We start from the raw sequence: 144,179 nt of genomic DNA, 5'->3' as shown, positions 1-144,179 counted from the left end.
GTGAAAATCAAATACAAAGTAACTGGCATTAGCAAGCTTGGTGTCCCTCAACACGAAGCACTAAAACATGTGAGACAGGGATGAAAAGGATTCAATGAACATTAATGGCGGAGAAAAAGGTGTCTACAAAAATCCAAACAACAATGCAAACAGGGTTCCAAAAGGAACTTCAGAAAGGATCCCACATGCAGCAAGTGTTTTTTCTGGTATGCATTCCACAGAGGCATGGTCTAAATGAAGCCTGATGTGTAAATAAAGACTAACAGTACAAACAGAAAGTTCAAGAAGATATGTAGCTATGTTCTTTCCTGGAGCTACAAGCTCAGAAAAGGAGCATTTCATGGAACATGTCCGTCACAGGAATGATTTGAAAAATCATTCTGTGCAGAGAAATGCCACATAGTATAAGCTGTCCAAGAAAAGAAACACAGATCAGTCCCACTGTCAACAATGAAAGAATAATTATTCAATATCCCAATGACAACCATCACTGACTTAGGAAAATGAAGGACAAACATCAACTATGCAGAAGAAGGCATCACTGATCCCACCAGAAAAAGCTCTGTCAACCACAGAGCACGTGGCAGGAAATTGTGGAAGGAGGAGAAAGAACCAAGAAATACAAAAATCTAAATGACCAGGTTTTTTGCACCAGCCTCAGGAGGTTGGCAGGGCGCAGGGGTAACCAAATATAGATAGAAGTACCAATGTTCTACTGTCAAAATTTTGCAACACAGTATACAATCTGCATGGAGTGAAACAGATGAAACAGAAGCAGCAGTAGAAGCAGAACTAACAAATTTCACTATTATAGTACATGAATATTATTTAGGAACAAACAGAACTATAAAAAGGTGGCTGATTTCTGTAGACGTGAATAGAAGTGTGGAGGAGCACATGGAAGGAGGGATTGCATTCCATGGTCAGTGGACAAGCGAAAAGAAATGTAATTTGAATTAGCAGCAATACTGACAATGCTGAAAAGAGGAAAGTGATTGACATCACAACTATACACATCACCAAACAGTAAGGTAAATGGGTTTCTGAAGGAGCTAGAACTGCTTTCACACAGGACTGTCAGTGAATTGTCTTGCATAATGGCAGCAGGAGATCTAAACATGAACTCACTGAAAGACAACCATTATACTGAAACAGCCCTACAAGGTGCAGTGAAATTACAGACACACAGATCATGTAATTATCAATTTACCACTTTACAGCTGAGTTACAGGTCTTAAATAGAGCCACTGCAGACCAGTATGGGCTATTTACTGAAGTACCAGACAAGAAACACAACAGCTTCAATGAACTGTGACAAAGCCAGCAAGCCTAGGCAAACTACAAAGGTTATTTAATAATAAACAGAGGATGGTAATCAGTTTGCAGAACATTGGCCTACAACATAAATCTTGCATGTCCAGTAGTAAGCAGAAATAAAAATGGTAAGTAAAGCACACAATAGAACACAAAACACATAATAAGGGAGAAGGAAGAACCAAAAACTACAGTTAACCCCTGTTGGATGAAACACACAAGTAAACTGTGATACCTATAGGGACAAGAAGAGATCATCCAATAAAGTGTTCAAAGAAACCAAATTGAATTAGAACAAAATTGGTTCCACTAATATCACAGAGACTGTATAGTACCACAAAGAAAGAGTAGACACAAGGAACAATGAGAACATAGCCATCAAGAATAATGGGAAGAAAATCGTGGACTCTCAGTAAATTGGTGACATCTTTGTTGTGTACATAGTTCCGCGTAGTCAGCGCATACACAACTTTCCCACTAGAGCAGCCCCGCTAAGCACAACAGCACAGGCGCAGCGCTTGTCTGTCTCCGCACTACAAGATGGCACTGTCTTAGAGACGGACCAAATTCTGCTTCCACCGATCCGCGTATTAGTATGTAACGCAGCCAATGAGATTGCTGCTAACATAGCACCTTTTCTCCTCGCGAATAACACTCGCGCAGTGATACCTGAACGCTCGAGGTATTATAACGAGTGTACAGACCTCTGATTAGTCAGTCTGCATTTGTCTGTACTAGTCTATAATCAAGTTTCAGTCTGCACCTAATAAGATTATCATATTCCTGTACATAGAAAAGAAATGTATAGACACTTTGTCAAGTATCAGAGATATCTGAGAATAAGATTAATGTACCAAGACCAAAGGAATTTCAGATTTTCAGTTGTAAATAGCATCCAGAATCAAGTTAAGTAAGGTTTATGATTGTTATTATTTTAATAAATGTGTGTGAAAATTAATCAAGTTCTTTTTAAAGTTGGTCACCGTCAATCTGCTACTCTAAGCGTGCAAGTGGCATTTCTATCATCTGACATAATGGCAGAAGATAAACATGCCATGATAAGACCACGAGACATATTGCTGACACACGCCTATTTCGCTAGAGCGACAAGTCAAATAATTTGATGGTGTGTGTACCGAAGGTCTTACAGTATGCACACCACAATCTTAAACTAACATTATAACCAATTAATTATGTAAAAGTCTACTGTCACAAAATGCACACAAAGTAATCCTCACAATTATTCATTATCTGACTCAGTAAAAGTAAAACACAGTTTAAACACAATCTACTGAGGGACTAAACAATATGTCTCATCAACTATTTAAATGCTGTCTGCAGTGGCTAGCAAAGCCAACAGCTCTTCTTATCATACTGTTGAAGAAGGAATATTCACATTATGTTTAAGAGGACAATGTTAAGTGATATTTGTAGACAAAGGTGGTAGTCGGGAAGATACAGCACATTACAGACCAATAACTATTACACCGACATTATCTAAAATAACAAAATGTAACTAAAGCCAATAGTTAATTTTATAGGAGGAAAATACCCAGCATGGGTTTAGGAATTTTAGACCTACCAGAACAAGAACAGCTGTCTGTTTAGTTTTTGTATGAAGTTTGTGTCATATTTCTTGGCTATCCAGTGGCCATTGTGTGTGCCACAACATATACTGCTAGATATTCTCCTTGACTGTGTACTGGGAAATGGGACTGGCATAAAATTATCCATATAAAATGAAGATGTGTGGAAAGAAAAGTGAACAGCACTATTACAAGTATCAATTCAAATTTTAAATTTATTTAAACAGTGGAAATTCTAGGTCAGAATATAAATATTATTATGGAAAGGCTATATTGGTACTCACTGTGAAGACAAACCATTGGGATCCAGGTAGACATGATGGAAAGACTGATATATCAGCTTTCGGCCACAACCTTCTACAGGAAAGACACACACTCAAGTCCCTATTCCACAAAGTGCCTAAACGATAGACCTGTGCACCAGCATCCCAAGAGTCCATATCTGTAACTACAGGCAGCTTCATGTAGGCCTATTACACCATCCATGTGGGATATACCTGGCGTGTAAATAGTGGTAACGCGTAAAATGTGAACAGAACTGTCTTATCTCTTGAAGTTGTTCGTTCTACTGCACGAAACAAAGGTGGACTGTGTGAAGTGTTGGAATGTCATCTATTTGAATTATTCATAAGAAAATGAATATTATTATTTATTAAGTAACTTATTTTCTTATGTAGGTTACTACTGTTCTGAATTAAATACTCAACAGTTAGTTTTATATTATGACACTCGGTTGCACAGGTATATGTATTTATACAACATTTTGCACATGGATTACCCATCTGCATTTGGAGCTATTGCCCTGGCAGTGACAGTAAATCTTCCGACTAGGGCAGAACGACAACAAAAATAAAAAGCGAGACGTCATTGAGTGTGATCCTGGCTGAAAAGAAGGGACAAAGGCAGGGGATTATATTCACAATTATTGAAGAACTGAGGGTCTAAGATTCGCATGAATTTTTGGACCGTGAGGATGGACATGGCCTGTTCCAAGAAGCTGCTGTCTATAATAGAAGATGGAATTAGCAAATGTGAAAGTCATGAGGAAGGCTGTCTCGCATTCTCAAAAATAATAATTAAATCATATGTTTATACATTTTGTGATTATACCAGACTAAATCACGAATAAAATACTGGTAAATGCATGTTGCTTGTTGCTTGTCATGTCACCACAGAATATCCTTACCCTTCTATCCCCTTTCCTGTTCCTACTACAGCACAAAACAGCACTCTTCCACAAGTGCGCACAGTCTTTTTTCTTCTCCTTTCCTGCTACCTCTGCCCCTGTCCCACCCTGCCCTGCTCACCAGCTAACCTCCTGTCTGCACCTAGTTGCCCTGCTTTTTCCCAACCTCATTCTGGTTGTTCAGTCCCAATGAAGACCTTACTTATTTCTTTTTCTTGTGCCTATCTGTGCCTCATCTCTGCTATAAGGTTAGTAGCAACATCCTTTTCATAAAACTGTCAATATACCATTGTGGTATACAGATGAGTAGCTCATTACCTCAAAAATACTTTTTGGCTCATCTTGATAAATGGTAGGGGTTGGCAAGAGGCATGTCAGTCTTTACAAAAGAAACATTATCTGCTCTAAACTTGTCTATATGTTCCAGTCTTGAGATTACAAATATTGTATATGTGAAATCCACTTAGCCTGGAAAACTTCTCACTGAACTTCCAGAAGACCAATTTGGATAGCAAACAAATTAGCTGGATCACATTGGCATGTATCAATCAGGCAAATACTTCAAATGGAGAAAAAAACTGACTTTCTATATTTTTGAAGATGTTAAAGAGATCTGTTACAGGCAGACCAATCAAAGTATATTATTTCTGTGTTTCATAACCATAGAAGGGATACACACTATTTTCTCGCTGTTCTGCCTCTCCCTGTGTATCAGATTTTCACACTAATGGTTTTAACAGCTACTTACCATTGATAATGTACCTCAGTGGCTGCAAGCAAACTGAAATGCAATGTGTCCTAGAATAGTCCAGTTTTTCACAAAGTCATGAATTGTGAGGAGTTTGTTACGCATGTAAGGTACTCAGATAGAAGTAGCCTACTTGACATAAGGCCATTTGTCATAGGCTACAGCTATATCACTTTTTCAAACTTGTTCATTTTTAATCTGAAAAGCTCATACTGCAGGAGTATAACCAGACATGCTGAGGGATTGATATTGTGTAATTTGTCATCAAATTTTGAGCAGCCTAATTTGTGTGACAATCAAATGATTAAAAACATTCTGAAAATTATTCTATGTTGCAACAAATTTCTTACTAGTGTAATAAAAAACACACACCAAGCATTTAGTCAAAAGGTAGCAAGAAGGGAAAGCTTGAAACTTTAAAAAAGTGACAATCCTTTTTAATATGCCTATTCCAGTAGCATTGCTACAGAACTGAAACACTTTCAGTATCAGTGCAGCAAACTGCAATGCGAAGAGAGCAGATTGTGGAAAGGATCAGTTTGCATGATTGGTTGTCTTATAGTACTGTGTTGTGAATAATTTTCTAGTTTTGACTTTATTCATTCATACATAAATACAACAGCTATAAAGTCAAATACATCTTTGGTTATCTTCCGTTTGTTCCTATACCATTTGAATGATTGCATTGAAGCTCATAAGCTTTCTCATGCCTTCAAAAGTATGTCAGGATAACAATGTGACGGTACATTGTGAAACACCACCAGGATGTGGTAAAGTTAGAATTTATTAAAGAACAAAAAAATGAAACAGCGATTATAACAGAAGCAACGACTGACTATGTACGTCAGCAAAGGCATTAATTATGAGTGGTCAGTAAGGAGCAGACAAATGATAAAAAAAATCATCATTCACTTTTCTTTGACAATTTTTTGTTTCACTCTCTCATATGCAGGATTGCTTCAATGTGTTGCTTGAAGTAAGATTTGCAATGAGTGCTTTGTATTATATGTGATTCTGAATAAGAGAAGACTTAATAACAGCATGAACTATTTTTATTGAAGTGAAGTGGAGTGAATCTGTGAGGATTTCCTTCATCTTGAGAGGCACTGGTGTCCTTGGAGTCAGCTGCCTGCACCTACAATTGAAATGAAATGTGAGAGGAAGTCCACGGTCCTATTTCGTAATATAAAGAGCAGTATAAGTGCTTTTAGATGATGAAAAAAAAGGGTGGGAGGGAGGGGGGGCACAAGGTAAAGTGAAGGAAGTCTAGCAAAATTTCGTACACACAGATCATTTACTAATAATGCAATTGTGCTATACATTAATTTTTTTCAATTTCAATTTCTGTTATAATAAAACTGGTGAGATAAGTGCTGCTACTACAGGCTACCAGTTGTAAGTAGGGTTCGTTAACTATTGTTATAGAAAGAGATTTCTATGACATTGTTATTAGTCATAAAAACTAATCATCTGTATTTTCTGTTTACATGAATCACAATGGGGAGCAAGTAAAGCAAATTGGAAGAAAATTTTGGAGAGAAATAAGAATTGGACCCAGGTTACATGAAATTTTCCAGAGTAAACTGATTTGTTCTGTGTAGTAAAGATAGGATGGCTTTGCAAGTTAAATCCATGCCGAGCCCAGCCCAGCCCAGCCCACCCCATCCCAGCCGAGTTGATCCCAGCCCAGCCGAACCGAGCCAAGCCAAGCTGAGCCCAGCCCAGCCAAGCTATGCTGAGCCCAGCCAAGACCAGCACAGCTGAGCCAAGCCAAGCTGAACCCATCGCAGCTCAGCGAAGCTAAGCCATGCCGAGCCCAGCCCACCCCAGCCCAGCACACCTGAGCTGAGCCAAGTCAAGCAGAGCCCAGTCCAGCCAAGCCATGCAAACACATGCTGAGCCCAGCACAGCCCAGCCCAGCCCATCCCAGCAGAGCCCAGCCCAGCCCAGCCCAGTCCAGCCAAGCTGTGCCGAGCTCAGCCCAGCCCAGCCCAGCGACGCCGTGCTGAGCCCAGCCCAGCCCAGCCCAGCCCAGCCCAGCTGAGATGAGGCAAGCCAAGCTGAGCCCACCCCAGCCAAGCCATGCTGAGCAGAGCTGAGCCGAGCCAAGCTGAGCCGAGCCAAGCTGAGCCCAGTCCAGCCCAGCCGAGCCAAGCCGAGCCAAGCTGAGCCCAGCTGAGCCGAGGCAAGCCAAGCTGAGCCCAGTTGAGCCAAGCAATGCTGAGCCATGCTGAGCCCAGCCCAAACCAGCCCAGCCCAACTGAGCCCAGCCCAAGCCAATCAAGCCGTGCCGAGCTCAGCCCAGGCCAGCCCAGGCAAGCCGTGCCAAACCCAGCCCAGTCGAGTTGAGCTCAGTCGAGCGGATTCGAGCCAAGCTGAGCCCAGCCCAGCCAAGCCATGCTGAGCCCAGCCCATCTGAACCGAGCTGAGCCGAACCAAGATGAGCCCAGTGCAGCCCAGCTGAGCCTAGCCAAGCCAAGCTGAGCCCAGCCAAGCCCAGCCATGCTGAGCACAGAGCAGACGAGCCTATTTCAGCTGGGCCCACCCCAGCGCAGCCCAGCTCAGCCAAGCCATGCTGAGCCCAGCCCAGCTGAGCTGAGCCCAGCCCAAGCCAATCAAGCTGTACCGAGCTCATCCCAGGCCAGCCCAGTCAAGCCGTGCCGAACCCAGCCCAGGCCAGCCCAGCCCAGTCGAGTTGAGCCTGGCCGAGCCGAGCCGAGCGAAGCCTAGCTGAGCCCAGCCCAGACAAGCCTAGCTGAGCCCAGCCCAGCCAAGCCATGCTGAGCCCAGCCCAGCCGAGCCAAGCCCAGCCAAGCTGAGCCCACCACAGCCCAGCTGAGCCGAGCCAAGGCAATCTGAGTCCAGCCCAACCAAGCCATGCTGACCTCAGCCAAACCTAGCCCAGCCAAGCTATGCTGAGCCCAGCAGAGCCCAGCCCAGCCCAGCCAAGCCATGCTGAGCCCAGCCCAGCCGAGCCAAACCGAGTCGAGCCGAGCCGAGGTAAGATGAGCCCAGTACAGCCCAGCTGAGGCTAGCCAAGCCAAGCTGAGCCCAACCAAGCCATGCTGAGCAATGTTGAGCCCATGCCAGCCCAGCCCATCCCAGCTGGTCCCAGCCCAGCCCAGCCAAGCCATGCTGAGCCCAGCCCAGCTGAGCTGAGCCCAGCCCAGCCCAGCCTAGTTGAGCTGTGCCCAGCCCAGCCCAGCCAAGCTGTGCCGAGCTCATCCCAGCCCAGTCCAGTGAATCCATGCCGAGGCCAGCCCAGCCCAGCCCAGCCGAGTTGATCCCCGCCCAGCCGAACCGAGCCACACCAAGCTAAGCCCAGCCCAGCCAAGCTATGCAGAGCCCAGCCAAACCCAGCACATCCGAGCCGAGCCAAGCTGAACCTATCGCAGCTCAGCAAAGCCAAAGCCATGCTGAGCACAGCCCAGCAGAGACCAGCCCAAGCTGTGTCGAGCTCAGCTCAGTCAAGCCGTGCCGAACCCAGCCGAAGCCAGCCCAGCCCAGTGACGCTGTGCTGAGCCCAGCCCACCCCAACCCAGCCCAGACGAGTTGATCCCAGCCGAGCCGAGCCAAGCCAAGCTGAGCCCAGCCCAGCCAAGCCATGCTGAACCCGGCCGAGCCGAGCCGAGCTGAGCCAAGCTGAACCCAGCCGAGCCAAGCTGAGCCTAGACCAGCCCAGCTGAGATGAGGCAAGCCAAGCTGAGCCCAGCCCAGCCAAGCCATGCTGAGCAGAGCCGAGCTGAGCCAAGCCGAGCCGAGCCAAGCTGAGCCCGGCCCAGCCCAGCCGAGCCAAGCTGAGACCAGCCCAGCCCAGCTGTGCCGAGGCAAGCCAAGTTGAGCCCAGCCGAGCCACGCCATGCTGAACCATGCTGAGCCCAGTCCAACCCAGCCCAGCCCAACTGAGCTGAGCCCAGCCCAAGCCAATCAAGCTGTGCCGAGCACAGCCCAGGCCAGCCGAGGCAAGCCGTGCCAAACCCAGCCCAGCCCAGCCCAGCCCAGTCGAGTTGTGCTCAGTCGAGCGGATTCGAGCCAAGCCGAGCCCAGCCCAGCCGAACCGAGTTGAGCCGAGCCAAGATGAGCCCAGTGCAGCCCAGCTGAGCCTAGCCAAGCCAAGCTGAGCCCAGCCAAGCCCAGCCATGCTCAGCCCAGAGCAGAACAGCCTATCTCAGCTGGGCCCACCCCAGCTCAGCCCAGCTCAGCCAAGCCATGCTGAGCCCAGCCCAAGCCAATCAAGCTGTGCCGAGCTCATCCCAGGCCAGCCAAGCCGTGCCGAACCCAGCCCAGCCCAGCCCAGCCCAGCCCAGCCAAACTGGTGAGCTCATCACAGCCCAGTCCAGTGAATCCATGCCGAGCCCAGCCCAGCCCAGCCCAGCCCAGCCCAGACGAGTTGATCCCCGCCCAGCTGAACTGAGCCACGCCAAGCTGAGCCCAGCCCAGCCAAGCTATGCAGAGCCCAGCCAAGCCCAGCACATCCAAGCTGAGCCAATCTGAACCTATCGCAGCTCAGCGAAGCCAAAGCCATGCTGAGCCCAGCCCAGCAGAGACCAGCCCAAGCTGTGTCGAGCTCAGCCCAGTCAAGCCATGCTGAACCCAGCCCAAGCCAGACCAGCCCAGCCAAGCCGTGCCGTGCCCAGCCCAGCCCAGACCAGCAAAACTGTGCTGTGCCAAGCCAACCTGAGCCCAGCCCAGCCAAGCCATGCTGTGCCATGCTGAGCCCAGCCCAGCCCAGCCCAGCCGAGCCCATCCCAGCTGAGCCCAGCCAAGTCTTTCCTAGCCCGGCCCAGCCCAGCCCAGCTGAGCTGAGCCCAGCCCAGCCCAGCCCAGCCAAGCTGTACCATGCTGAGCCCAGCTCAACCCAGCCCTGCCCAACTAAGCTGAGCCCAGCCCAACCCAGCCAAGCTGTGCCGATCTCAGCCCAGGCCAGCCAAGTCAAGCTGTGCCGAACCAAGCCCAGCCCAGCCCAGCCCAGTCGAATTGAGCTCAGTCCAGCTGAGCAGAGCCAAACCAAGTTGAGCCCAGCCCAGCCACGCCAAGCTGAGCCCAGCCCAGCTCAGCCAACTGTGCCGACCTCAGCCCAGCCCAACACAGCCCAGTAAATCCATGCCGAACCCAGCCCAGTCCAGCCCAGCCCAGTCAAGCCAAACCATGCAGAGCCCAGCCGAGTTGAGCTCCACCAGCTGAGCTGAGACAAGCCAAGCTGAGCCCAGACCAGCTGAGCAGAGCCAAGCCAAGCTGAGCTCAGCCCATCCCATCCATGCTGAGTCATGCTGAGCCCAGCCCAGCCCAGCCCAGCCAAGCCAAGGTGTGCCGTGCTCAGCCCAGCCCAGCCCAGAAGCCGTACCGAACCCAGCTGAGGCCAGCCCAGCCCAGCCCAGCCAAACCATGCCGAGCCCAGCTCAGCCCAGCCCAGCACAACTGAGCCAAGCCAAGCTGAGCCAAGCCCAGCCAAGCCAAGCAGAGCCATGCTGAGCCTGGCCCAGCCCAGCCTAGTCGAGCTGAATCCAGCCCAGCCCAGCCCAGCCACACTGTGCCGAGCTCATCCCAGCCCAGCCCAACCAAACTGAGCCAAGCCAAGCTGAGCCCAGCCCAGCCAAGCTATGCTGAACTCAGCCGAGCCAAGTCAAGCCAAGCTGAACCCATCCCAGCTCAGCCCAGCCAAGCCATGTTGAGCCATGCTGAGCCCAGCCCAGTCTGGCCCCTCGCAGCTGAGACCAGCCCAGCCCAACCAAGCCATGCTGAGCCCAGCCCAGCTGAGCTGAGCCCAGCCCAGCCCAGCCAAGCTGTGCCAAGCCCAGAGCAGCCCAGCCCAGTCAAGCCATGCCAAACCCAGCCCAGCCCAGCCTAGCCGAGTTGAGCTCAGTCAAGCCGAGCCAAGCCAAGCTGAGCTGAGCCCAGCCAAGCCATGCTGAGCCAAGCCCAACCGAGCCAAGCCAAGCCAAGATGAGGGCAGTCCAACCCAGCTGAGCCTAGCCAAGCCAAGCTGATCCCAGCACAGCCAAGCTATGCTGAGCCATGCTGAGCCCAAACGAAGCCCAACCCATTCTAGCTGAGCCCAGCCCAGTCCAGCTGCGATGAGCCCAGCCCAGCCCAGTCCAGCCCAGTAAAGCCGTGCCGAACCCAGCCAGCCCAGCCCAGCCCATCCCAGCCGAGTTGAGCCCAGCCCAGCCAGGCCGAGCCAAGCCTAGCTGAGCACAGCCCAGCGAAGCCATGCTGAGCCCAGCCCAGCCGAGCCGAGCTAAGCTGAGCCCAGCCCAGGTAAGCCATGCTGAGCCATTCTGAGCCCAGTCCAGTCCAGCCCAACCCAGCTCAGCCCAGCCAAGCTGTGTCGAGCTCAGCCCAGTCAAGCTGTGCCGAACCCAGCCCAGGCTAGCTCAGCCCAGTCAAGCCGTGCCGAGCCCAGCCCAGCACAACTGCGCCAAGCCAAGCTGAGCCCATCCCAGGCAAGCAATGCTGAGCCATGCTGAGCCCAGCCCAGCCAAGCCATGCTGAGCCCAGCCCAGCCCAGCCCCTCGCAGCTGAGCCAACCCCAGCCCAGCCCAGCCAATTGCTTTGTCAAATTTAACATTCATAATTTGATGCAGTCCATTAAACCTTACAGAGTCTTTCTAAGCTTACAAGCTTTACCATCAATTTTATTGCAACATACAGTAGGTAATCTTAGGCAAGTCTCCAACTATATCCCCATATCAAAGAGCAATACAAACATCCATCAGATACCTAGTAGAGTTATTCTCATCTGTAGTGTGTCTACAAAAAGGGTTCACAGAAGTCCCACAAAACTACTAGAAAAAAATTGGATGTCAATTGATTTACAGAACGTACAAAAAAATCCATCAACTAGTCTTACCTTTAAATAATGTTAATCATATATCTAAAAACAAAAATGAATTAACTTACCAGACGAAAGTGTTGACATGTTGATAGACACACAAACAAACACAAACCCAAACAATCACAAACACACACAGAAAATTCAAGCTCTCGCAACCAATGGTTGCTTCGTCAGGAAACAGGGAAGGAGAGGGAAAGACGAAAGGATGTGGGTTTTAAGGGAGAGAGTAAGAAATGATTGCAATCTCAGGAACAGAAAGACTTACCTTAGGGGGGAAAAGGACATGTATACATTCACACATACACACACATATCCATCTGCACATACACAGACACAAGCAGACATTTGTAAAGGCAAAGAGTTTGGGCAGAGATGTCAGTCGAGGTGGAAGTACAGAGGCAAAGTTGTTGTTGAATGACAAGTGAGGTATGAGTGGCGGCAACTTGAAATTAGCGGAGGTTGAGGCCTGGTGGGTAACAGGAAGAGAGGATATACTGAAGGGCAAGTTCCCATCTCCGGAGTTCTGATAGGTTGGTGTTAGTGGGAAGTATCCAGATAACTCGGGTGGTGTAACACTGTGCTAAGATGTGCTGGCCATGCACCAAGCCATGTTTAGCCACAGGGTGATCCTCATTACCATCAAACTCTGTCTCCCTGTGTCCATTCATGCGAATGGACAGTTTATTGCCGGTCATTCCCACATAGAAAGCTTCACAGTGTAGGCAGGTCAGTTGGTAAATCACATGGGTGCTTTCAAATTTGGCTCTGCCTTTGATTATGTACAATGGGTTACAGGACTGGAGTAGGTGGTGGTGGGAGGGTGCATGGGACAGGTTTTACACCGGGGGTGGTCACAAGGGTAGGAGCCGGAGGGTAGGGAAGGTGGTTTGGGGATTTCATAGGGATGAACCAAGAGGTTACGAAGGAGGACGGCAGAAAGACACTCTTGGTGCAGTGGGGTGGATTTCATGAAGTATGGATCTCATTTCAGGGCAGGAGTTGAGGAAGTCGTATCCCTACTGGAGAGCCACATTCAGAGTCTGATCCAGTCCCGGAAAGTATCCTGTCACAAGTGGGGCACTTTTGGGGTTGTTCTGTGGGAGGTTCTGGGTTTGAGGGGATGAGGAAGTGGCCCTGGTAATTTGCTTCTGTACCTGGTCGGGAGGATAGTTGCAGGATGCGAAAGCTGTTTTCAGGTTGTTGGTGTAATGGTTCAGGGATTCTGGAATGGAGCAGATTCGTTTGCCACAAAGACCTAGGCTTTAGGGAATGGATCCTTTGATGGGAATGGGTGACAGCTGTCATAATTTAGGTACTGTTGCTTGTTGGTGGGCTTGATGTGGACAGATGTGTGAAGCTGGCCATTGGACAGATGAGGTCAATGTCAAGGAAAGTGGCATGGGACTGGTAGTAGGTGAATCTGATGAAACCAAAGGAGTTGAGGTCGGAGAGGAAATTCTGGCATTCTTCTTCACTGTGAGTCCAGATCATGAAGATGTCATCAATAAATCTGTACCAAACTTTGGGTTGGCAGGCTTCCTCTAAGTGACCCATAAATAGGTTGGTGTACGAGGGGGCCATCCTGGTACCCATGGCTGTTCCCTTTAATTGTTGGTATGTCTGGCCTTCGAAAGTGAAGAAGTTGTGAGTCAGGATGAAGCTGGCTAAGGTAATGCGGAAAGAGGTTTTATGTAGGGTGGCAGGTGATCGGCGTGAAAGGAAGTGCTCCATCGCAGCAAGGCCATAGACATGCAGAATATTTGTGTTTAAGGAAGTGGCATCAATGGTTACAAGGATGGTTTGCAGGGGTAACAGATTAGGTAAGGATTCCAGGCGTTCAAGAAAGTGGTTAGTGTCTTTGGTGAAGGATGGGAGACTGCATGTAATGGGTTGAATCTGTTGATCTACGTAGGCAGGGATACGTTCTGTGGGGGCTTAGTAATCAGCTACAATGGGGTGTCCAGGATGATTGGGTTTGTGAATTTTTTGAAGTAGGTAGAAGGTACGGGGGCGGTGTGTCGGTGGGGTAAGGAGGTTGATGGAGTCAGGTGAAAGGTTTTGTAGGGGGCCTAAGGTTCTGAGGATTCCTTGAAGCTCCGCCTGGACATCAGGAGTGGGATTACCTTGGCAAACTTTGTATGTGGTGTTGTCTGAAAGCTGACGCAGTCCCTCAGCCATATACTCCTGACGATCAGGTACCACGGTCGTGCAACCCTTGTCTGCCGGAAGAATGACAATGGATCGGTCAGCCTTCAGATCATGGATAGCCTGGGCTTCAGCAGTGGTGATGTTGGAAGTAGGATTAAGGTTTTTTAAGAAGGATTGAGAGCAAGCCTGGAAGTCTGAAATTCCTGGAAGGTTTGGAGAGGGTGATTTTGAGGAAGAGGAGTTGGGTCCCGCTGTGACGGACAGAACTGTTCCAGGCAGGGTTCAATTTGGATATTGTCTTGGGGAGTTTGATCATTAGCAGGAGAGATGCTAATCACATATATATAATTAACTCTGAAATAAATTTGTAAGCTCTACAGTTACTGTATCCTACATATACCACATCAAAACTACCATAGGAATGAAACAGTAAAGGTGAATACCGGTCTTGGAATATATTCTGAATACAAACATAATGAGGTACAATTACCTCCTATGTGCCAACTAGCACCATTTTCGAAACCATCAGTTGTTGAAAACCTGACTTAAGCTCTAATCACATTACATCTTGAAAGCCATGGATAGAAGCAGCTAAGCAGAAATAACAATAGGTTTTTCTCCCAGGAAATGCTAAGTTGAAATGGGCAGACGTGTTGCCACATCTGAACAAATTTATGTACAATCTTGAATTAAAGTAGGAGGAACTTCTGTTCATGTATTCAATGTTGATTTACATGTATTCCTGCAGTAACTGCAGTAGTTTTGTTACATTTATTCTGTAAATTTTGGATCATTCTTAAATGTCAGCCAGCCACATTTTCCTGAGTCCTATAGCCTTCTACAGGTTATTCTATCTAAATTTTACAATAGAGACTATGTCACAGGTACTGTTATTGCAATGATAATGTATGTGAAACTGGGAGAGGGAAGAATAAGATGTTATGTATAAATGCATCATTCAACCATTACTTGAATATTGTTTCATGTTGTGGGAACTTTCCTTAAATTAATTAACTGTAGAGACAGAAAAATTCAAAGAAGAGTGCTTGTCTCGTGTTTCCTTGGGCAACATTTGAGTGTCACAGGAATGCTAAAGAAGCTGCAGATTGAGACTTCGCAAGAAGTACATACAAGCAAAAGAAGCCTTACTCTTAAAATTTCATTACAACATGTTCCAAGATGAAATCAGACATGTTATTCCAACATAAATAAAACATAATGACTCTGGCCTCAAAATTAAAATAACTCAGGCTCAGACAGTGTTGTAATGACACTCTTTGTATATTACAGTAATACTACTTTTCTGATCCATTCAGATAAAAGGAATGATTTGAGAATATTGCTTACCACTAAGAATGTGTTAGTTATGAACCAACCACACAGGCGTGACCTACCTTCCAGGTCATGTGTGAATAAATTAGTGATTAAGATAAACTCTGACATAAAGGATGTTTGTGAAAAATTTGAGCATGCAAATGTAATAGATGTAAGCACTCTTGAAAAATCCGTGCACACCAGACATGGACTTCATCTAAACATTGTTGGTAAACAATACCTAATGGAGAAAATATATAATTTTGTAAAGCATTACACTAGAAAACTTACCAGTACGTTGCATAATTGGCTCATAATAAGCAATGAAAGCCCAAAAACCAAAGCAGAACATGTTAAAGGGGTCCAAATTGAGTCACAAGGAAGGATGAAACCCAAAGAAAGAACGAATAACACAAAAGTGGTCCAAAATACATTGGATAAATGGCTGGGAAGAAACACACACCAAGGGACAGGTAGACGTGTTTTAGAGTAGTTGAAGGGGCCACAGCAGAATGTGTTACAGAACAAACTTATACATACACTTTGAAAGTCATTCACCAAAATGTACAGTACCTACCAAACAAACCTAATGAAATAAATGTGCTTCTTAGCAATGAGTGGAAGGAGGTATCAGTTTTATGTTTTAGTGAGCACTGGCTAGAGAAGGACCATTTACAGAATTCAAACATAACTGGTTTCATAAATCGTATTTTTAAATTCAGTGGATAATCACAAAAATGTTTCAGGGATTTTCCTGGATTTAACAAAAGCATTTTATTAAATAGACCATGAAATTCTCTCAAGAAACGTGGTGTGATATGGATCCATCCACATTAGCCCACGGTGTACCACAAGGCTCAATTTAAGGTCCCTTTCTTTTCTTAATTTTCATAAACGACTTCCCCCTACATGTTCAACACACAGATCCATTGCTATTTACAGATGACAAGAGCATATTAATTGAAGGTGAAAACAAATTGACTCTAAGTTTGAATGCTAACGTCGCAAATGAAAAGGTCACAGAGTGTTTTATGAGGAATAAATTACTGACAGTCCCTCAAAATACAGTTGTCTTACACGTCCACACACAAGAAAATAAAAACCCATTAAAACCAAATATGTACATGGAAAAGAAAAGAATTAGCAGTGTCATTGAAACAAAATTTCTTGGCATCTATTTACAAGACAATTGTATATTGAATTCCCAGACCACATCATTTAATTCTAAACTATCGAAAATGACTTATGGGATGAGGATTATATGGAATAACACAAGTCCTGAAACAGTTGTTGTTTGTTGTTGTGGTCTTCAGTCCTGAGACTGGTTTGATGCAGTTCTCCATGCTAATCTATCCTGTGCAAGCTCCTTCATCTCCCAGTACCTACTGCAACCTACATCCTTCTGAATCTGCTTAGTGTATTCATTTCTTGGTCTCCCTCTACGATTTTTACCCCTTGTGCCCCTTGATGCCTCAGGACATGTCCTACCAACCGATCCCTTCTTCTAGTCAAGTTGTGCCACAAACTTCTCTTCTCCCCAATCCTATTCAATACCTCCTCATTAGTTATGTGATCTCCCCATCTAATCTTCAGCATTCTTCTGTAGCACCACATTTCGAAAGCTTCTATTCTCTTCTTGTCCAAAACATTTATTGTCCATGTTTCACTTCCATACATGGCTGCACTCCATACAAATACTTTCAGGAACGACTTCCTGACATTTAAATCTATATTCGATGTTAACAAATTTTTCTTCTTCAGAAACGCTTTCCTTGCCATTGCCAGTCTACATTTTATATCCTCTCTACTTCGACCATCATCAGTTATTTTGCTCACCAAATAGCAAAACTCCTTTACCACTTTAAGTGTCTCATTTCCTAATCTAATTCCCTCAGCATCACCCAACTTAATTCGACTACATTCCCTTATTCTCGTTTTGCTTTTGTTGATGTTCATCTTATACCCTCCTTTCAACACACTGCCCATTCCGTTCAACTGTTCTTCCAAGTCCTTTGCCGTCTCTGACAGAATTACAATGTCATCGGCGAACCTCATAGTTTTTATTTCTTCTCCCTGGATTTTAATACCTACTCCAAATTTTTCTTTTGTTTCCTTTACTGCTTGCTCAATATACAGATTGAATAACATCGGGGAGAGGCTACAACCCTGTCTCACTCCTTTCCCAACCACTGCTTCCCTTTCATGCCCCTCGACTCTTATGACTGCCATCTGGTTTCTGTACAAATTATAAATAGCCTTTCGATCGCTGTATTTTACCCCTGCCACCTTTAGAATTTGAAAGAGAGTATTCCAGTCAACATTGTCAATAGTTGGTTGGGGTATGAAAGTCCAACCAAAGTTTGTCGAAAGTTCCTGAGTTTGGTGGGAGACATGAGGTCGGGCATTATCATGAAGCAGCATTACACCCTCTGCCAGTTGTCCTCTCTGGTGGTTCTGCACAGCTTGCCTGAGTTTCTCTACTGTTTCAATACAACTGTATGAGTCATTGTTGTCTCAGGTTCCTTGAAATCCATCACCAATATCCCCTTACAATCCCAAAAGACAGTCGTCATGAATTTGCCTGCAGAAGGTGTTTGTTTAAACTTCTTTGCGACTTCTGACCCTGAGTTACGCCACAGTTTATATTTTTCTTTCGCTTCGGCAGTGAATAAGCACCCACATTTCCTATTCCATGACTATGGAGTCCAAGAATCTGTCCTTATCTTCTTGAAACTGTTGAAGAAACTGGCCAGTTCTGCTTTCAGAATACACATTACCCATCGAGGGCAACAATTGTGATACCCCAATTTTTCCATCAAAGCTCTTTCAACTGTACTGTAAGAACTTCTAGGAATTAGTCTGCTACTAGCGGTAGGCAATCCTTTGAGCTCTCTTCCCCCTTCTCTCTTTCATAAGCTCGAGTCCTAACCAAAGTGCCGGCCGCGATAGCTGTGCGGTTCAGGCGCTGCAGTCCGGAACCGCAGGGTTGCTATGGTCGCACGTCGAATCCTGCCTCGGGCATGGGTGTGTGTGATGTCCTTAGGTTAGTTAGGTTTAAGTAGTTCTAAGTTCTAGGGGACTTATGACCTAAGATGTTGAGTCCCATAGTGCTCAGAGCCATTTGAACCATTTTCCTAACCAAAATAGAGGAAATACTTCCATCAGCAGCCTCTGGGCCACCAGCTTCCAGGGCATGTAGCTCGAGGACAGCGATTTCAGCTCTGCACCCATCTTCAGGGGTCGCTGCAGCTGTGTCAGAGGCAGTAAGACTGCTGCTTTGCTGCCCAGCAGTTTTATACCTTCAACACCTGCCACCAAGTCCCTCAGGAGGTAACTGTAGCAGTCCCCATGCATTCTGATGTTGACTCCCAGCCAAACATTCCAGATGTCATTCTTGTCATTAGTAGATCAACAGCTCTGGATGAAGCCATTATTTTTCCTGTATGACACAATGATGAGATGGCGTTCAGATTGTATATGGATCACCACCTCATCCAAAAGACAGAGCTACATTCTCTGTCATCGTCCACATCACCTGTAGATGAGTGAAGTAGACTAGTTAACACAAGGCTATACTTTTTTTTAAAAAAGGGCATTGAGTATCCTTGCAGAAATTGTGAAATGCATTCACCCAATTTTTTCGCGTTTGGTAACAAGCCTACATTATAAATATTGATTATTCTGGTTTATTTTCAAAAACCTGTTTTCCATACATTTATTCTATCGGTCCTCTTCATAAAACTGAATTTTCGCTTTGAGTTGGCTTTCAAAAACTATATGCTTGAAAATATGCAACGACAGTAAGAACTACTTCTTATTTCCAGTGGAATAATAGGTTTTGTAGGGAACATCTATCATTGAATAATTCTAGCAAACTTATGATACAACAGCACTGTACTACTTGGTATAAGGTACGTTTCACAAACAGCTTGTTGAAGAAACTGAATTATCTGAATGTTGTTGTTGTCTTCAGTCCTGAGACTGGTTTGATGCAGCTCTCCATGCTACTCTATCCTGTGCAAGCTGCTTCATCTCCCAGTACCTACTGCAACCTACATCCTTCTGAATCTGCTTAGTGTACTCATCTCTCGGTCTCCCTCTACGATTTTTACCCTCCACGCTGCCCTCCAATGCTAAATTTGTGATCCCTTGATGCCTCAAAACATGTCCTACCAACCGATCCCTTCTTCTAGTCAAGTTGTGCCACAAACTTCTCCTCTCCCCAATCCTATTCAATACCTCCTCATTAGTTACGTGATCTATCCACCTTATCTTCAGTATTCTTCTGTAGCACCACATTTCGAAAGCTTCTATTCTCTTCTTGTCCAAACTAGTTATCGTCCATGTTTCACTTCCATACATGGCTACACTCCAAACAAATACTTTCAGAAACGACTTCCTGATACATAAATCTATATTCGATGTTAACAAATTTCTCTTCTTCAGAAACGCTTTCCTTGCCATTGCCAGTCTACATTTTATATCCTCTCTACTTCGAGCATCATCAGTTATTTTACTTCCTAAATAGCAAAACTCCTTTACTACTTTAAGTGTCTCATTTCCTAATCTAATTCCCTCAGCATCACCCGATTTAATTTGACTACATTCCATTATCCTCGTTTTGCTTTTGTTAATGTTCATCTTATATCCTCCTTTCAAGACACTGTCCATTCCGTTCAACTGCTCTTCCAAGTCCTTTGCCGTCTCTGACAGAATTACAATGTCATCGGCGAACCTCAAAGTTTTTACTTCGGCTCCATGAATTTTAATACCTATTCCAAATTTTTCTTTTGTTTCCTTTACTGCTTGCTCAATATACAGATTGAATAACATCGGGGAGAGGCTACAACCCTGTCTCACTCCTTTCCCAACCACTGCTTCCCTTTCATGCCCCTCGACTCTTATTACTGCCATCTGGTTTCTGTACAAATTATAAATAGCCTTTCGCTCCCTGTATTTTACCCCTGCCACCTTTAGAATTTGAAAAAGAGTATTCCAGTCAACATTGTCAAAAGCTTTCTCTAAGTCTACAAATGCTAGAAACGTAGGTTTGCCTTTTCTTAATCTTTCTTCTAAGATAAGTCGTAAGGTCAGTATTGCCTCACGTGTTCCAACATTTCTACGGAATCCAAACTGATCCTCCCCGAGGTCCGCATCTACCAGTTTTTCCATTCGTCTGTAAAGAATTCGCGTTAGTATTTTGCAGCCGTGGCTTATTAAACTGATAGTTCGGTAATTTTCACATCTCTCAGCACCTGCTTTCTTTGGGATTGGGATTATTATATTCTTCTTGAAGTCTGAGGGTATTTCGCCTGTCTCATACATCTTGCTCACCAGCTGGTAGAGTTTTGTCATGACTGGCTCTCCCAAGGCCGTCAGTAGTTCTAATGGAATGTTGTCTACTCCGGGGGCCTTGTTTCGACTCAGGTCTTTCAGTGCTCTGTCAAACTCTTCACGCAGTATCGTATCTCCCATTTCGTCTTCATCTACATCCTCTTCTATTTCCACAATATTGTCCTCAAGTACATCGCCCTTGTATAAACCTTCTATATACTCCTTCCACCTTTCTGCCTTCCCTTCTTTGCTTAGAACTGGGCTGCCATCTGAGCTCTTGATATTCATACACGTGGTTCTCTTCTCTCCAAAGGTCTCTTTAATTTTCCTGTAGGCAGTATCTATCTTACCCCTAGTGAGATAAGCTTCTACATCCTTACATTTGTCCTCTAGCCATCCCTGTTTAGCCATTTTGCACTTCCTGTCGATCTCATTTTTGAGACGTTTGTATTCCTTTTTGCCTGCTTCATTTACTGCATTTTTATATTTTCTCCTTTCATCAATTAAATTCAATATTTCTTCTGTTACCCAAGGATTTCTAGCAGCCCTCGTCTTTGTACCTACTTTATCCTCTGCTGCCTTCACTACTACATCCCTCAGAGCTACCCATTCTTCTTCTACTGTATTTCTTTCCCCTATTCCTGTCAATTGTTCCCTTATGCTCTCTCTGAAACTCTGTACAACCTCTGGTTCTTTCAGTTTATCCAGGCCCCATCTCCTTAATTTCTCACATTTTTGCAGTTTCTTCAGTTTTAATCTACAGGTCATAACCAATAGATTGTGGTCAGAGTCCACATCTGCCCCTGGAAATGTCTTACAACTTAAAACCTGGTTCCTAAATCTCTGTCTTACCATTATATAATCTATCTGATACCTTTTAGTATCTCCAGGGTTCTTCCACGTATACAACCTTCTTTCATGATTCTTAAACCAAGTGTTAGCTATGATTAAGTTGTGCTCTGTGCAAAATTCTACTAGGCGGCTTCCTCTTTCATTTCTTAGCCCCAATCCATATTCACCTACTATGTTTCCTTCTCTCCCTTTTCCTACACTCGAATTCCAGTCACCCATTACTATTAAATTTTCGTCTCCCTTCACTATCTGAATAATTTCTTTTATTTCATCGTACATTTCTTCAATTTCTTCATCATCTGCAGAGCTAGTTGGCATATAAACTTGTACTACTGTAGTAGGTGTGGGCTTCGTATCTATCTTGGCCACAATAATGCGTTCACTATGCTGTTTGTAGTAGCTTACCCACATTCCTATTTTCCTATTCATTATTAAACCTACTCCTGCATTACCCCTACTTGATTTTGTGTTTATAACCCTGTAGTCACCTGACCAGAAGTCTTGTTCCTCCTGCCACCGAACTTCACTAATTCCCACTATATCTAACTTTAACCTATCCATTTCCCTTTTTAAATTTTCTAACCTACCTGCCCGATTAAGGGATCTGACATTCCACGCTCCGATCCGTAGAACGCCAGTTTTCTTTCTCCTGATAACGATGAATAGAAGTAGGAAATTAAAATATTTAGATTCATACACTTTCCCTCACAACACTCAACTAAAGTGAATAAACTAAAGTCTAGGTTAGCTCCAGTACACATCTACTAGGATAAATATGGAAATAGACTCATATTCTCTGTATCACACAAATCCTACAGTTCAATATGCTTGTCTATAACATTTCATTCATCTTTTATTGAAGTAATGCTGTAGAGAATTTTTATATATTAATATTACTACTATACTCAAGCCAACCTGCACAATATACATTTTGCAAATACGATTTTCATCCATAAGGAAGTCTTTTTTAATGTCTCAGTGAATTGCAAAAAGAAACTGTTACACTGTGTCACTCATAACTACAATGATTCTTTAATGGACAACATTGGTTGACAATAACTTGAAAAATTATTTTGATACGCTTTCCATGTAATATAATTGCCTCATGGACCAATCACATCAATAGTGTTAGTACAAATTCGGTAAATACTTACATGAAGCAGGAATTTACTCAGTGAATGTTTCTTCTGAATCTGTATTTCTGAAGTCAAACTATCTATACTAGGGATAAGTTTTCCCTTGTGTAGATTTTAAATAAGCTAATGTTTCAGTGGACCGTAAGTATACCTGAAAACCAGTGCAATTATTACAGAAAAACTAAATAATGCTGGACTAATGTAAAGTTTTGGCAAAATTTTTACCAAAGTTTGCAGTTTAAACAAGAATGTGACAAGGAGGTAGCGCGTCTCTGTTACCATACAACTCAGTCTCAGAAAAATCGAAAACTTGAGCAAATCAGAGCTTAAAACGAACCAATCATTGACGTTAAGAACTGATAACATAATAATCTGCTTAGCTCTTGCATACAAACTAGTAATTCCGTGTTTGAACATTCAGACAGAACGAAAAAAATATATATTCTTAACTGTGCATTGCATGTAATGAGCCTTGGAAGTCCTTGAAGGTCTTACTTCTTAAATTTTCTTGTAATTCTTGATTTAATTTCAAACTCCTTTCCAGCATTCTTCCGCTTACCATCTGACATCCCTCTTATCAAATCTGCACTAAATTGTTTTTCAGGATTTTTGCACAGTTCAAAATATTTTCCAAAACACAATTAATGCATACGCAGGTCTTTAGAAGCCCCTTACACTTATGCATATTTTGAATTCCATATTGACTTCTATTTTCGTTTAGGAGCCATTACTAATTGAGTAATAATTGTAGTAGAGGCAGTTGTGGTATTACCAGTAGCAGCAGCAGTAGTAAATGTAGTAGTAGTATAAGAGACAAAATCATAGTAATCACCTTCATTTATTAGAGATGTCGGTAAACATTTGAGCTCTTCGCAATCACATTATATATTATTACACAAAATTTTTGTTCTCTGCTGTTGTAGTCACCGTCATAGTTAATTTAGTTTATTTGTGGCCTCATTGCTGGTATTGCTGCCATCGTGAATTGTTTAGTTTTGCATTAGCTGTCGTTCGAGTAATACATATTTTGTTATGGCTTCAAGAAAAACAATAGAGTCAGCGTGTGCAACAGCTGCTCATTTTGATAGTGTTCCCACTCAGTGGTTTGAAGAACCCAATTCATGCAAAGAAGGGAGTATTTTTCAAGATAAAAGTAGTGAAGAATGAGACTCAACATGCTGATACGAATGTTATGTAAGGGTAGATTATTTCAGATAGTATTACTTCATCAGAGACTGAAAATGAAGTTCCACATCAACAACTCAAGATACCAGCACAAACACCAATCTCAATGGAGTCATTTAGAATTTGGATCCTCCTGCAACTTCTTGTACACCTGTTTACAATATCACACGCACCCACTCCAACTTTTGTATTGAAAACGTGTAAACCTAAGGATGCTTGGGGCTATTTTTTTTCCAGGGATACACTCGACGAGGTCATCAACTGCACAAATATAAAAGGCAGAAGAATGGCTGAAACAGAATGATTCCTAATGAGTGGATCACAGTTGACGAATAGTTACTCCCAATCAGTAAAAGATGCAGATTTATTCGTATATACTACCTAACCCGCCAAGTATGGCATAAAGATATTTTGGTTATGTAATGCTACGTCATCATATGCTTTAGACGAAATAGTCTACATAGGAAGGAAGCCACATGAACCTCTTTAGAAAAATCTTAGACTGAATTTGGTGGAAGATCTTGCTAAAAGCATAGAAAGATCTTCCAAAAATATTGCAGATGACAGTATTCACCTGGCAGAAGAGATGCTTCAGAAGCAGATTACGATGGTGAGAACTTTCACACAAAAGAAAGCAGAAATTCCCAGTGAACTGAAACAGTCTGTCTCAGGGGAAATGCATTTCTCATTTTTTGCCTTTAGAGTGAAATTACAAAGATAAGGTATGTTGCCAAAAATTAAAAAAAATCAGTAGTTCTCATTAGCAGAATGTATTACAAAAAAGACATCGATCAAACTCACGCAAAAAACTTTTACAGAAGAAGATGGATGAATATGATGGACGTCGCAGCCACGAACACTGAAGTTTTATTTTCTTCCCACCACCCGACATCATAGTAGAAGACCCAACAGGCGGTATTTTTTCCTAAGAGATTCAGTAGAGGAAATAGACCACTAATAGAGTTTCGTACTCATATCGCCATCGCCCTACTCCCCCCCCCCCCCCCCCCCCCCAAAAAAAAAGCTTGTGTCACGACAAAAAGAGTAACTATTCTAATCTTGTTTATAAAAGGACAAGTACACGTTTTGAACCCAAAGTTTTATACGCTATGGAAAAAGAGCTTCAGTTTCTCTATATTTCAGCAAAACCATTTACGAGACAAGCCTCGAAAATATTATTTATGAGATTCATTGTGACAAAATTCAAACAAAATTAACCTTATGGAAGAAATTTACAGTAGAAACTCTGTAACATGAACATCAAATCATAGTTGCTTGTGATTCTACACTATGCGTTTTTTTTTTTAAAAAAAAATAGGCATTGAAGAAATCCAAAAGAGAACTAGGCAAGTTGTGAAGTTCTACAAACCTCGCAGCAAAGATAAAAAAGGAATAACCAGCGAAAAAATGATTCTTTCGGAGCACATTGGCGAATATGTTCTACTTTCACTAAATTCTGACAGAGAAGTGGGGAAACTGTTGCGCCTCAGTCTGTCTTCTTCAGCCTCAGGCAGGGATGTTGTGATGTCCTTAGGTTAGGTAGGTTTAAGTAGTTCTAAGTCTAGGGGACTGATGACCTCAGATGTTACGTGCCGTAGTGCTTAGAGCCATTTGAACCATTTTTTTGCTTCTCCAACAAAAAAATTGGGATGCGAACAAATCCTTTTAGCCAGTCTCTCTTTGCAGTTAATCCTTCATACTCTCTCTCTCTCTCTCTCTCTCTCTCTCTCTCTCTCTCTCTCTCTCTCTCTCTCTGCCACTGTCTACCACTGTCTATATATGTCTCAGTTTTCTCCCATTCATTTAGAGTGTGTTGTGTTGCCGCTGTCTTTTCTTTCACTTACATTGTCCTCTTTTGTCTTTCCTTCCCCTGCCATTGTCACCAGCATATTATGGCAGCTAAAAATTCTGAGGACAATGAATTTATTTTATCCCCCTATACCCACAAGTTTTAAATTTTGGTAAACATGCGACTTTCCCTACACCTATGTGTTAAAGTTCGCTGTTTGTGGGGGTCCAGACCACCTAAACTATATATGGCCTCCACTCATCTGTACTTTTCATTTCCCCTGTCTCCTCTTTCATTTGCTCCCACTACTACTACTACTCTCATTCCTTTTGCTGCTATTGTCTTAACCCACATCACTTTCTCTTTCATTGACACTCCTGCTTTCACTGTCTTTTCTCTCTTTCTCTCCTTCCAGCACTGCCTCCTCTCTCTTTCACTGTCACTCGCTTTCTGCTGTCTCTTTAGGTATAAAAAAAGTGCAAATGTGTTTGTATGCCAGCACTTCTGGCGAACAAGGCGGCATAAAGATTGAGGCAACTAGTTGCCAACTTTTCTGTTAGAGTCTTTTAAAAAGTAACATATTCACCTTCTTTTATCCTCCAGCAGAAACATTTTTCCAATGATTTCATTCTTTTCCCATCTACAGCAGGGTACAGTACTTATACAAAATGAATTTTTTAGCTCACTAAAGTTTATGCATTTTATTTATATACTTCGACACATTTATATACATTGACATATATAAGCAGCAAATAAGTATGCATAATACAAGGGTAACACACAATCCTATGCTTTACTTTGTTCTTATATCGCAGTTCAATGAAAACGCTCGGCTTAAGTTTTGTATCTTTAAAAGAGCAAAAATATTGTCAGATATATTTTAATGAATTTGCATATTTTTACAGATTTATATAACTTTTGTGAGTCATTTTAAGTCATGTTAAGAGCCTTTTAGTCCATTTTTGTCGTTGTGGTACCACTTCCTGTGCATATTTGTAAATGCATGATATGGAGAGACATCGCGTCAAAGTTTTATTGCTGAAAAAAAAGCTGACTAAATACGTATTTTGGTAACCTGATAACCCTTGCGATTGCACTCTAACCCTTGCCATGCGTTCATTATGTCAATTAAAACTACATTTTATATCATCATGCATATCTTAAATGCAAATGTATAATAAATTTGGACCTCTGGATTTCGATGACGAATAATGATATCGATTAAAGTTTCTAGGTTCCTCGAGAATATCACCTTAAGAATGTGTGGTCAAATTTCGACTACCTGTCATTAACAGAATCTATAGAAGTGGCCATCCCCGCTATTGGTACTTTTTGTATCCAAGAATCGTCGTTTTCCGAGGTTTCCTCAGGAACCACCCATGTACAAAGGGTGCTTCCATCTACTGCATCATACTCCGCAAGCCACCTAATGGTGCGTGGCGGAGGGTATTTTAGGTACCACTACCTGATCCATCAAACACTGTTCGACCCTCGACTAGTGCGTGGGAAGAATGATTGTCGGTAAGCCGCTGTATTGGCGCTAATTTCTCGAAATTTCTCCTCCTGGTCAATACACGAGATGTATGTGGGGGAGGGGGGGGGGGGGGGGGAAGTAATATGTTGTCCCACTACTCCTGCAAAGTGCTGTCCCGATATTTCAATAGCAAATCTCTCCGTGATGCACAACGCCTCTTTTGTAGCGTCTGCGAGCAGAGTTTGGATAGATGAACAATACTCAAGAATCGGGAGAACAAGCGTCTTATAAGGCACTTCTTTCGTGGATGAGTTACATTTCCTTAAGATTCTTCCGATGAATCTGAGTCTGGTATCTGCTTTTGCCACTGTCTGTTTTATGTGGTCATTCCACTTAAGGACGCTCTGGATAGTTACGCAAATATATTTTACCGTAGACGCTGTCTCCAGCTGTTTTGTCATCAGTAGTGTAGCTGTACAGTAGTGGATTTCTTTTCCTATGTAGGTGCAACATGTTATATTTATTTTCGTTCAGGGTCAACTGCCAAAACACCAATCGTCAATTCTCTGCATGTCGTTCTACAAATTCTTGCTATCTTCTGGCGTTGCTACGTTGCTACAGACAACTACACCATCTGCGAATAGCTTTAAAGAGAAGCCTACGCTTTCTACCAAATCATTTATACACAGGGTGATTATAATTACAGTTAAACTTTCAAAAAACACCACTGGTCGGAATGGCGTCAAATTTCAATGGAATATTATCAGAGAAGTGGGTTAACGTATGGCAGAAGAAGAAAAAAATTGAAAATTTATCAATAGAGGGCGCTGTATGTGTTAGAATACGTAAATGAAAACACCTGTCATGCGGACCACCCACTGAAGTTGGTATAAACACGCCGGGTACACGGCTTTTCCTCTTTTCGCGCCTGCGACGTTCGCCATGACAGTCTCAATGCAGGATCGTGCTCTGCTTGTAAAGCTGTATTACAAGAATGATGACTGCACACGTCGCTCTACAGAAATTACGGACACTGTAGGGTTTGAAAAACGGCGTTGGTTCGAAAATTCGAAAAGATGGGTTCTTTTGGTGTGCAACCTGGTAGAGGGAGGCAACGAATTGATTCGACGTCAGTGGAATCAGTGGCCACAGAAATGCGGGAGGAGACGAGCGGTGGTGTGCAAACATGTAGTGTACGGAGAATTGCCCGAACACTGGACATACCCGTGACACGGTGCGTAAAATCCTACGATACATCCTTCTATGCTATCCATTCAAAATTACCCATGTGCACGAGTTGCTTCCTGTTGACCTGCCACCAAGAGAGATCTTTGCTTTAGAATTTCTTGCTCGCATGGAAGTGGACAATGATTGACTGTGGAAGATTTTGTGGACAGGATATGTCAATAGACAGAATTCTCGAACATGGGGAACGGAAAATCCACACGCAAATCAGCCAGTACCACATCATCCTGATAAGGTCACTGCGTGGCGCGGGTTTACGGCATCATTTCTCATACGACCATATTTTTTAGAAGATACAGATGCTTCCGCTCCTGTACCTGTACCGTCACTGGTAAGAACTATGAGAAACCACGTCTTTCCAGCTCTCCAACAGCATAGATGGGATCGTTTTTATGCAAATTCAGTTAAGAAGCTGCTGAAGCGCCATTTAGATTTCGGAAATGCTATAATTATCAGCTATCATGTCCCTACAGCCTGGCCATCCCGACGTGACTTCTGGCTGTGGGGCTATGTGATGTGTTCAGGGTTCCGATTGTTAACTTAGCTGCATTGAAGGCACGCATTGCGCAACACTTTCTGAAATGACCCCGAAACTCTTCGGTCAGTTGTGGTACACGCTATTTCTCGATTTCAACGTGTAGAAAACGGTGGACAGCATATTCAACATGTTTTGCGCCAATCACACGGACATTAATAATCCGATTTGATTTTGATTGATGGTTTTGATGGGGTTTTTCGCCTCAGGACAATTGAAAACCGATTTTTCCCATCCCATGCGATATGACCTTACCGTGGTGGATGGGCTTACGTAACTAACAGTATCACACCTGTACACCCATGCACACTGAGCGGTACAGTTTGTTTAACGTCAAACGTACACCTTAGGCATTGCTGTATGATTCATTTGTCATTTGTAGTTGACCACTATTAAATAATGGTGCTTACAGCTCCATCTATTGCTACATTTTGTAACTATTTACTTTTCTTCTACCATACGTTTTCTTCATTCTCTGATAATATACCTGTGCAATTTGACGTCACTCTGACCAGTGGAGTTATTTCCTCAGCGATCTGAAAGCTTAACTTTAATTATTATGACCCTTCCCTGTAGTACTCCGGATATTACCTTTACATCTGTCGATTTTGTTCCGTTAAGAACGACATGTTGAGCTCTATCTGCAAGAAAGTCTTAAATCTGTAACCACCCTGTTAAATTTTTAAAATCTTAGTCTGTCAGTGTCGTAATTTTGAAATGAAACTTCGTATGGATGTCGCGTTATAAATATTTCGCATGAAGAACCGTTGCGACAGAGGCAAAGGTCAATTGTAAAAACTAAGTCACTGAATATTAAAAGTAATGTTACTAAGGAATACACCCAACTGACGACCCAAAATAAGAGGGCACGTACATCCGCGAGTGAGTGGTTCAAATAAGAATTAACACTGTAAGAGAAATGGGTTATACGTACAGTTACGTGGGTACACACTCGGTTGTATGCGAATGTACGATCACGATAGAGGAACGTACATTCCAAGTACCATCAATTCCCGTAGACTGGGTAAAAATAATTGTGGTTAAAATGCGTTTATTCATCTCAGAAAAAAATAATCCAACTTAGTAATTAAATGAAAAGAAAGACTGCACGTTCTGAATGTCGCCGCAGATAAGACCTAAATATTAAAATAGACGTACTTCCATTGTTGAGTAGCGCCGTCGTGAAGGTCGTCGCCTCCATCTAAATTCTCCATTGAAAATTAAAATAACAATAACGTTCCAGAGTTTCAGGAGCTGGGAATGAAAAAGTCCCTTTGTTTCAGCAGTTGCTTTCATTATTTAGCACAATATTACTAGTAATTACACAGCACGTCTTACCACCAGGACATGAGAGCAACATAAGGTAACTATTACCAGAACCAATGAACAAAGAGCGTAAATCTTTTGTCCATCAGTGTTAAATTTGGTTAAATACTTTTCAAATTAATCTTTGATATGAGAGTCGAATTATTATGTATACATTTATCAATGAGAAAAAAATGTTAAGTTCCTTTATATCACCCCATTTGGCGAATTGTCTGAAGAAATGTCAATTTCTGGGCAATAAGCCCAACCACTTTACAAACTGATAGTCCTTTCCCTCCTTTACACACGTAATTGAAGTGTCTTTTAAGAGATTTCTCATCATCACTTTGCTTACATAGTTTTGGTACTGGCCCTGGCACGTAGCAATGAAAACAGAACATACACGCTAGGGTACACAAACACTAACTTACATACTATGCACAAAAATTACTGGATCGTCCTTTACGTCAAATACATTATTATTACATTACATTATATACAAGTCTATTGTTCAGTTCTTTACGACTGTTTGCAGCGTCATTGTTAATGTGTACAAATAATATTTTCCGTAGCACGGTGAAAACAAAATTACATTTCACAAGTATTTTCTATGATTTTTCTGAATACAAAAAAAAAAAAAATCACAAGAACGTCGCATATTTTGGAGTGTCGATTCAGGGTATAGCGTTAGCAAGAGTATCTGGAGTGGTAAGTCTGATAAATTCTTCCTCAGAATTGCTTATGCTCCCCACTACACCCCTCTTCTATACCAGTATCTATTTGATAGCGTCCTAGTATATGTCCTTTATGGCTTTTTATTGTTGTCTCATCACAGGCGAGATAAACATATACCACATAAAATTCACCGAGATTAGTGCTTAGTCTAACTTAACACTACCATATATTATACATAAACATAGGTACTGTTCTGCCTTAAGTTCAACGAAGAACCGGCCAAAGTGACGAGCGGTTGTAGGCTGGAACCTCGCGACCGCTACAATCGCAGGTTCGAATCCCGCCTCGAACATGGATGTGTGTGATGTCCTTAGGTTAGTTAGGTTTAAGTAGTTCTAAGTTCTAGGGGACTGATGACCTCAGACGTTAAGTCGCATAGTGCTCAGAGCCATTCAACGGACATGGGTGTGGTTTTTATTTCGTAACGTGGGATGTAGATCATGAGCTGTAGTGGTAAGACTTTATAAGGTGGGTCAGGAAATTGTGTCTCTAGATCTCTTTGCACTCTGGTGAGTGTCCATTTGAAGGCAAACTTTGCTTTCCGTTCAAATGCTCCTCCTGCTTCACGCCGTCAGTCAATAATAATAACCACACACGCAACAATGAGTCTGGCAGCACGCTACTCATCGTTTGGCATCCAGTAGCTGTGCACCCACCTCAGGGTTGCGGTGCCGCTCAATACATCCTTATGTTGTGTTTTGTGCAGCGTTCGCAGCATTTACGAAACTACTGCAACCGCTTTAACTCGTAGTACACATTGGGTGCGAGAAGGGACCACAGGGCACCTCCCACGTTCACTGCGTGAGGGTAACTACATTAGACTTGGCCACTGTTTCTATGTTTCGATACAGTGTATCGATACGTGGAACTGTTTCAGTGTTTCGGAACGGCTGTGGTTAACTGTTTCGAAACAGTGGTGTTTCATTTCGCCCCTGTCTCGTATAACCACACTAGATTCGTGATCGATCCAGACAGAAGCTGTATCGTTGTTTCAAAATAAGGCTGTTTCAGTCCACCTGCGCTTGGAACGGACAACTGTATCGAAATAGTGATGTTTCATTCCGCTCTGTGTCGTACGAGATTCGGGCTCGGCACAGATACTGAAACACAACATAACACTTCATGAAACACTTTCAAGAGTGTCGAAATATTTTTGGCAAGCAATAGAATGAAGCTTAAGATATCCGAAAATAAAGCTTCGTTTCTAGCTGACTGTCGTATTACGAAATGGCGTAACATCTGCTTTATAAACACTAACCAAACAATAAAACAACACATTCAAAATAATAAATATGTGAAAATCATTCGATTAAATTACACTTTTTTTAATAACATACGCTTCTCTTTTCGTGTACAGTAATCGTATTAAGAAACGCAAGTAAGCCTACAACATTTTGGAAAAAAAGGCGTAGAGTGACAGTTACTAGACATATACATAAATTTGATTTAGGTATAATTACAAGCAATCTGTTTGACATATCACTGATAGTGTAGTAGTGAACGGGAAGGGCTGGGAAGCATGGTGACTTTATAGTAACGGTTGGAAACACCTTGAGACACAAAATTTTTTGTTGTTGTATTTTGTTATTTATTCGAATTATTTGGCGTTATTTCTGAGTCTATAGTCACTGTGCCTATTATCCACAATGATTCCCTTAGTGTGGATGGAAATTATATATTACCCATACTAACGGAATGTGGGAATCCCAGTAGCATACTCGTTGTTTCTGCAGTTTGCTCCTGCCTCCAGTTCCGTTCGTGGTGGTTCTTCTGTCTTCAGCTATGGCTGTCCTCAGCCAATTGAAAAGTATGAAAGTCACACCACACGAAAGCAGCGCATTTGCTGCAGGAAATACGAAACTGCCAAGACGCCTAAGTGATAGTTTCAGACTTTCTGCGAAATGATTAGCGCCCTTGCACCTCATTTATGTTTATATGGACATATTTATACAGTAGTCATTCAAGATGATAAAATGTGTAGGTTTCTTATATTACAAAACACAAACTGTTTCACTGTTTCCAAACAGCGTATCGAAACATTAAACTGTGCTGTTTCATTTGTTTCGAAACAGTTAAGTGTTTCAGTTTGCCCATCTCTAAAGTACAGCACTTAATTGTTGTTTACCTTGCCAACGGCACACTGTCCTAGTGACAAACATATGTACCGTGGCAGGCTTCCTCAATTCACCAAGTCTTCTTTATTTCCAAGCAGAAGGCTATAAAACTTGTTCTCACTTGCCTCTATGCGTATAAATCACTGTCACTGAATAACTCACTGTCACTGAATAACTATACAATGTCCCATTCATTTTTACCGTTAAAAAAAAGCACTGGCTAGTTTTTAGCAATTTATGCCCACGTTCGTTATTTGCTCCTCTATTCTCTTTCAAAACTTTATCGGTGTATAAATTGCTCAAAATATTTCATTATACAAGTTGGTAGGTGAATGTTTTCTCAGAAAATACGTGCCTTTGGTAGTACAGTTCCTGATTGCGATCATATCTTACATTCACAGGGTATAAGAGAACACATTTTCGAGAACAACAGCTCTTCCCTAATTTGGATCGTGCTGCAAATGCGCTTATACATCGAAACGACTAAAAAAAAAATGAATGTACCTAAAGTGCTTCTAGAAATTGTCTCCAAATGGGGTAAAATCTGTGCATTAACCGCCCGCGAGTTATTGTGGGGGGAAGGGAATTTCATCTTTATATCACCCAACATTGTAACAACGCATAGTACATATATCAAAAACAAGAAGAATGAAATAATGGTTCAAATGGCTCTGAGCACTATGGGACTCAACATCTGAGGTCATCAGTCCCTTAGAACTTACAATTACTTAAACCTAACTAACCTAAGGGCATTAGACACATCCATGCCCGAGGCAGGATTCGAACCTGCGACCGTAGCAGTCACATGGTTCCAAACAGAATGAAATAAAAACATAAATAAACAAACCACTACACTTATATTCACACATTAGTAGAAAATTGTCCGCACCCAGTAGCTGAGTGATGCCGGCACGGTAGCTCAGCGTGTTCGGTCAGAGAGTTAGCTCCCCTCTGTATTTAAAAAAAAAAAAAAAAAAAAAATAAAAAATAAAAAAAAAACAGAAAAAACTGAGTTAATCGATGGACAACGAACTTAAACGGATGTCTTACGACGTCCGCCCCGAGCAGATGCAACAAACAAACGTGAACAAAATGAAATTAAAAAAAAAAAGTGGTCAGCGCGAGAGAATGTCAAACCTAAGAGCTCGGGTTCGCTTCCCGGCTGGGTCGGAGATTTTCTCCGTTTAAGGAGTGGGTGTTGTGTTGTTCTAATCATCATCATTTCATCCAAATCGACGCGCAAGTCGCCGAAGTGGCATCAAATGGAAAGATTTGCACCCAGCAAACGGTCTACCCGACGGGGGGGCCGTAGTCACACGACATTTACAATAGGATATTAAAATGCTAGGTAATACGAACAACAAACTGATAATGAAGTTTGGCTGCTTCCTAAGTCTGTCTGTGTTTGTACATCTTTTCATGTTCGTGAGTTCATCATTGTATCACTAGTATGTGCACAATTCTTTATTTATTTTTTTTATGTTTTTTTTTTTTTTTTTAAATACTGAACGTGACCTTAGTCAGTCCCTACTTTACTTCTTCCACAAAATCTCTTCAGCTCAGATTGGATAAAATATTATAAACGCAAGAGAAAATCAGTGTATGTATTCTCCTAAAGTCAACATAGATTCTTAGTACTTTCATGCCGAAGAAAATCTCTGGTGTTACTGATCTTCAGGTAGTGCACTTCTCAGTGATCTTGGAAATATTTTATAACGTTGATCGTAAATCGTAGTGACATTAGTGTAACTTAGTTGCTTCTCATCGCCGGTTGAAGTCTCGTAGCATCTTGATGAACGTCACCTCTAAAGCATTGTATTTTTTTTGGCATTACCTAATTTCTTTGCCGGTCAGTTTCCTGTAACTTACATCGTACATACCGGTTGATCAAAAAGTCAGTATAAATTAATAAACCACGGAATAATGTAGATATAGAGGTAAAAATAGACACACATGCTTGGAATGACATGGGATTTTATTAGAACAAAAAAAAAAAAAAACACCCTATATTGTTAGACGCGTGAAACATATCTTGTGCGCGTCGTTTGGTGATGATCGTGTGCTTAGACGCCATTTTCGTCATGCTTGGCCTCCCAGGTCCCCAGATCTCAGTCCTTGCTATTATTGGCTTTAGGGTTACCTGAAGTCGAAGTGTATCGTGATCGACCAACATCTCTAGGGATGCTGAAAGACAACATCCGACGCCAATGCCTCACCATAACTCGGGACATGCTTTACAGTGCTGTTCACAACATTATTCCTCGACTACAGCTGTTGTTGAGGAATGATGGTGGACATATTGAGCATTTCCTGTAAAGAACATCGTTTTTGCTTTGTCTTACTTTGTTACGCTAATTATTACTATGCTGATCAGACGAAGCGCCATTTGTCAGACATTTTTTGAACGTTTGTATTTTTTTGGTTCTAATAAACCCCCATGTCATTCCAAGCATGTGTGTCAATTTGTACCTCTCTATCTACATTATTCCGTGATTTATTCAGTTTTCAAATTTATACTGACTTTTTGATCACCTGGTAGTCCTTTCCTTCTTTTTTTTATTGGTATGAGAGACAGTGTTAAGTTTGCCTCAGATAACGTTTACTAATCGTACCTCAAAAGTGTATTTACACTATAATGTGTGTATAAAGTTGAAAAACTATTTGTGGTTCAGTAAGATCACACTAGTTTTTATTCATAGGTTATCTCTCTAGATGCACTTTAGATTAGCTTGTCAAGCGTATGGTATATACCACGCTGAACTTTCATTAGCAGCCAGAAATCATTTCATCATCGCAGCATTCAAAAAAAAAAAAAAAATTAATACCGTTTTTCTCGATGTATTCACTTTCTGTGCAAGATGACATGTACTTACGGGACCATATACTTATGTAGTACCTTGCGGAGTCCAATATTTTCTGTATCTTACCCTGTACTTTACAATCTTGATGCACAAGTGGCATAAAAAACTTACAGCTACTTTGTTCCGAGGTCTGTGTTAATTGTTCGCTCTAGAATCCTTCGTACATACACTTAAAACTAAAATGCCACTGTGATCGTAAACTGTTCAGTCAAACAATGCAAGTACACCATGTGCTTACATTGTTAGTCATCATTTGATGTGTATGTCCTAGCTTGCTTGCGTGTTGTGTATACAGTGACTGACATGAATAAAGGTAGTAAAATGCTCTGATTCAGGTAGCTGCATAAATTATACTTACTTTACCCTTATCGTATTTCTTTTTCCCATAGGTTACTTATTTCACTCGTGTGCATAAATGGATGTGAAATGTGATACTTGCCCATGGTAAAATTTCTTCAAGTCTCTGTGTGCGTAGAGTCCTTTGATTTTACCTTTGTGAGGATACGCAAGTAAATAACATCCGTCGTGCGGAATATGTACAGTAATGTACGGACCAGTATACTTATTTTGCCACTTAGCGTTTTTCTCGGCTAAGAGAAGATTTCACATGGGTCTTAAGTAATACTTTTCCTCTAACCACATATGTTGATATTTATAAAAGTGTTTCTTACGGCGTTGAGCTTGTTCTGTATTGGAGATCAATACCTGTCTTACCTTGGATCGCCCCCACGACTACCGTAATCAACATTGGAGAGCATAATAAGACCACGTTTAGTTTAACGCCCCATTATTAGTGTTTGTAGGTGTTTCGTTTGTCATTTCTACAATATTCACTCCCGGCGTGTTGTTCCTCTGTTGCACATTCCGATCATGATTCTGCCCTGAGTTTATAGGCGTAATATTAATTTGCGCTTGTGACTGATAAGATTGATCACTAATTAGGTACTGCCACTGCATATTTCGTGGCTCTTATCAATAAGAGAAAAATATAAGTTCCTTTATAAATCCAATTTGAAGTCTTCACCGATACCCCGTAAGCTCGTGGTTTTTTTTTTCCATTAAACAGCAATGCGGGACGGTGTCAAATGCCTCACTGAAATCAAGGAACACAACATCAACCCGAGCGCTGTTGCCCACTTCGCTGTGGATCTCATGGAGGAACAGAGCGAGCTGAGCTTCGCAGGATCTCTGTTTGCGAAATCCTCTCTGATTTTTATAGAGGAGATATTCATTTTCCAAGAACGTCATAATACTTAAGCATAAAACATGTTTCATAATTCTACAACAGATTGACGTCAACGATATAGGTCTATAGTTGTGTGGATCTGTCTCACGGCCTTTCTTAAAAACGGAAATGACCTGCGCTTATTTCCAGTCGTCAGGTACCATTTCGTTGCGTTTATCTACGATAAATTACTGCTAGAAGGGGAGCGAGTTCTTTAACATAATCTTATAGAATCTTACACGTATCTCATCTGGTCCTGACGCCTTTCCACTGCTAAGCGATTGTAGCTGCTTTTCATTTCCGCATCGGTCATCTCAATATCTGCCATTTCGACGTTCGTACGACGATTGAAATGAGAGACAGTGTTACGATTTTTCGCGGTGAAACAACTTCGGAAGACCGAATTCAGTATTTCGGCCTTCTCTCTGTTATCTTCCGTTTCGTTGCAAATGTGGTCGTTGAGAGAATGGATAGATGATTTTGACCCACCTACTGGTTTTACATACGACCAAAATCTCTTAGACTGTTCACTCAGGTCGGTTGACGTCTTACTTTCAAAATCATTGAACGCTTCTCTCATTGCTCTCCTTACGCTCATTTTCGCTTCGTTCAGCTTTTGTTTGTCAGCTAGGTTTTTACTTCTCTTGAATTTGAGATGAAGTTCTCTTTGTGTACGTAGCGCTTTTCTAACACGGCTATTAAACCATGATGAATCTTCCCCATCCCTTAAAACCTTACCGGAATATACTTGTCTAGAGCATAATGAAGGACACCTTTGAATCTTTTCCGTTTATTCCCCACATCTTCTGCTGAGATATTCTGAAATTTGTATCCCGTCCGTCATAGATATTGTCACAGCCTTACGAACACTGATACCTTCCTCTGTCTTAACTGATTCGGTAAGTTCAGTTCTGTTTGTTGCCAGGAGGTCTAAGACGTCACCCTCACGAGTTGGTTCTCTATCTGCTGAAGGTAATTTTCAGACAAGACATCCAGAACAATGCCAGACGAATCCCTGTCTCTGCCACCAGTTTTAAAGGCATAACACTCCCAATCTATACCTGGCAAGTTGAAGTCACCCCCTATTACAACGACCTGACCAGGAAAATTACTAATACTATTCTGCAAGTTCTGTATGAAGCGCTCTACAACTATACTACCTGACACTGGTGGTCTATAAAAGCATCCGATCACGATTTTTGACCGTTCTTTGATACTCAGTTTCAGCCAGATTACATCACGTATCCGTGATAACTTCGCTAGATTTTGTCGAATTTTTTACTTCAATAAACACGCCGCCACCATTGGCCACTAACCTATCCTTACGATAAATATTCCAATCTAAACTTAGGATTTCGTTGTCAGTGACGTCTAGTTTCAACTATCTTTCTGTTCTCTATACTAATCTGTGCATGATAACCTTCAGTAAGCGATACTAACTCTAGGACCTTTCCTTGGATGCTCGTGCAGTTTACTAAAACCATAGTAATCTTTTCTACCTCTGATCTGCGTGGACCAATATTCTCTGACGTCACTATGGGTGATTTAACAGGCAAATCGTTTTTGATCCCAAGGGAGGAGTTCTGTAACCTTTAATAAGCAACTTAAGGTCCATCCTAGACTACACCTAATGCAAAAGAAACAACGATTTACTCAAATTGCCTGGACTGGATGATGCGTGTAATGTGTAAATTTTCACCTTGTACTTCAGGACAGATACAGTAAACCGATTCTTCCAATAGGCAGACAAATGATCATGAGACCAGGGGCTATCTAAATTACTTAACTCATTATCTCTGTGATCAGCAGAACCTGACATATGACGCTCTGCAAAGTCTCGTTTTTGCTGGTGGCTTTTTGGAACATATTGATAACGTGTGCTATTGTGCACCTACCGATGAAATGAATCACAGCAGTAAAAGGAGACCTGTGACAACCAGAGGCAGCACAACCACGAAAATAAGAATTTGGGGTAGAATATTCAGGAATGAGCAGTTATCCAGGAAGTAAAACCAAAGACTACTTGAGCTACTTGCTCCTGCTGAAGAAGTGACTGTAATATGGGGGCAAGGAACGGGCAAAAGACAATTCAGTAAGGTCTAAACGTGAATAATAATAATGACAAAACTGTCTTCAATCGTTGCATGTTTATTGTTACCACTATTTAAAATGAGCTAAGCAACGTTTTCAGCTTTACTGTATTTGTTCAGGTGAACTGGCTTTCGAACCTTCCACTAATTTAAAAATATAATAACTTTCGTCAAGGAATTCAAAGCTACCATTGAAGAATGACAGCTGATGGGTGTAGCCGCGGTTAGTTTACGGAACCGTAATTTCGCAGTACTAAAAGGACCAATGAGCAACAGACAATGTAGTTTTCTGCACTTGCACTGACAAGCCACTACAAGACTGAATGCTGACTGGTGGCGTTTTGCAGATGAAACACAGTAAGGAAAGTATATGAGAAGAATAGTGACGAACGGGGATTCATTCCATCTATGAAAGCGACGGAATCTTTCATCCAAAATGTCAACATTCACGATTATGCTTCTCTAACCACTGCAGCGCAATTTTTGCCTTGTGGCATGAGATAGTGAATGTTGACATTTTGGTCACCAAATTCGTTCACTCTGAAGTCGGGTGGAACAAATATGGGGTGCTATTGGACGCCAGCTCCACACCCACAGAGCACTGGCTCTTAATTTATGGCAATTGCGTAATTCGTGATTAGATATTTAGTGCCACGTTGTTGTCTTTGTGATATTTCTCCTGTAGCACCACATTTCAAAAGCTCTCACTCCGTTATCCTCTGAACTGCTTATCTAACTAGTTTCACTTCTGCACAAGGCTACAGTCCAGACGAATACCTTCAGGAAAGCCATCCTAACACTTATCTCTTTCAGACTCACTGATGCAATTGTGTAGATTAAATTTTTCTGTCTCTTCGTTGCAACAGAATAACTTTTTTCCTACGTTGAAACCTCTTGAACACTTTTGTGAATGTTCAGTCTTTTTATCATGTACAAATACTGCCAACTATTGGTCTTCACTGTAAAAATATCAACAACGCACTGTAGTCGTGCACAGCAACTTGTGGCCGCCAGAATACACAGACGTGTTTTGTTACTTGTGTTCTACAGTGTAAATGAATATTATTATTGTTATTTTGCCTGGTAATTCTTGAATGATCAGTTTATTTATTACATCAGTGAATATTTCAAAATTAGTTAGTTTAGTCCATAAAAAGAATAAGTTACAAAGTACTTTTTGGAAGTGGGTACATAATTTTGTATAAATCTTACATCTAAACTGACTGAAAGATCACCTAAGAGCGTTACAGCATAAAGAAAACTTTTCTTCGTCCAGAAGAAATACAGGTGTGAAAGGTTTAAACTGATATTAGATGTTAAGTAACTCCTGGTTCTTTTTTTTTGTACTTCTCTTACTATTGCCTGTCAACATTTTGTATCTCTATTTCGGCCACCATCAGTTACGTTACGACCCATAGCGCAAAAATTCTTCCACTATTTCTAGCGTCGCATTTCGAAATCTCATTCCCTCACCATTCGACCACATTCCTTTACTCTTGTTTTGCTTTTATTTATGTTCATCTTATATCTTTTCAAGACAATGCGTATTCCGTTGAAATGCTCCTCCAAGCCCATTTCTGCCTCTGGCAGAATTCCGGTGTCATCGTCAAACGGCAGAGATTTCATTCCTTCTCCCTGAACTCTAATTCTCTTCCTGTTTATCTCCTTGGTTTGCTTCACTGCTTGCTCGATGTGCAGATTGAATAATATTGGAGATACCTACGATCCTGTCTCACTCCCTTCTCAATCACTGCTTGACTTTCATGCTCCTCACCTCTTACAGATGCAGACGGCTTTCTGTGCAAGTTGCAGATACCATTTCACTCCCTGTATTTTATTTCTACTCTCTTCAAAATTTCCAAGATTATAGGTCACTTAACACTGTCAAAAGCTTTCCGTGAATCTAGAAATTCTATAAACATAGGTTTTTCTTTCTTCAATCCATCTTCTTGGGTAAGTGGTACGATCAGGCATCTGTGTTCCTGTATTTCTCTTAAACCCAAACTGATTTTCCACATTGTTGCCTTATACCAGTTCTTCCACTCTTGTGTAAATAACTTGTGTCAGTATTTTGCATTGATGACTTATTGAACTAATTCACAACTTAGAGCGACTGCCTTATTTGGAATTGGAATTATTACATTTTTCTTTAAGTATCGTATATCTTGCACACCAGGTGCAATAACTTTGTCACGGTTAACTCTCACGCCAGCCGCAGTGGCGGAGCGGTTCTAGGCTCTTCAGTCTGGAAGCGCGCGACCGCTACGGTCGCAGGTTTGAATCTTGCCTCGGGCATGGATGTGTGTGATGTCCTTCGGTTAGTTAGGTTTAAGTAGTTCTAAGTTCTAGGGGACTGATGACCTCAGATGTTAAGTCCCATAGTGCTCAGAGCCATTTGAACATTTTTTTTAACTCTCACAAGGGTCTCAGGAATTATCAGGGAATATCATCTATTCCAGGGACCTTGTTGCCTTTCAGTGCTCTGTGAAATACGTCTCACAGTATCATATCTCCCTTATTATCTTCATCTTCTGCTTTTGCTCTCTCTACAACATTGACCTCAAGTTAGTATCCCTTGTATAGACATACTCTATGTGCCGTCCGCCTTTGCTTAGTACTTGCAAAACTCTTGATATTCACACAGTCGCTTCTACTTTCTTCAAAGGACTCATCTGTTCCCTAGTTCTGCATACCATTCCTACTTACCTGTTCTGCACGTTCTGTCAATTAATATTTTACACACTTCTATTCTCTTGCTGCATTTTTATATTTTCTCCTTTCATCATTTAAACTCAGTTATTCAGGGAATTCTACTAGGTCTTGCTTTTTTACCTATGTGATCTTCTGCTGCCTTTACTATATCATCTCTGAAAGCTATGCATCCAACTTCAATCGTATTCCTTTCACCTGTTACAGTCTAGTGTTGCCCGCTGTTCTCCGTGAAACTTTCCTTCAGCCTCAGTGTGGAAAACTACCAAAGAATTGTCGAATGCATGTCAAGCACATTCGCAGCTGTATCGCGATCCAATAGTGGAGGAACACGCTATTAAGCACATGGTAATTATGTTTTCGCTCAGCAATATATGCATTTGCTACAATAAAGCATTTCTGAGTTATCATCTGATGCTGATTTCGATTGTTTTGATGGTGGCCAATGGTGCCTAATTGTACTGAATGATGCAAAATATTTTCTGAGATCACATGAAAGAAAGTAGTTTCCTTTAATTTACGTCTATGGTCACAATCTTTTCTGTTTAACAGATTACCGGTTTCGGTCTTTAATGACCATCAACAGATCTGCAGCAAAAATGGAAAAAACATATAAATACACTCGCAAACTGTATACAGCTTAAGAACAATACGTACAGCATATAGAAAAGTAGTACTGACAAAATTTACATTTGTGCGCTTTTATTTTCGCTGTTTCAATTAATTATTGAAAACTAGTGTATGCTGACATTAGCGACATCTGGTCAATTTACTACACAAACATCTTGTGGCTACTGTACGGCAGCTTGTTTTAAACAATAGTTTTACTGACAACATGACTCGTGCATGTAATGTGATTTATATGTATTTGACGATGCTGGTGCTGATTCCGCATTTAACAGTTGACTATCCCACTATGGCTGCAGCGCATTAGGACTTTGACTTTATGAGACAGGTATGCCTCTTCACATTTAAAGCGCACAAATGTAAATTTTGTCAGTACTACTTTTCAATATGCTCTATGTATCGTTCTTAAGCTGTATACAGTTTGCGAGTGTATTTATATTTTCCCCATTTTTGCTGTAGATTTGATGATGGTCATTAAAGACCGAAACCGGTAATCTGTTAAACAGAAAAGATTGTGACCATAGACGTAAATTAAAGGAAACTTATTACATATACAGGTCACTGTGTTTTTTCGCGACGATGTCGCAGCTTGTGATAAAAGAAATTTGTACAATTCATAAAATTAACTCTTTCATACTCAGCAGCGAAGAACCTTTCCATAGCTACCAGGGTGTGTTTTGTGAGCCAGTCTTTGGTGAGTCTTAGTAGCAGAGAGAACCACCTTTCCCCTTTCTGGAGGATTCATCTTTGCTGGGTTACATAACTCTATCTAACCTGAAACAACAGCCACACTGATACGTCTGGTGGTCACCATTCTTCACTCAGTCTCTTTCCTGGTGTATTCAACTACAAGTGTCCAACAATTGCGCCAGCCACTTGTCAAACACACACACTATTTGTTCATCCAAGCCATGAGGTCGTCACACATATCTTACCAGATGGATCCTCACAGGTTGCCTGCGCCCAACAAATGTTCCAGCTCTCTGTAAATGTCGCCCAGTATGTTCACATAATCCCTCTGATTACACAATAGGTAGAAATTCTCCACAAAGCTTATGTCCTCGTGGACTGCCTTCCACACCTGTTCGTTTTTAGGGTTGAGCCTGTACAGTTCACCACCAGCCTCTAGCAGGTCCAGACCTGGGACACTGCCCACACCCTGGCGCTGAAACATGCTGTGGCTACTGTCATCGAGGCAAGCGTTCGTCAGCAAGACGCATGTGACTCTGCCCTTCGCCAATGACTTGCTGATTTCTCTGTAGGAGGTGCAGTACTTGCTGAGGCTGAAGTCAGGCTTCCTGGGAGACAAGGTCAGCCACATGCGGCTGGGGACGGTCTTCCTCCCAGAGGATTTGTGTTTGACCTGGACGAGCAGTGCGTGCGCCTCAGACTGTTCCTCGCGTCGCCACACCAGCACCACATCGTCGAACCTGCCTGCATCGCGATTGTTGGGAGACAACTGGAAGAGAAGCCCACGCCTCAGGCATCGGAGAAGGACCAGGGCCAGCACACGCTTCTCGTACAATGCTCCGAATTCTGCAGTGAGTGCTCCCTTCTTGTACTCCAAAGCAGCAGACCTACAACAAGCAGGATGATGATGATGATAGTGGTGGTGGTGGTGGTGGTGTTAGGGTACTCAAGTAGCAGCACCGTTTCTGAATATGAATGTACTTATTTAGTACGAAAGTAAGTCAAAAAGTATCTACACAACACTTTTCTAATATATTAGAACACCATTATAAAATCTACAATGGCACCATTTCGCAACACAGACACCCTACCCTGCCTGCCAACATCTTCTGTCTATCGCTGCATCACTTTTCCAGTACCTTTAGAAACAAGTTTCTCAGTTGAGCAGCAAGGGATGTACTCGCCACTCACTTCCAAAACCTCTTTCTTCACTGGAGTAGAACTGACAGCCTTTTAAATTAGAGGTGCCGTCTGGGCTTCAACAGGGTGGGCAGCAACGTCAAAAATTTAAAATTAAAAAAACGCGAGTAGGAGACGAGATACTGGCAGAAGTAAAGCTGTGAGGACCGGGCGTGAGTCGTACTTCGGTAGCTCAGATGGTAGAGCACTTGCCCGCGAAAGGCAAAGGTCCCGAGTTCGAGTCTCGGTCGGGCACACAGTTTTAATCTGCCAGGAAGTTTCATATCAGCGCACACTCCGCTGCAGAGTGAAAATCTCATTCTGAAAACGCGAGTAGTTTGGTGTGGGATCCCTTACAATCTTGCAAGACGAAGACGTAATTATTTTGAATGGACTGCTTGTGCTGAACACATTCACTTTTCAAACTTCGCTCTCCATCAGGAGAAACTCCGAGCGGTTCCCAGACAAACGAATCGCACGTGGATTACCATAACCAAAAGTCTTCTAAAAGAATGTTTAAAGGACTCTCATATGAGTTAGTATCCAGCGAAAGTCGATTTCTTCCGTTCCTCATTTCATCTCAAAGTTGGCCCCATAAGGCATCAAACATTGTTCCCCTAATATCACTGCTGTGAAAGGACGTACTTGCCCCTTATCGCAAAGAACAGTGGAAAAATGTCATTTTCAAAATTGAAATACATCGGATTCGAACCTTCTTATTATAACACAAGGCTCAACGGACACCATTGAGTAATGAAAGTGACGTCTCAAAACACCTAAGTTAACAAGGTATTATAAGAAGCTTGATGAGAACAACGAAGTAAAACAATCGATTCAGTGGTTTGTTAGAAAACATTCGACTTACTCGTATTTCGTTGTAGTTTGATGCATCGATTGAATGCTTCATTCATCCTTTTGAGTGAAACCAGTCTACGGAGGCAACTGAAAGGAAATAGTTGTTTTAGCTAGCTGTTGTTTTATGGCCATTCATTTCTTTTGAGAGAAACCAGAAACAGCGATTGAAAACAGGGCGTACATTCTGTTGTAGTTATACATACTGACTAAGTTATTCGTTCTTTATTTTCAAGTGAAACCATTCCGTAGTCTTGCTGTTCCCCTCCCGTTACATTAAGTTTTGTTTACCTGTTCATTCTTTTGAGGGCAGTCAGTCTGTGGTACTTTTATTTGTTTATCCAAAGAACTGGTATACATCGGACATATCTGTGGTACGAAAACATCTCGGGGGGAGGGTGGGGGGAGGAGTGCGGGGGGGGGGGGGGGGCGGCGGCGGTGGCTGGAGGTACACCAAAGTTAAAATACGATAATGCAGTGCCGGTGGCGTTCAAAGGTACGATGTATAGTTCCTTCAGACTTGCATGCATGATCGAAGGAACAGGTGCCGTAGCGACTACAGCCGTTATGAAAACCATCAGCTGTATATGGGAATGATGACAATGAAAATTTATGCCTGACCAGGACTCGAGCCCGAATTTCTCGTTTTATGTGTGTGGTCGCCTTAACTGCTTTGGCTATCTGTGTACGACACACGGCCAGAACAAAACTTCCATATGTTGTCGTTTCTGTCGCAACATATATTCATACACACATTATGTAACTCCCATACAGGGGAGGACAATTTAATTGTAAGTTTCTGCCTGGTATCGGTGGATAAGCACACTTGCAGTGTCTGTGTTGTCAAGAATGATACATCCCTCCTTTGGATATGCATGCATATTCAAGAAGCGATGGTAGAGGAGAGGAATAGAAAGGAATGAGGAAGAACGGCAAGATCAAGGCATTTAGCGACAGAGATGTGACATGTGGCGAGAGCTGTAGAACCCCGCCACAAAAAGAAGAAGAAGAAGAAATATTATGAGTGATGGATGAAAACTAGCGAAAAACGATACAAAGAATTTCAAAAATTCCAATCAAAAAGTAGTTGTTCATATATTCTAAGTGCAAATTTACAATGGAGAAACTTTGCCGTCAACCGAATATTGATATGTAACGGCAGAAGTCCGAAAAAATGTTTTTAAGTAAATGAATAAGTGAGACAGTTTAGAACTATAGCTTTTTTTACATCTCTTTGAAATGAGATACATTACTTGCGCCTTAAAATTGTCATAATAATGTAACGAGTACCTGGTGCGCTCGTCGCTATCCAGCCAGTACTCATGCCACTTGGCTGTTTGCCCACAGCCACTGGAGCCTTCTGGAGACCCCAGCAGAGCCTCTGGCAGGGGTGTGGTGCAGCCATCTGGAGCGCCAGCGGCACGACAGGGGCTGCTGCTGCTGTAGCTGCCATCTCCTCTCTTCTCGCGAAGATACCTCAAAACTCCTACTGTTCTGAAGTTGTGAGGGTCAATGAAAATGGGCACCTGAAAAATAACACCTGTCTTCAGAATATAATCGCAACAAAGTGATAATGTAGTAAGAGCAGTAACTGTTTTGTGCTGTCTGCAGTACTAGGCGCCCATGTCTCAGGGAAAGGAGAAGTATTATAGTGTAGTCAGCCTATTTTCTTTCGAGGAAACGATTTGCATGTCGGTATTACGGTTTTTTTTTAACATAGTCGGAACTGGAACTTTTTTATGGCTACTTACAAGTCACCGTTCACCTTACAAAATGCACTTTAAGACAAAAAAAAGTACCACAAAGGAACTATCCGAATGGGATGGAAATGGGTAGTTGTGATGTGCAAATACAGCCAAACAAGTGATTGCAATTTCAGGAAAATTGGGTGATATACTCAAGAGAAAGATCTTCACAAATTGAGCAAGTCAGTAAATCGTTGGTCCACCTCTGACCCTTATGCAAGCAGCTGCTCGTCGTGGCTTTGGTTGACAGAGTTGTTGTATGCCCTCCCGACGGGTACTGTCCCAAGTTCCGTTCAACTGGCGTCCAAAATCCCGAGTTGTTCCCTTCCAGTAACGCTAATCTTCTCAATTGGGGAGAGATGTGGCGACGTTGTTGGCCATGATAGGGTTTGAAAGTCACGAAGACAGGCAGTATAAACTCTCGCTGTGTGTGGTTAGCCATTATTTTGCTGAAATGTAAGCCCAGGATGGCTTGCTATGGAGGACAACAAACCTGGTCATAGAATATCGTCGACATATCGACATACAGCTGTGCTTTAAAGGCAGCTCAGTTGACAAGCAAAACGGTCCCGCTATGAAATAATGTGGCATCCCAGATCATCACTCCTGGTTGTTGGGTGACAGTCAGGTTGGTATCCCACCACTGCCTGGGGCGTTCAAATGGTTCAAATGGCTCTAAGGACTATGGGACTTAACATCTGAGGTCAACAGTCGAACTACTTAAACCTAACTAACCTAAGGACATCACACACATCCATGCCCGAGGCAGGATTCGAATCTGTGACCGCAGCAGCAGTGCGGTTCCAGACTGAAGCGCCTAGATGACCACAGGGACCGGCGTCTGGAGTGTCTCCAGACACGTCTGCGCTGGTCATTGGGGCTCTATTCGAAGCAGGATTCATTATTGAAGACAATTTTACTCCAGTCAATGAGATTACTGGCCAAATGTGCCCGACACCACTGAAAACGGGCTTGTTCACTTGTGGGTGTAGAGAGGTTCAAAAATGTTTCACATGGCTCTGAGCACTATGAGACTTAACATCTGTGGTCATCAGTCCCCTAGAACTTAGAACTACTTAAACCTAACTAACCTAAGGACATCACACACATCCATGCCCGAGGCAGGATTCGAACCTGAGACCATAGCGGTCACGCGGTTCCAGACTGAAGCGCCTAGAACCGCACGGGCACACCGGCCGGCTGTAGAGGGGTCAATGGTAGTTGGTGCAAGAGACGCCGTGAGCTTAGTCCTCTTTTTGTGAGCGTATTAATGGTCTCTGTGTGTACTGAAGCATCTGTTGCACGTACGATGGAGGAGAATGGTGAACACAGGGCTATGAGTACCTCTTGACGACCGCTTGGTCGATACATTCTGTCATCTTTCTAGGTGGACCACTTTCTTCCTGGCATTATATTCGACCATAGTTCACTCATTCCTGCAAACGTCGTCGAATAGTCCCATTCAAATGTCGAGCAAATTAACTATTACTCCAATTGGCTTCTTTGAACTCAACATCCTCTCTCAAACACAGACATCTGTGTGTATTGCTCATGTATCTGTCTGTGGGGCATAATCATTGTGCATATGAATATACGGAACGAAATTTGGAAAAACTTTATGCCCTGGTATCGATACGATCGTTGTTTACTGTCCTTGCCAGCTATGAGGTGAAACTGCTCTGCAACATCACACATTCATCTATCGGCCGCCAAAGTTTATAAATTTGATTTTCTGTTGATACCTTCATGATTTACAATTTGTGACCAACTTTCATAACTCTGTATCGTTTTCTTTTTCTTAAGAGTGCATTAAAAGTACCCCTTACCACCTGGTTATCCCCCCCTCCCCCTACAAAGTAGCTCATGGGCACACTTCGGTACTGTAACTCAAAAATAAGTAATAAGTTTGCATAATCTATATACTGAGTGGTTATAGTTAAACTTTCCCTATTTATCACGTTATAGGACAGAAACTAATTACCGTGCAAGTACCAAACTTGGTAGCAGTAATCTCCGGAGAATGAAGATCACGATTTCCATGAACCACAGCGCGACCGTCCAGTTGCAACTATGGCCACCAGGTGTCCTGATCAGTCATTGTGATTCACAGTCTCACACACTTGACCTGCCGCAGTGCACTTGACATATCAACATGGCCTTGGACAAAAGGAGCAGGGCATTATTGGTGAAGCTCTATTATCAAAACAACAGCAATGCTGCAGCTGCACTTCGGGAATATTGCTGGCTGAAAGGATTACGGAAGGGTCTTCTTTATCCACCTACTGTGTGGAGCATTATGAAGAAGTTTGAATGAACTGGAGAACCGGGCGTCGCTATGGGAAGAGGCCAACGACCGCTTGCACCACAGGTTGTTGATGAAAGCGTGTTGCTATAACAGACAAGGCAGCTCAAAATTCCCGATTGTCATGCAGTACACGTGCTGTGTCACGACAGTTGAACATCCCGTGTTCCACTGTGCGGAAGACGCTTCGAATCATTCTCAATGGTGTCCATACAAGATCCATATCGTACAGCAACTTGCGCCACAGAACTCACAACGACGTGTTGACTTCGCTCTCCACTTTCGCGTAAGGATTGAAGTTGACGAGGGCTCGCCGTGGACCATCTTATGGACAGCCGAAGCTAATTTTTCTCTGACGGATGAGGCGAACACACAGAATTGCCGAGGGTGGGAATCTTCACCACAATTCATTGTGCACAAAGTTCCTCTGTATGGCGAACGTGTGACTTCACAGCTACGTTCATCATTGGCCCATTCTTTTTTTAAGAGATTGGCGCTATAGGATGAAAGGCGTGCAATGTGACTGGCCAGCGTTACTGCAATATGCTTCTCCAGCATGTCATACCCGCTCTGCACTAGAGAGACGCCTTGAACTCAACAGTTTTCATGCAACATGTGTGACCCCACCGCACATCGCTCATGAAGTTCGCCTGCTTTTCCGAAACACAGCTGGAAACGATCGAATTCAGAATGAGATTTTCACTCTGCAGCGGAGTGTGCGCTGATATGAAACTTCCTGGCAGATTAAAACTGTGTGCCCGACCGAGACTCGAACTCGGGACCTTTGCCTTTCGCGGGCAAGTGCTCTACCAACTGAGCTACCGAAGCACGACTCACGTCCGGTACTCACAGCTTCACTTCTGCCAGTATCCGTCTCCTACCTTCCAAACTTTACAGAAGCTCTTCTGCGAAACTTGCAGAACTAGCACTCCTGAAAGAAAGGATACTGCGGAGACATGGCTTAGCCACAGCCTGGGGGATGTTTCCAGAATGAGATTTTCACTCTGCAGCGGAGTGTGCGCTGATATGAAACTTCCTGGCAGATTAAAACTGTGTGCCCGACCGAGACTCGAACTCGGGACCTTTGCCTTTCGCGGGCAAGTGCTCTACCAACTGAGCTACCGAAGCACGACTCACGTCCGGTACTCACAGCTTCACTTCTGCCAGTATCCGTCTCCTACCTTCCAAACTTTACAGAAGCTCTTCTGCGAAACAGTTTGGAAGGTAGGAGACGGATACTGGCAGAAGTGAAGCTGTGAGTACCGGACGTGAGTCGTGCGTCGGTAGCTCAGTTGGTAGAGCACTTGCCCGTGAAAGGCAAAGGTCCCGAGTTCGAGTCTCGGTCGGGCACACAGTTTTAATCTGCCAGGAAGTAACGATCGAATTATCAGCCGGTCGTTTCCAAATGCCTGGCCGGCACCATCACCTGATCTCACTCCCTGTGCCTTCTGGTTGTGGGGCTTATCTGTAAGACAGGGTTTACTAGGGGAACATTCACATGTGCTGGTCTAAAGTGCAGCTTCGTTCTGCCGTGCAAAATGCAATCCTGCGCTTTCAGACTCTTCTGGACACTGATCGGCGCCATACTGAGCATCTTTTGTAGCAGTCATGATACTGGTATGTAATGACATGATGTACTGTAGCAGCGTAACAAAAGTGTTTCAGTTGACTTGCTTCTGCATTATTTCTCTTCTTTAACATTAATGCCACCAACTTCGGTGTTTGTAGGGTAATTAGTTTTCGCGTTATAACGTATTAAATAGGGAAAGTTCAATTGTAAGTACCCGGTGTATAAAAAAGAGTGTTCGTTTGATTATTTGTTTGTAATTAAAAAAAACTACAGTTTTATTCCGGCCTTCATGATATTTTTCACACTTTATCTTCAAGACAAGAAGAAGATCATTTTCAACATAAGATATCTGACTTTAAATATATACATATTTAATTTATAAATGGGAAAGGTGGTTACCAAAAATCTCTAAAAAAGTTCTTGGCCGATTTACTTGAAATTTCGTAACGATACTCTAGTAAACATGTGAGTGGACATAGGCTACACATTTTTTCTCCCCCCCCCCCCTCTCTCTCTCCATTTATATACAGTTAACCGTCTCTGGGTAAACCAATGAAAACAGCTAGGAGCTGGAGATGTGCGGCTGACGGAAAATTAAGATACTTTCATGTTATGCTTTGTTTAATTCTGTACGTTTCCTCACAGAAGATGTTCAAACAGTCCACCATCAAATTCAGTGCATGATGCTGCTCTTGTAGACAGGTGTTGCGTCGCCGATCGGAGCTCAGTTTCGCATTCCTTTACCTGGGCACAAGCATGCGAAATAAGAGCTAGAAGTTCCTGTCTCGTGTCCACTCTGCATTTGTAGACGTCGCTCTTCAGCCACACCCGCAAACAGTAATCCACTGTGGTAAGATCGGGTGACCTCGGTGGCCAGGCAATGAGTCCACGGCGACCGATCCAACGACCAGGATACGATGTGTCGAGATACCGTGTCACTGGCCGTACGAAATGTGTAGGAGCTCCGTCATGCTGAAAGTACACATGGGCTCGTGTTGCCAAAGGAATATCCTCCGCGTATTCAGGTAACGCATTTTGAAGAAACTCAAGATACCCTGTCCCAGTAAGACAGTTATCGAAAACAACTGGGCCCATGAGTTGGTCATCAATAATACGGCATCACACGTTGACTGAGAAACGTCTTTGAAATTTCTTTTCCACAGTAGCGTGCAAATTTTCATTTGCCCATACATGATAGTTGCGCGTGTTGTTGATTCCGTTGCGGGTAAATACTGACGCATCGGTGAACTGAATACGTGGAATTAATCGATCGTTGGTAATGATCCATTGACAGAATTCTTGCCGGGCGGCAGCATCATCATCATGCAGATGTTGTACACTCTGCCGATGAAAGAGATACAGACTGTGCTCGTGTACTGTGCGTATCACTCGTGTTTGTGGAATACCAAGCAGGGCAGCAATTCTTCTATAGCTAGTAGTAGGGTTGCGTTCCACTAATGAAGAATGTTCTCAGCTACATTAAGAGTTTGTTGTACGGGACGTTCAGAGACAACATTTACGCTGGGAAGCGTACCACGCTCACGGAATCCGTGAAACACCCAGCTAAACCCTCTTCTATCTGGCTATCTGCGATTCGAAATCCGTTGTTGGTATTCTCGCACAGCAGCTCTTTAATTACCATTGGACAAACCATAGACAAACATCATGTCAGCATACGCTGCATGTGTGAAGATCCGTGGCAGTTTCGCCACACAAAACTGTATTCGTTGTTCACGTAACAACACTGTAGTACGTTACACTACGACAAGCACTGTCGGACTCAGACTTGAGGTAAACAACTGCGCCATGCGCAAGTGAACTGTGTACTAACATCGTTAGTAAGGACGACGCTACACGTTTCCCATTCCTAGTAGTTTTCATTGGTTTACTCGGTAACGATTACGAAAATGACATATGTTTATTAGAAGTTTTTTTGTTCAGAACCATCACTTGTATAACACCTCAAAGCTGTACCTTTTCTCCTGACTCACTCTGTATACAGGGTGACTCACCTAACATTACGGCTGGATATATTTCGTAAACCACATCAAATACTGACGAACCGATGCCACAGACCGAACGTGAGGAGAGGGGCTAGTGTAATTGTTTAGTACAAACCACACAAAAATGCACGGAAGTATGTTTTTTAACACAAATCTACTTTTTTGAAATGGAACCACGTTAGTTTTATTACTACATCTGAACATATAAACAAATATGTAATCAGTGCCGTTTGTTGTATTGTAAAATGTTAATTACATCCGGAGATATTGTAACCTAAAGTTAACGCTTGAGTACGACTCTTCCGCTGTTCGATCGTGTGTATCGGAGAGCACCGAATTGCATAGGGATCCAAAGGATGGACCTTAGGTACAGAAGAGACTGGAACAGCACATTACTTCCACATGCTAACACCTTTTTATTGGCCTTTTGAAACTGACGCACATGTACATTACCATGAGGGGTGAGGTACACGTACACACGTAGTTTCCGTTTTCAATTACGGAGTGGAATAGAGTGTGTCCCGACATGTCAGGCCAATAGATGTTCAATGTGGTGGACATCATTTGCTGCACACAACTGCAATCTCTGGCGTAATGAATGTCGTACACGCCGCAGTACATCTGGTGTAATGTCGCCACAGGCTGCCACAATACGTTGTTTCATATCCTCTGGGGTTGTAGGCACATCACGGTACACATTCTCCTTTAACGTACCCCACACAGAGAAGTCCAGAGGTGTAAGATAAGGAGAACGGGGTGGTCAATTTACGCGTCCTCCACGTCCTATGAAAAGCAAGTCGAACATCCTGTCAAGGGTCAGCCTAGTGTTAATTGCGGAATGTGCAGGTGCACCATCATGCTGATACCACATAGGTCGACGCGTTTTCAGTGGGACATTTTCGAGCAACGTTGGCAGATCATTCTCTAGAAACGCGATGTATGTTGCAGTGCTCTCCGATACACACGACCGAACAGCGGAGGAGTTTACTCAAGCGTCAACTTTAGGTTACAATATCTCCGGATGTAATTAACATTTTACAATGCAACAAACGGCACTGATTACATATTTGTTTACATGTTCAGATGTGCTAACAAAACTAACGTGGTACCATTAAAAAACCTAGGTTTGTGTTAAAAAACATCCGTCCGTGCATTTTTGTATGGTTTATATTAAGCAATTACACTAGCTCCTCTCCTTACCTTCGGGCTGTGGAATCGGTTCGTCAGTATTTGATGTGGTTTACGAAATATATCCAGCGGTAACGTTAGGTGACTCACCCTGTATACACACATCAAAAAAAGTTCTGCATCACCTGGAATAGAGATCCACAAAACATCATTTCCGCCCTTTTTCTTGTTCGTGAAAACCACACATTGAATGTTGTAGCACCATACAGCGAGACCTTCAGAGGTGGTGGTCCGGATTGCTGTACACACCGGTACCTCTAATATCCAATAGCACGTCCTCTTGCATTGATGCACGGCTGTATTCGTTGTGGCATACTATCCACAAGTTCATCAAAGCACTTTTGGTCCAAATTGTCACACTCCTCAACGGCGATTCGGCGTAGATCCCTCAGAGTGGGTGGTGGGTAACGTCATCCATAAACAGCCCTTTTCAATCTTTCCCAGGGTTCATGTCTGGAGAACATGATGGACACTTTACTCGAGCGATGTCGTTATCCTGAAGGAAGTTATTCAAAAGATATGCAAGCTGGGGGCGCGAATTGTTGCCTATGAAGACGAATGCCTCACCAATATGCTGCCGATATGGTTGCACCATCGGTCGGAGGATGGCATTCACTTACTGTTCAGCCGTTACGGTACCTTCCATGACCACCAGCGGAGTAAGTCGGCCCCACATAATGCGACCCCAAAACAGCAGGGAAAGTCTACCTTGATGCACTCGCTGGGCAGTGTGTTTAAGGCGTTCAGCCTGGCCAGATTCCCTCCAAACACATCTCCGACGATTGTCTGGTTAAAGACATATGCGACAGTCATCAGTGAAGAGAACGTGATGCCACTCCTGAGCGGTCCATTCGGCATGTTGTTAGGCCGATCTGTACCGCACTGCATGGTGTCGTGGTTGCAAAGATGGACCTCGCCATGGATGTCGTGAGTGCAGTTGCGCATCATGCAGCCTATTGCGCTAAGTTTAAGTCGTAACACGATGTCCTGTGGCTGCGCGAATAGCATTATTCAACTTGGTAGCATTGGTGTCAGGGTTCCTCCGAGCTATAATCCGTAGGTAGCGGTCATCCACTGCAGTAGTAACCCTTGGGCGCCACGAGCGAGGCATGTCATCAACAGTTCCTGTCTCTCTGTATCTCCTCCATGTCTGAACAACATCGCTTTGGTTCAGTTTGAGATGCCTCGACACTTCCCTGGTTGAGAGCATTTCCTGGCACAAAGTAACAATACGGACGCGATCGAACTTCGGCATTGACCATATAGGCATGGCTGAATTACAGACAACACGAGCCGTGTACCTGCTTCCTGGTGGAATGACTGAAACTGATCGGCTGTCAGACCACCTCCTTCTAATAGGCGCTGCTCATGCAAAGGTTGTTTACATCTCTGGGCAGATTTAGTGACATCTCTGAATAGTCAACAGGACTGTGTTGTGATACAATATCCATAGTCAACGTCGACGCAAAACTTTTTTTGATGTGCCGATTTACTTCAAATTTCTACATGGAGATGAGATACATAATCTGATGATGACTCAACATGGCACAAGGACACTCACTTTGTGTGGTAGTGACAACCGCACACGTATGAAGCCATCTCAAAGGACATTATGGGGCCGATTCCCCATCGAAAATGATCATACTACTTCAGTGCAGCACGACTGCAATATTCGCTCCTGCCAAGTTGTTCGAGTTGCCTGCAGGCAGACAACCCCTCGACACACCTTCTGTTTCACGTGCCTGCCTGTAGGCGCCTAGGAATACTTGACAGGTTGAAACTTCCTGGCAGATTAAAACTGTGTGCCGGACCGAGACTCGAACTCGGGACTTTGTCTTCGCGGGCAACCATCTGAGCTACCCAAGCACAGCTCACACCCCGTCCTCACAGCTTTACTTCTGCCAATACCCCGTCTCCTACCTTCCTGAAAGTTCGAGTCTCGGTCCAGCACATAGTTTTATTCTTCCACTTCCAGGAAGTTTCACATCAACGCACACTCCGTTGCAGAGTGAAAATCTCATTGTGGATACTTCACAGGTTGTTTCAGTACAGTTTCACGAATAACATAACGTCGACGGCGGCGTTGGGAAGAGTTGTAGTGAAATTTGGTGGCAATGTGACACCATTAACCCACCTTACACGTCACATGGAGATCTGAGCTTGGTCTTTTTTTCGCACGTCTCGACACGCTGCTGTTTGAAACGCCGCAAGGCAAAGGCTGACATCGCAGGGCGCCACGCTTTTATACCGTTACCAATAAAATTTGTTGGCACTTTTTAGCCACATTTCAACCCCGCCTCCGTAGTGCAGCGGTAGTGTTACCGCCTACAGCGCAATGGGGCCCGGGTTCGATTCCCAGCAAGGGGCTGGGTGTTGTGTGTCCTTCACCATCATTTTCATCATCACTGACACGCAAGTCGCCGAAGTGGTGTCAACTACAAAGACTTGAAATACGGCGGCCGAACCCCGAAGGGGATATCCCGGCCAATAAATGCCGTACGCTCATCTCATTTTCAACCTTTTGCATCGCAATTGGGAATAACAGCGGAATGAGGGGATTTCGAAAAAAAAAAAATAATCCTATAATTCTGTTGCACAGCGCGCAATATTAGCCAGAGACTTTACCACTTGTAAATAGTTAGGTCAGTAAAAACTAATTACAGTCAATTCGTCAGTATATTGTACACTATATTAGGCAACCTTCAATATCATCTTACGACGGTCATTATTATTATGCAATATGAAATATTGCGCAATATGATCACCAGTTTATGGGCCACTTGAGGTACGTTTCACATGTAGCGTAGATGATCTAAAGAGAGATTCCATTGACTAATTATGTGATTGTCTTAGAGTAATAGTATTAATTCAGTTAAGGACTTGGTGCGTCAAGATTGATTCTTAGATCCACAGTAAAGCAGTAGGTATTTCTAGGCAACCAGCGAGTACTCATGATCATATGTACTTCTTCTTCGACACTCTGGAGTCATTCATTGTGAGCTAAGAAGGGTTTCACTTACTGGCTAAGACAGTGCATTTTTTCAGTGGATGGCTTTAGTCGTATAGAAAAAGTGGCTCTTGTCGTATCGGGATACGTGACTGAATGCGAGTTCATTTTATCAGATACACATTTTTTTCGAATGCGCCCTCCCCAGCTGACATGGCCCTTCACTGCCCCAAAAATTTTGCCTACTATATTCCTGATGAATATTCTTGAATCCCAATTTTCACATGTATATGTTGACTATAAATGATTTATAGACGCCAGTTTTTGTTTTCCTATACAGGTTGTTACAAAAAGGTACGGCCAAACTTTCGGGAAACATTCCTCACACACAAAGAAAGAAAATATGTTATGTGGACATGTGTCCAAAAACGCTTACTTTCCATGTTAAAGCTCATTTTATTACTTCTCTTCAAAATCACATTAATCATGGAATGGAAACTTACAGCAACAGAACGTACCAGCGTAACTTGAAACACTTTGTTACCGGAAATGTACAAAATGTCCTCCGTTAGCGAGGATGCATGCATCAACCCTCCGTCGCATGGAATCCCAGATGCGCTGATGCAGCCCTGGAGAGTGGCGTATTGTATCACAGCCGTCCACAATACGAGCACGAACTTTCTCTACATTTGGTACCGGGGTTGTGTAGACAAGAGCTTTCAAATGCCCCCATAAATGAAAGTCAAGAGGGTTGAGGTCAGGAGAGCGTGGAGGCCATGGAATTGGTCCGCCTCTACCAATCCATCGGTCACCGAATCTGTTGTTGAGAAGCGTACGAACACTTCAACTGAAATGTGCAGGAGCTCCATCGTGCACGAACCACATGTTGTGTCGTACTTGTAAAGGCACATGTTCTAGCAGCACAGGTAGAGTATCCCGTATGAAATCATGATAACGTGCTCCATTGAGCGTAGGTGGAAGAAACTAAAATGAGCTCTAACACGGAAATTAAGCGTTTCCGGACACATGTCCACATAACATCTTTTCTTTATTTGTGTGTGAGGAATGTTTTCTGAAAGTTTGGCCGTACCTTTTTGTAACACCCTGTATATACATTTGCTCTTTAGGATACCACACCCGGCATAAAATATTTCATGTACGTTTTCCATCCTAATTTTACGTTGTGGGCTTCATTTACGATTCCTCCATCTCAAATATTAAATTTCATTAATTTCTTCAACTGTTTCGGTTTGGACGTTAATAATTCTTATTATCTTTGATAGTATAAGTGAGCACAGACTAATTTGTCTTCTTGCTGATATTGTTGAAGGTAAAGCTAAGAAACTGACATTTGGATCTTCGGTAACACTTGAACATTTTAAGTGTCAAATTCCTTAAAACAACATAAATACAAGGGGAAGTCCGAAAGCAAAGAGATTTTTGAGTAAAAGAAGCCGGCCGCTCTGGTCGAGAGTCTCTAGGCGCGCAGTCCCGAGCTGCGCGACTGCTACGGTCGCAGGTTCGAATCCTGCCAAGGGCATGGATGTGTGTGATGTCCTTGGGTTAGTTAGGTTTAAGTAGTTCTCAAGTGCTAGGTAACTGATGAGAAAAACAAAATATTCTGATGACAGAAACACACATTTTTCTACATAACCTCCCTGGACTTCAACACACGTTGTCTAACGTTTCACAAGTTTTTTGATTCCGTCGGAAATAAGCTTCCTGGTTGCGCCTGTAAACAATTTTGCACCACATCATTGACTTCCACATCGGTTTGAGAATCTTCTTTCTCTGAGCGCTTCCTTCACTGGTCCAAACATGGAAACCAGTTGGAGCCAGGCCTCGACGGTATGGCGGGTGTTCCAGCAGTTCGAATCCCAACTTCTTAACTGCTCCAGCCGTCCGTTTCGAAGAATGTGGCCAAGCGTTTTCCTGCTGCAGGGTAACAACTTTTCGTAGTTTTCCGCGACGTTTGGATCTGATTCCAAGTTTCAGTTTAGTTCGCAACACATCACAGTAGCACTCACTGTTCACAGCTTCGCGTCTTGGGGTGAACTGAACGGATACAACACCTTCCATGTCGCACAACATTATTAGCATAATCTTACCAGGTAAAGGCTGACGTTTAAATTTCTTAACCTCTGGTGATGATGGGGGTTTCCAAACCATGCTCGCGCCCTTACTTCCCAGTTCGTTATGCGGCGTCCACGTTTCGTCTACCGTAACGATTTGCTGTAAAAATCAATCTCCCTCGCGATGATAACGAGTCAAATTTTTACAAGAGTTGGCTATCCTTTTTGTCTTACACTGCGCTGCAAGTTCGTCGGAACCCATCTTGCACATACTTTACGAAAGTTTAGCCTGTCGTATAAGACGGAATGTGTATAACCATGGCTGCGTTTTCCATCACCACACCCTCAACGACTTCCAAATTGTCCACAGTTGTTGACATCTACATCTACATCTACATCCATACTCCGCAAGCCACCTGACGGTGTGTGGCGGAGGGTACCTTGAGTACCTCTATCGGTTCTCCCTTCTATTCCAGTCTCGTATTGTTCGTGGAAAGAAGGATTGTCGGTATGCTTCTGTGTGGGCTCTAATCTCTCTGATTTTATCCTCATGGTCTCTCCGCGAGATATACGTAGGAGGGAGCAATGTACTGCTTGACTCCTCGGTGAAGGTATGTTCTCGAAACTTTAACAAAAGCCCGTACCGAGCTACTGAGCGTCTCTCCTGCAGTGTCTTCCACTGTAGTTTATCTATCATCTCCGTAACGCTTTCGCGATTACTAAATGATCATGTAACGAAGCGCGCTGCTCTCCGTTGGATCTTCTCTATCTCTTCTATCAACCGTATCTGGTACGGGTCCCACACTGTTGGGCAGTATTCAAGCAGTGGGCGAACAAGCGTACTGTAACCTACTTCCTTTGTTTTCGGATTGTATTTCCTTAGGATTCTTCCAATGAATCTAAGTCTGGCATCTGCTTTACCGACGATCAACTTTATATGATTATTCCATTTTAAATCACTCCTAATGCGTACTCCCAGATAATTTATGGAATTGACTGCTTACAGTTGCTGACCTGCTATTTTCTAGTTAAATGATAAGGGAACTATCTTTCTATGTATTAGTAGCACATTACACTTGTCTACATTGAGATTCAATTGCCATTCCCTGCACCATGCGTCTATTCGCTGCAGATCCTCCTGCATTACAGTACAATTTTCCATTGTTACAACCTCTCGATACGCCACAGCATCATCTGCAAAAAGCCTCAGTGAACTAGTGATGTCATCCACAAGGTCATTTATGTATATTGTGAATAGCAACGGTCCTACGACACTCCCCTGCAGCACACCTGAAATCACTCTTACTTCGGAAGACTTCTCTCCATTGAGAATGACATGCTGCCTTCTGTTATCTAGGAACTCTTCAATCCAATCACACAATTGGTCTGATAGTCCATATGCTCTTACTTTGTTCATTAAACGACTGTGGGGAACTGTATCGAACACCTTGCGGAAGTCAAGAAACACGGCATCTACCTGTGAAGCCGTGTCTATGGCTCTCTGAGCCTTGTGGACGAATAGCGCGAGCTGGGTTTCACACGACCGTCTTTTTCGAAACCCATGCTGATTCCTACAAAGTAGATTTCTAGTCTCCAGAAAAGTCATTATACTCGAACATAATACGTGTTCCAAAATTCTACAACTGATCGACGTTAGAGATATAGGTCTATAGTTCTGCACATCTGTTCGACGTCCCTTCTTGCAAACGGGGATGACCTGTGCCCTTTTCCAATCCTTTGAAACGCTACGCTCTTCTAGAGACCTACGGTACACCGCTGCAAGAAGAGAGGCAAGTTCCTTCGCGTACTCTGTGTAAAATCGAACTAGTATCCCATCAGGTCCAGCGACCTTTCCTTTTTTGAGCGATTTTAATTGTTTCTCTATCCCTCTGTCGTCTATTTCGATATCTACCATTTTGTCATATGTGCGACAATCTAGAGAAGGAACTACAGTGCAGTCTTCCTCTGTGAAACAGCTTTGGAAAAAGACATTTAGTATTTCGGCCTTTAGTCTGTCATACTCTGTTTCAGTACCATTTTGGTCACAGTGTCTGGACATTTTGTTTTGAGCCACCTACCGCTTTGACATAAGACCAAAATTTCTTAGGATTTTCTGCCAAGTCAGTACATAGAACTTTACTTTCGAATTCATTGAACGCCTCTCGCATAGCCCTCCTCACACTACATTTCGCTTGGCGTAATTTTTGTTTGTCTGCAAGGCTTTGGCTATGTTTATGTTTGCTGTGAAGTTCCCTTTGCTTCCGCAGCAGTTTCCTAACTCGGTTGTTGTACCACGGTGGCTCTCTTCCATCTCTTACGATCTTGCTTGGCACATAGATTACCTGCCCGATCTTTCCTCGCCATTCCTTGTTTCAAGCGCTCTGTTCAATCGTAGATCTTGCTACGCTATAAATAGCTGTCACCGCACTGCACTTGCATTCGACGAATAATTTTCACAGGTTTAACGTCTTCTGCAAACAAAGAGCGAAAGACTGCCCTTATTTCCTCCTTGGTGCAGATCGACAATGGAGCTGCCATGTTCCACGGTCTGCAACAATACACAACTAGCGCGAGAATAAGACTGGCACGTTGTGTAGAACTGTTCCAGACGACATACTTCAGCCCTGGATACTAGCAGTGTTACGAAGTCCTTCGGTGGCAAACTGCAAAAGTCCCTTTACTTTTTGACTCCTGCTCGTTGTTGCCGAAAGACTCACAGTGAAGCGCCAAAGAAACTGGTATAGGCATGCGTAATCAAATACAGCGATTTGTAAACAGGCAGTATATGGCGCTCCAGTCGGCAACCCCTATATAAGACAACAAGGGTCTGGCGCCGTTGTTAGATCGGTTACTGCCGCTAAACTGGCAAGATATCAAAATTTAAGTGAGATTGAACGTGGTCTTATAGTCAGTGCACTAGGGATGATACATAGCATGCCCGAGGTAGCGATGAAGTGGGGATTTTCCCGTACGACCATTTCACGAATGGACCTCGAAATCAGGATCCGGTAAAACACCAAATCTCCGACATCGCTCGGTCGGAATAAGATCCTGCAAGAACGGGACCAACGACAGAGGAGAATCGTTCAATGTGACAGAAGTGCAACCCTTCCGCAAATTGTTGCAGATTTAAATCCTGGGCCATCAACAAGCGTCAGTGTGCGAACCACTCAACGAAACACCATCGATATGGGCTTTCGGAGCCGAAGGCTCACTCGTGTACCCTTGATGACTGCACGACACAAAGATTTGCGCCTTGCCTGGGCCCCTCGATACCAACATTGGACTGTTAATGACTGGAAACATGTTGCCTGGTCGGACAAGTCTCGTTTTAAATTGTATCAAGCGGATGGACGTGTACGGGTATGGAGACAACCTCATGAATCCATGTGGAGGCTCTGTATTGGTGTGAGGTGTGTGCAGTTGTATTGATATGGGACCCCTGATACGTCTAGATACGCCTATGACATATAAGATGTACGTAAGCATCCTGTTTGATCACCAGCATCCACGCATGTCCATTGTGCATTCCGGCGGACTTGGGCAATTCCAGCAGGACAATGCGACACCCCACACCTCCAGAATTGCTACACAATGGCTTTAGAAACACTCGTCTGAGTTTAAACACTTCCGCTGGCCACCAGACTCCCCAGACATGAACGTTATTGACCATTTCTGGGGTGCCTTGCAACGTGTTGTACTTTTACGGCTTTACGAACAGCCCTGCAGGATTGATGGTGTCAGTTACCTCCATGGCACGTCGTGTTGTGGAACTTCTGTGCGCTCGTTGGGGCAGTACACGATATTACGCGGGTGCACCAGTTTCTTCAGCGCATTTTCTAAAGGAAATCTTACAGTTCTACTCAAACCAAATATTTAAATTTGCAATAGGCGTGAACCACTGAAAAATCGAATTACAGTATCATAGTGTAATAACGCAATCAGAACACCTCTATCAACGAGTAACCAAATATGTTCAGTCAGAAAAATTCCACAGACCTTAATGTGACACCTCCGTCATAGATAAAGCATCAGTTGTTATAAAAAAAATCATCATACTTACCCATACGTGTCCTTGCTCCCAGGACTTTTCGGCGATGAGATTGAGACACTGTCTTGGGATATCTTCATACATCAGGTTTACAGCAAACTGAAACGTGAGACTATGTCAGCAGGGTTTCTATTTTTAATGATCTTACTTGTGATAAAACAAAACAGTAATCACTAAGAAGTTATTGTGTTTTTCGATATGGCTACATTTTGTGCCACAATGAAAATACTCTTTCGGTCCCAATCTTGTCACAAAGCACTCTTGAACTATTAGCGTCGGGCGCGTTTGTACGGTAAACATCGTAGAGTTCTGGATAGTAAAGTGACCAGTGCGATTTTTTACATTAACTGCAGCAGCGCAGATACATCTAAAATGATGCAAAATATTCACATGGTAACCCTGTCAAAGTGTGTGTACTGTTCCATAGCTCTGTGTTTTAATCACTTCACTCAAATTCCACATTTGCACTTCGATAATGAATAAAGGGAGCACCTACAGAAACACATCACCTTCTGTTTTGGGAAACATGAGTATATAAGCAAGTGGTAACATACAATGTTTCGAGCAAATGCTGGGCTTTTTGCCAAGTAATAACTCATTTATGACTCTTTTGAATCTGATGGATATAATAGTTATCCATTACACTGTAGTGTCACTGTAGTGTGTATTGTGTATTGAACAAGGGACCTAGAAACGACGGAGAGGCTTAGTCTCGCTGTAGCTCTCAGTGGTTTACAACCCCACAACAGGCCACAGCAGTCCACCCACCCAACCGCCGCCCCACACCGAACCCAGGGTTATTGTGCGGTTCGACCCCCAGTGGATCCCTCATGGGAACGTCTCATACTAGGCGAGTGTACCCCAGATGTTTGCGTGGTAGGGTAATCATGGTGTCCGCATACGTGGAGACAGTGTTTGTGCAGCAATCACCCAAGTAGTGTAACTGAGGCGGAATAAGGGGAACCAGCCCGCATTCGCCGAGGCAGATGGAAAACTGCCTAAAAACCACGCACAGACTGGCCGGCACACCGTACCTCGACCTTTATCCGCCGCTCGGATTTGTGGCAGGGACCGGCACGCCTTCCTGCTCGGGAAACAGCGCGTTAGACCGCGCTGCTAGCCGGGTGGGCCAGCTACATGTGCTTCTGTAGTCTCTACGAACATTAAGAGAAGTTTGTGGCACAACTTGACTAGAAGAAGGGATCGGTTAGTAAGGCATATTCTGAGGCATCAAGGGATCACCAATTTAGTATTGGAGGGTAGCGTGGATGGTAAAAATCGTAGAGGGAGATCGAAAGATGAATACACTGATTCAGGAGGTGTATGGAGATGTTTCTGTCGATCGCAGTACAGTTTGTCGGTGGGCGAGCAGGTTACGTGATGAAAGCGGGCACGGCAATATTGAGGGTTGTCCTCACAGTGGCAGGCCTCGTACTGCACACACTCCAGACAATGTGCAGAGAGTTAACGAATTGGTGACTGCTGACAGACGCATCACAGTGAACGAATTGTTACGCTGCGTTGGGATAGCGGAAGGAAATGTTTGCAGAATACTGGAAGTGTAGGCGTTAAAAAAGATTCGTGCCAAGTGGGTTCCCAGGATTTTGATAATGGCTCACAAAGAAACAAGAAAAATGACACGCAGCGAACTTTTGGAAGAGTACGAGAATGCTGGAGATGAATTTCTTGGAAGAATTGTGACAGGTGATGAAACATGGCTCCATCATTTTTCACCAGAGACGAAGAGGCAATCAATGGAGTGGCACCATGCAAATTCGCCCAAGGAAAAAAAAAAAATTCAAAACCTCACCCTCTGCTGGAAAAGTTACGGCTACGGTGTTTCTCGATTTCGAAGGACTCTTGCTTGTGGATATCGTGCCAAGTGGAACCACCGTAAATTCTTATGCATATGTGACAACACTGAAGAAACCTCAAGCTCTACTAAGTCGTGTTCGACCACATCGGCAAAAGCAAGATGTTTTGCTGTTGCACGACAATGCACGGCCACATGTCAGTCAAAAAACTATGGAAGCGATCACAAAACTCGGATGAACAACACTGAAACACCCGCCTTATAGTCCTGACCTGGCTCCATGTGACTATCATCTCTTTAGGAAACTGAAAGACTCTCTTCGTGGAACAAGATTTGAAGATGATGACTCCCTAATGCAGACTGCCAAACAGTGGCTCCAACAGGTTGGTCCAGAATTTTACCGTGCGGGTATACAGGCGCTGTTTCCAAGATGGCGTAAGGTCGTTGAGAGGGATGGAAATCATGTGGAGAAATGAAAATATTGTTAGTAAAGGATGTATCTACACTCTGTAAAACTTTCAAACACGTAGAGTAAAAGATGGATTTAAAAAAATAGTGTGCATTTCTTTTTGAATGACCATCGTAATATACACGAATAAAGCACTAGACTACTCCAGGGCACGTAAAATTCCATTTTAAATTCATTCCGTTTGTAACATGAAACAAACCTACGTCCCTCGTCTACGTTGGCCATCGCGAGAGACACTTGATGAGCAGTATTTGTCTGGGCTCACTCTGGCTATACCTGACAAAAACTAAACTTCAAATAGCTGTCGCAACAAGACAGAAATAGCGCCTGCTGAACCATGGGAGAGACATCCAATATGCGGGGTGTAAACGGTATAAGCTGCCAAAAAATCATAGCAGTAGATCACAAGTAATTAATTCAAAAGTCTAGTAACATGATTGTCCCTTTCCTGCGGTTTTCCCAGGTCACTGTTTTTGGACATGTTGACATTGGACAGCGCACCCGGATTAGATGTGACTTGTGGAAACATTACACACAGAGGTCCGCCTGCTTAGTTGGGTCGTAACGTGCCTGCCTCCCATGTAGCGGGCCCGGGTTCGATTCCCGGGCTTAGTTGGAGACTTTTCTCCGCTCCTCACCATCGTTTCATCCTCATCACCGGCACACAAGTTGCCAAACGTGGCGTCGACTGACATAAGGCTTGCACTTCGCGGCTGAACTTTCCAGGTTGGGGCCTCCCGGCCAACAATGCCTTACTATCATTTCATTTTTTCTTTATGCACAACAGACTGGGAGAATTCATTACACAGGATCAAACCTTTACGAGATTGCCTGCTCTACCCCTTCCTCCAACACAGCCGCACTTAGGTACGCAACGGTTCGTGCGAAAGAGCGTGCACACCTTCTAGCAGTAATTTATCGTAGATCGCTTGAGCCACGACAGGTTCGTGACGACAGGAAAAAAACGCCGGTTATTCCCGTTTTTAAGAAAGGCCGTAAGACAGATCCACATGATTATAGACCTATATCGCTGACGTCAGTTAGTTGTAAAATTAGGGAACATGTTTTATGCTCAAGAATTATGATGTTTTTGCAAGATGAACATCTCCTCTATAAAAATGAAAATGGATTCCCGCAAACAGAGACCCTGCGAAACTAAGCTCGCTCTGTTCCTCCATGAGATCCACAGCGCAGTGGACAACGGCGCTCAGGTCGATGCCTTGTTCCTTGATTCCAGTAAGGCATTTGACACCGTCCCGCATTGCTGTTTAATGAAAAAAATACGAGCTTACGAAGTATCGGAGCAGACCTGCGACTGGATTCAAGACTTTCTTGCAAATAGAACTCAACTCGTCGCTCTTAACTGAATTAAATCGACAGATGTAAAGGTAATATCCGCATTACCACAGGGGGGTGTAATAGGACCGTTGATGTTTACAATACACAGGGTGTTACAAAAGGTACGGCCAAACTTTCAGGAAACATTCCTCACACACAAATAAAGAAAAGATGTCATGTGGACATGTGTCCGGAAACGCTTAATTTCCATGTTAGAGCTCACTTTAGTTTCGTCAGTATGTACTGTACTTCCTCGATTCACCGCCAGTTGGCCCAATTGAAGGAAGGTAATGTTAACTTCGATGCATATGTTGACATGCGACTCATTGTTCTACAGTACTAGCATCAAGCACATCAGTATGTAGCATCAACAGGATAGTGTTCATCACGAACGTGGTTTTGCAGTCAGTGCAATGTTTACAAATGCGGAGTTGGCAGATGCCTATTTGATGTATGGATTAGCACGGGGCAATAGCCGTGGCGCGGTACGTTTGTATCGATACAGATTTCCAGAACGAAGGTGTTCCGACAGGAAGACGTTCGAAGCAATTCATCGGCGTCTTAGGGAGCACGTAACATTCCAGTCTATGACTCGCGACTGGGGAACACCTAGAACGACGAGGACTCCTGAAAAGGACGAGGCAATTCTTCTTGCAGTTGACGATAACCCTAAAGTCAGCGTCAGAGAAGTTGCCGCTGTACAAGGTAACGTTGACCACGTCACTGTATGGAGAGTGCTACGGGAGAACAAGTTGTTTCCGTACCATGTACAGCGTGTGCAGGCACTATCAGCAGCTGATTGGCCTCCACGGGTACACTTCTGCGAGTGGTTCATCCAACAATGTGTCAATCCTCATTTTAGTGCAAATGTTCTCTTTACGGATGAGGCTTCATTACAACATGATCATATTGTAAATTTTCACAATCAACATGTGTGGGCTGACGAGAATCACGGAATTGTGCAATCACGTCATCAACACAGATTTTCTGTGAAAGTTTGGGCAGGCATTGTAGGTGATGTCTTGATTGGGTCCCATGTTCTTCCACCTACGCTCAATGGAGCACGTTGTCATGATTTCATACGGGATAATCTACCTGTGCTGCTAGAACATGTGCCTTTACAAGTACGACACAACATGTGGTTCATGCACGATGGAGCTCCTGCACATTTCAGTCGAAGTGTTCGTACGCTTCTCAACAACAGATTCGGTGACCGATGGACAGGTAGAGGCGGACCAATTCCATGACTTCAATCCTCTTGACTTTCATTTATGGTGGCATTTGAAAGCTCTTGTCTACGCAACCCCGGTACCAAATGTAGAGACTCTTCGTGCTCGTATTGTGGACGGCTGTGATACAATACGCCATTCTCCAGGGCTGCATCAGCGCATCAGGGATTCCATGCGACGGAGGGTGGATGCATGTATCCTCGCTAACGGAGGACATTTGAACATTTCCTGTAAGAATGTGTTTGAAGTCACGCTGGTACGTCCTGTTGCTGTGTGTTTCCATTCCATGATTAATGTGATTTGAATATAAGTAATAAAATGAGCTCTAACATGGAAAGTAAGCGTTTCCGGACACATGTCCACATAACATATTTTCTTTTTTTGTGTGTGAAGAATGTATCCTGAAAGTTTGGCCGTACCTTTTTGTAACACCCTGTATGTAAATGATCTAGTAGAAAGCGTCGGCTGCTGTTTAAGGCTATTCGTAGATGATGCAGTTGTCTATACCAAAGTAGCATAGCCAGAAGACAGTAAGAATTTGCAGAACGACCTGCAAAGAATTGATGAATGGTGCAGGTTGTGGCTGTTGACCCTGTACGTAAATGTAACATACTGTGCATACGTAGGAAAAGCAATCCACTACTGTACAGCTACACTATTGATGATGAACTGCTGGGGACAGCGTTTGCCGTAAACTATCCAAAGCGACATTAAGTGGAACGACCAGATAAAACATATAGTGGGAAAAGCAGACACCAGACTCAAATTCATAGGAAGAATCTTAAGGAAATGTAACTCATCCGTGAAAGAAGTGGCTTATAAGGCGCTTTTTCGCCCGAGTATCATTCTGGGAGTATCTGTCTGGGACCCATATCATGGAGGGCTGATAGAGGAGATACAGAAGATCCAACGAACAACGGCATGTTTCATCACGGGATCGTTTAGCTGGCGAGAGAGCGTTACGGAGATGCTAAGCAAACTCCACTGGCAGACGTTACAAGAGAGGCGTTGTGCATCACGGAGAGATTTACTATTGAAATTTCGGGACAGCACTTTGCAGGAGGAGTAGGACAACATATTACTTCCCCTTGCATACACGTCGCGCATTGACCACGAGGAGGTAGTTCGAGAAATTAGAGACAATACAGAGGCTTATCGACAATCATTCTTCCTTCCCCCGCACTATTAGCGAGTGGTACAGTGTTGGAGGGATCAGATAGTGGTACCGAAAGCACTTTCTGCCACACACTATTAAGTGGCTCGCGGAGTATGACGTGGGTGGAGATTTTCCGCTGCGGATATTGAAATCTCGAGCGTGAGTCGCAAACACGTAGACAACGACGGCCTGCGTGGTTGAGTCACTGCAATGCTCCAATCCTGGGCAGTCGTCATGTTATCTTTGCTGACGTTATTTCAGCTCTGTTAAGGGGGGAAACCACATTAGTAGGTTAAAAATATACGATTTTTTTTTAAATTGCATAAATTGGTAGGTTAACTATCCAAGAATACCTGTCAAAATTTCAAAGCGAAATTCACATTTGTTTAGATTTAATGATCATAGAACCGAGTGCACATCGGGTACAGAAGGAAATTCTTCGAATATATTAAGATTTAGCAAGGGATGAATTACTGGAGAGATGTTTAGTTGGCCACACACAAACTGCGAATGAAAGTTTTAATTCCACCTCCTAAACACTTGCACTCCGGACTGAAAGTCGCTGAATTGGCATCGTATTTAGCAGCGGGCTTATTTAATGAAGGAAATTCATCCATTCTGATGGCGATGAACGAGGCAGGAATTGTAGTAGGCACACGAAGCTTCAGTTATGCCGAACAAATGGATAGCCAGCGCGTGAGCCGGCAGAAGCGACGTAGTTAGCTGGAATCGAAGGAAGGTCGGAAAGCTCGAAAGCACTGCTGCAGGTGCAAAACGAAGCCTATGACGAAGACGAAGGATTGGTATATGATGCTGGACTCGCCGATTAATCGATAAGCATTTTACGCTATTGTTAACTTCTTTGAATTTCTAGTTTCCGCGAATTTATTTTTCAAACCCGTTTATCTCGAAATGACGTTTTTCACATTTGCGTGCAGCCTAACTCAAAATGTATAGAACGCATCATCATGAAAATAGATAGTATGATTCTTAACAAAATTACGAATTATATGAACTCAATCTGAGACGATATCATGATTTTAAGGGTATTTTTATTTGTATAATTAGAAAAAATATAGTGAAAATCTAAGTAAATTGTTCCTACACCTGCAAAATGGTTTTTTATTTTTGGCTGAAAGTATTGAAAAAATCCGCAAAAACTGTTCGAAATATGAATGAAATGATGTCAAAATTTGATTAAATTCTAATTAATTCTTACCACCCAAAAAAAATCCCAAAAAATCTGTGTCAAACAGCCGGCCTAATGTGGTTTGGGTGGAAGGGAGATTTACTGTCACTGAACCATACAACATTTATTTAATTTATGGCGAGTTAAAAGGTGTTGCGAGGGCAGCTATACGAGATTGTCGAGAACGCTTCCCACCACGAAGAATTCCCGCACGATCGATATTTGTTGGTATGCGCCAAAGGTTTATACCATCATGAATCTCTACTTTTAGTCGATTATTTTGGTTGGTTGGTTGATTTGGGAGATAGAAGCAAACGGTGCTATAGGATTAGGAAAGGGGAAGGAAATCAGCTATGGCCTTCCAAGGAAACCACCCCGGCGATTTAGGTAAATCACTGAAAACCTAAATGAGGATGACCGGATGCGGGTCTGAATCGTCGTCCTCCCGAATGCGAGTCCAGTATGCTAACAACTGCGCCACTTCGCTCGGTCGATTATTTTGCAATTCACTCGTAACACAGTACACCTGTTATCAAACTGCCCGTTGGCTCCTGTCTCTGGTTCTGCGGCCGATGTTTGTTTGATGATTTTTCTGACGTTTCACCAGCTCAAATGGCTGGCATTGTCAGACCTTCATCCTCCATTTCTAGTGGTGGACGGAAACCAACAGACAGTTTGTCAACAAGAGGTCACGAAAACCTTAACAATTTTGCACAGTAGTTATCTTTACTTTTTCATATTTAAGTCTGTACGCGAAACCTATTGTCTGCTCTGATATGCTTTCGTTTTATTATCAAATAAATAATCACAGAATACAACTTACAGTACTTACTTAATTTGTATACATTGAGAGATGCTGTTCTTTACTACTATCCCACGTAGAAGGCAGAGGCCCACAACACAGAGAACGTACGTTGGAGGCTGAGGAACGAATTCCCGACTGCATCCACGAAGATCCTACTCAGGGTATTAGAAGCATCGCCCTCCAAGTGGGTGTATCGCACACCGTCGTTCGTCGCAGTTTGAAAGAGGAGCGTCTGCGGCCTTACCACATTTAACGCGTACAAACGTTGGAAGAGGAATATTTCCCTCCGCAACGACAATTCGCAGTGTGGTTTTTGTTACAAAGCGCGCAGCATGATTTTGTAAACAAAATACCCGTCACAGATGAATCGTGTTTCACACGCGACAGAATAACTAATTTACATAATATGCAGACGTGGAGTGTACACATTCCACACCAAGTAATAGCAACACATTTTCAGCACCACTTTTCCGTAAATCAAATTCAAATGGCTCCGAGCACTATGGGGCTTTGTGGTCATCAGTCCCCTAGAACTCAGAACTACTTAAACCTAATTAACCTAAGGACATCACACACATCCATGCCCGAGGCAGGTTTCGAACCTGCGACCGTAGCGGTCACGCGGTTCCATACTGAAGCGCCTAGAACCGCACGGCCACATCGGCCGGCTTTCCGTAAATGTATGAGCGGATAAAGTCGATGCTTAGATTATTGCGCCTTACGTTTTACCTGCACGATAGACTGGCAACCATTACCGAACCTTTCAATAGGAAACATAGGTACCAACTTTATTAGAAAATATTCCGTTAGCTGTACGTTAATGGCACGTGGGGTAGCCACGCGGTTTCAGGCGCCTTGTCAAGGTTCACCCGGCTCTCCCCCGTCGGAGGTTCGAGTCCTCCCTCGAGCACGGGTGTGTGTGTGTGTGTGTGTGTGTGTGTGTGTGTGTGTGTGTGTGTTGTCCTTAGCGTAAGTTAGTTTAATTAGTGTGTAAGCCTAAAGACCGATGACCTCAACAGTTTGGTCCCACAGAACCTTACCACACAAATTTCCAAAAAAATTCCGTACGTCATAACATGTACCCACATGTGAGTGCTGCATCCTACGTTAGTCACAGAGTACGAAGATCTTTGAATAGACGATTTCCAGGACGATGGATAGAACGTTTTCGTCCACATTGATAAACAGCACACAGTCCTGATTTAAACCCACTGGACTTTTACTTTTGGGGCCATATGAAGGAACTTATTCACGCTCAGAAAGTAAATAATGTGGACGAGTGCGACGAACTGGGTGCGCAGTAATGAAGCATTTGCCGAGCCGAATGGGGGGGGGGGGAGGGGGGCTGATGACCTTGCTGTTTAACGACCCTATCATCATCACGAATGGTGGGCATTTTAAACACTTATTTTAATATTTGTGTACAGGAGCAAAGTAATCTCGGTTTCATTTTCATTGTGGTACTGTTGTAGAAAAGGTAAATAATCTGATTTTAATTTTCGTTATAGTATTGTAAAAATCGGAAACGGTTCATTATAATTAATGCATAACAAATTACGTGGTAAATGGTTCATTTTGTACTGAAGGAAACACACTTTATTTTATGTTAGCTTCCCTTTAGTACCACAACTTTCGTTAACGCTGTAAAAGAGGAAACGTCTGTTTGTATTAAATTCATTGTTTGTGTAAAACGAATTACACGTTCTTGACAACCCTATGACTGATTACATTGCTTGTTTCGGCACTACCTAGCCGCCGCGCCGTCTCGTACACATCCAATGTTTACATTTCTCTGGTTCGTCCGTTACCTTTCTCAGTTGAGAATGTAAAGAGAAATGCGTCTACCATCATACCTATAAATATCTATTTTTTAGGAATACAAAAATAAAGAACGTGATTCAACGATATTTCATTAGACTTTTTTGTCAAGCACACCGAGATGTGCCACCTGATTAATTTTTAATAGCTTATACCGTTTACACCTTGTACCGAGTTAACCAAAGTTGTCGCTGATAGGGCGACGTAATACCAGTATAATGATACACACTTTCCCTCCAATGTTACTAACGTCGCAACTACATATCTTTGTAGCATATTATGACGAATCTACTTAAAAAGCTATCCACGTGTCTTAAATTTCTGGTAAGTCTTGTCGAGTCTGCGAGACACAGGCAGAGCTGCAGAGGGTCTGTGTTCTGCTGATCATTCTTCTTTCGTTTCCCTGTCTACAATGAAGCCCGCTTTTTCGGGTTCGGAAAATTTTATTTTATTACGTAACTTCGATCCAGTCATATGCTCTTCCTAACGCCACAGTCGTGAAGGTAGCCTAAGTGGAGGAAGTCGTGCACACCATCTGTGTGTGAAGCCTGTTAAGTCTCTTGTGTGTGTTCTCGTACCTTAACTGTGTGCATATCGTATACTCGGAGGAGCAGTTCGGGGAGCAGCGCAGCATTTGCGCAAACGACCGTGACAGCTGCCTAAAGAGACGCGCATCGACCGCTATTGCGACGCGCATTCGATTCAGGTCGGACTCAACTCCCTGTCCAGCAAAAAAAAAAAAAAAAAAAAAAAAAAAATGGTTCAAATGGCTCTGAGCACTATGGGACTTAACATCTTATGTCATCAGTCCCCTAGAACTTAGGACTACTTAAACCTAACTAAACTAAGGACATCACACAACACCCAGCCATCACGAGGCAGAGAAAATCCCTGACCCCGCCGGGAATCGAACCCGGGAACCCGGGCGGGGGAAGCGAGAACGCTACCGCACGACCACGAGCCTGTCTAGCAGACTAACGCGCTACAGGTTACACTATTTGAGGTGGTCACTTATGGGCAGACTCATTATGTTAATTAATGCCAGAGCACGGTGCTTCATGCTTCTTTTTTCGTGATAACAGTGCAGACGGGTGTCAAGCTGGGTTCGACTTTCAAGTCTGATTTAGTGTAAACTAACAAGGCCTTCGCCTACTGCTAATGATAATGTCTGTTTTCGATGGGATGATTTTATTCACATTGTGACAGTTCTTACTGCGGGATCGCACTTTGTAATAAACATCGTGAATATAAACTGCACTATTATTAAAATTACGTGCGTGATTGCTAATTGTAAAGGTCTAGTAACATTCCACATGCACGTGTTAAGAGAATATTAGCTATGTTTATTATGAGGAGTAGTCAATGAAAACCGGACACCTGCAACGATGGGACATGGAATGGTTCCATTCAAAAGTAATCACCACATGCGTCAAGACATTTATCCCAATGAGAAACAAAACGATCAATTCCAGTTTCGTAGAATGCGTTCGGCTACTGGCGTTTCCACAACCACACCCACTCTTATACTTCCAGAACCTTTACACAACTGAAACCGACGTACATGTACGTCTTTCTTCAGGTCACCAAAGTTGAGAAAATCGCATGGTGAAATATCCAGGCTGTGCAGAGGGATCCCATCCAAATCGCTGGAGCGTAGCCTTCGTCTGATTGGCAGTGTCGGGGGTAGGCATTACAGTGCAACGGGACGATTTTATGCAACCGCATTCCAACAGCCGGCGTTGTGACCGAGCGGTTCTAGGCACTTCAGTCTGGAACCGTGCAGGTTCGAATGCTGCCTCGGGCATGGATGTGTGTGATGTCCTTCGGTTAGTTAGGTTTAAGTAGTTCTAAGTCCTAGGGGACTGATGACCTCAGATGTTAAGTCCCATAGCGCTCAGAGCCATTTGAACCATTTTGAGCATTCCAACAAGCCAAAGGCTAACAGCAATGACGACAGTGGAAACATTCCACATCTACAGCACCAGACAAATCCAAAGCTGTTTGCAGAAGTTCCGCTAAGGTCATGATGTCCTGCTCTTTCAACCGCAGGGCCCCTCTAACGCATCAAGTTGTTACGTTCCCTGGCAGCACACCCACTGTTAATTAACTGAAATGACGTTTAATTGTACTATGTACGCCGCTATGAAGCAATTCGTATGTGCTGTAATTGTTTAACAAAAAATATTATTTAATTTTGTATAAAAGACGTGGGTTATTATTGTAATATTTTCTGTAATAATATGCTCGATGTATTTATGATTGTAACATTTCTATAATCATAATGTAATTACGAAATATGTTAATGTCTGCGATGAAACAATGTAAAATACAGCCACAGAGGAAAATAATGTTGTAAGATTACAAAGAGATATTAATAATCAGCAATAATATAAATACCACTACATAATGTGCATTCTTTGTCGTCTTCTTCGAGAGCTGAGAGAGAGAGAGGAACCTGTGACGTAGCATTATATGCATGAGTAGACTTCTTTTGTCTGTGTCTGTCTTTAGCCACCATTAGAGGAGAAATTATAAAGGTGTGTAATTTTAGTTATTGTTGTGGTCTAAATACATTATAATTTATCAAAAGTGTGTATTACTAATGTAAATTAGCTTGTCCATGTCATCTATAATATTTCTTTAAAGAATTTTCAGCACTTTTAGCGATTATCGTTGGTGTTGTTGGGCTGTGCCGCGACCGAACGATTTGCAGCGGCGGCACATTTAAGAAATTTTTCTGCTATAAAATTAACCATATCCGTAAATCGGGAGCAGGTAAATTTAGCAGTGAATTACGAAATATTTTTCTTTTACAGCGATCCTGAGGCTGACTGAATTTATTACTGGTTTTACATTTGTGCATTCATAGGCGGATAATTAACGTTGAAGTTGTTAATCTGTTGGTTCTTTCAATTTCTAAAGCAAATAACTTAAACGTATAGTGAAGTGTGTTTTGTCAATGATGATTAAACGTTCAGGTAGGCTTGGCAATATTTAACCATTTTATGCTAACAGAGACAGTCTTGTGTTCCATAGCTAACGCCGGGAAAGAATTCAGGAAATATTTAAAAACCCACTGCATTTAGAAAATGTGTGCCAAGGCCGAAATACGTAAAAAAATTTAATTTAAATAATTTTCAAAGTCATAAATGTTATTAATCAATTAGTTTGAATTTATAAGCATGAGAAAGTTACTAAAGTTCACGTAATTTTAAATGTGCTTAATTCTGTCTAAATGAATTTTTATTACCACACGTAAAAAAGGGTTCTACAACAAGTTCGTACTGAAAGAGTAAATAACAAAAATATTTAAAACCATTTCTTCCCCATTTTCATCCATCCATTTTACATAATAAATACTTTTATATATTTTTTTTTCACTAAAATGTTCTCGCGTGTGGTATCACAATTGATCTCCAATTCTCTGAAAGACACTTGCAGAGAACCAGTCCGCCATAAAGTCAAAACGTCCAGGAATTCTGTCAGAGGGATTCATCCTGTTGCACGATAGCGCCCATCCCCACACTGCCAATAGGACGAAGACTACACTTCAATGATTTGATTAGGAAACACTCCAACAGCCTCCGTACAGCCTGGATTTTTCACTGTGCGAGTTTCAAGACTTTGGTGACTTGAAGAAAGACGTGTGGATGTCGGTTTCAGCCAGGCGAGGAAGTACAAGAGTGGGAAATGTTGTGAATCTGTCATTAACTGATCACATTCTATGAAACTGAAATTCATCATCTTGTCTGCCCGCATCTCGTGGTCGAGCAATAGCGTTCTCGCTTCCCATGCCCGGATTCGATTCCCGGCGGGGTCAGGGATTTTCTCTGCCTCGTGATGGCTGGGTGTTGTGTGATGTACTTAGGTTAGTTAGGTTTAAGTAGTTCTAAGTTCTATGGGACTGATGACCATAGATGTTAAGTCCCATAGTGCTCAGAGCCATTCATCATCTTGTCTCGCTATGGGTAATTGTCCTAATGCACGTGATGATTACTTTTGAATGGAACCATTGCACTGTCCCATTGTGGAGGGAGCCAGGTTTTCATTTAGTTGTCCCTCATAATTTCACTCCATTGTGGAGTGTGCACCTGTCTTGGCAAATGAAAACTGCGAGCCAGACTGGGCCTCAAACCTGCAAACTTTGCCTTTTGGAGACAAATACTCTTATGTACTGAGCTACCGAGGCACGACTTCCAAACCACTCTCACTACTACACTTCGTCTCTCCTACTTTCTCGGCTTCACAGAAGACATTCCGCATACCTTGTGGAACTAGTGCTCCTGGAAGAAACGAAGGCAGAACACACTTCGCTGCATAGTGAAAATTCACGTTGGAAACAATCTCCTCAGCTGGAGTGTTGTGTACATAGTTCCGCGAATCAGCGCGTACACAACTTTCCCACTAGAGCGCGCCCTGCTAAGCACAAGAGCGCAGCGCTCGTCCGTCTCCGCACTACGAGATGGCGGTGCCATAGAGACGGACCAAATTCTGCTTCCGCCGGTCCGCGTATTAATATGTAACGCAGCCAATTAGATTGCTGCTAACGTAGAACCTTTTCTCCTCGCGGATCACACTCGCGCAGTGATACCTGAACGCTCGAGGTATTATAACGAGTGTACAGACCGCCGATTAGTCAGTCTGCATTAGTCTGTAGTCAAGTTTCAGTCTGCGCCTAATAAGATTATCATATTCCTGTACATAGCCATGAAGATAAACGTATAGACACTTTGTCAAGTATCAGAGATGTGTGAGAATGAGATTAACGTACCAAGACCAAAGGAACTTCAATTGTAAACAGCATCCAGAATCAAGTTAAGCAATCTCTATGCTTTTTATTATTGTAATAAACATGTGTGAAAATTAATCAAGTTTTGTTTCAAGTTGGTCACCGTCAATCTGCTACTCTAAGCGTGCAAGTGGCACGCCTGAGTCGCTAATAGCATTTGTCTGCAAAGGCCGAGGTTCTGAATAAGGTCCCCAGCCAGCAGTACTGGATTAGTTAGATGTAATGCAAGGTACATCTTAATTTACCTCTAATTCTTCTCGCACCACACAGATGTAGGTGTCATTCTGCAAGCGCCGTTTCACCTCCACAATGTGTTGGTACAGGGCCCGGCATCCGCCCTGCTCGAACGCGGCCTGCAGTTGTACGGGGTCGTGCTGCCCCGCCTTCACGACCCCCAGGTGTCTGAATTCACCTCCCGCCGTCAGCAGCACTTCCACCGCAGACCAGCACTTGCGCTCCCAGGCGTACCTCACCGGCGTCCACCCGAGCAGGCCGTCCTCTGCAGACAGTGTGTCCTCCCCCGCGCGACTGCACAGTCGCCGCAGCAGAGGGAGCGACCCGCGGCCCGCCGCCAGGTGCAGCGCGTTGCGGCCACACGCGTCTGTCTGCCTCCAGCCTGCACCCCCGTCCAGCAGCGCCCTCATCTCGCCCTCGTCGCCACCCGACAGGGCCTCCAGCACCGCCTCCAGCAGTGGCCTGCCCCTCACTGCCCTGCGGTCGAAGGACTCTCGAAAGAAATCCAGTCTCCCGTTGAGGTAGGCCTTACGGTACACCGCCGCACGGCTCCGATCTTCGTATCCGAGGAAGCACCACTTTGCGAGGAAGTGTTCGGCGAACGTCCTGTGCAGGAACTCCGGTTTCCTGTAGGAGAACTCGTACACGATTCCGGCTTTCACGAAGTCTCCCCTATCGGACGGTGACATTGTCGGTACGTCTGCGCTGTGCAACAGAACCGACGCCGCGAGGAGCATCAGCTGTTCTTCGTGCTTCTCCTGCGCCTTCTCGACCTCTCTTCTCTTCCCGGGAGCGGAGAAGTTGTCACCCCATTTTTCCTCGTACAGCCTTCTGAATTTATTTCGGAAGAAAGCTTCGTACAGAGTCACAATGTCGTACGTCTCATCTATTTTCTGCGACAGATTTACAAACATTTCAGCAAACAGAGGGATCCTCAGAAGATTCCTCAAGTTCTTGTCGAGACCACTGACGGCTGGGATGTTTCGCTTCGAGGAGTGGCTCGTGAAGAAATATTCTAGCTCCGATTCACTGAAAGGCTCCAGCGTGTGTGCCGACACTCCCATCTGAGCCTCTAAGAGCTTCACCGGTTCCGGCCTCGTCGTCACCAGGAGCTTTCCCTTGCGTGGAGACAGCACAGGCAGCACCTCGAGGCACTTGTCGACATAGTCGGGGCACACCTCGTCGAAGCCGTCCACGAGACAAACGACTCGCGTGGACTGCAGCAGGCAGTGTCGAAGCAGCGTGTACTCCAGTTCACCTAGAACGCCCTCGTTAAACACTGTCCCCCTCAAGATGTCTCCCGCAGCGCTCACACCGTTCTTACTGTGATCTAAAACTGTGTAAAACTTAAATAGATTAACTCTCAATAGCCAGCAGGAAGGGACCTTCTCTTTTATTTTTTCCGCCACGTGTGACAGCATCTTCGACTTGCCCACTCCGGGCTTCCCCTCCACAATTATTGTGTTGCTGCCGGTACCTCTGACGTGCTCTTTCTCTCGCTCTCGAATCTTCACCAGAGTGGAGAAAAACTCGCCCGTCAACACCCGCTGGTCCACCAGCTTCCTGGGCACGTAGTGCGCGGGCAGTGTTTCCAGCTCCCGGCCCATCCTCAGAGGCTGCGACAGCTGCGCCAGAGCCAGCAAGAGTGCCGGCTCGCCGTCCAGCAGTGACTGGAGGGCGTCGACGTCCGCCACCAGGTCCTGCAGGCGGCATCCGTAGCGGTCCCCGTTCAACGCGACACTGATGTTCAGGAACTCGTTCCAGCTGTCGCCGCTGATGTCGGCTGTGCGGCAAGTGTCGCTGAAGCAGTGCCTGCCCCTCCACGACACAACGACGAGGCGGCGTCGACTTCGGCGTTCACTTTGCATCTCGTTAGTAATCTCATCCAGAATTGCAGAGCTATCTTCAGTCTCATCATCTACAATCACCTGAAGATAGTAGAAATAGATAAGTTAGATACAAATACATTCAAAAATGAAACTTCCTGGCAGATTAAAACTGTGTGCCGGACCGAGACTCGAACTCGGGACCTTTGCCTTTCGCGGGCAAGTGCTCTACCAACTGAGCTACCCAAGCACGACACACGCCCCGTCCTCACAGCTGTACTTTTGCCAGTACCTCGCCTCCTACGTTCCAAACTTAACAGAAGTTCTCCTGCGAACCTTGCAGAACTAGCACTCCTGAAAGAAAGGATATTGCTGAGACATGGCTTAGCCACAGCCTGGGGGATGTTTCCAGAATGAGATTTTCACTCCCGCAGCGGAGTGGGCGCTGATATGAAACTTCCTGGCAGTTTAAAACTGTGTGAAGGTAGGAGGCGAGGTACTGGCAGAAGTAAAGCTGTGAGGACGGGGCGTGAGTCGTGCTTGGGTAGCTCAGTTGGTAGAGCACTTGCGCGCGAAAGGCAAAGGTTCCGAGTTCTAGTCTCGGTCCGGCACACAGTTTCAATCTGCCAGGAAGTTTCATATCAGCGCACACTCCGCTGGAGAGTGAAAATCTAATTCTGGAAACATCCCCCCGGCTGTGGCTAAGCCATGTCTCCGCAATATCCTTTCTCTCAGGAGTGCTCGTTCTGCAAGGTTCGCAAGAGAAGTTCTGTTAAGTTTGGAAGGTAGGAGGCGAGGTACTGGCAGAAGTAAAGCTGTGAGGACAGGCCGTGAGTCGTGCTTGGGTAGCTCTGTTGGATGCCGGCACGGTAGCTCAGAGTATTCGGTCTGAGGGTTAGCTGCTTTCTGTAATAAAAAAAACTGAGTAAATGGATCAATAACGAACTTCAATGGGCGTCAGGGGACGTCCGCCACGAACAATTGCAACGAACTGTAGCAAACAAAATGAGATTTAAAAAAAAGTTGGTAGTGCACTTGCCCGCAAAAGCAAAGGTCCCGAGTTCGAGTGTCGGTCCGGTACACAGTTTTAATCTGCCAAGAAGTTTCATATCAGCGCAAACTCCGCTGCAGAGTGAAAATCTCATTCTCTATATTCAAATATCTTACTTTTAAAATACGGCTTGCATAATTATTTCAGAATTCTCGCATATTGAAATGGTGAACTCAGGAGCGCCGTGGTCCCGTGGTTAGCGTGAGCAGTTGCGGAACGAGAGGTTCTGGGTTTAAGTCTTCCCTCGAGTGAAAAGTTTACTTTCTTTATTTTCGCAAAGTTATGTACTGACCGTTCGTTCATTGACGTTCACTGTAATAGGTTTAGTGACTGTGTTTTGCGACCGCACCGCAAAACCGTGTGATTAGTAGACGAAAGGACGTGCCTCTCCAATGGGAACCGAAAACATTTGATCGCAAGGTCAATATCTGGGGAAGCTGTGGAGTTCTGCAAAACTCGCAACAAAGCTAAAACTGAAACAATGTAATTGATCACTGCAGTAAAAGAGGCCTGTAAGAAGCAGAGGTGACACAACGGGAAAGAAAATTTTGTAGCCGAAAATTCATGGCCACGTAGTCAGCTAGTCGTTAGGTGTTTACTGCCTAATTTTCAGCTTTCCCGTGTTTATCTCCAGATGAGGTGGCCTTTGGAGACATTCAGTAATTTAAGACTGTAGTAATTTTCATTAAGGAATTCAGTGCTATAGATGGAGAGTTTTCTTAAGGAGCTGTAATGTGACAACATTATGAGGACCGGTGAATTACAGACTATACAAGATGGTCAGAAATAATCTGAGAAACTTTTCAGGGTGTTGCAGGGTAAGGTGTGCTGAAAAATTATTGTTATGAAAAAAATTCGATACATTGCGACGTTTCAGAATTAATTAGCATTTAAGTTAGCAATCCTGTGCAAAGCCAAACGACCCGCCAGAGACGGTGTTGCCAAATGTGTTCTTCGTTTCGTTTCCTAAAACCAAACAAGAGAGCGATACAAAATTTGGACATGACGATACTAAGGAACGAACCAGAGCAAATGCTGAGCTATCGCGTGCGCTGTCACCAACAATATGAGAATAACTGACACTAAGCGTATCTGACGTGGTGCATGCATTTCCGCTCAGCGTTCTGGTTGGCTTACTTCAATGCTAATTGACTCGGAAACTACGCGACGTATCCTAGTTTTTTCTTGACAGTTATTTCGGATCGCAACCTACGCTGCAGCACCCTTACAAGCTTTACAGACTGTTCCTGACCGCCTTGCATATGAGTCAAAACATTATGACCATTGACCACAGCGAGATGAACGCCGAATTATGACGCTGCAGTCATACGACAGGGTGAGCAAAGTATACTAGTGCAACAGAGACTAATGGGGAACTATCATATCGACGATACAAACGGCAATTGAGGTAATCCACAGATGTAAGCGACTCTGACAAATAGCATGTTACTATGGCCCAGCATCTGGGAACGTGTATCTCGGAAATAGCGAAACTTGGTAGGCTGTTCGTAACTACATTTATGGAAAATGGTTAAACGGCAAACCACGAGCAGGCGCCAAGCTGACTGACCTCCACCCTTGTCACAAAACGTGGAGGGCAGAGGCTTGATCACCCAGGACAGAAATGATGACAGAGTACAAGGCTTATGCAGGCACAAGTCTTTGGAAGCTCACCATTCAACCACGTTTTTGTACACGGAGCTTCGCAGCACAGGACCCCTATGTGTTATCTGCATCTACACTACTGGCAATTAAAATTGCTACACCAAGAAGAAATGCAGTCGATAAACGGGTATTCATTGGACAAATACATTACACCAGAACTGACATGTGACTACATTTTCACGCAATTTGGGTGGAGAGGCCCTGAGAAATCAGTACCCAGAACAACCACGGGTATTCATTGGACAAATACATTACACCAGAACTGACATGTGACTACATTTTCACGCAATTTGGGTGCAGAGGCCCTGAGACATCAGTACCCAGAACAACCACCTCTGGCCGTAATAACGGCCTTGATACGCATGGGCATTGAGTAAAACAGAGCTTGGATGGCGTGTACAGGTACAGCTGCCCATGCAGCGTCAACGCGATACCACAGTTCATCGAGAGTAGTGACTGGCTTATTGTGACGAGCCAATTGCTCGGCCACCATTGACCAGACGTTTTCAATTGATGAGAGATCTGGAGGACGTGCTGGCCAGGGCAGCAGTAGAACATTTTCTGTATCCAGAAAGGTCCGTACTGGATCTGCAACCTTCAGTCGTGCATTATCCTGCTGAAATGTAGGATTTCGAAGGGATCGAATGAAGAGTAGAGCCACGGGTGGTAACACATCTGAAATGTAACGTCCAATGTTCAATGTGCCGTCAGTGCGAACAAGAGGTGACCGAGACGTGTAGCCGATGGCACCCCATACCATCACGCCGGGTGATACGCCAGTATAGCGATGACGAATACACGCTTCCAATGTGCGTTCACCGCGATGACGCCAAACACGGATGTGACCATCATGATGCTGTAAACAGAACCTGGATTCATCCGAAAAAATGACGTTTTGCCATTCGTGCACCTAGGTTCGTCGTTCAGTACACCATCGCAGGCGCTCCTGTCTGTGATGCAGCGTCAAGGATAACCGCAGCCGTGGTCTCCGAGCTGATAGTCCATGATGCTGCAAACGTCGTCAAACTGTTCGTGTAGATGGTTGTTGTCTTGACTCAGGGATCGAGACGTGGCTGCACGATCCGTTACAGCCATGCGGGTAAGATGCCTGTCACCTCGACTGCTAGTGATACGAGGCCGTTGGGATCCATCTCGGCGTTCCGTATTACCCTCCTGAAACCACCGATTCCATATGCTGCTAACAGTCATTGGATCTCGACCAACGGAAGCAGCAATGTCGCGATACGATAAACCGCAATCGCAACAGGCTACAATCCGACCTTTATCAAAGTCGGAAACGCGACGGTACGCATTTTTCCTCCGTACACGAGGCATCACAACAACGTTTCACCAGGCAACGCCGGTCAACAGCTGTTTGTGTAAGAGAAATCGGTTGGAAACTTTCCTCATGTCAGCACGTTATAGGTGTCGCCACCGGCGCCAATCTTTTGTGAATGCTCTGAAAAGCTAATCATTTGCATATCACAGCATCTTTTTCCTGTCGGTTAAATATCGCACCTGTGGTGTAGCAGTTTTAATGGCCGGTAGTGTATATCTACATTATTCTCCACAATCCGCCATAATGCGCGTGGCAGAGGGTACCTCAGACCACTGCTAGTCATTTTCCTCAATGTTCCACTCGCAAACAGCGGGAGGGAAAAACGACTGTATATGTTTCCATATCGGCCCTAATTACTCGCATCTCATGTTAGTGGTTCTTACACGCAATGTGTGCTGGAGGCCTGGGAGTCGTTCTCCAGTTAGCTTCAAATGCCGGTTCTCTATTCTCAATAGTGTTCCTCATAAAGAATGTCCTTCCCTCCAGAGATTCCAGAACAACCTCCGTACATTTGCATGTTGTTCGAATCTATCAGACACAAATCTAGCAACTTGCCTCTGAACTTACCTGATGTCTTCCTTTAGTCCGACCTGGTACAGATACCGAACGCTCGAGGTCATCATGATGACTCAACATCATCAGTTATGATTCAGTGGTCACAGGGTCATTGAGACTTGACCGTGGATCAGTCGAAACGTTTCTCCTGGTCAGACGAATCTCGTTCCTCACTACACACAATCGGTGGTCATGTACAGAGATGCCGTCATTCAAGCGAATGCCTATGCAAAACATTCGCTGTGCCAAGCTAGGACGCTGGTAGTGGCAGTATTGTACTATGATGGAGGTTCCTCTCGACTTCCAGGGGACCTCTGGTGGTAATCCAAACCAATATGAGACGCGTGGACTAGTTACTATTGTGGACCGCCTGCATTCCTTCGTGCTACATGTCCTCCCCGAGGGCCGTGACATCTCCAGCAGAATATCAGTTCCTGTCACAAGGACAGAATTGTGCTGCAGTGGTATTAGGAGCGTGTTAGTTAACTCATGTAGATGTTTTGGCCACAAAATGCACCTGTTCTGAAGTAAGTCGATGGGACACATACGGGACGCTATGGGGTGCCAATATACAGGGTGTCCCAGCTATCTTGTCCACCCAAAATATCTCTGGAACAATAACAGCTACTGGAAAACGACTTTCACCGGTATCAATGTAGGACTGAGGCCCATGAATGTACATATTTGGAAACATTCTAAAACGAAAGTATATGTGTTTTTTAACACAAACTTATATTTTTTAAATGGATCTCCTATATTTTTTCTTCAGCAACCCATAGCATGACAAAGCACATACACAATGGCGTTGATTGCATCGCAATATTCCCATTACATCCCGAGATATTGAGACGCGATGTTGACGCTTGAAACACCCAACATGCGCTGCTAGCGCACGTCCTGAGGCTCAGGCGTGAACCCCATACCTGCTGGAATGTACGACGTTAATGCAGGGTCGCAGCAGACCGCATTATTCGTTTCGTACCTCTTGATAAGTATGGAGGTGTGATTACACATGTCAATCACATCGCGATTACGGGCAGCATGGGGTTCACGCCTGAGCCTCAGGACGTGCGGTAGCAGCGCATGTCGGGTGTTTCAAGCGTCAACTTCGCGTCTTAATATCTCGGGATTTAATGGGAATATTGCGATGCAATCAACGCCATTGTGTATGTGCTTTGTCATGCTATGGATTGCTGAAGAAAAAATATAGGAGGTCCATTAAAAAAACATAAGTTTGTGTTAAAAAAAAACATATGCTTTCGTTTTGGAATGTTTCCAAATATGTACATTCATGGGCCCCAGCCCTACATTGATACCGGTGAAAGTCGTTTTCCAATAGCTGTTATTGTTCCAGAGATATTTTGGGTGGACAAGAGAGCTGGGACACCCTGTATATATACATCAAAAAAGTTTTGCTTCACCTCGGTTCCGAGAGTTCCGCAACCTATACAGAAAATTGGAATAGATATCGACATAAACATCATTGCCGCACTTTTTATTGTTCATGAAAACCACACACTGAATGTTGTACCACCATACAGCGAGACCTTCAGAGGTGGTGGTCCAGATTGCTGTACACACCGGTACCTCTACTAACCAATAGCACGTCCTCTTACACTGATGCATGCCTGTATTCGTCGTGGCATACTATCTACAAGTTCATCAAGGCACTGTTGTTCCAGATTGTCTGACTTCTCAGCGGCGATTAGGCGTAGATGCCTTAGTGTGGTTGGTGGGTCGCGTCGTACATAAACAGCCATTTTCAATGTATCCCAGGCATGTTCGATAGGGTTCATCTCTGGATAACATGCTGGCCACTCTAGTGATGTCGTTATCCGGAAGGAAGTCATTCGCAAGATGTGCACGGTGGGGGCGCGAATTGTTGCCCATGAAGACAAATGCCTCGCCAATATGCTGCCGATATGGTTGCAATATCGGTCAGAGGATGTCATTCACGTATCGTACAGCCTATATGGCACCTTCCACGATCACCAGCGTCGTACGTCGGCCCCACATAATGAGACCCCAAAACAGCAGGGAACGTCCACCTTGCTGCACTCGCTGGCCAGCGTATCTAAGGCGTTGAGCCTGACCGTGTTGCCTCAAAACACGTCTCCGACCATAGTCTGGTTGAAGGCATATGAGACAGTCATCAGTGAAGAGAGCGTGATGCCAATCCTGAGCGGTCCATTCGGCATGTTGTTGGGCCCATTTGTACCGCACTACATGGTGTCGTGGTCGCAAAGATGGACCACGCCATGGACGTCGGGAGTGAAGTTGCGCAGCATGCAGCGTATTGCGCACAGTTTAAGTCGTAACACGGCGTACTGTTGCTGCACGAAAAGCTTTATTCAACATGGTGGCGTTGCTGTCAGGGTTCCTCCGAGCCATAAGCCGTAGGTAGCGGTCATCCACTACATTAGTAGCTCTTGGGCGACTTGAACTAGGTATGTAATCAACAGTTCCTGTCTCTCTGTATCTCCTCTATGTCCGAGGTTCACTCCGAGATGCATGGACACTTCCCTTGTTAAGAGCCCTTCCTGGCACAAAGTAACAATACGGACGCGATCGAACCGCGGTAATGACCGTCTAGGCACGGTTGAACTACAGACAACACGAGTCATGTACCTCCTTCCTGGTGGAATGGTTGGAACTGATCGGCTGTCGGACCCCCTCCGTCTAATAGGTACTGCTGATGCATGGTTGTTTGCATCTTTGGATCGGTAATGATATCTCTGAACAGTCATAGGAACTGTGTCTGTGATACAATATCCACAGTCACGTCTATCTTCAGCAGTTCTGGGAACTGGGGTGATGCAAAACTTGTTTTCGTATATAGAGGGAGAGCGAGAGACACACATACACACTCATAAGTCATGCTCAGCCTACAGGCGTCACTGGATGCGGATATGGAGGGACTTGTGATCAAAGCAACATCTTGATTGATTTCTCCATTTACAGCCCATATCTTTGCTAGGATGATCCCCTGTCCGTGTCTATTTACATGTTTTTGTTACCAAGTCACACGCTCGCAACACCACTAGGTGGCATCCTACGTCATGTGGTCAGCACACCGCTCTCCTGGCTGTATGTCAGTTTCCAAGACTGGAGCCACTACTTTTCTATAAAGCAGCACCCCAGTTTGCCTCACAAGGGCTGAATGCACCCCGTTTGCCAACAGTGCATGGCAAACCGGATGGTCAGCCATCTAAGCTTTTTCCAAACTGTTGGATTGGATGCAGAGGACTTGTATCTTGGCTGGCCCATTCCCTGGATTTGACACCTGTAGACTTTATTCTGTGGGAAAAGCTGAAAGATGCAGTCTACAAGGACAACCGATGATATTCAACGATGTATTACTACAAGCTTGCTGAAATGCTAGCATATGTGCAGACTGGAAGCATGTATTTCCACTGATAGTGTCGTTTTGAACACAATATTTGATGGTCAATTGTCTCAATACTGGTCATAATCCACATAACTAGTGTACACACTTGTGTCGTTTAGTGTGTGCTACCATAGGTATTGTACAAGTGTTGGTATGGGGACTTCGCAAAATACGACATCTCATAAACGACTCTCACTAAAATCCTGCAACAAACACCACTGACATTCTGATTTACACTACTTTTAGTTTGTTAATGTCAATAGGCACTGTTCCATTCAAAACGTATATGTTTGTACAAAAAATGTGCTTTCTAAGTAACATTAAAACAGGTTTACTGGCTAACAATACAACCCCTGACTAGCAATGCATTCTGTGAAAGCCACACATTAATAGCACTTTCCAGTTCCACCATATTTATGGTGCAAATTTTAGGTGATACATCCTATATATATATATATATATATATATATATATATATATATATATATATATATATATATATATATATATATATATATATATATATCCTCTGATAAAGTATTAGTTGATTACCATCTCACACTTATTTTCAGTCTTTTTGATGATGACCAATAGTTGCTGACAGTGGTTAGTAAAACAAAATATTTTATTTGATTGCATCAAATGTCAAGTTAAAATAACAATTTTTTTACTAGCTTCCATCACTCTGAAACTTACCAGCCATCGGCAGTACGGTCCCCAACAGCGGAGAATCCGGTGTCGCAGCACTCTGAATCGGTCCGCAGCCACCATGATGTGCGTTTCATTAGCCAGTGCCTGGTGAATCTTGGTAGCAGAGAGAGCCGCCATTTTCCTTTCTGGAGGCCTCAACCACGCTGGGTTACACGACTCCACGTAGCTCCGAACATTTTCCACATTGCAGTACTCAAGTCTGGTGGTCACTGCTCTGCACTCGGTCACCTCCTTCCTGACGTATTCGTCCACGAGTGCCTGCCATGTGCTCCAAGCACTCGTCAAACACGCACTTTGGTTGTTCATCCAGTCCCTGATGCTCTTGCACAAGCTGTCACACAGGGTTTCGCATAGGTCACCGGCGCCCAGCAATTCTTCCAGCTCCCTGCAAATGTCGCCTACAATGTTATTAGAACTACTCTGCTGGCACAGAAGGTAGAAATTCTCCACAAAGCTTCTGTCCTCATGAACTGCCTTCCAAACCTGTTCGTTGTTCGGTTTGAGCTTGTACAGGTGGCCGCCAGCCTCTAGCAGCTCCAGACCTGGGAAGGTGCCCACATACTGGCGCTCAAGTATGTCGAGGCTACTATCGCCCAGACAGGCGTTCGTCAACAAGGCGAATGTGACTCTGTTCGTATCCAGTGTCTCGCTAATTTCTCTGTAGGAGGTGCAGTACATGCTGAGCCCGAAGTCGCATTTCGTGGCCTCTGACAGCCACGCGCCACTGTGTACGGTCATGGCCGTCGGGGAGGTCTTGTGCTTGAGCTGGACGAGCAGGGTGTTCACCTCATTTTGTCCCTCAGGTCGCCATACCAACACCACGTCATCGAACTTCCCGGCATCGCCATTGTTGGCACACAACTGGAAGTGTAGCCCATACCGCAGACAGCGGAGGAAGACCAGGGCCACCATGCGCTCCTCGTACCGGTCCCCCTCTCCTGTAGAGTGTGATCCTTTATTGTATTCCAGAGCAGCAGACCTACAACAAGCAAGATGATAACGATGATGTTGAAATGGTTTTCCTGTGCTCAAAGGCGAGGGTAAAACACCCTTGCTGTATATGAATGTATGCATATACGAGGGTAATCCCAAAAGCAAGGGCCGGCCCGGGTGGCCGAGCGGTTCTAGGCGCTACAGTCTGGAACCGCGCGACCGCTACGGTCCCAGGTTCGAATCCTGCATCGGGCATGGATGTGTGTGTAGGTTAGTTAGGTTTAAGTAGTTCTAAGTTCTAGGGGACTGATGACCTGAGAAGTTAAGTCCCATAGTGCTCAGAGCCCTTTGAGCCATTTTTTGAGCCAAAAGTAAGGCCTCCTATTTTTAATAAGTACACAGACCTGTTTATTTCTACAATGGTTTACGTCAGTTTACAGCTTGGACATTTAGCTATTTTTCGACCTTACCAGCATTTCTGTCTTTTTGTAGACGCTGTGGCAGTTTTTGTTTGTCCATGTCATACCAGCTCGCCGCCGTGCTGTTCAGAAAGTTATCTACATCTACATCTACATCCATACTCCGCACCTGACGGTGTGTGGCGGAGGGTACCCTGAGTACCTCTATCGGTTCTCCCTTCTATTCCAGTCTCGTATTGTTCGTGGAAAGAAGGATTGTCGGTATGCTTCTGTGTGGGCTCTAATCTCTCTGAGTTTATCCTCATGGTCTCTTCGCCAGATATACGTAGGAGGGAGCAATATACTGCTTGACTCTTCGGTGAAGGTATGTTCTCGAAACTTTAACAAAAGCCCGTACCGAGCTACTGAGCGTCTCTCCTGCAGAATCTTCCACTGGAACCTTTCTTCTCACCTCGTCGTCGGAGCTGAATCGCTGGGACCACAGTTAACGCTGACAGGTACTGTGAGACTCTGAAAAAACTCAAACGGGCAATTCAGAACCGAAGAAAAGGAATGTTGAGCAAGGGCGTACACATTCTCCATGACAACGCTCGCCCACACATCGCACGTCAAACCGTTGTTCTCAAACTCAAACGGGCAATTCAGAACCGAAGAAGAGGAATGTTGAGCAAGGGCGTACACATTCTCCATGACAACGCTCGCCCACACATCGCTCGGCAAACCGTTGTTCTCCTGCAACAGTTTCAGTGGAACATAATCACCCACCCACCTTATAGTCCTGACTTGGCGCCAGTGACTATCACCTGTTCCCTAGGTTAAAAGAACATTTGGCCGGAAAGCGATTCAGCTCCGACGACGAGGTGAAAGAAGAGGTTCATAACTTTCTGGCGGCGAGATGGTATGACATGGGCATATAAAAACTGCCACAGCATCTACAAATATGCATCGACATAAATGGTGATTATGTCGAAAAATAGCTAAATGTTCAAGCTGTAAATTGATGCAAAACATTGTAGTAACAAACATGTCTATGTATGTATAAAAATAGGAGATTTTACTCTTGGGATTACCCTCGTAGCACAAAGGAACATGAAAAAGTATAGTTTCCAGATTTATCATAACAGTATAAAATTTACAATGGTACCATTTTTCTAGATAGGAACCCAGTTTGTCAGTGCAATCGGTCGATCATTGCACCATTATGAAATTAGAAACAAGTTTTTCATTTCAGCAGCAAATGATGTACGAACCACACACTTGCTCTACCTCTCCCTTCACTGGAGGTAAATGGATGACGTCTTAAATCAAGGCTGCTATCTAGTCTGCAACCTAATGGCCAGCGCCATCAAAATTTAAAATTAAATATTCTGTTGTGTCATCTCCCTTACAGTAAATGGCTTGTTTGGCTGAATCACCTGATGGACAGCTGCGATGAGTTAAGGCAACATTCATCTCTCAGACTTCGACCTCTATCACATCAAACTCGCAGTAGGATCCACAGTAACGCGTGGCGCTTGAGTTGGCAAGACCGCAACAGTTTTAAAAGAATGGTTAACGGAATTTTGGCTGTTTCATATCAGTTCGATTCCACGACAAGACGATTTTTACCGCACCTCACTTCATCCCGATCAGCACCAATAAGACATCAAACACTGTGTTCCTAATCCTGGACACACTCTAAGAACATCACTTATAATCACAAAGAACAATTGCAAAATGGCAGTTTCAAATCTGAAGTTGAACAAAAAATGGCTTTGAATCCTCTTCATAGATAACGTTTTGGGATTGTTAATTATTGAAAGTGCTGTTTGAGGGCAACTGTGTCAAGAAGATACTATGAATAACTTCCGGAGCTGCGTCATAGTCGCGAATTAAAACAGTGATCCAGGAAGTGTAGAATAAATTTCTTTTTCTTTTATTTTCGTCAATGATCACAAGACTTTTGCCCAGAAATGATCATTTTCATACCTTCAACAAAACATTGTAAATGAAATACAACTAACAGATTATATCTTAAAACAATAAATTTTCGAAACTTCCTGGCAGATTAAAACTGTGTGCCCGACCGAGACTCGAACTCGGGACCGTTGCCTTTCGCGGGCAAGTGCTCTACCAACTGAGCTATCCAAGCACGACTCACGGCAGGTACTCACAGTTTTACTTCTACCAGTATCTCGTCTCCTACCTTCCAAACTTTACAGAAGCTCTCCTGCTCAGTGGTAGAGAACTTACCCGCGAAAGGCAAAGGACCCGAGTTCGAGTCTCGGTCCGGCACACAGTTTTAATCTGCCAAGAAGTTTCATATCAGCGCACACTCCGCTGCCGAGTGAAAATCTCATTCTGGAAACATCTCCCAGGCTGTGGCTAAGCCATGTCTCCGCGGTATCTTTTCTTTCAGGAGTGCTAGTTCTGCATGGTTCGCAGGAGAGCTTCTGTAAAGTTTGGAAGGTAGGAGACGAGGTACTGGCAGAAGTAAAGCTGTGAGTACCGGGCGTGAGTCGTGCTTCGGTAGCTCAGTGATAGCCGGCAGCGTGTTCGGTCAGACGGTTTAGCTACCCTCTGTAATAAAAAACTGAGTAAACGGATCAACGAACAACCTGAACGAGTGTCATCAGACGTCCGCCACGAACAAATTCAACGGTCAATATAGAACAAAATCAGATTTTTAAAAAAATGTGGTAGAACACTTGCCGGCGAAAAGCAAAGGTCCCGAGATCGAGTCTCGGTCGGGCACACAGTTTTACGTGCCAGGAAGTTTAATATCAGCGCACACTCCGCTGCAGAGTGAAAATCTCATTCTGGAATAAAATTTTCCATAATGAAAAATTATTACTTTCATACATGTGAAAACATGCGCTTAAAATATGACGAGGCATACCTATATTCTCACATATACTACTATAAAAAAGCCGTAAAATGTTCAAAAAATCAGCTTAGCTTGTCACACATTTAAAATAGGTCTAAACGAAGCCACAGTTCCGGCGGAGTCATGCTACCAATGCCGGCCTTGGTTACCGAGCGGTTGTATTCGCTGCAGTGCGGAACCGCGGGACTGCTTCGGTCTCAGGTTCGAATCCCGCCTAGGGCATGGATGTGTGATGTCCTTAGGTTAGTTAGGTTTAAGTAGTTCTAAGTTCTAGGGGACTGGTGACCTAAGATGTTAAGTCCCATAGTGCCCATCGCCATTTGGCCCACTTGAACCATGCTACCAATAAACGCTGTTCGTTACACACTGCAGTACAGTAGCACAACATATGTTTATCCCATAAGCTCGTAGTTTTCGCTACTGTAAGTCTACAAAATCTATAAAATTGTACAGAATGCAATAAGTAAATAGTACAACAGGTAAAGTCTACAGTAGACATGCGAAGTGCGTAACATATTAAAGTGATAAAAATGTAATAACTAAAACATGAATAAAGGTAAACTTAAAATTGTTGAAAAGGAAATGGTTAATTAATAATATGCGATTCAGAAAAGATCTCGTTGTCATTTTAGAGACTTGTCTGCTGATTAGAAACTGTACACCGCCACCTCACCTTATTGGCCAAATGTTTATTATGGATATTTCTTCCGTTATCAGAGTTTGAATTGGCTAACTCTGAGCAAAGTACGACAGCACAACAGCGCCGTACCAGCATTGTCCACAGGGGTAAGTATACAATTAGTGAAACTAGCATCCTCTTACCTCGTAGGCAATGCCCTCGTGTTGGTGTATCAAGACTGCCTGGCAATGTCAATCAGCTGCTGTAGGTACAACAGACCTTTTGCAAATTCCATAAAGAATAAACAGAATACTCACCCTTCATGACCAGATGCCATTGCAGTCACTATGTCCTGTAGCGTAGGCATTCTGGAAAATAAAAAGGGGAATAAAAACACAGAGATGGTAAGCTGTATTAATTGCATAATGATTTTTTTTTTATTAAGAACTGTACACCCATAGCAATCATATGTTCTCACACTCTCTCCCAAGCATGCATGTGCACACACGCAATATACGAGGGTGAGTCAAATGAAAATCTTAAATATTTTTTTAAATATCATTTATTGTGCAGAAGTGGTACAGAGCTGTATCACTTTTCAACACAGTCTCCCCGTCGCTCAATGCAAGTCCTTCAGCGCTTACAAAGTGCACAAACTCCTTTAGGAAAAAGTTATTTTGGTAGTCGGCGCACAACGTGGCGTACCTCTTCATCCGAACGGAACTTCTTTCCTCCCATTGCGTCTTTGAGTGGTCCAAACATATGGAAATCACTTGGGGCATGGTCTGGTGAGTATGGTGGATGAGAAAGACACTCAAAATGCAGGTCTGTGGTTATTGCAACTGTTGTACGGGCAGTGTGGAGCCTTGCATTGTCATGTTGCAAAAGGACACCTGCTGACAGCAATCCACGTCTCTTTGATTTGATTGCAGGCCGCAGATGATTTTTTAGGAGATCTGTGTATGATGCACTGGTGACAGTGGTCCCTCTAGGCATGTAATGCTCCAAAACGACGCCTTTTTCATCCCAGAAGAGAGTCAGCATAATCTTCCCTGCTGATGGTTCGAAACTTCTTTGGTTTTGGTGATGAGGAATGGCGCCATTCCTTGCTAGCTCTCTTTGTTTCCGGTTGGTGGAAGTGAACCCAGGTTTCGTCCCCAGTAACGATTCTTGCAAGGAGGCCATCACCTTCTCGTTCAAAGCGCCGAAAAAGTTCTTCACAAGCATCAACACGTCTGTTCTCTCATTTCAGGAATCAGCTGCCGTGGCACCCATCCTGCAGACACTTTGTGAAACTGGAGCACATCATGCACAATGTGGTGTGCTCTCCCATGACTAATCTGTAAACATGCTGCAATGTCATTCCGTTTCACTCGGCGGTTTTTCTTCACTATTGCTTCAACTGCTGCAATGTTCTGTGGAGTCACAACTCGTTGTGCCTGACCTGGACGAGGAGCATCTTCCACTGAAGTCACACCATCTGCGAACTTCCTACTCCATTCGTAGACTTGCTGCTGTGACAAACATGCATCACCCTACTGAACCATCATTCGTCGATGAAATTCAATAGGTTTCACACCTTCACTACGCAAAAACCGAATAACAGAACGCTGTTCTTCCCTGGTGCAAGTCGCAAGTGGGGTGGCCATCTTTATACTGATACTGCCACGCTATATGTGCATCTGCACTATGCTGCCACCTACAGACCATTCTGCACGCTATTTGTAGCAAGTTTACCAACTTACAGGATAACGGTGCGAAATTTCGATTTGTTATTACAAATTTAAGGTTTTCATTTTACTAACCCTCGTATATATATTCTTTCTAATTTCGTATATTTTCAAACAGAAACTGTTTAAATAATGTGCTGTCGTGTTTTCGTCCTCCCAGTCAGTTTTCAGAAGAAGTGGGAAAGTTCGCTATATAATCTGAATTTGCAGCAAAAAACAAGGCTCAAGATTAGAGAGAGAGGAAGGGGATATACAGAGGGGGGAGGAAGTGATGCACAGGGAGAGAGGATTAGAGAGAGACAAGAGGGAAAAGGAGATGATCCACGTGAGGAGAACGGAGAGATGTGCAGAGAGAAAATGGAGAAGGAGACTGGTACATACATCCAATTCCCATACATATTTTGCAATTGCAAAGCATTGGCAAGACCATTAAAACAACATGACAACAGAGCAAATGTCGACGGGGTGTGCTGTGCGGCTTGTTTGGAAAGAATATTGTTCCATTTCCGCATGGAACTTCTTCTTGACAACAGTAACGCCCACTTTTCTTCATGTCCTCAACCATGCATTCAGCACTGCTTGTTTTTGCTTAGTTTTATTTTCCAGCAGCGTAAAATGTGCATTAACGGTAATGGATAGGTTTATTGATGGAGACTTAACTGACATGTAGGGTCTACCTCGTATGTGAATTCATTGAGTGCACTGAAAGAGCGGCACAACGAAGTGTGGTGAAATTTTCCCATAGCGTCGGCATCCAAACCATAGTACCATAAGATCTGTCTGAGGGATATCGCATTACTCTGTTTCGCATTGTCCTGCTATATGACGAGCCGCAGGTCCCTTAAATTGAGATACTCAGAAAATATCCCCGCAGAAACTCCCAAATTTTTGTCGTAGGAGTAGTATTTACGCTAAACGACCCCAAAACTGGAACAACGTTGTGATTATTCTCTTTCACAAGAAACTGAACAAGTAAGACACATGTCGACCACATGTTCGTAATGTACACGATATCCATTGGAATTATCACCAGTCACACAGAACAGAACATTAACCAGACAAATTAAAAAGCTGTTTTGAGAAGCTAATATAACACAGAACATCACTTGCACATGTAACATGGATACTCTGCAAATCACACTTAAGTGCCTGGCAGAGGGTTCATCGAACCACCTTCACAATTGTCTATTATTCCAATTTCGTACAGCGCGCCGAAAGAATGAACACCTATATCTTTCCGTACGAGCTCTGATTTCCCTTATTTTATCGTGGTGATCGTTTCGCCCTATGTAGGTCGGTGTCAACAAAATATTTTCGCATTCGGAGGAGATAGTTGGTGATTGGAATTTCGTGAGAAGATTCCGTCGCAACGAAAAACGCCTTTCCTTTAACGATTTCCAGCCCAACTCCCGTATCATTCCTGTGACACTCTCTCCCATATAATACAAAACGTGCTGCCTTTCTTTGAACTTTTTCGATGTCATACATAGGTATTTACTTGAATTTACGGCTTTTAGATTAGACTGATTTATTGTGTAACCGAAGTTTAACGAGTTCCTTTTAGTACTCATGTGGATGACCTCACACTTTTCATTATTTAGGGTGAACTGCCTCTTTTAGACCATTCAGATATTGTTTTATAAATCGTATTGCAGTTTGTTTTGATCTTCTGATGACTTTATTAGTCGATAAACGACAGCGTCATCTGCAAACATGCGAAGACGGATGCTCAAATTGTCTCCCAGATCGTTTATATAGATACGGAACAGCAAAGGCCCTATAACACTACCTTGAGAAAAACCTGAAATCACTTCTGTTTTACTCAATGACTTTCCGTCAGTTACTACGAACTGTGACCTCTCTCACAGGAAATCGCAAATCGAGTCACATAACTGAGACAATATTCCATAAGCACGTAATTTTACTACGTGCCGCTTGTGTGGTACAGTGTCAAAAGCCTTCCGGAAATCCAGGAATACCGATTCTATCTGAAATCCCTTGTCAATAACACTCAGCACTTCATGTGAATAAAGAGCTAGTTGTGTTTCACAGGAACGATGTTTTCTAAACCCATGTTGACTGTGTGTCAATAGACCGTTTCCTTCGAGGTAATTCATAATGTTCGAACACAATGTATGTTCTAAACTCCTGCTGCATATCGACTTTAACGATATGGGCCTGTAATTTAGTGGATTACTCCTACAACCTTTCTTGAATATTGGTGTGACCTTTGCAACTTTCCAGTCTTTGGGTACGGTTCTTTCGTCGAGCGAACGGTTGTTTATGATTGTTAAGTATGGAGCTAATGCATCAGCATACTCTGAAAGGAATCTAATTGGTATACAGGCTGGACCAGAAGACTTTGTTTTATTAAGTGATTTTAGTTGCTTCACAGCTCCGAGGGTATTTACGTCTACGTTACTCATGTTGGCAGCTGTTCTCGATTCGAATCCTGGAATATTTACTTCGTCTTCTTTTGTGAAGTCATTTCGGAAGGCTGTGTTTAGTAAATCCGCTTTGGCAGCACTGTCTTCGATAGTATATCCATTGTTATCGCGCAGAGAAGGCATTGATTGTTTCTTCACATACGACCAGAATCTCTTCGGATTTTCTGCCAGGTTTCGAGACAAAGTTTCGTTGTGGAAACTGTTATAGGCGTCTCGCATTGAACCGCGCACCAAGTTTCGAGCTTCTGGAAAGAATCGCCTATCTTGAGTATTTTGCGTCTGTTTAAATTTGGCAAGTTTGTTTCGTTGTTTCTGCAACAGTGTTCTAACCCGTTTTGTGTACCAAGGAGGATCAGCTGCGTCGTTTGTTAGTTTATTTGGTTTAAACCTCTCAATTGCTGCCGATACTGTTTCTTTGAATTTAAGCCACATCTGGTCTGCACTTATATTATTAATTTCAAATGAGTGGAGATTGTCTCTCAGGATGGCGTCAAGTAAAAATTTATCTGCTTTTTTGAATAGGTATATTTTTCGCTTATTTTTCGATGATTTGGGGATTACAGTGTTCAATCCTGCCACGACAGCCCTGTATTTACGAAACCATATATAGGTATTGATGCTGGTTATTAACTCAGGATTATTTGTTGCTAAGAGGTCAAGTGTGTTTTCACAACCGTTTACTATTCGCGTGCGCTCGAAATAATTTTCAGAGAATGCGTTTAACACAATTTAGGATGATATTTTATGCGTACCCCCGGAATTAAACATGTATTTTCGCCAACATATCGAGGGTAAATTTAAGTCATCACCAATTATTATCGTATGAGTCAGGTACGTGTTTGAAATCAGACTCAAGTTTTCTTTGTATCTTTCAGCAACCGAATCATCTGAACTGGAAGGTCGGTAAAAGTCTCCAATTATTATTTATTCCGGTTGCCAACAATGACCTCTGCCCATACTAACTCACAGGAAATATCTACTTCAATTTCGCGGCAAGTTAAACTACTTCTAACAGCAACAAACACGCTACCGCCAACCGTGTGTAGCTTATCTTTTCGGAACACCGTCAGGTTCTTCGCAAAAATTTCGGCTGAGCTTAAATCTAACTTTGGCCAGCTTTCAGTGCCTATAACGATTTGAGCATCGATGTTTTCTATTAGCGCTTGGAGCTCTGGTACTTTCCCAACACAGCTACGACAATTTACAACTGTTGTACCAATGGTTCCTGTATCTACGTTTTTCCTGTGTTCAGCCTGCACCCTTTGTGACTGAAGCCCTTCTTGTGTTTTCCCGAGAGAAAACCGCCCAGTCCAAGCCACACAGCCCCTGCTACCCGTGTAGCCGCCTCCTGCGTTTATTGGACACCAGACCTATTCAGCGGAACCCGAAAACCGACGACCCTTTGGCGCAAGTCGAGTAATCTGCAGCCTACACGGTCGCAGAACCGTCTGAGCCTCTGATTCAGACCCTCCACTCGGATCTGTACCAGAGATTCGCAATCGGTACTGTCGACTATGCTGCAAATGGTCGGCTATGCTTTCATCTTGCAAGCAAGACTGCCAGCCTTTACCACTTCTGTTAGGCGCTCGAAATCAGAGAGAATCTCTTCTGATCCAAAGCCACACACGTCATTGGTACCGACATGAGCAACCATCTGCAGTTGGCTGCACCCTGTGCTCTTCATGGCTTCCGAGAGGACCCTTTCCACATCTGGAATAACTCCACCCGGTATGCACACGGAGTGCACATTGGTTTTCTTTCCCTCCTTGTCAGCCAAGGGGCCCCATAACGCGCCTAACGTTGGAGCTCCCAACTACCAACTACCAATCTTGCAGGCTGAGTGGTTTCCTCTGAAACAGGACGGGCGACAGCATACGACTCAGCGACAGTGTCAGCCACAGACAGCACCTGGAACCTGTTTGCCAGACAAACCGGGGAGGCCTTACGTGCGGCCGCCTGGAAAGTCTTTCACCGCCTGCTTCGCGCCGTGGAGCGACCTCCCACTTGACCACAGGTGAGGGGTCAGCCTCAGTGAGAGCAGTAACTGGGTTGGCCACCAGTGAGGACCGATCGGAGGACTCGGCCGTGCTGGACGTCCGTTAGATCCCCACGGCCGGTCCACAACAGTGGTGGCCGTACACTGCAGCCTCAAGCTGTGTAACCGAAGCTATCACAGCCTGAAGCTGAGAGCGAAGTGTCACCAACTAGGCTCGCATCCGCACACGACAATCGCAGTACCTGTCCATATCAAAGACCGTGGAAAACTAAACTATGCAGATAAACGGAAATCTACTGCAGACCCTGACGAAAACACACGAACTGTGTCTAGTAATACGCAGATATTCAAGAACCTAACTACCGAAGCACTCAGGTGAAACTAAATAATTTCCCCCCGACAAGGAACTTGTCATATATCACAAAATCGGTTTACTTTATGGCGCAAACGAAAACGCGAAAACTGTGGCTATTAGATTTTAAATTGACACGCAAAAACTCAAGAAACTAAACTATTAAAGCACACAGATGATATAACAAAATTCGCTCCTGGTTAGGAACTCGTAAATGTCACAAAAGCGGTTTACTTATCTGTTTCTGCGTCTGTCGCGGTCGGCTACTAGTGCCTGGCTGTACATCATGAACGCAATTATTGCACAGAGCAATGAGTATGAAAACCCTTCACTTAGTTCAACAAAATCTTTAATGACAACACTTGAGAGCCCTGCGCCCGTGCAAGTATACTGACTAAATATTTAGGTTCATACGACGACTGCAATTATAACTGAACAGGGTAATGAGGAAATCAAAACTGGAGAGTGTGTCAAAAGAAATTTCATGTTCCCTAAACTGATCTCAGCGGACCTAGAGGACGTAAGCAGATGTTTAAACTGTGGAAGTGGACACGTGATACCTGTTAACAACACAGTTGAAGCACCCTCGGTTTGCTGATGAAGTATGAAAGTTAACAGGAACACTAGAAAGACGCTGTACGTTAAAAAGGAGGTTGTTGTTTTTGTGATACTTACGTCTTTGCCGCAAGGAGACTTGTACCTAAGCACATGAGTGAAGTAGATCTCTTTTAATTCAAAGTTTATGTTGGTATTAGCTAAAGTCACAACTAAGGATTATGTCCGTTGTACCTGACGTCAGTCTTCTCTCCCGCCAATTCTCGTGTAAATTCTGTTTTTGGCGAACTCAATGCGCGGAGGCTGTTTTTCAGCACGCTGTCGCTGACTGTTTATGTATGCTGCGATCGCTATTATCCCCTTAAAAACATTGGGCAGATTATACATGTTGTGAATTTTAATATGGATTAGTAAATACGAGAATTCTATACAAATAGGGTCATTGGACGTAGCTGAAACTTAGTTGTTGTTGTGATCTTCAGTCCGGAGACTGATTTGATGCAGCTCTTCATGCTACTCTGTCCTGTGCAAGCTTCTTTATCTCCCAGTACCTAATGCAACCTACATCCTTCCGAATCTGCTAACTGTATTCATCTCTTGGTCTCCCTCTACGATTTTTACCCTCCACGCTTCCCTCCACTACTAAATTGGTGATTCCTTGATGCCTCAGAACATGTCCTACTAACCGATCCCTTCTTATAGTCAAGGTGTGCCACAAATTTCTCTTCTCCCTAATTCTATTTAATACCTCCTCATTAGTTATGTGATCTACCCATCTAATCTTCAGTATTCTTCTGCAGCACCACATTTCAAAAGCTTCTATTCCCTTCTTGGCCAAACCATTTATCGTCCACGTTTCGCTTCCATACATGGCCCCACTCCATACAAATACTTTCATAAACGACTTACTGACACTAAATCTATACTCGATGTTCACAAATTTCCCTTTTTCAGAAACGCTTTCCTTGCCATTGTGCTATTGCCAGTCTACATTTTATATCCTCTCTACTTCGACCATCATTAGTTATTTTGCTCCCCGAATAGCAAAACTCATTTACTAATCTTATACCCTCAGCAACACCCGATTAAAAAAAAATGGCTCTGAGCACTATGAGACTTAACAGCTATGGTCATCAGTCCCCTAGAACTTAGAACTACTTAAACCTAACTAACCTAAGGACATCACACAACAGCCAGGCATCACGAGGCAGAGAAAACCCCTAACCCCGCCGGGAATCGAACGCGGGACCCCGGGCGCGGGAACGCTACCGCACGACCTCTAGCTGCGGCCACACCCGATTTAATTCGGCTACGTTCCATTATCTTCGTTTTGTTGCTTTTGTTGATGTTCATCTTATATCCTCCTTCCAAGACACTGTCCATTCCGTTCAGCTGCTCTTCCAGGTCCTTTTCTGTCTCTGACAAAATTACAATGATATCGGCAAACCACAAAGTTTTTATTTCTTCTCCATGGATTTTAATTACTACCCTGAATGTTTCTTTTGTTTTCTTTATGAAGTTAGTACTTACCGATTTAATTACTATTCTGGCTCCAAATAAGTACACTTTTTCCATGCATGTTGCCATAGTTTGACCATTTGGGGCAAAGACATGCATAACGTACATATAAAGCACTTTGAGTTTAACTGTGTGTATAATACACATTATTTTCAGTTCAGATGCATATTTTAATGGTTTTGTGCAGACACTTCAGTTTTTTAGTTTTTATGATCCTGATATACGCTTCAGGTATCGGGCTTGAAGAAGAGAAAGGAGGAGGGGGGGGGGGGGGAGATAATACAAATAGAAAGTTAAGATTATGACAAGAGGAAGCAACGCTCTGCAGAACGTGTGTGATAAACAGCACAACCAGCAAGCCCTTCATTTCATGACAAATTTGCGCCTATACCTTCTTGTGATATGTGTAGTCATTTCCTATCTACATAAATATGTTGACTGGCAATTGCAGGAATATAACAGGAAAAAATAGAAATGTTGCCAGTTGTTAACCTCACAAAAAGGAGAAGTGAATTAATAAATTGGGAACAAAAATGACAGTGCACATTTTAATGTATTTCAACTTGATATGAAGAGCTACAGACGCGAAATTTAGCCGACGGGAATAAGATGCTGTGATATACAAATGATTAGCTTTTCAGAGCATTCACACAAGGTTGGCGCCGGGGGCGTCACCCACAACGTGCTGACATGAGGGAAGTTTCCAACCGATTTGGTGAAACGTTGTTGTGATGCCTCGTGTACGGAGGAGAAATGCGTGCCACCACGTTTCCGACTTTGATAAAGGTCGGATTGTAGCCGGTCGCGATTGCGGTTTATCGTATCGTGACATTGCTGCTCGCGTTGGTCGAGATCCAATGACTGTTAGCAGAGTATGGAATCGGTGGGTTCACGAGGGTAATACGGAACGCCGTGCTGGATCCCAACGGCCTCGTATCACTAGCAGTCGAGATAACAGGTATCTTATCCGCATGGCTGTAATGGATCGTGCAGCCACGTCTCGATCCCTAAGTCAACAGATGGGGACGTTTGCAAGACAACAACCATCTGCACGAACAGTTTGGCGACGTTTGCAGCAGCATAGACCATCAGCTCGGAGACCATGGCTGCGGTTACCCTTCACGCTGCATCACAGACAGGAGCGCCTGCGATAGTGAACTCAACGACGAATCTGCGTGCACGAATGGCAACGCACATTGGAAGCGTGTATTTGTCATCGCCATACTGGCGTATCACCCGGCGTGATGGTATGGGGTGCCACTGGTTACACGTCTCGGTCACCTCTTGTTCGTTTTGACGGCACTTTGAACAGTGGACGTTACATTTCAGATGTGTTACTACCTGTGGCTCTACCCTTCATTCGATCCGTACGAAACCCCACATTTCAGCAGGATAATGCACGACTGCCTGTTACAGGTCCTGCACGGGCCTTTCTGGATACAGAATATGTTCTACTGTTGCCCTGGCCAGCACATTCTCCAGATCTCTCATCAATTGAAAACGCCTCATCAATGGTGGCCGAGCAACTGGCTCGTCACAATAAGCCAGTCACTACTCTCGATGAACTGTGATATCGTGTTGACGCTGCATGGGCAGCTGTACCTCTACACGCTATCCAAGCTCTGTTTGACTCAATGCCCATGCATTGAGCCCGTATTTCGGCCAGAGGTGGTTGTTCTGGGTACTGATTTCTCAGGACCTATGCACACAAATTGCGTGAAAACGTAGTCACATGTCAGTTCTAGTATAATATATTTCTCCGATGAATACCCGTTTATCTCCGCATTTCGTCTTGGTGTAGTAATTTTAATGGCCAGTAGTGTAGTTTCATTTAATTATTAATGGAAATCTTCAATCGTCCAAGTATTCTTAGTGACAGTACACTGAGGAGCCAAAACATTAAGACCACCTGCTTAATAGCTTCTTTGTTCGTCTTTGGAACGAAATACATCACTGATTCTGCTTATCAGGGATCTGACAGTGTTTTGGTAGATTTGTGGAGGAATGTGGCGATAGATGTGTACGGACAGGTCATGGAGAAATCGGCAACTGCGGAGCACAGCCGCACGAACAAACATAAAATATTGTTCGATGAACCAGAACTACTGTCCCATGCCTCCACGTATTGGGATTTTGCTATTAAGGAGGCTGTTGAAATAAGAATGAACCAAAAGAACTTTAAACGCGATAGCGGATTCCATCTGAGCTGTGCATGGAAACGAGCGCCAGATGCAGAGAAGCAGAAGAGACGTTCCTTCCAAGATTTTCGTTCCAACGGAAGCGGTGGCGCCACCGGCGCACACAGTGGCCCCGTCTGCGACAGCAGTACGCAATCGCCGACCAATCAGAAGCCGTCTACGGGCTATAAAGAGGCTACCACAGCAGCAGTGAAGACAGTCAGCTCCTGACGATGAGGTAATCGTCGAAAGCTCGAGATTTTATCCAGATCTGAACCGCGCGATCGCTACGGTCGCAGGTTCGAATCCTGCCTCGGGCATGGATGTGTGTGATGTCCTTAGGTTAGTTATGTTTAAGTAGTTCTAGGTTCTAGGGCACTGATGACCTCAGATGTTAAGTTCCCTAGTGCTCAGAGCCATTTGAACCATTTGTTACTTGTGTATTCGCTTGTATACTCTTTCCAAGGCCCACAAATTCACTACTGCCGTCTGGTACCTTATATTGTGGTGGGGCATAGTGAAAACTAGTTGATATCTTTTGTTGCCTTTTTGCTATTTCTGTTAATTCAACAACAGTTTAACCTATCGACCTACCCATCATTCTCTCTCTCAGCCTTTCTACATCCCTCATCTGAACGTCTGTCTGTGACTACCTTCTTGTTTAATGAAGCTAAAACATGCTGGAGATAGTGACTCTCATTTTTCAATAATGCTGGCTCCCGCTCGAACACTTTGGACAGAGTTCGAAATTTGCGAAATTCATCACAGTTCTGTTACTCTTTTGCTATAAGCTAGGCGACAGAAGCATTCAGAGTTGTCACTTGCGCCTCCACCGTATTTAATATTAAACCAAACCGACTATTAGACTAGAAGGAAGATGCTCTAATCATTGTTCAGCTTTGATATTTCTCTCTCATAGAATTGAAGAATCAGATTATGTCTCCTTTTCTTTCGTTTTTTCTAATTTCTCTCTCTTCTTGTTTCTGTTTTTCCGGATTGACCATAAACTTAGTAAAAAGTATCGGCACATCCTCCCCCTCCCTTATTCTGACAAATTTGTTATATTACTGCACCAGGTATCCACACAGAAGTAAACCAATAACCTCGTTAGCGTAGTAAATACACTTACAGGTTACAAGACATATCCCACTCTACTATTTTTACATGAAACCAGTCATGGATTTACTTTACACAAGTTACAGCTCTCGAGCTCAGTTATTCCAAATATTTGGCTACAATCACTGCCCTGCATACTAGCAAATGAGTCACTGTCCGTCCACTACACATGTTGTTCCCTTATCTGTTCAAAAATGGTTCAAATGGCTCTGAGCACTATGGGACTTAACATCTATGGTCATCAATCTCCTAGAACTTAGAACTACTTAAACCTAACTAAGTAAGGACATCACACAACACCCAGTCATCACGAGGCAGAGAAAATCCCTGACCCGGCCTGGAATCGAACTCCCTTATCCGTCAGTCACTCAGTTTCTCACTCCCGCATTTAACTACTCATGCACATGCAGTCCAGGTTTGCAGATTATTTACCTTAGTCCCTGTACTTGTGTGGTTCCTCGTGTTGTTGTCTAACCGTCATCCAAAAAATAATCAGCAAAAGATCAGTTCATCTACAACTGCAGGTTAAAATTTCTGGTGGGACCTCATTTGCGAGTAATGAACAAAAAAACTGGGAATTTTGTGTCAATCAACAGCGTTAAAAAAAGTGCATTAAAGAGTCTGTTTACATGGTGGAGTGGCTAGGATAAGAACCTCCCATGTAGGGGGCTATGGGTAATCAGGGGCAGTAATTTTGTTTTCATTGTTAAATCTTTATCAAAATGACCATTTTTACTCAGTTAATTGATTTAAAAGTAATTTTTAAATTCCATTCGTTTATCACACAATTTTAATGATAATATCTACTTCTTTATTTGCTCCCATTTTTCTTCTTTCCTCACTTGAAATCTTTGTTCATGTGTTTTTAATTAATTTTATGTAATAATTTCGATTTAATTTCTTTTTTTTATCACCCTCTTATTTTCGTCCACATTATTTCGTACATTATATCTATTTGTCATTTTGCTCGACTTTAGTTTCACTTTCTAATCCGTCTCTCATTTAAATTTTCATCTGCGTTATTTTTTCCGTAGTGCATTAGGTATTCAGGATATGCTTTAAATATTTCTATAACGATTATCGTGCAAAAAAAGTCGCAATCTGGTAACAAGAATACATTTTTCAGACCATTGGACAACATATATAGATCATGTCGCCTTTTGTTTTTTAACTGACAGATCGGATCTTTCAAGCAGTTGAATATTATAAGAGATAAATATAATTAAATCCATATTCACTACAATTGCGATTGGAAAAAGAACGGTATAAAGAAAAAGTGAAACAAATGAAAAAGTTCATTTGGTGATGAAAATCATATGACAAAAGAATAGAGATTACTTTTAAACCATTTTATTGAATAAAGATAATGATCATAGCAATTTCGATAAAGATTTTAAAACAAAAAAGTTACGTCACCTGAGGAGAATTGTGGAGACAACCTCTCGCATGCAAAGCTCTTATCCTATCCAGTATATCACACAGCCAGACTGCGGAATGGGGCGATTTTAATGCTATTGTGTATTACACAAAATTCCGAATTTCTTTTTTCGTCCAGCTGTGCACCGCTGAAGAGGTCTCCTTGTTAAGGTGTATGAGAATAAGAGAACTTAGCGTCTCCCAAAAATAGATTTGTCTCGTTTACATGCTTGAAGTCAAATGTTTAACACATTAACTCATTTGTAAAGTGTTTAACACATTAACTCATTTGCAAACCAAACAGACAATTGAACCTTTTTCAGACACGGGAGCTAGATTTTTTAAACACTCGCGGGTTTAGTGGTATCTATGCACATATTTCAACATACACAAGACCATCTTTGGCTATGAATGAAGATTCTTCAGAAGGTGACCCTATATACGAATGAGAATAATACACAGGGTCTACCGAAGGGTTCGAGGCAAACAGTAAATCTGTCCGTGATTATAGCAACCTTTCTTTTGAAGACGGTAATCAAATACCTCTCTTCATCGACCATAAGCTTACCTGAGAGGCGCACACAAAATATGTAGCTAAGAAATGCGATATGGTTGTCAATGCAACCAGAGCTATGGCAGGACTCGGTAGAACTTTAACGTCAGCAACAAAATTTGCCACGCTATGGTATGTCCATTCACTGATTGTAGAAGTTGTTATGGCTCTGCACTTGGCACTCAGCTCAACACAATTAATAAATGCCAATATAAAGCGCCGAAAGCTTGTTTGGGTGCAATACGCTTCACCTCTGCCGATGCTATCTTGGTCGAAGTGCATGAACCTCCAATCCATCTACGTTGGCCGTACATCTGCGCCAAATTTCGCTTTTAAAGGAACCAATATGAATCTAATAACTTGAAACCGATCACCACAAAACTAACCACTGCGCAACTGGATGTTTCTGGATCACTAGAGCTCTCCCCCCCCCCCCTCCCCCCTCCCTCCCCCGCAGCGCAAATGTATATAGATAATCAGGATATTTCCGAAAATATCATTAGAGAACCTAGACTAAGTAGTTTTAGCATCCAATTTACGGCAAGAAAAAGAGGAATAAAAGTGAGATAGTGTTAATACTTTCATCCTTCTTTACCTCCTCTGCATTACTGCAGATGACGTGTCACTGAGCACATTTGTACTGTGTATGCAGTACACGTGAGGTGCCTCGTTGTTTCCACTGCCCTGTGTGGAATACGTAAGTTCTTGTACACTTCACTAACCAGCTGTCTTCATGATGATGATGTCCCCAGCGCAGAAAACAGCACGCAGGTCGTGGATTCTTTTTCTTGAGTCTGAAATTAGCTTCGCAAGGAACTGCTGCTACGAATAAATTACAACTCATATAGGATGCCACTCGCGTTTTTGTTGATATAGACACCACGAGAAACTATTCTTGATAACAACGTATTGAACATATCTTTCCACAGTCATTATATCTGGCTAAAATAACATGAAATACATCCTGCCTCAGACAACATGTCTGTCTACTGGAACGGTCAGAAGTGGAGAGTTGGACTGCCCGAGACTCTTCGCGTGCCAAGCCAGCAAGGCGTGACCCCAGCGCCGCCGAAGTGCATCGGCAGTAATATCTTCAGTTTTTTGTTTTAGTAATACTTTGATTTTAATAATTTTGAAATGATTGACTGATAGCTGGCTGTTGAGAGACGTTTATTTAAAAAAATGAAGTAATTTGGATGAGAGGTTTAATTAATAACAGCAACTAAAGTTTAACGTTTTGGCGCCCTACCGACGAACACAGCAGCCAATCACATAGCAGCAGCATCATGCAGGCGGTCTTTCTCACGGGGATGGTACCGAATCTAACATTTGTCACCGGTACCTCATCCCACATTGCGTCATCTCTATGCTTCTTGCAACTCCACTGTCCTGGGAATAGCTTCCTGGAGCCTAATATGATGGCTGAATAAGCCAGAAATATTACACATTTCCAGTGAAACTGCACAAAGTGAACATAATAACTAGCAATGCCTTTGAGAATGAGACTCACATTAACTATAAAATTCTGGCGGTGTTCTTATCACAGTATCCGAAAGCCATATATATCTGACTGGAGCCACCAAAACCAGTGATTCTGTCGGAAGCGCCTACTGCGTACCATGTTTGCAAAAGTCTGGGCTCTTCAAATTCCCAACAGAGGCAGTATCGTGATTGCGGGACTTGTTGTGATGCTACAAGCACTTCGCTTCCGTTCGCGGCTGTCCACTTCTCTGAATTTCCTACTGCCGTGGAGGAACGTAATGCGTTAGGATAACACCACCCAGCCGTACACGATAATCACCATAGTTTCACCATACTGGGACTCTGACGTACTTTCGACTTTTGCGGCGACCCAGAACGTCGCCATACGTTGGATTGGCGTTTCAGTTTTGGTTCGTACGATGAGGCCCATGTCTCATCCACTGTTACGATAAAGCCTCTCCTTCGCGCTCATAACGTTCCAAGTGCGTCTGAGCAGCGTCGTAACGCATCCATTCCTGCATTTCCGTCAGTTCATGCGGGACCCATCCTGATGTAATTTTTCGGACGCCCAGGCTTTCCTTCAGGATGCGAAGCACAGTCGTATGCGCTAATCCGGTTTCGTGGGTGACCTCACGAATCGTATGGCGTCGATCACTATCCACTAGCGCAGCAGCAGCATGCACTTCTTGTTCAGAGACGCTAGGAGGACCTGCTCGATGCATGTCTCCCACAGTCTGCCGACCTTCGTTGAAGGCTTTTACCCAACGTGCCACTGTTCTGTACGGCAATGCCGATTCCCCGCACGCCTCTTGAAGACCTTGATGACACTGTCGCGCTGTACGACCTCTGGCACATTCAATCTTGATCCACCTCCTGTTTCGAGAACATAGTGACACCGTTACGTTAGACCACCCGCTCACAAGTGACTGTGTTTCCTTCGATAGTGCAGACGCCGGCGACGTGCAACGGGCGAGTCCATTTGCTGTACGTAAGGTAGATATGTCAACAACGTGTGCTATCAGCGACAATACTAGAATCCAATGTATGGTGTCTCCACAGCAGTGTTGCCACCATTTAAGTTCCATCCCTCGTAAAAGAATAAATTACCCTTCCATGTTGAACAGTGGTGATAAAGGGTCGATATAAATCCAGTAAATCGCTTCACTGACAATGAAGGAAAAGTAAAGGTTTCTTTATTTAGGTTTCCTTTCGTATTACTGTGACACACAACACACTTTGGCCTGAAGCCCAACCATGAATGTAAAATTGCAGAATCTATTCTCACAATGTTATCATATGTTATTAGCAACACAGATTTAGTTGCACTGGTAAATGGAATAAGGGGCCAGTTAAACAGAGTCGTACCCACCCAGTGAAGACCAGAACTACATTTATTAGTGTTGTGTACATAGTTCCGCGTAGTCAGCGCGTACACAACTTTCCCACTAGAGCGCGCCCCGCTAAGCACAAAAGCGCGGGCGCAGCGCTCGTCATCTCCGCACTACGAGATGGCGCTGTCTTAGAGACGGACCAAATTCTGCTTCCACCGATCCGCGTATTAATATGTAACGCAGCCAATGAGATTGCTGCTAACGTAGAACCTTTTCTCCTCGCGGATCACACTCCCCCAGGGAAACCTGAATGCACGAGGTATTATTACGAGTGTACAGACCTCCAATTACTTAGTCTGCATTTGTCTGCACCAGTCTGTACGAGTCTGCATTAGTCTGTAGTCAAGTTTCAGTCTGCGCCTAATAAACTTATCATATTCCTGTACATAGTCATGAAGATAAATGTATAGACACTTCGTCAAGTATCAGAGATATGTGACAATAAGATTAACGTACCAATACCAAAGGAACTTCAGATTGTCAATTGTAAACAGCATCCAGAATCAAGTTAAGTAAGGTTTATGACTTTTATCATTTTAATAAATGTGTGTGAAAGTTAATCAAGTTCTGTTTAAAGTTGGTCACCGTCATTCTGCTACTCAAAGCGTGCAAGTGGCATTTCTATTGTCTGACCTAACGGCAAGAGATAAACACGCCACGATAAGATCACGAGACATATTGCTGACACTCGCCTAGAGCGACAAGTCAAATAATCTGATGGTGAGTGTACCGAAGGTCTTACAGTACGCACACCACATTTAGAAATATTTTTCTTTGCCTGACAGCTACTCACAGATACTGACACCCTTGTCACAGGACCTGGCGACTTTGAGATCAATTCCTAGTTTCTCACAATGCTTCAAGCAAAGCTTTCTACACAGATTGCTTGCTATTAACAGTCACCTCAGGGACTGAATGTGTATGTAGTAGAGGTAAGAGGTATAAATGCGAGCTGATACTGCCCTAAATTTATGTTTTACGGTAAAGTACGACCTATACAGGACGACTGAATGCAGAAGAAGAAATTTTAACCTGCAGTTGTAGATGAACTGATCTTCTGCTGCTTATTTTTTGGTTGACGGTTAGACAACAACACGAGGAACCACACAAGTACAGGGACTAAGGTAAATAATCTGCAAACCTGGACTGCATGTGCATGAGTAGTTAAATGCGGGAGTGAGAAACTGAGTAACTGACGGATAAGGGAGTTCGATTCCCGGCCGGGTCAGGGATTTTCTCTGCCTCGTGATGACTGGGTGTTGTGTGATGTCCTTACTTAGTTAGGTTTAAGTAGTTCTAAGTTCTAGGAGATTGATGACCATAGATGTTAAGTCCCATAGTGCTCAGAGCCATTTGAACCATTTTTGAACAGATAAGGGAACAACATGTGTAGTGGACGGACAGTGACTCAGTTGCTAGTATGCAGGGCAGTGATTGTAGCCAAATATTTGGAATAACTGAGCTCGAGAGCTGTAACTTGTGTAAAGTAAATCCATGACTGGTTTCATGTAAAAATAGTAGAGTGGGATATGTCTTGTAACCTGTAAGTGTATTTACTACGCTAACGAGGTTATTGGTTTACTTCTGTGTGGATACCTGGTGCAGTAATATAACAAATTTGTCAGAATAAGGGAGGGGGAGGATGTGCCGATACTTTTTACTAAGTTTATGGTCAATCCGGAAAAACAGAAACAAGAAGAGAGAGAAATTAGAAAAAACGAAAGAAAAGGAGACATAATCTGATTCTTCAATTCTATGACAGAGAAATATCAAAGCTGAACAATGATTAGAGCATCTTCCTTCTAGTCTAATAGTCGGTTTGGTTCAATATTAAATACGGTAGAGGCGCAAGTGACAACTCTGAATGCTTCTGTCGCCTAGCTTATAGCAAAAGAGTAACAGAACTGTGATGAATTTCGCAAATTTCGAACTCTGTCCAAAGTGTTCGAGCGGGAGCCAGCATTATTGAAAAATGAGAGTCACTATCTCCAGCATGTTTTAGATTCGTTAAACAAGAAGGTAGTCACAGACAGACGTTCAGATGAGGGATGTAAAAAGGCTGAGAGAGAGAATGATGTGTAGGTCGATAGGTTAAACTGTTGTTGAATTAACAGAAATAGCAAAAAGGCAACAAAAGATATCAACTAGTTTTCACTATGCCCCACCACAATATAAGTTACCAGACGGCAGTAGTGAATTTGTGGGCCTTGGAAAGAGTATACAAGTGAATACACAAGTAACAAATGGTTCAAATGGCTCTGAGCACTAGGGGACTTAACATCTGAGGTCATCAGTCCCCTAGACTTAGAACTACTTAAACCTAACTAACCTAAGGACATCACACACGTCCATCCCCGAGACAGGATTCGAACCTGCGACCGTAGCAGCAGCGCGGTTCCGGACTGAAGCCCCTTTCCAGAAAGCCTTCTCAGCGCTGTGCCTCATCAGTTCCCTTCTTATTTGCCGTTTGGCGTGTTCTACCTACCACTCAGTAGTAGAATTACACTCGCATTGGTGGCCGGGAGACCCCTCGTGGGGCTCCTTTAACGCCACTACGGCGACTTGCGAGTGAATGAAGATGAAATGATTGTAAAAGAGACACAACATCCAGTCATCTCGAGGCAGAGAAATTCCTGACCCCGCCGGGAAACGAATCCGGTACCCCTTTCGCTACCGCAAGACCACGAGCCGCGGACTTTTCGCTATATGGTTCAATATAATAAGAAACTGCTCTGTGTGGATGGAGAGACTGTGCAAGACATTGTGGAGCGGTGGGTGGAAAATTTCTATATATTGTTGTTGCCATTCTCAACACAGGCTCTGTAACTACAATGTTGGCAACCAGAAAGTGATTAACAAAAACGTGATGCCTGTAAATAAAAGTTCACTGTGCCCACACAATGGAAAGCATATGAATTCTATATATCGTGAGTAGGCTGCTTCCCTACAATGTGACTGTGTATGTTTAAGGAAAGTTTCTCCATATTTATCATGTGACAAGACGTATGTCGCGAGCGTCAGGAAGAGGATGAATTAGAACAATGTTGTAGTGGTATAAACACTGTGTTGAAGTAGCATTGAAGTAGCTTTTTGGATTAACTAGTAGTGGATTGAAGTAAAATTTTGAGTAATGCATGTTTATGGGTAGTTAGTTTGTAGAACTGACAACATGTGTGCATGTGTGTGTGTAAATAACATTTGAACCCTATGATGTGCTGACCTATGCTTGCACAAGGCATAATCCTATTCATTTTAGTGAATTAGTAAGTAGCATTTGATTTCTTAAAACGCAAGTGAACCACATTAGTGATGTGGATTTAGATATTATATTGTCAGTTCATTTAATTTTTATTTTTATACTGTCAAGTCACTTCACTTTTATTTTTTTATATTGTCAAGTCATTTAACTTTTATTTTTATATTGTCGATTCATCTAACTTTTTTAATTAAGAAAAATTAAGTCTCACTTTTGTTCTTAAAAATTGTGAAAGACAATACTAAGTGGTATTATGTATGACATTTGGTAATCACATAACTATGATGAACAATTTCTGTGAATGCAGTTGAGAACGCGAAAGCGAATCGGCTAAACTCTTACGAGACAGAGGGAGCAGCGAGGAGGAGAGCTAGTTGTCAACTGGCGGGTTTCCCAGCAGGACACACTGTCAGCCGGGCCACTTCGGGAGCGTGGTCGACAACAAAAGAAGGGTGCGCGGTAAACACTTACCCTTGCACCTGGAGCTAATGGGCGGCCGCACCAGTGCGACCCTTCGTGGAGGCGATGACCTGAGATGGGCGAGCGGTCCACCGCGCGGAAATCCATCTGCTGGCAACGCACCACACGCAGGCGACCGTGGCGAGACGGGCGCGCAGAAACGACAGAAGACGGGGGATAAAGGGCCGTGGAGCCTATTGACATGTACTGTCCAGAGAAACTAGCAGACTTCAACGACCACTATCAACATTTCCTGGCGGATGTCCACTGTCAAGCGACAGTTAATCATGGTTCGATGTTCTCTGGTCGCTAAGGGTGGCACAAAGAAGAGCCATTAAGTGTCATCCTTGCCCAGGAATATCAACCTGGCGTGTCAAACGAGGATACCGCACGAATTTGACAACATAAGCATGGAACCAAATTGAGATGTACGTGACACAGGCCACCAAGAGAAACTTCGTGAGAGGGCAAAGACGGCGGGATTGCACGCAACAGATGGACAAAAATCCCTGCTGACAGCTGCGGCGACAAACCCCCCTCCCCTTATTTTGTGCCTCGTAACAGTGCAACTACTGAGAGTGTCAGTGAAAGTGATTATACGGTTCTTAGTCCAATGCATATACGTGCGTTATACAGAGAAACTCTGACTCGTGTGTTTTGCAGGGGTTCGATTTATTGGTGTTTGTTAGACTGACTCTTGTATTTTGCAGGTGTTCTATTTTTTTTTTTTTTTAGACTTTGACTCTTGTATTTTGCAGGTGTTTTATTTATTGGTGTTTTTTTTAGACGTTGACTACTGTACTTTCAGAGCTGTTTTATTTCTCAATGTTTGTTTTTGTGTGTTGTATTAGATTTGTGATATTTTGTTTCGTAAATTCATTCCTGTGGCATTGGTTCCTTTATCAGTCAGATACCTATTCATGCTCATTGGACTGTGATCGATTAGCCTTTGCATGGGGCATATTTATAGTGAGGAACCCCTTAAGGGTACCAATCTCATAATCAATTGTAGTTTCAGTATAATGACACAGCGATCACTGTTTGATAACTAACTGAAATATAGTAGAGTGATTAAATTAGTACCACAAAGTTATTTTAATTCCACAAATTATTAGTTTTATAAGATATAGAATTTTTTTGCGATAACCACTTTGTAAAACATGTTTTTTCTCTTATCTTTTTTTTTGCTTTTGCGGATTGTGCACTGTAATGTTCTGCTTTATAATACTGATGTTATTTTCATGTTTTTTTTATTGCTGTGGCACCTTTGCTATTTTCATAAATTTTACTTGTTAATAAACAGTCATAAAATTTCCTGTGATCAGTTGGCTCTTGCAATGAGCAAATACTGGTGAACTCCATAAGGGTAACAACCAGAAATTGTTTTCACATTAATGACACAGGAACCATTGTTTTTATTTGCTGACCGAATTAGGTCTACACTATCTTTTAAATAGGTGTCACAGAATGTTTATTTTTCTCTTTGAAATTGGTAGATTCTAAAGAGGTGTTGAAATTATTGTGTTTTAGCAAGTAGCTGGTGACCTTTTGCCTTTTCTTTACATTTTTGATTTAAGTTGGGTGTGAGAAGCCTGCTTGGGAATGTCCTAGCATGGCCAGAAATTTCCCTGCACAGTCTTTTCCCGGAGCGTTGGGGTTATGAAAGGTCTCTGTTGGATTCCTTTCATGTTAATTTCTTAAATCTGTTGCCATTTACGGCATAAATTCCTCTTCTAAATTTACTGTGGTGTTTCTGACTATCTGGGAGGAGACTGAGCAGTGTTACTTTTACACATAAAACAAGAACGATCTGTCACACTACTACACTTTAAAACACAGTTTATATGTAATTCATGTCACACAGTCTCATATGGAACCTACATCTGCTTTCTTTTATATACTGTATATGATAAGATTCTGTCATTCCCCGTCCCTTCTGTGTGAAAGAATGAATGGGCAAATGTATTTCTAGTTGCATGCTTGATGGTAGCAGACGAGCCTGTCTGCTAGAGAACAGTAGGACCAACGTCGGAACAGGTAGCTACGTTTTCTAAATGCAAGGAGGTTTCTATCCTTAGTATTGTCCTGTCCGTCCCTTGTGATGTTGGTATAGCAAGCTGCCCCTCTGGTCACTTCTGTTTGTATCTGTGAAGCACGCTCGCTAGGAGCCCCGCAGGTCAGTCTGTCCGTGGCGAGCGTCTGAAGTGGTAAGATCTCCGGCTAAGCGCGTGTCTGCTAAGTCCGCAGGACAATGGATTTCTTAAGTTCAGCCTAACTGAAAATTTAATGACCTTTATTTCAGGTTTAGCTCTAAAATATCTAATGTTATCTTAAATTGCAACGCTGTGTAATTCGAGTGTATAGTTCAGAATATATTCCGGTAGTTGCTTTGTCACTACTTTGTGAGTAAAGTGGAACGACGCGTTGATCAGTAACTTTAACTTCGATCATCAATCTTAATTGCGAATGTGCCTGGGATTATAACGTCTCGTCTTGACAATATTTTTCAATATAGCGACTTCTCTTTATGTTCAACCCACGTGGAGTGTACTTTGTGAGACCAGTACCACGTGCTTATACAATTGTTTGACCCATCAGGTTAATAGTAAGGCGATAGTAACCAGTTCGAGGTTTTTCTTTTGTAAATTGCTTTTCGATCTAATTTATTTTAATTATCAAAATTATTGTGGAGTTACGCTTCTTTGTGTAAACCAAGTTGACCACGTGAAGCATGCGGTGTAATCATCAAAGTAGCCCTCAGCTATTCTTTTCGGGAAGATTTCACAGAGAGTTAGTATGAATTTAGTATAGCAGTGTGTGGTAATTACATGACGGACAGGATTGCGCTACGAACGTAACTTCTTTGGGTGAAAATTGAATCGGTTGGTTGTGGTTAATTTCCTCTTGCATATGTTTCAACGTTCTTCGTGTGTTATTTTATGAATGCAGTGTTGTATGCAGTCTCCCAATCTTGGCTCCATATTTGATGTGTTCCGTAAGATTACAAACGCTTAGTTATGACTCAGGTTTAATATGCTGAAATTTCAATGTTAGTCTGGTTGGGAATTTGGTAAGCTAGACTGGATGCCTGGTGAAACAGTTGCGCAGTAATGCAAGGTTAACTTCCCCAGACAGCTCACAACTTTTATCCCACTTTTATGGTCATGAATAGCAGCACCGCTTACACCACAAATTAATGCAACAACGTTACACCACTGTTCAAAACATTTTTTGGCTTCATCTTTAGAAATGGTTGAAAGCTCCTCCCTCGGTTTTTTTTTTCTTTTGTTGACTTCATCAGTGTTGTGTAATCGGTGTCCTTTCGCTTGCGGAAATAAAAAAAAGTCGCGCGGAGCTAGGTCATTAGAGTAAGATGCGTGGGTTAGAAAAACCATGCCACTTTCAGCTAAAACCTGAGAGGGATGGCTGTGTGTATAAGTGCGTTGTCGTGATGGAAGAACTAATCTCCTGTGTCTCACAAATTAGGTTTAAGAACACGGAGCTCCAAGATAACCCACTAATCTCTGACAGTTTATCAATTATCTGTCGACGATCCATGAGCACAAGCTCTCGAATTTTTTCAACGTTTTCGTCGATTCGGGAGTTGATGGACGTCCAGAATGAGGTTTGCATCAATCGACATGTCGCCATTTTTAGATCGAGCAAAGCACTCGTAAACTTGAGTTTCTCCAATAGAGTCATCTTGTTAAGTTGTTCGCAACATTAAAACAGTTTCAGCAGCATTTTTACCGAGTAGAAAACAAAATTTCACAGCTGCGCGTTGCTCACTTAAACTTGTCGTCATAAAAAAGCGAAACAAGAACAAAACAGTGTTAACAAAAACAGTCACTGCAGATGAACAGCACAAGCCCGGTGAACACAGGCGGAACTGAACTGGCACTGAATTGCGCTATACAGGCCTCGCGGCACGAATGTGTACTACACAAGCTCCGCCCACGGCAATGTTATTCCCGTTTTTTGGGTACCCCCTCGCTTAAGCATATATTGGCCGGGAGAGTATAAGGTGTTGAAAAGCTTGATTGGTGTAGTACATGAGAGAATCACGGGACCAGAAAAAGAAGAGGGTCTGGGTGCCAGATTAGGTCAGTGTTCTAGGCTTCTAGGACAAGTAAAGGTAAATGTCGTGTGACTAGGGCATCCCGTCGGGTAGACCGTTCGCCAGGTGCAAGTCTTTCTATTTGACGCCACTTCGGCTACTTGGGCGTTGATGGGGACGAAATGATAATTAGGACAACACAACACCCAGTCTCTGAGGGGAGAAAATGTCCGACCCACCCGGCAACCGAACCCGGGCCCTTAGGACTGACATTCTGTTGCGCTGACTACTCATTTATCTAGGACAACTGAGATAGGAACAGCTCCTGCGGTGAGCCAAGAGCATGTGATGTAGATGATAATGTTTTCTGATGGTGCACTGGGAATTATTTGAGTACACATTGATGAGATGGGTAGTGGAGGGGACGCAGAAAGCCATAAGAGTAAGTGAGTAACACCGACGTTTATAGTAAGTACTTGGTATTAATTGGCTGGTACCTGCATTTTATTATTGCAGGACCAGAGAAGCAACACATATTTGTTTAGCGTACCATGCTTAATGCTCTTCTGGGGTTAGTTTCTGTCACACTCTTGCAGACATTATATCAAAAAAGGATAAAAAATGCATTAGGTACTGGCCAGAGAGATAATATTAATCAGAGAAGGATAGCACTCTACCGAGGCTGTCCACAGTCGTTTTTTTTCTTTTTTGTGGATGTCACCTATTTTGACAGTATTAGCGACCAAATAAAAGAATAAATCACCATTCTGCATGCACTGGAGGTGAAGAATCGATTTCAGTGCCATAAATCACTGCACTGGCAAAGAAGGAAGGCGCACTATTAGTTTTTTATAACGTTTTGTGTTTCTGACAGAAGATAAACATGAAAACGCACAAAAACAGTGGTTTTTTGCTATTCGACTAGCACTTAAAAGTTACTCTGGCCTGGAGAGGTGTCAAATGTGAAATAGCACACTGTTGTTGTTGTGGTCTTCTGTCCTGAGACTGGTTTGATGCAGCTCTCCATGCTACTCTATCCTGTGCAAGCTTCTTCATCTCCCAGTACTTACTGCAACCTTCATCCTTCTGAATCTGCTTGGCGTATTCTTCTCTTGGTCTCCCTCTACGATTTTTACCCCCCACGCTGCGCACCAGTATTAAATTGGTATTCCCTTGATGCCTCAGAAGATGTCCTACCAACCGATCCCTTCTTCTAGTCAAGTTGTGCCACAAACTTATCTTCTCCCCAATCGTATTCAACACCTCCTCATTAGTTATGTGCTCTACCCATCTAATCTTCAGCATTCTTCTGTAGCACCACATTTCGAAAGCTTCTATACTCTTCTTGCCCAAACTATTTATCGTCCACGTTTCACTTCCATTCATGGCTACACTCCATACAAATACTTTCAGAAACGACTTCCTGACACTTAAATCTATACTCGATGTTAACAAATTTCTCTTCTTCAGAAAAGCTTTCCTTGCCATTGCCAGTCTACATTTTATATCCTCTCTAATTCGACGATCATCAGTTATCTTGCTCCCCAAATAGCAAAACTCCTTTACTACTTTAAGTGTCTCACTTCCTAATCTAATACCCTCAGCACCATCCGACTTAATTCGACTACATTCCAATTTCCTCGTTTTGCTTTTGTTGTTGTTCATCTTATATCCACCTTTCAAGACACTATCGATTCCGTTCAACTGCTCTTCCAAGTCCTTTGCTGTCTCTGACAGAATTACAATGTTATCAAACGTTGTTTGTAACATTATATCTAGTAGTTTCGTTAAATAATGATGTATGCGTCCTCCCCCCCCCTCCCCCCACCAACTTTGGAGGGGGGATGGGGGACCGAGAGTAATAGAAGGGGGGCGCTGACTTTCATTGAAATCTTTGCATTTAATATTACAACAGACATCCGTCGAACAAATACTGCTAGCGTCAAATCCTCCTTCCATGAACCAAGTTAGGAAGCTGCCGCATCGGTGAATATACGTCGTGTGACTAGGGCATCCCGTCGGGTAGATCGCTCGCCTGGTGCAAGTCTCTCGATTTCACGTCACTTTGGCAACGTGCGCGTCGATGGGGATGAAATGATTAGGACAACACAACACTTAGTCCCAGAGCGAAGAAAAATCTCCGACCCAGCCGGGAATCAAACCGCGGCCCTTGGGATTGACACTCAGCTACCGGGGGCGTACGCAGCATCGGTAATTCGCTACCTTATTTCGCAAGAACTGATCAGTAGTTCCTGTCAGCAGGAAACTTGAGAATCAAACCAAACACGCAGAAGTTTAGTTGCTTACCAAGCATTTACCAATCACCAATGACAATAAACCACTGGACAATGTAAGTGCCACTTCTTTACAGCGCTGACTTCAATAGCAGATTGTTAATCATAGTGACTGTGACGGTCCCCACGATTTCAGCCAAGCTTCCGAAACCAGTCGAGAGGTAGTACGCAGGCTAGAAGCTGAGTGCAAGTGCATGTTCAGTGGAAGCAGTCAATTGGATTTAAAATAAAGTAATCCAAGTTCCTCCATCGCCATGGATAAATGGAAGATTCGGAGTGGGGACAAGAGATCCCAGGGTAGGAATTTACCGAGTGCCTTCTCCTTCGAAAGTATGCGATTCTAATAAGGAAAAAGATTCAAATTTAATCGAATTCACGAATCTTTTGTGTCTTCCTCTGTTCTTATCAGCAATGTTAGTTCTAAAGCAAAGTGCGTAAACATCAAGTTGATAATCTGGCACTACAGTTTAGCAGCACCAGTTTCAATAACGAAGAAGATTGTAATGTGTTTTTTATTTAGCCAACAATAGCTTGCAGAGTGTCAAACTGAGGGAACACCTGAAAAAAAAAAACATCCAAATCGTATGAGTGAAACCCTCGAATTTTTACAGCGTAATTACCAACAACTAAGACGAAATTTCAGATTCCTGAAAAACCAGGTATTAACTTCTACGAAAGAACTTCGAGCATTCAAGATTTATCGTACTTAATTGCAATATGCAAATCAGCACCCATTGTTTGTGAGAAATTACTTCTTCCCACAACCGTCGAAATACACGAAGAAAGGTTTGGCGCGAGTCTGAAATCGATACCACTCTCAGATGATACCGTGATTCGTCACATTAATGGTATAACGTGACATGAAAAAGTAATTACTAAGCCCAAAATTCCCCTGTGACTTCATGACAGTACTGATACCGGAAATCTTTCCAAGCTTTTTTTTTTTTTGTTCGCTAGTGTTACGAACGCGAAATACACGAAGACGGTCTATTTTGTAAATCTCTGAAAGGGGGGACCGCAGGCGAAGATAATTTCTTTTTTGTAAATTACTTTTTTGCTGACAACAATCTGTGATGGACAAATAGTGTTGTTACATGTAACCATGCGGTAGCAGCGTTTACTGGAACTGAACATGGGTTGAAGGAAGAGTGCGCCCTTTATACTCCTGTAAAATTCACACATTTCACGGTACACAGGGATACATTGTCTTATAAACTAGTTCGAACGGAATTAATGAAGTGCTCAACGATGCAGCCAGTGTTGCAAATTTTGTGAAAGCTCGAACTTTAAACAGTAGGCCATTTTCCGTCTTGGTGAGGAGGTGGGTTCTAATCATGATCGCTTCTATCTCAGGCGGAAATACGTTGGTTGTCTCGTGATATAATTCCCCGTCGCGTTGTGGATGTGAAGGATGATGTTCGTCTTTTCCTGTTGAACAGCTGAACCGACGTTTATGAGAAACTGAATGATCTTAACATATCACTTAAAGATCGAAATACCAATATATTTCTAAACGATAAAGTGCTTGCGTTTAAGAGAAGACGTGGACTTTTGAAAAGCAAAGATGGAGAATAGCAACTGCGAGATATTTTCTCTGAATTCGTGAAGAGGAAAGGACTTGCATCTAGGAAAAATTAGTAGAATTGGCGTAGTATCTCAAAAACCTTCGTCAACAATTCAAGGACAGATTTCCAGAAGCTTCATTTGAGTACGACTGGATCCACAACCCGCCAGATCCTATCATACTACACCACTGACCACACTTAAAACAATAGAACATGAGGAGTTAACAGAACTCTCAAGTAATAAAACATTTGGAAATAAATTTATAGCGAAGTTTCTTAAAAACTTCTAAATGCAGATTCGGAATGATGAAGGACAGTGGACACGTTATTACCCTTCGCATTAACTTACATGTGTGAGTCAACATTTTCCGCAATGGTATTCAGACGAAATACGGGCCTCGAATGCGCCTGAAAGGGGATCTTCAGTTCCTGTTTCAGAGATACACCACAACTGGTTCTGCTTTCTTCACAAATTCCCGTATACACATCACAGTAAACGTGCAAATTTCAACAACAGCCCGAATTTTCATCGAGTGCATTTTTGCTCTTATTTCCTTTTTCGATGATCAGTTTGAATACAAGAGTGTTTTAATTGGCATTTAATTGTTGACAGTTCTATCGTCATTTGTACTTCGTAATATTTCACATAATAAAATGTTTTAAATAAATTAGAAGCAATGTAGACGGGAAAAGCTAAGCTTTAACTAACAAATCTGAAAAAAAAGAAAAAAAAGAACAATGCAGTGAAAACAAGACTTTGTTCAGATCTAATAACACACACAGTCGTGGTTATTTATAAAGTAGGAGTAGCCGTTAAGTTTCATCATCTTTGAATAGCCCTAAATGTGATAATTAAAAAACAATGTTTGATATGTTTGAAGGGCAGTCTCTAATTTTTATTATTATTGTTATTTTTGTAATTGTTACTTTAAATAATTAGAGCGAAGTAAGTGGACTACTTTTGTGCCAAGGACGAGAAGTGATGAGGAGGATTGAAAAGTAGGAGGGGGAGGGCAAATTTACGTTTCAGAAGAAAAGCACGACAGAAAAAGTTTGTGAACTCCCGGTTGATATTGAAATCTGTACTGCCCTTAGCGAGTAGTCTACAGTTTTATGCAGGTATAGTAATATGCAGGCATAGAAGCACGAAGAATGGCGTGAAAATTCGTAATCCACCCAGCGAACTTACGTTTGGAGATATCGGATCTTGCCGCGTGACACTGCGATCTAACACAACGGCCGCCCCGCCCGAGTCTTCGTCAGCGGCACTCCGCGCATGCGCGGTGTGGTTTTCCTGTTCGATGTTGATTCCTGCTACTGCGCGGCGCGAGGCAACAGCAGCGGCTAGCGTTTTACGGCGGTGACGCGGCGGATCGCGGTATAAGCGTTCCCATCTGGAAGCGGCGGAAGATAGCGGTAGCCAATGACGGACCGCCGCTGAGGCACGCGCCGTGCATTTGATTAACTGTACAGTGCATCTACAAGAAGAAAGACGAAGTTGGGTCTCGGCACAGCAATTCTTTGCTTTCTTTACGACGTACTCTTTCACACATTTCATTATTCGTGTTTCCTTATTTTACCATAAACAGATATGATGATTAACGTTCATGATCGTTCACTATCTCATTTAGAAAACCGATCGCCCCAGTGTTGAGTGGTACTTAAGATAGGTAAATAAAGTAGTGAAATCAATGTGAAGTGAAGTAGAAATTAGAAAATAAATGAATAACTTAGTTTAGTTTAGAAGAATTACACACTGGCAAACAGCGCACAGAGCAGCAGTGGCAACGTCCGGCGATTGCAAGTCAGTACGTTCAGGAGAAGCAATCGCCCTCCCCACATAAGCAGAAGCTGACGATTCAGCCGTCAGGGCATCGCCAGACTGGCTCACGTGTTTCTCAACTGTCACATGTGATCAAAGGCCCTCGCCTACATTCCAAGATCCAATGACCGACGTCAAGAAGATTCTTCGAGAAGCTTTTCAATGTGACAGAAGAGGGAATGACCGTGAAGTCGTTCACCTCCAGTGAACTGAAGTGAATAAATACCGGAGATGTAGTGCGTCCGACAAGATAGTTTTCAGTTCAGTTTCGGTGCTGAAGACCGTCATGCAGGAAGAGACTACATCGTACACAGAAGCACCAAGTCCGTCGCTGTGACGAAATAGCAAGCCACAGCCTCGCCGCCAGAAGACAGAAGTTAAAAGGTATTTGAAGACTGATTTTTACGTACCCGGGTGACTCGTGAGGACGGGAAGGAGACGGCCTCACATCAGCAGTCACCTGTGAGCTGGGATGAAGATCTGACAGCCGAAGACTGGCAGGCTGGAGTCCGTTGTTCGAGTCCGGGACGCTGGCCGACGCACAATACTGTCACACGCGGCCTCATAGAGAAGAGGAACACTGGGACACCACATCCGAGGTATCACCATCCGATTCTCAATAATTAAACGGGCCACAGCACGAGGCGTGTCTCCAGTCTACTGGGCGAGACGGCGACACAAGATACACACCGCCAGGCGTAATCAGACGCCGCCGCTCACGCAGCATGAAGGCTTAGCAAACGACACAGCTGCCGCTCTCCGAGCCAGAAAAATCCAGTAAGAAAACCGTTGTACAAATCTTCAATAAAAGTTGTCTTATGTAAAAATGCTGTTTCATTCTACCTCATACTCGAGCCAAGGAAGAACCCACCCTGCCCACATGTTGTTAAGAGAGAAAATGTAATTTATTTAGTGTTTTTCACCCTGACATAATGCTTTAGAATCAAATGCCTTTTGCAGTAATGCTCCTCCTGACAATTGACTAGCATCTAAAGAGAAAACCCAGTTACACCAGAACAGAAGCTTTTTTTTTCATACCAGCTTTTAGTATTGGAAATTGCAGTGCCTAGACGCAGTTTACTATAACGATAGCACGTTACCTCTTATGTGGTAGTCATGTATTTATAGCTGAAAATATCTGACAGTTGATCCTCGGTACTTTCTACGTTACGATCATGTATTTCAACCGCTCTGTGAGTGTCAACTATTGAAACTGCCAATGAAGTAGTACCACAAAACTCAGCTCCATCTCTAAACTGCCAAAGTGTTTAATTTCAAACTATTGGCTAGTTTATACTGTTCTCTGCATTTCAAGTGCACGTTTTCATCTTCTAACACGAGTGGCATAATGCCATAACAAAGAACTGGACATGAGATAACAAAGTACTGTTACCTAAAGAAATTTACATCCCGAAACCACATTGAAAAGTTAAATATCAGGTCGATGCCTACTTCACTGGGAATCTGGGTCTCATTTAAAAATCAACTCTTTGATGACGAACCATGCAGAAGAATTTATAGCCCATAAGATCACACTTTTATGTCGTTATTAAAAAATTTACTGCCATATTTGTGTAATATATCTTAAAATGTAATACGTGCATAAAAGATCAACATTATATGTGAAAACTTAGCTTGTCTTGCAGCGCATTGGCCTTAGAGACCAACATTATATGCGAAAGCTTTGTTTTTCTTGTAGCAACATTATATATATACACTTCTGGAAATTGAAATAAGAACATCGTCAATTCATTGTCCCAGGAAGGGGAAACTTTATTGACACATTCCTGGGGTCAGATACATCACATGATCACACTGACAGAACCACAGGCACATAGACACAGGCAACAGAGCATGCACAATGTCGGCACTAGTACAGTGTATATCCACCTTTCGCAGCAATGCAGGCTGCTATTCTCCCATGGAGACGATCGTAGAGATGCTGGATGTAGTCGTGTGGAACGGCTTGCCATGCCATTTCCACCTGGCGCCTCAGTTGGACCAGCGTTCGTGCTGGACGTGCAGACCGCGTGAGACGACGCTTCATCCAGTCCCAAACATGCTGCATGGGGGACAGATCCGGAGATCTTACTGGCCAGGGTAGTTGACTTACACCTTCTAGAGCACGTTGGGTGGCACGGGATACATGCGGACGTGCATTGTCCTGTTGGAACAGCAAGTTCCCTTGCCGGTCTAGGAATGGTAGAACGATGGGTTCGATGACGGTTTGGATGTATCGTGCACTATTCAGTGTCCCCTCGACGATCACCAGAGGTGTACGGCCAGTGTAGGAGATTGCTCCCCACACCACGATGCCGGGTGTTGGCCCTGTGTGCCTCGGTCGTATGAAGTCCTGATTGTGGCGCTCACCTGCACGGCGCCAAACACGCATACGACCATAATTGGCACCAAAGCAGAAGCGACTCTCATCGCTGAAGACGACACGTCTCCATTCGTCCCTCCATTCACGCCTGTCGCGACACCACTGGAGGCGGGCTGCACGATGTTGGGGCGTGAGCGGAAGACGGCCTAACGGTGTGCGGGACCGTAGCCCAGCTTCACGGAGACGGTTGCGAATGGTCCTCGCCGATACCCCAGGAGCAACAGTGTCCCTAATTTGCTGGGAAGTGGCGGTGCGGTCCCCTACGGCACTGCGTATGATCCTACGGTCTTGGCGTGCATCCGTGCGTCGGTGCGGTCCGGTCCCAGGTCGACGGGCACGTGTACCTTCCGCCGACCACTGGCGACAACATCGATGTACTGTGGAGACCTCACGCCCCACGTGTTGAGCAATTCGGCGGTACGTCCACCCGGCCTCCCGCATGCCCACTATACGCCCTCGCACAAAGTCCGTCAACTGCACATACGGTTCACGTCCACGCTGTCGCGGCATGCTACCAGTGTTAAAGACTGCGATGGAGCTCCGTATGCCACGGCAAACTGGCTGACACTGACGGCGGCGGTGCACAAATGCTGCGCAGCTAGCGCCATTCGACAGCCAACACCGCGGTTCCTGGTGTGTCCGCTGTGCCGTGCGTGTGATCATTGCTTGTACAGCCCTCTCGCAGTGTCCGGAGCAAGTATGGTGGGTCTGACACACCGCTGTCAATGTGTTCTTTTTTCCATTTCCAGGAGTGTATATAAATTTAAACCATTAACTTTTGCTGTTCGTGTGTTCGCGCTACTTAACAGTGATGTTGTTATTGGCTGACTACACCACGTGTCCGAAGCTCTGAATATCCGCTGTCATCGACTGGCGAGATCACGTGACATGAGCTATGACTGGCTTACAAATACGCATCGCAGTCTCGATTTCAATGCTCCGGAAGGTAACATGCGGTGTTTGGTGGAATTCGAATTTATACTTTCGTAATACGAAAATATGCAACGTACATGTTACTGCACATCAAACGTCATTCCAAAAGGTGTTTCATTTTCTAAAGCACCGGGAAATTCTACGTCCATGTATAAAACCATAACAATTCAAAGGATTGATAAGTTATACAGTTCCGAGAGAAAAAATACTGTCAATTGACAGGGAAAAACTATGTTTCCACACGGGAGTAAGTGTATTTTTAACCGGAAAATCCGGGAGAAATCCGGGATTTTTTTTTCCTTGTCCACGTATACACCCTGTTTTGATCACATAGTGTAAGTTAAGTTTTAGTGCGATCTCCAGCATGTGACCAGATGAGAGAAACGCAGAGGTCAGCCAAAAACTCGATTAACTGTAAGTAATCACTTATTTACATACAAAAAAGAAGATGCGAACTGTTTTATAATTTACAACTATCGCATATCAAAGCAAAATTGAAACAGTGTAGATTGCACTGAATATGTCGCAAAGCAAAAGGCGAAATGCGCCTGGAGCGAAGAAAATAGATTGCAGCAAATAAGATGCGTTTGTTACTTACAAAACGAAATAATCAATAGTTGTAGATACTTAGCAAATTAGATTTTATGACACACCAGCAAATTAATTTCGGGTTAACTTCTGTAGACCTAAATAGTATATTGTAAATATTGATGTGGTCCTTGTCACTGCAATCCTCTTTTCATATGCTATTAAATGCCATTTTAAAAAAGTTCATCGATCCACTGAGAAAAACTATAGTTACTTTCAAGTCTCGATAGATCAATAGATTTTGCATACTTACAATGCAAAAAAATACGTGAATCTTTTTTCGAGCTATCATTTGAAAAAAAAAAAGTTTTCTATATCTGGTACCGTTTAAGCAATTTGGGGCCGTTACAGCCACATGATTTACGGCGTGCAGGGCGAAGTATCGGTCGTATCGCGAGCTCCCCGCGCGGTGCGTCCGCCGATATGTCATCCAATATCTCCATAAGGGTGATTGCTATCGTTCTGTTCTTAACTTTAAACACGATTTCGCTATGTTGACTAAATTTCATACATGGTAATATACCACCTAATATGAACTATACATAAAAGTGATGCAGCAAGTAACCACGACGAATAACCAAAACAAATTCAGTCCTTTGTCGAGCGAAAGTATCAGGCTGTATGATGCAGAAAAATCAATTTTTTTCACGAAATAGTTTGCTTGAAATGAGATGATACACTATGTGATCAAAAGTATCCGGACACCTGCCTGAAAATGAATTACAAGTTCGTGGCGCTCTCCATCGCTAATACCGGAATTCGATATGGTGTTGGCCAACCGTCAGCCTTGATAACAACTTCCACTCCCACAGGCATCCATTCAATTAGCTGCTGGAAGATTTCTTGCGGAATAGCAGCCCATTCTTCACGTAGCGCTGCACTAAGGAGGAGTATCGAAGTCGGTCGGTGACGCCGAGTACGAAGTCGGTGTTCCAAAACACCCCAAAGGTGTCTATAGGATTCAGGTCAGGAGTCTGTGCAGGCCAGTCCATTACAGGGATGTTATTGTCGTGTAACCACTGCGCCACAGGCCGTGCATAATGAACAAGTGCTCGATCGTGTTGAAAGATGCAATGGCCATCCTCGAATTGTTTTTCAACACCGGGAAGCAAGAAGGTACTTAAAATATGACTGTGGGCCTGTACTGTGATGGTGCGACACAAAACAACAAGGGGTGCAAGCCCCCTCCATGGAAAACACGACCACAACATAACACCACCGCCTCTGAATTTTACTCTTGGCACTACCAACACTTACAGATGACTTTCACCGGGCATTCGCCATACCTACACCCTGCCATCGGATCGCCACGTTGTGTACTATGATTCGTCACTCCACACAACGTTATTCCACTGTTCAATCGTCCATTGTTCACGCTCCTTACATCAAGCGATGCATCGTTAGGGCGTTTACCTGCGAGATGTGTGGCTTTTGAGCAGCCGCTCGACCATAAAATGCAAGTTTTCTCACCTCCCACCCAACTGTCATAGTACTTGCAGTGGATCCTGATGCAGTTTGGAATTCCCGTGTGATGGTATGGTTAGATGTCTGTCTATTACACATTATGACCCTATTCAACTGTCAGCGGCCTCTGTCAAGTCAACAGACGAGGTTGGCCAGCACGCTTTTGTGCTGTACGTGTCCCTTCACGTTTCCACTTCACCATCATATAGGGAGCCGGCCAGTGTGGCCGAGCGGCTCTAGGCGCGTCAGTCTGGAACTGCGCGACCGCCACGGTCGCAGGTTCGAATACTGCCTCGGGCATGGATGTTTGTGATGTCCTTAGGTTAGTTAGGTTTAAGTATTTCTAAGTTCTAGGGGACTGATGGCCTCAGTTGTTACGTCCCATATTGCTCAGAGCCATTTGATGCATTTTTTTCATCTCGGGAAAAGTGGACCTAGGGATGTTTAGGAGCGTGTAAATCTCGCATACAGATGTATGACACAAGTGACACACGATCACCTGATCACGTTCTAAGCCCGTGAGTTCCGCGGAGCGCCCCATTCTGCTCTCTCACGATGTCTCATGATTACTGAGGTCGCTCATATGGGGTACCTGGCAGCAGGCGGCTGCTCAATGCACCTAATAACGAAAAACTTGTGTTTTGGGGGGTGTCCGGATAATTTTGATCACATAGTGTACGTATTTCATAGCTGCTCCTGCGTCCGCACCAGCGCTTCGGCAAAAGTTCGTATAGCAGGGGGTTGCTTATATGACGTCACGCTTAGCGCGGTCCGTGATTGGTGGCGCGGACCTGCATCGCGGCACGAGGCAGCTACAGCGGTTCGAGATGGGAAAACCGCGGCGCAGTGCCGCTGATGCCGTTTCCATGGCAACTGAGGCTGAGGTGCGCGTTTTTCACGTGCGGCAATCCTACAGGGAACCGGCCTTAAAGCCGTCGTCGGCACACGGACCGTGCTGCCGAACGTTAACGTTGAGCGTGCCAAGTTCAACGTGCTGCTGAACGCTCCGGAACGATGCGACTCGTGTATACGGTACGTGGTATACGCGACCGCAACGCACTCCAGCGGTAGTTGAGGGATGTTTCTAGTTCGTAAATCACACTGTTTACTCAACGAGTGCGCGTAAAATTCCCATGTTAGCTCTATTAAAAAGTTCATTTCTTCCATCGTCCACGAAAAGTAAAGTACGATGTCCAATCAATAAGGACACAGGCTTGTAAAAGTTCCATTACAAACAGTGCGTTACAAGTATGGAATACTTCTCCGCATAATATAAACATTATTTCATCATTCCCACATTTTAGTAAAACCCCAAGGTCAGTCTTACTTGATCACTGTTCCTACCCAGTAGCAGAATCTTTGCAACATGTGAATTACGAAGCGTGAAAGAAGAAGGAGCAAAATATCTTTATACAAGTAGCGCAAGCTGTCCTTTAGATTAAGCCAGTCGAACAAAGTCACCCCTCAAAAAAAGGTGAAATTGTATTTACATAACATCAAATTTTATAGTCTATACTTATATTAATCTAATAATAAAGTATCAGAACCTCATAATAACGCGAATGTTAGGAAAAAAAAAATTGGTTGTGTCAGGACGCGAACCACCGCCCCAACAAAAGAACTCATAATGGGACAGGGACGCTATTCAATACGCTTAAGGAACATATCACCTTTCGTCTCTAATCATAGTAAATTACCGCTTGCTAAAAACCTTAATCGTAGATATGTTGCTAACTGATATTTAATTATAAAAAATTGTACCAAGAACAATGCGTTTTGGGTGGATCTTGAGTGTGCAGCTGCCTTCAAATAGCCTACTCTCATTATACGCAAGCTACAATAATTCTTTTGCCACGAATATGATGTTTCTCATTATTTTATTAGAACGAATCACCCAGTTAACAACGGGTTTTGCAGTGATTGTCAATTTGCTGGTGCCCGGAATGGCATATATATATATATATATATATATATATATATATATATATATATATATATATATATATATATATATATATACTTGAAAGGAATGCCAATATGGCGCCTCACAACTCTGTACTGAAGGGAGACGGCGTGCGTGTGACGTAGGTGGCGTTGTGACACCTCATTGGTCAACGCTCAGACGCACGCTCAGAATATCTGACATACCAGATATTGCTCTGCACGTTCGGAAAGACTCCCGAACGTGCTATTCCACAGAAACTCGGCACGCTCAACGCTCAACGTTCGGATGCGCGATCCGTGTGTCGACGGCTTAAGGCTTTGCCACACAGAACGCGGTCTGCCTGCAAGGTCTGTGACCTGCGTCGTTGCATCGTGTCTATCACACACAGAGGGCTGTCTTGCTGCCGCGGGAACCGGCCAGCCGCCGGCGCGAGCGCGTGTCTCAAAACACAGATCCGTGCGTCTGCTACGGTCGCAGGTTCGAATCCTGCCTCCGGCATGGATGTGTGTGATGTCCTTAGGTTAGTTAGGTTTAAGTAGTTCTACGTTCTAGGGGACTGATGACCACAGATGTTAAGTCCCATAGTGCTAAGAGCCATTTTTAAGTCTAGGGGACTGATGATCTCAGATGTTAAGTCCCATAGTGCTTAGAGCGAGTTGAACCATTTTTAGACATTCTACAGTATATATTCACTGGTTTCTCGTCTTCAGCAAGTAAAAACAGAATAACAGAACGTTGTTCAACTAATATGGACGTTTGAAGCAGACTCGCCATCTTGAAATGTATCTTTGAGGTTATAAAAAAAACACTGTTGATACATCTGCTGATCAGGGCTCATCACAGTGATGCCAACTTAAAGTCATATAAGTGGTTCAAATGGCTCTGAGCACTATGGGACTTAGCATCTGTGGTCATCAGTCCCCTAGAACTTAGAACTACTTAAACCTAACTAACCTAAGGACATCACACACATCCATGCCCGAGGCAGGAGTCGAACCTGCGACCGTAGCTTACATGCGGTTCCAGACTGAAGCGCCTAGAACCGCACGGCCACACCGGCCAGCTATTGCACTATAATTACCCCCTTTTTAAGTGTAATCTGTCGTAGATCCCTCTAACAAATACTGTGCCCAGTAATTGGAAGGAATCATAAGGTCACATCCATCCACAAGAAGGCTAGGAGAAGTCAGCCACAAACCTAGTAACTAATATTCTTCACGTGAATTTGTTGTGTCATGGAACACATTCTGAGCTCAAACATAAAGAGGCATCTGGAAGAGAATGACCTTCTCCATGCCAACAAGCACGGATTTCGAATCGATCATGTGAAATCTAACTCATTTTTCTGATATGACATACTGAAAGCCAAAAATAAAGCAGTCAGGTAGATGCAGTATTTCTAGATTTCCGACTATCAATTGACTCAGTACCACACCTACGCTTATTATCAAAAGTATGATCGTATGGGGTATCAAGTGAAATTTGTGACTGGATTGAGGAGTTTTTGCTAGAGAAGATGCAACAAGCTGTCTTGGATGGAGAGTCATCAAGAGATGTTGACGTAAATTTGGGTGTATCCCAGGTAGTGTTTCGAGACCCTGCTCATGTTTGTTTTTGTTACCTTACCAACAATATTAATAGTATGAGAATTTCACTGTGCAGCGGAGTGTGCGCTGATATGAAACTTCCTGGAAGATTAAAACTGTGTACCACACCGAGACTCGATCTCGGGAACTTTGTCTTTCGCGGGCAAGTGCTCAATTGGTAGAGAGCACTTGCCCGCGAAAGACAAAGGTCCCGAGTTCGAGTCTCGGTCCGGCATACAGTTTTAATCTGTGCCGGCATGGTAGCTCATCGTGTTCGGTCAAAGGGTTAGCTACCCTCAGTAACAAACAAAAAGCCTGAGTGAATGTATCAACAAAGAACCTAAATGGGTGTCAGCGGACATCCGCCCCAAAGAAATTCAACGGACAATATAGAACAAAATGAGATTTTAAAAAAATAATAAAGCACTTGCCCGCGAAAGGCAAAGGTCCCGAGTTAGAGCCTCAGTCCGTCACACAGTTTTAATCTGCCAGGAAGTTTCTCGACCCGCCAATTCCACGAGGACACCGTGCCTCTCCGAGACAGGTTTCGCGCCATAGCCAGGAAGTTCTACGAGAAGAAAGGACGCTCCCGCAACCGGCTCATCCGTGGAGTGGACCAACAACCTCATCACAGGCCAACCACGCGTTGGCCTGTCCTGCTGAGGGGTTAAGTTTTACTAATCCCTCAACAGAGTGTTTCCTTTTTTTTCAGGTTACACCAGCTAGGACCAATCAACAAGAGTGGTAATATATCTTTCTCTCTTTTACAGGAACCGCAGGAATGACAAATCTCGTCTAAACTGCAACACCTCGAGCCAAGGATAGGCTCGTCTTTTCAGCGTCAGCGTCAGCGGCCCCAGACGTAACCGAGCGTTCACGATGTACACTCTAAGACAAAAAGAATGGCACACCACGGAGGAATTATCCGAGCAGGACGAAGATCACGCACAGAGAAGCAAATGATAATTTCAGAAAAATTGGACGATTTATTCAACAGAAAAAGCTTCACAAATTGAACAAGTCATTAACACGTTGGTCCACCTCTGACCATTGTGCAAGAGGTTATTCGGCTTAGCACTGATTGGCAGACTTGTTGGATGTCCCCCTGAGGGACACTGTGCCTAATTCTGTCCAACTGAAGTGTCGGATCGTTAAAGTCCTGACCCAGTTGGGTTGCCCCGCCCTTAATGCTCCAAACATTCTCAGTTGGTGAGAGATCCGGCGACCTCTCTGGCCAAGGTATGGTTTGGAAAACACAAAGACAACAAGTAGAAACTCTCATTGTGTGCGAGCGACGATTATCTTACTGAAAGCAAGGCTTATCACGAAGGGCAACAAAGAGCCGTGTAGGATATCGTCGACATACCACTGTACTATAAGGCTGTTGTGGATGAGAACAAAATGGGCTCCAGCCTGAATGTCACCCGCTATACGGAAGGGAGACTGATATTAACGTCTCGTTGACATTAAGGCCATTAGAGATGGAGCACATGGAAATCGGCTGTGCCCTTCCACGGAAACTATCCCCGAATTTACCAGAAGCAATTTAGAAAAATCACGGAAAACCTAAATCTGGATCGGCGGATAGAGATTTGAACTGTCACCCTGCCAAACGTGAGTCCATTTTGTAACCACTGTGCCACCTCATTCGGTCCCGCCATGCAGCACGACAATCAGATGTGGTGATATGGACTGCCATTTTACTTCATGGCAACATGCCTTTGGTGGCCGACAGCCCACTGGTACGTCGACGATATTCTGTCCCCCTTTTGTTGCTCTTCATTGCAGGCCATCCTGGGTTTATATTCCAGCAAGATAGTGCCTGCCGACACACGGTGAGAGTTTATACTGCTTATCTACGCGCTTTCCTAAATCCTACCTTGGCCAATAAGGTCGCCACATCTCTCCCCAACTGAGAATGTTTGAGGCATCAAGGGCCGGGAATTCCAACTATCTTGGAATTTTAACTATCTAACCCGCCAGTTCGACTTAGATTGACACGATATTCCTCAGGAGGATATCCAACAACTCTGAATGAAATTATCACTCTGCTGCGGAGTGTGCACAAGTATGAAACTTAAAACTGATTTAAACTGTGTGCCGGACCGAGATTCGAACTCGGGACCTTTGCCTTTCGCGCGACACCTGAGCCACCAAAGCACGACTCACAACCCGTCCTCACAGCTTTAATTCCGCCAGTACCTCGTCTCCTGTCTTCCAAACTTCGCAGAATCTCTTCTGCGAAACTTGCAGAACTAGCACTTCTGGAAGAAAGGAGGTACTGGCGGGATTAAAGCTGTGAGGACGCGTCGTGAGCCGTGCTTGGGTAGCCCAGTTGGTAGAGCACTTGCCCGCAAAAAGGCTAAGGTCCCGAGTTAGAGCCTCAGTCTGGCACATAGTTTTAATCTGCCAGGAAGTTTCATCCAACAATTCTGTCAACGATTGCCAAGCCGAATAAATTCTAGCATGAGGGCAAGAGGTGGACCAACGCATTATTGACTTGCTCAATTTTTGACGCTGTTTCTCTCGAATAAATCATCCACTTTTTTCTAAAACTGTAATTATTATTTGTCTCTACACATACATCACATCTACTGCTTTCCATCCCACTCTGGTAATTTCTGAGTGATGTAACTTTTTTTTGTCTTTGAGTGGTAGTCGGGGAAGTCAGCTAGTATGTCGTCAAAAGTTCGTTGTGGGAGCCCATATTTCCAAGGGGCACCATGCAAATACTTACTTGCAACACAGCGGAGGCCACTCAAACCCCACTCTGCACATATCGTCTCACTACAGAGCCAGCAATGCCAGAGTTTCATTAGTCAGAAGTATGTAGCAGAGTTTATAGTCAACTGTACTTAAAGAGAAGAGAGAATTATCTTGTCCTGCATCAGGTGATACTATAGTATTCAGTGACATTCGCAAATAAGTTTGACAGTGTCCATAGATTGTTTCAAAGATAAGTATTGCACCTTTTCGAAGTTATTATAAAGTGATCTAATATTTTGTATGTGCTGCAGTAACAACTGGGACACCTCCAGAAGTAAATCTAAGAACCCATTGTTTTGTCGTCCAGAAGAACAGATATGTAACAAAATATGTTTCAGTAATTACAACAGAAACACTATGAGCTATGGTACATACCAAGAGTATGGCAGAAAGTGTTGTACTAAAATGTGCTCACGATCGGTTTCTACGTTCTCAGTCTACGCAGTGTGAGTTATGATTTGCTATATCAGCCGGCGAAAATTCGGGCCAGGCGCGATCCTTAACGTCAGATCTCTGGCGTGGCAGACGGTTTCTAGCGGATTTGATGAAGGACTTGGTGGTGCAATAAGAGAGCTGCAAATGCTGATAGCATTTATCTTATCCGCACAGACCTCTGGCCGCAGCCCTACTAATTGTAGCTCAACTGACTTTCCGGAAAATAATTTTTAACAAAGAATTTCATGTAACTAACCAATACCCCTTGCCAGGGACCACAAAACCAGAGTAGAACTGATATTTACATTGTTTGTAGATGAAGCACTCCACGAATGTCATGCGTTCTTGCAAAGCTTTTTTTTATAGTTACTGGAGAGGACATCTGTTCGATCATGAAATTTGAAATTTCACTCTCCTTTTTCTCTTCTAGCATGAAAAATTGTATTTTCTTTTTACATTTTTTTAGTAGCTCTTGCAACCTACGTCCGTAATTATTAGCTGGATGTATTCCATTCCAATCTCTGTGTTTCTCTACAGTTTTTGCTCTCTACAGCTCCCTCTAGTACCATGGAAGTTATTCCCTGATGTCTTAACAGAGGTCCAACAATCACACTGTCGCTTCTCCTTGTCTGTTCTTTCCACATTTTCCTTTCCTCTCCGATTCTGCACAGAACCTCCTCATTCCTTACATTATCAGTCCACCTAATTTTCAACATTTCTCTGTAGCACCACGTCTCAATCCTTCCGTTCTCTTCTGTTCCGGTTTTCCCCCAGTCCATGTTTCGCTACCTTACAATGCTGTGCTCCAAAGGTACGATCCCAGAAATTTCTTCCTCAAATTAAGGCCTATGCATGATACTGGTAGAATTCTCCTGTCCAGGAATCCGCTTTTTGCTGGTGCTAGTCTGCTTTTGATGTCCTCCTTACTCCGTTCATCATTGATTATTTAGCTCCCTACGTAGTAAAATTCCTTATTCAACCTACTTCGTGACCACCAATCTTGATGTTAAGTTTCTCGCTGTTCTCATTTGTGCCATTTCTCATTACATTCGTCTTCATTCGATTTACTGTCAGTCCATATTCTGAACTCATTACACTGTTAAGTCCAGTCAAAACGTCCCATAATTCCTCTTCACTTTCACTGAGGATACCAATGTCATCAGCGAATCATATCATTGATATCCTTTCATCTTGAATTTTAATTCCACTCCTGAACCTTTCTTTTATTTCTGTCATTGCTCCTTCGATATACAGATCGAACAGTAGGGGCGATAGACTACATCTCTGTCTTACACCCTTTTTAATCCGAGCACTTCTTTCTTGGTCGTCCACTCTTATTATTCCCTCCTGGCTCTTGTACATATTGTATATTACCCGCCTGTCACTATAGATTATCCCTATTTTTCTCAGAATTTCGAACATCCTGCACGATTTTACATTGTGGAACGCTTTTTCCAGGTCGACAGATCCTATGAACGTGTCTTGATTTCTCTTTAGTCTTGCTTCCATTATCAACCGCAACGTCAGAATTGCCTCTCTGTCGCCTTTATCTTTCCTAAAGCCAAACTGATCGTCATCTAACACGGCCTCAATTCTCTTTTCCATTCTTCTGTGTATTGTTCTTGTCAGCAGCTTGAATGTGTGAGCTTTTTAGCTGATTGTGCGATACTTCTTGCACTTGTCAGCTCTTGCACTCTTCTTAATTGTATGAATGATATTTTTCTAGAAATCAGATGGTATTTCGCCAGACTCGTACATTTTGCACACCAACGTGAATAGTCAATTTTGTTGTCAGTCCCCCCAATGATTTTAGAAATTCTGACCGAATGTTATCTATCCTTTCTGCCTATTTGATCTTAGGTCCTCCAAAACTCTCTTAAATTCTGATTCTAGTATTGGATTACCGTTCTCTTCTAAATCGACTACTGTTTCTTCTTCTGTCATTTCAGACAAATCTTCTGCCTCACAGAGGCCTTCAATGTACTCTTTCCACCTATGCGCTCTCCCCCAGCATTTAACAGTGGAATTCCCGTTAAGCTCTTAATGTTACCACGCTTGTTTTTAATTAATTTTATCGTAGGTTGACATTCCTGTATGCTGAGTCAGTCCTTCCCACAATCACATCTTTTTCGATTTCTTCACATTTTCCATGCAGCCATTTCACCTTAGCTTCCCTGCAATTCTTATTTGTTTCATTCCTCAGCGACATGTATTTCTGTACTACTGAATCTCTGTGCACATTTTTATACTTCCCTCTGTAAACGATCAACTGAAGTATTTCTCCTATTACCCATCGTTGCTTTGCAATTATCTTCTTTGTACTTACGTTTTTCTTTCCAACTTCTGTGGTCGCCTTTATAGATATATACATTCCTCTTAAGCTGTACAGCTTACTGAGCAGTTCCTTATTACTATATCTACAGCCTTAGAGAACTTACAGCATATCTCATCATTCGTTAGTACTTCTGTATCCCACTTCTTTGCGTATTGATCCTTTCCTGACTAATCTCTTGAATTTCAGCCTACTCTTCATAACTGTTGTTGTTGTTGTGGTCTTCAGTTCTGAGACTGGTTTGATGCAGCTCTTCATGCTACTCTATCCTATGCAAGCGTCTTCATCTCCCAGTATCTACGGCAACTTACATCCTTCTGAATCTGCTTAGTGTATTCATCTCTTGGTCTCCCTCTAGGATTTTACCCTCCACGCTGGCCTCCAATGCTAAATTAGTGATCCCTTGATGCCTCAGAACATGTCCTACCAACCGATCCCTTCTTCTAGTCAAGTTGTGCCACAAACTTCTCTTCTCCCCAATCCTATTCAATACCTCCCCATTAGTTACGTGACCTACCCACCTAATCTTCAACATTTTTCTGTCGCACCACATTTCGAAAGCTTCTATTTTCTTTTTGTCCAAACTATTTATCGTCCATGTTTCACTTCCATACATGGCTACACTCCATACAAATACTTTCAGAAATGACTTCCTGACACTTAAATCTATACTCGATGTTAACAAATTTCTCTTCTTTGGAAAGGCTTTCCTTGCCATTGCCAGTCTACATTTTATATCTTCTCTACTTCGACCATCATCAGTTATTTTGCTCCCCAAATAGCAAAACTCCTTCACTACTTTAAGTGTCTCATTTCTTAATCTGATTCCCTCAGCATCACCCGACTTAATTCGACTACATTCCAATTTCCTCGTTTTGCTTTTGTTGATGTTCATCTTATATCCTCCTTTCATGACACTGTCCATTCCGTTCAGCTGCTCTTCCAAGTTCTTTGCTGTCTCTGACAGAATTACAATGCCATCGGCGAACCTCAAAGTTTTTATTTCTTCTCCATGGATTTTAATTCCTACTCCAAATTTTTCTTTTGTTTCCTTTACTGCTTGCTCAATATACAGATTGAGTAACATCGGGGAGAGGCTGCAACCCTGTCTCATTTCCTTCCCAACCACTGCTTCCCTTTCATGCCCCTCGACTCTTATAACTGCCATCTGGTTTCTGTACAAATTGTAAATAGCCTTTCGCTCCCTGTATTTTACCTCTGCCACCTTTAGAATTTGAAAGAGAGTATTCCAGTAAACACTGTCAAAAGCTTTTTCCAAGTCTAAAAATGCTAGAAACGTATGTTTTCCTTTCCTTAATCTTTCTTCTAAGATGAGTCGTATGGACAGTATTGCCTCACGTGTTCCAACATTTCTACGGAATCCAAACTGATCTTCCCTTAGGTCTGCTTCTACCACTTTTTCCATTCGTCTGTAAGGAATTCGCGTTAGTATTTTTCAGCTGTGACTTATTAAACTGATAGTTCGGTAATTTTCATATCTGTCAACACCTGCTTTATTTGGGATTGGAATTATTATATTCTTCTTGATGTCTGAGGGTATTTCGCCTGTCTCCTACATCTTGCTCACCAGATGGTAGAGATTTGTCAGGACTGACTCTCCCAAGGCCGTCAGTAGTTCTAATGGAATGTTGTCTACTCCCGGGGCCTTGTTTCGACTCAGGTCTTTCAGTGCTCTGTCAAACTCTTCACACAGTAACGTGTCTCTCATTTCATCTTCATCTACATCCTCTTCCATTTCCATAATATTGTCCTCAAATACATCGCCCTTGTTTAGACCCTCTATATACTCCTTCCACCTTTCGGCTTTCCCTTCTTTGCTTGGAACTGGGTTTCTATCTGAGCTCTTGATATTCATACAAGTGGTTCTCTTTTCTCCAAAGGTCTCTTTAATTTTCCTGTAGGCAGTATCTATCTTACACCTCGTGAGATAAGCCTCTACATCCTTACATTTGTCCTCTAGCCATGACTGCTTAGCCATTTTGCATTTTCTGTCGATCTCATTTTTGAGACGTTTGAATTCCTTTTTGCCTGCTTCATTTAATGCATTTTTGTATTTTCTCCTTTCATCAATTAAATTCAATATTTCTTCTGTTACCCAAGGATTTCTACTAGCCCTTGTCTTTTTACCTACTTGATCCTCTGCTGCCTTCACTACTTCATCCCTCAGAGCTACCCATTCTTCTTCTACTGTATTTCTTTCCCCCACTCCTGTCAATTGTTCCCTTATGCTCTCCCTGAAACTCTGTACAACCTCTGGTTCTTTCAGTTTATCCTGGTCTCATCTCCTTAAATTCTCACCTTTTTGCAATTTTTTCAGTTTTAGTCTACAGTTCATAACCAATAGATTGTGGTCAGAGTCCACATATGCCCCTGGAAATGTCTTACAATTTAAAACCTGGTTCCTAAATCTCTGTCTTACCATTATATAATCTTTTAGTGGCTCCAGGATTCTTCTATGTATACAACCTTCTTTTATGATTCTTGAACCAAGTGTTAGCTATGATTAAGTTATGTTCTGTACAAAATTCTACCAGACGGCTTCCTCTTTCATTTCTTACCCCCAATCCATATTCACCTACTATGTTTCCTTCTCTCCCTTTTCCTACTCTCAAATTCCAGTCTCCCATGACTATTTAATTTTCGTCTTCCTTCACTACCTGAATAATTTCTTTTATCTCATCATGCATTTCATCGATTTCTTCATCATCTGCAGAGCTAGTTGGCATATAAACTTGTACTTCTGTAGTAGGCATGGGCTTCGTGTCTATCAATGCCACAATAATGCGTTCACTATGCTGTTTGTAGTAGCTTACCCGCACTCCTATTTTTTGTGCATTATTAAACCTACTCCTGCATTACCCCTCTTTGATTTTGTATTTATAACCCTGTGTTCACCTGATCAAATGTCTTGTTCCTCCTGCCACCGAATTTCATTCATTGCCACTATATCTAACTTTAACCTGTCCATTTCCCTTTTTAAATTTTCTAGCCTACCTGCCCGATTAAGGGATCTGACATTCCACGCTCCAATCCGTAGAAAGCCAGTTTTCTTTTTCCTGATAACGACATCTTCTTGAGTAGTCCCCGACCGAAAATCCGAATGGGGGACTATTTTACCTCCGGAATATTTTACCCAAGAGGATGCCATCATCATTTACCCATACAGTAAAGCTGTATGCCCTCGGGAAAAATTACGGCTGGCTGTAGTTTCCCCTTGCTTTTAGCCGTTCGCAGTACCAGCACAGCAAGGCCATTTTGGTTAGTGTTGCAAGGCCAGATCAGTCAATCATCCAGACTGTTGCCCCTGCAACTACTGAAAAGGCTGCTGCCCCTCTTCAGGAACCACACGTTTGTCTGGCCTCTCAACAGACACCCTTCCCTTATGGTTGCACCTACGGTACGGCTATGTGTATCATTGAGGCACGCAAGCCTCCCCACCAACGGCAAGGTCCATGGTTCATGGTGGGTCTTCGTCACTACCACATTGTAATTTTAGTCTGTATTTGCTCCTGGGTACGACTTACAATCCAGTGTCTGATTTCTGAATCTCTGTCTGACCGTGATGTAATCTAACTGAAATTTTGCAGTATCACTCGGCCTTTTCCAAATAGTTAGCCTTCCTCCTCTCTCATTCCTCGTCTCGAGCCCATATTCTCCTGTAACCTTTTCTACAGCACCTTCCCCTACAAGTGCATTCCATCGCCCGTGACTATTAGACTTTTATCTCCCTTTGTGTACTGCATTACCCTTTCAATATCCTCATTTGCTTTCTCTATCTGTTCATCCTGAACTATCATTGTTGGTGTTGATTTGCCCTCGATTCTGATAAGAACAGTCCTATAACTGAACTCTTGGCAGCAGCACACTCTCTGCCCTACCTTCCTATTGATAGTGAATCCTACTCACGTTATACCATTTTCTGCTGTTGTTCACTTACCCGAGCGTGGTTTGAAAAGTTCTCGGAATCACCACCGGAGGTTAGCGCTAGTGCAATGAATTGTTCACGTGACATTCATTGGACCGTTGTCTGTAAGCAAGTGTCACGTCAGTGCTCTTGAAAGAGAGCTGTGGCAGTGAAGTTGCTCTGTTGTTCCCGCCTAGTCATTTACGGAGATGGAAAAAATCGAGATTCGAGCAGTGATTAAGTGCTTCATAAAGAAAGGTGTGAAAGCAAAGCACATTCATGCCTTTTTCCAGAATACACTGCGAGACTCTGCTCCTTTACAATCAATTGTTGCCGAGTGGACAAATAAATTAAAATGTGGTCGGGAGAACTTAGATGATGAAGCTGTGTCACTACACCAGAAATCATTGCAAAAGTGCACAAAATGGTCATGGAGGATCGCCAATTGAAAGTGTGTGAAATTGCTCACGCTCGCCACATATCAACTAAAAGGGTGTATCAAATTTTAACTGAAGAATTAGAAATGAAGAAATTATCTGCAAGATGGATGCCTCGACTCTTGATGCTGGATCAGAAACGCAGGAGAATGGTCATATCTGAACAATGTTTGGTCCGTTTTAGAAGAAATGAACAAGATTTTTTTGCGCCGGCTTGTGACCACAGATGACACTTGGGTGCACTACTGTATCCCAGAGACTGAACAACAGTAAAAGCAGTGGAAACATGCTGATTCTCTGCCACCAAAGAAAGCAAAGACAATTCCTTTGGTGGGCAAAGTCATGGCATCAGTATTCTGGGGTGCGAAGGGGATTCTTTTTGATTATCTCCCCATTGGGCAAACAGTTACTGTATAATACTCCTGGACAAATTTCAACAAAAGATACGCGAAAAAAGGCCAAGTTTAGCAAGGAAGAAAGTCATCTAACATCGAGACAACGCGCGGCCGCTCACATGTACCGTCGCCATGGTAAAATTACACGAACTAAGGTCTGAATTGTTGCCACACCCGCCTTATTCACCCGATATGGCTCCGTCAGACTTCCATCTCCTACCCAAACTGAAAATTTTTCTTGGTGAACGAAGATTCGCTTCAAATGAAGAATTGATAGCCGGAGTTGACAACTATTCTGCAGGCCTGGAGGAAATTCATTTTAGAGATGGGATCAAGGCACTGGAACATCGTTGGACCAAGTGCATTAATCTACAAGGAGACTACACTGAAAAATAAAAAAGGCTTCAGTGATGTAAGTATTTTTTGCTATTCCGTTCTGAGAACTTTTCAAACCTCCCTCGTATATCTAGACTGAGCCTTTGCATTTCCCTTTTCAGATTTCCTAGCTTCCCTACCATGTTCAGGCTTCTGACGTTCCATGCCTCTACACGCTGAATATTATTCTTTCGTTAGTTATTCAGGTTTTCTTCATAGTGACCTCCTCCTTGGCAGTCCCCTTTCGGAGATCCGAATGGGGGACTTTTCCGAAATTTTTTGCCACTGGTGATATCACCATGACACTTTCTCAATTACATGTCCTGTGGATACACGGCATGTGTCTTTAATGGTGGTTTCCATTGCCTTCTGTATTGCTGATTCTTACGCATTTAGTGGCAGTTTCTGACCCCTAGGACAAGAGTGCCCTGAACCTCTGTCCGCTACCCCGCCCTATTTGACAAGGCCGTTGGCAGAATGAGGGTGGCTTCTTATGCCGGAAGTCCTCCGCCGCCAATATTGATTGTTAATCAAACTTTTATAGGTAGCGGGTTTCGAACCCGGGATCTAGGACGTTTTAATTTCCAACCAAAGACGTTTCCCCTTTTTTAACTTTATTTACTCACACCAACGATATTACAGAGCTTGACCACCTTAACATTGTTACAACTCATACCATTAAAGTGAAAGTCGTTGAAGAGTGGCCAACAGCAGACTGCCTACACTTTTGAAGACATACATGACATTCATTATTCATTCTATTATTTCATAGTATGATCGTAACCGCTGCAGGAGATGTACAGTTTCAGGCAGCTTCTTACAGACAGCCGTCGATCAGGTAGGTATTGTATCTGTGTGAAGTGTAGCCGCTGCCCTCTAAGTGCACCTTTGCTGCCCGAGAAATCCCAGCTCAGTGACTGCTTCAAGATGGTCATCTCGAAGGGTAGTTTCTTGGTTATCCTTTGGTGTCAGGTATGTACGAGGGTCGGTCAAAAAGTAATGCCTCCCATTTTTTTTTCTACTTAAAAAAATTAAGTTAAGTGAAAAATTTGAATTTGGCGCCATTCCTCAAACCTTCTTCTGCAATCCACTGCAGTAGTAACTTTCTGTGTCAACAGGTGGCAGCACAGCAGAAGTTTGTAAGATGGCCGACATCGATGTTCGTTTGAGACAGCGTTGTGTGATTGAATTCTTGAATGCAGAAGGTGAAACGCCCATACGCATTCATGAAAGACTGAAGAAGGTGTATGGTGTTGTGACAGTGGATGTCA

At 43.5% G+C, this 144,179-nt stretch overlaps 1 protein-coding gene and 1 non-coding gene across 2 annotated transcripts; one reads left to right on the top strand and one right to left on the bottom strand.

Annotated features, from left to right (window-relative positions):
• Positions 1-40,095: 40,095 nt before the first annotated feature.
• Positions 40,096-122,840, bottom strand: LOC126292201 (uncharacterized). The gene is made up of 7 exons (XM_049986055.1): positions 122,712-122,840; positions 93,476-93,526; positions 88,307-89,300; positions 77,798-79,714; positions 62,959-63,045; positions 46,359-46,594; positions 40,096-43,924 (listed from the first exon to the last, which is right to left on the bottom strand). Exons 2-7 carry the CDS (start codon positions 93,523-93,525, stop codon positions 43,294-43,296), a joined length of 3,915 nt encoding a protein of 1,304 aa, XP_049842012.1. The 5' UTR covers position 93,526; positions 122,712-122,840; the 3' UTR covers positions 40,096-43,293.
• Trnas-uga (transfer RNA serine (anticodon UGA)) lies at positions 50,393-50,467 on the top strand. The gene has a single exon. It is a non-coding gene; the product is annotated as a tRNA-Ser (tRNA).
• Positions 122,841-144,179: the final 21,339 nt, after the last annotated feature.

The sequence above is a fragment of the Schistocerca gregaria genome, chromosome 9, assembly GCF_023897955.1.
Source record: "Schistocerca gregaria isolate iqSchGreg1 chromosome 9, iqSchGreg1.2, whole genome shotgun sequence".
NCBI classification, from domain to species: domain Eukaryota; kingdom Metazoa; phylum Arthropoda; class Insecta; order Orthoptera; family Acrididae; genus Schistocerca; species Schistocerca gregaria.
Note: the sequence above shows the minus strand (reverse complement) of the source record. Positions and strands in the feature narration are given on the sequence as shown.

Coding starts and splice junctions, on each gene's coding strand:
- LOC126292201 (XM_049986055.1), bottom strand. CDS start 93,525: ATGCCTACGCTACAGGACATAGTGACTGCAATGGCATCTGGTCATGAA. Junction 89,301..93,475: donor ATGGCATCTGGTCATGAAGG/GTGAGTATTCTG, acceptor TGCTTGTTGTAG/GTCTGCTGCTCTGGAATACA. Junction 63,046..77,797: donor TGGTGCGAGAAGAATTAGAG/GTAAATTAAGAT, acceptor CTCACGTTTCAG/TTTGCTGTAAACCTGATGTA.